At 40.9% G+C, this 134,174-nt stretch overlaps 2 protein-coding genes and 1 long non-coding RNA gene across 3 annotated transcripts; 1 reads left to right on the top strand and 2 right to left on the bottom strand.

Moving 5' to 3' along the window:
- Positions 1-18,034: 18,034 nt before the first annotated feature.
- On the bottom strand, positions 18,035-59,963 carry LOC132209769 (uncharacterized). Its single transcript, XR_009445846.1, has 3 exons — positions 59,784-59,963; positions 55,467-55,577; positions 18,035-18,125 (listed from the first exon to the last, which is right to left on the bottom strand). It is a non-coding gene; the product is annotated as an uncharacterized LOC132209769 (long non-coding RNA).
- LOC125453275 (TBC1 domain family member 8-like) lies at positions 21,278-123,821 on the top strand. The gene is made up of 20 exons (XM_048532619.2): positions 21,278-21,627; positions 69,084-69,194; positions 70,478-70,596; positions 73,013-73,241; positions 77,134-77,374; positions 80,182-80,389; positions 84,841-85,035; positions 94,822-94,992; positions 96,826-96,976; positions 98,489-98,703; positions 99,297-99,414; positions 101,966-102,251; positions 102,367-102,493; positions 111,939-112,037; positions 113,835-113,903; positions 114,754-114,994; positions 115,193-115,258; positions 120,576-120,665; positions 121,917-122,014; positions 123,259-123,821. Exons 1-20 carry the CDS (start codon positions 21,501-21,503, stop codon positions 123,685-123,687), a joined length of 3,390 nt encoding a protein of 1,129 aa, XP_048388576.1. The 5' UTR covers positions 21,278-21,500; the 3' UTR covers positions 123,688-123,821.
- A 54-nt stretch (positions 123,822-123,875) lies between these two features.
- rpl31 (ribosomal protein L31) lies at positions 123,876-133,803 on the bottom strand. Its single transcript, XM_048532628.2, has 5 exons — positions 133,766-133,803; positions 133,201-133,307; positions 127,778-127,903; positions 124,846-124,958; positions 123,876-123,951 (listed from the first exon to the last, which is right to left on the bottom strand). Exons 2-5 carry the CDS (start codon positions 133,305-133,307, stop codon positions 123,920-123,922), a joined length of 378 nt encoding a protein of 125 aa, XP_048388585.1. The 5' UTR covers positions 133,766-133,803; the 3' UTR covers positions 123,876-123,919.
- Between the last annotated feature and the right edge of the window lie 371 nt (positions 133,804-134,174).

The raw sequence follows: 134,174 nt of genomic DNA, 5'->3' as shown, positions 1-134,174 counted from the left end.
GGAAGACTTGGAGATAGACCACGTGAATTTGAGAATAAGGGGAGTCAAAGATAAAGCCAATGAGACTTTCCAATTCGGGATGAATGGGACCAATACAGCTATCATTGTGCCAGAAAAAGTGGTGATGGAGAGGGGCCTGAGTGATAAGGAACATTTCATGTATCCCACAGAAAAGCAGACATAGCCAGGGCCCAAGCGATATACAAAGCAACAGTTTTATATTTGAAGGGAGTGAGTGGAGTTGAACGAGAAGTTGTTCAATATTCAGCCAGATGGAGGAAGGTGGTTGTGGACATGGACTGGTTCGACCTAAACTTCTAGGAAGAAGCATAAACCTCCTAGATGACCCTGATAGGGATTGGACAACATTACGAAAAAGAGTTAGCTACAGCCAAAAAGCTGGAAGCTTGAAGTGATGATTTCAAAAGTATCACTGATGTAGGTGGGAAGAGACTGAGCAAGGAGAGAAGAAATAGAGCTGGGATAGAAAAGATCAGTGGGGGCAGGAACAAATTGAAATAATTGGGAGCCTTACCCTGTTTGAAATTTGTGCTTTACATGACTGGTGAGGATTTAATATAGAAAGTAAGTCTGAAGAGTGGTAGTTCCTCATAACGCTGACCTTAATAACCACAAAAACTGCTCTTTGGCAAAGTAGTGTTGATATTCACCTGTTTTCTAGGTTGTCTTTTGGGTTAATTTGTACTCCCACAAGCCATGCAGCCAACATCTACTAATAGTCGAATTATTAAAGATAAAACCAGACATAGTGATACAGTGTAACATAACAATGTTCCACTCCCAATAAATAATCTCATTCAGCTGGAGTCCAGGTAGGACAAAAGGTGGAAAGGTCAATACTTGATTTGCTACAGTCTGATTTTCTGGTCATCAATTTTAGTGGCTAATACGTTGAGAATGCTGTGATCAGGTACACTGACCTCTTAGTTATCTGATATGTATACTGGGCGAAGAGACTTGAAGTACTTGCTCTTAGAGATATTGAGATTACATTTTCTCTTTTAATGTGTCCAGAGGACACAGAGGACGCAGTTTAAAAATAAGGGGTAGGCCATTTAGAACAGAGTTGAGGAAAAACTTCTTCACCCAGAGAGTGGTGGATATATGGAATGCCCCAGAAGGCAGTGGAGGCCAAGTCTCTGGATACTTTCAAGAAAGAGATGGATAGAGCTCTTAAAGATAGTGGAATCAAGGATTATGGGGATAAGGCAGGAACAGGATACTGATTGTGGACGATCAGCCATGATCATAATAAATGGTGGTGCTGGCTCGAAGGGCTGAATGGCCTACTCCAGCACCTATTGTCTATTGTCTAATATGGTAAAAAGAACTCCCAGAGATGTGGTGTACAAATATGAATTTGCAGGTTGTGTGCAAAACAAAGGTTGATTGAGTAATTACAGTTTAAAAAAATATTTTTGCCAGTGGAGAAAGGGAAGCAAGTCAGTTCCTGACTGACTATAAAATGGAAGTGATTCATCTGAGTAGTAGTTTCTGTGGGATTGAATCCATGCCAAATCCGTATTATACAAAATAAAGCACAGTAGAGTTCTTTTCAATAGCAACCGAGTAGTCCATAAACAGAATAAAACTACTTAAAAAGGGAACCTATTAGATGTGCAACTTTACTAACATATACAGGGATATTTAGCTTTAGTTTACTGTGTTAGTGGACAATCCAAACGAGAGAATAAAGCAATAGACTGACTTTAAAAATTGATGATGATACAAATAAGTTTTTGTATACGACAATGTTGTGTAGACAACTACATCAATCCCATACTTCCAATGGGCAGTTTCACTCATAGCTGAAATACCAGACATGGAAATCAATGTTGAAGCACAGATTCTTTGATAACTGAATCCTGCGAGTACAGCAGGATCAATATCTTAAGGTATCAACTTCACCATTAATTAATTTTGCAAAAGATCTTTGAAAACTGAGGCAGATATACTCTTGAAAATCTAACTATTAGACATCGCCTCCATCAGTAAGGAATTCTGGTGGATCAAATGTTGTGTAAACTGGAAGATACTGCAAGTACTTGCTGGGGTTAGTTACTTTTAAGAGTACTCTTGCTGACATGTTTGTGATTTTGTTCAGTGAGTGCCTGAACAATGCAGACTAGGATGGTTTATCTGTATGGGATTAGCTAATCTCAAATCAGGCAATGATGAGTTGGCACAATGGCCTTTGAAATCAGCTTTCCTGCTCCTCAGCAATATTCAGTGACCCTGGTAGATGTGTATGCAAGTAGATATAAAGTGATACCGAGATAAAGTTGGCTCCAGTGTTTCCTATTGATAAAAAGCCAACTCACCGTGTGTGCTCATGTGCAAATCACAAATGGGTGAAATACCAGATGTTAATCAGTACCTGTGGGAATGCATTGGAGAAATGAGTAATCACCTCCAGGACCAGAGGGAAAGAAAAGAGAAAATTGGCCCAGTTTAAAAAATGGTATAATTCAATACAAAGGCTAATGATCAGCGGGAATCTTGACATTACTCTTATTTGGACATTTTTTCAAAACTATACATAATTAATAAAATATCTAAAAATATAGCACAAAACATTCTGAACTGGTCATTATAAAAATTGCACTTAGATACATCTTTTCTCTATCGTGAATGTTGCATTCTTAAATATTTTAATCCAACTCCAAAAGGCAGCCAGCACTGAGAGTTGGAGCAGGCAGCCTGAGGTAGCAGCAGTAGTGGGAACAGGCTGCATGGTGGCGAATGCAGGCAGCCTGGGATGGCAGGAGTAGTGGGCACAGGCCGCATGGTGGCGAATGCAGGCAGCCTGGGATGGCAGGAGTAGTGGGAACAGGCTGCATGGTGGCAAGTGCAGGCAGCCTGAGATGGCAGGAGTAGTGGGAACAGGCTGCATGGTGGTGAATGCAGGCAGCCTGGGATGGCAGGAGTAGTGGGAACAGGCTGCATGGTGGCGAATGCAGGCAGCCTGAGATAGCAGTGGGGGGCCAAGGTCAAGCCCAGAGCGGGGGAAGTTAAACCATTGTGAGGAATGTGAACCCAGCATGGCCAGGCGCTAATGGCCTGTGGTGTTGAACTGGTAACTGTGTTTCTTTGTTTATCCACGTTTTAATAAGACTGTAATGTTTAACTTTCTGTTTCATACCAAGATTCTGTACCTAGGTACTTTTGTACCTAAGAGGGTGCTGTAAGTGGCGACTTGTAAACTTTTCACTGTACTTGTGTAACTACGTGTGGCAATAAACCTAATTCAATCCAACCTAATTCAGTTGTGACCTTCAGAGATAATGGGAACTGCAGATGCTGGAGAATTCCAAGATAATAAAATGTGAGGCTGGATGAACACAGCAGGCCAAGCAGCATCTCAGGAGCACAAAAGCTGACGTTTCGGGCCTAGAACCTTCATCAGAGAGGCTCTCTGATGAAGGGTCTAGGCCCGAAACGTCAGCTTTTGTGCTCCTGAGATGCTGCTTGGCCTGCTGTGTTCATCCAGCCTCACATTTTATTATCAATTGTGACCTTAACTACTTACATTCAATAACAAGAATGCAGCTGAAGGTTTTTATAAGTTACCAGTCCCTCTGTACATTGGCCTTAGACATTAGCCTTTCTTCATTGCACTTCTGGGGTGGCTGCCCCAAGCTTTACTGCATCCCTCAGCACATAGTCCAAGACCAGTCTAATAACATGCAGTTGACGACAGTTTTGATAATTGAACTAGTAGTACAACTGCTGATAAAATGAAGGAACAAAGCAAACAATGGATGCAGGTGGAGTAATCATTGAGGTCTCGGAGTCATTTTTTAGATGCAATAGGTCTACATCAGGATTGAAAATGGGTTCTAGATGCCTGTTAAACTACTGATGGTAAGTGTGCTTAATGCTCCATTGGTGTGCTTTATATACATCCAAAGCAGGCATTAGAGACTTTGCATTTGCAAATAGTTAGCCTAAAGCCAGCTTTAGATTCCTGCTGCAACATATTCTTCACTGAGAGAACCAGAACTAATGGCAGTGCTGCAGGAAATGCACTCAAAACACCATGTACATAATAAAAGGGTGAGCTGTAAGTATAAACACCAGTCTTGAGATTTCCAACCTCACAACCCTGCTAATCTCATCCTTTCCTAGCCTCCCCAACAGCTTTTTAAATTCCCCATTGATATTTGAGAAGCCTGTAATCTCCCGCCCACACCTCTGCATCAAATCCTAGTCTCAGACTCCAAGATACAATGAGATAATTTCCCAGAAAATTGGAGAATTTCTATCACAGTGAAATCTACGTTATGATAAAGGAGAAATCTAGGAAGCCAAAAGAAAAAGCTACTGGTGCATAAATTCTGCTTCTCTCTTTTTAAATCTAACATTTTCTGTTTTTATTTAAACATTGGCCTGTCTGCATTTATCTTGTTTCAGTATTTTTAACAAACTGGTTCCAGAGCTGACCGTCACAGGAATTTGTTTATGAAAAGTTTCACTGACAATCAACTCACGTTAAAATGTGAATATAATGTGATGTGTAGCTGGGCAGACTCCATTGCATTAGCCACAATCAAAAGCCGATCGTGGGTTGGGACTTAGGCTGAATCCTCTGTAAAGTCCCTTGGGAGTGATATTTCCCTGGAATTTCCATTTATTACTTAAAGTTCAAGCCTACCTTCTAACTAAAGGTACAGGACAAACTCTTGAAACTGGAAGATTAAAAAGCATAGAAGAAGCGGCAGCTCATTATTGCAAATGAGGAAGTGAATACTCTCAACATCTTTTAAAAATTCACAATTAACACATTGGCACCAGGAGCTAACCAACCATTATGGATGGATAAAAAAGTGGAAGCTTTCAGTTGGAAATGGTAATTGGCCACGGGGCGGCATGGTGGCTCAGTGGTCAGCACTGCTGCCTCACAGTACCAGGAGCCTGGGTTTGATTCCACCCTCAGGTGACTGTCTGTGTGGAGCTTTCACATTCTCTGGGTTACCCCGGGAGCTCCAGTTTCCTCCCATAATCTAAAAGATATGCAGGCTAGGTGGGTTAGCCCTGCTAAATTGCCTGTAGTGTTCAGGGATATGTAGATTAGGTGGGTTATAGGGGGATGAGTCTGGATGGGACACTGTGAGAGTTGGTGTGGACTTGTTGGGCCGACGGGCATGTTTCCACACTGCAGGGAGTCTGAGTCTAAGTGTATAATGTTAGCTGTGACTGGCAGATGGAAAGCCCTTCCATCCCTGATCCCACCTCCAGGAAAGAAGTCCAGAGGCAATGTTGTGATTGCAACAAGGTGAACCAGGCAGACTTCATGGAATATGAGTTTCCTGATTGGGGCTGTTAGTCCAGTCCAATTAGAGAGCCCTGACTGACAGATATAAACAGGAGTGTCAGACGTTCTGTTCACTCTGAGAGCTGGCTCTGTGGGAATTGGATCAGTGTCAAGGACTCTCCACATGTAAATAAATGGTGATATGGTAACAGGATACTGGCATCTGTGAAGTTATTTCACCAGTGTCAAGAGAAAAGCACATTTTGAAGAAATTCACTCACGACAGTTGTCTTTGAGTTGGGGTAAGCATTTCTAGCTTCATGTTGTTATTTGGGAAGCTTGAATTGTTCAATCCCACCATCAAAGACTGGGCCCAGTGTGTGGAAAGAATGCATTATTTTTCCAAGCAAATGATATTGGAAGTGGATGCAAAGCAATGAGTAATTCTCCTGACAGCTTGTGGACCCGTAGCATTTTTGGTTATTCGGAGCCTTACTTCACCCTGAGGTACCAGACGCTAAAAACTTTCAAGAGTTGATAGATTTAGTTAGGGAATGTTATGATCCCAAGCCTCCTCTAATTCCGAGGCTTCATGGGTTTTACTTAGCAATACCAGCAGATTTGGGATTTTGACTAGATTAAGACATGGCAGAAGTATGTGACTTTGGTTTAATCCCTAATAGGATACATAGAGACAGTTTGGTACGTGGGATTAATGATGTAACCATGTAAAATTGCTACTAGCTGAAGCCCAAATGGACTTCAAGCAGGCACTACAACTGACTTTAGCATTGGATAATACTGCAAGTGGAGTTTATAAATTGCAGGGTATTCCAATGGAAGTGGACATCCTTGCCAGACCAAATGAGGTTAGGTAACACTCCTTGAACAAAGGCAATTGCATAGCCTCATGCAGGACATATCCTGAACAGAGGGACTCCAGGTCAGCCCACAGCAAAACTCCGAATCAAAGCTAAGCCTCAGCCAAATGGTTAGAATTTTCTTCAGGATTCGGGCCAGCAAGACATTGTAATTGCTGTCAGTATCCAGGTTCATGATAGCAGAAGTGTCCCACTAGACCTAAATTCAATAAGAGAACTAATAGGCTGGTATCCAGGAAAGTGCACCCTGGAAAGTTCACCTACGTCTGGTTTGGAAAAGTTAAATTGCACTGCAACATCCAAATCAGAACCAATTAAAATAAATGTCTGGGTAAATGGTTACCCTATTCTAATAGGGATTGATACTGGCGTGGCGTCTCAATGATTACAGAACCAGTCTTTAACAAAATTCACTCTGGATTCCAAGTCTTAAGTTTGCGTAAGACTTCAGCTAGACTGAGAACCTGTACCGGGGAGTCTTTACAGATTAAGGGTATGATTTTGGTTCTGGTCTCATATGAGAAGCAGCTGGTTTAGTTATCACTGATTGTAGTGAAAGGCGTGGGCCCAAGCCTGAGGGGGTGAAATTCATCGAGAAAGATTCACCTTAATTGGCTCAACAGTTTTCATTTAGAAAATGGTTACCTCAGTGACGTCTTAATTTCCAGAAGTTTTCCAGGAAGGTTTAGGGACAATCAAAGGAGCCAAGTTCACCTTGCATATTGACCAGGAAGCATTTCCATGATAGGCCTGCCCAGTGCCATTTGCCTTATGGGCAAAAGTAGAGGCACAGGAGGTTGAGAGGTGACTTTACATACATTTATAAAATAATGAAGGGTATAAATAAGGTGAATGGCAGGTATCTTTTCCTTAGGATGGGAGATTTATAAACCAGGCAGCATACTTTTAAGATGAGAGGAGAACAACTTAAAAAAGACATGATTGGTAATTTTTTTACAGAGTGGTTTGTGTGTGGAAAGAACTTCTAGAGGAAGTGGTGGATGCAGTTACAGTTACAACGTTTAAAAGACATTTAGATAAGTACATGAATAGAAAAGGTTTGGAGGGATATGTTAGCAGTTGGAACTAGTCCAGTTTGGGATTATCGTCAGCATGAACTGATTGGACTGAAGTGTCTGTCTCCATGGCATATGACTCTATGACGCTAAATCAGAAGGCTGGAAAGTGAAGGAATCATCAAAACAGCCTAGTTTGCAGAATGGGCTGTACCAGTCATGCGAAACGTGAAGTCCAATGGGTTGGTTCACATTTGTGGGGATTTTAAACAAATGGTAAACTGCTTTTCACAGCTGGATAAATACCCAATCCCTTGCATAGAGGATTTATACACAAAGCTGGAAGGGGGGTGCTGTCCATCACGAATTTGGACAAGAGCCATGCGTTTTCGCAATTGAGGTTAGATAGGACTCCCAGAAGTATGCTGCAATTAATACCCGTAAGGGTTTATACCAATGTATGAAACTGCCATATCATCAGCCTGTGCAATTTTTCAGTGGATGATGGAGAACATTTTACAAAGTCTCCACCAGGTCGTCATTTATCTGGATGACATACTAATAATAGGGAAGACCATAAGGAGCACTTAGGGAACTTGTACATAGTCCTTGGATGTTTCTCCCAGATGGGTGTCCACCTTAGAAAGGGCAAATATGTGTTCCAGGCACCCTAAGTGACCTACTTGAGCTACAGAGTCGACAAGTCCAGGTTACATCCATTGGAAGATAAAGTGAGGATGATCAAAGATGCCTTGGCTACCAAATCTGTACCAGAGTGTTGGTCAGAGTGTAGGTTTTACCTGGTGCTAGTGAATTATTACGGAAAGTTCATGTGTATCATGGCACCTTTGCATCAACTCTTAAAAAATGGGTCAGCCTTGGAAATGGTTGTGTAGCCAAGCCATAGCTTTCAGGGAGGTGAAGAAACAGCTATCATACTCTAAGGTGTTGGCACACTATGATCCCAAGTGAGACCTGGTATTGACATGCAATGCCTCCCCAAAGGGCATCAGGGTTGTATTAACTCATAGGTGGCCCAATGAAGAGGAATATCCAAGAGCATTCAGGGTTTTGGCTAATGCAGAGCGTAATTAGCCCCTGACAGAGAAGGAAGGTTTGGCGGTTATAATTCACAACAGGAAATTCCACCTTTACAGATGTAAATTTGTAATAATAATGGACCATAAATCCTTGCTAGGTCTAATTAAAAAGGACAAGGCAGCGCCGCCCATTGCGTCAGGCTGAATTCAGTGGGGGGCTCTAATAGGTGTATTACTACAAGTTGGATCACTGTCTAGGAGGACAAGTAGCAAATGCGGATGCATCGAGTCACCTCCCACCAGCAGATACACCACCGGTGGTACCGCTACTGGGACAGTCCGCAATGGCTTTAAAATTTTCAGGACACATTTCCAGTTGCGGCTGACAATATCAGACTGTGGACACAGAAAGATCTGGTCTCAACAAAACTGAAGCAGCTCGTGGCGATAGGGGAAACAAAAGGGTTGTCACAACTAGAATTGAAACCTTTTTGGACCCAGAGGGACCAGATCGCAGTAGAGGACAATATATTTTTATGGGGAACAAGAGTTATTGTCCCAAGCAAAGCTGCAGTCAGATACTGGTTGAACTCCAGCAGGGTCATCCATTAGTTTCCAAAATGAAGGTTTTGGCAATAAGTTAAATCTGGTGGCTAGGATTGAATTCAGACATAGCCACATTTGTGGAGCAGTACCCAGAGTGCCAACAAGGGACAAAAATTATTCCCAGCAGCTCCCCACATTCGTGGGAAGGGCTGGTAGACCTTGGGCTCGGTTACATGTTGACTGTGTAGGTCCTTTCATGGGATCAATGTTTGTGGTCATTGTGGATGCCCACTCAAAAGTGGCTGGGCGTGTATAGAGTTCATTGGTCAATCTTGGGGATGATGACAGAAAAACTGCAAGCATCTCTTGCAATACATGGATTCCCAGAAGTGTAGGTAACAGATAACGGGCCAACATTTACCAACAGAGAATTTGGGCATTTTCTAAAGGCAAATGGTATTCGACATATAAGAACAGCTCCATACCATTAATCATCCAATGGTCTGGCACAAACAGCAGTCCAAACTTTGAAGGCAGGCTTAAAGAAACAGCCCACAGCTTCACTAGACACCAAGCTGTCCCAGTTCCTATTTGGTTACAGGACCGTCCCTCATGCAACTCAGGCATAGTTCAAGCAGGGTTGCTAATGGGGAGAAGATTCTGCATCAGGTTAAATCTGATTTTCTTGGACCTGTGGGAGGAGTGTGAAAAGGCATCAGGGATGCCAATGCTGGACATAAGACTCTGCTAAGTGAGAGACACAGTTTACTTCAGGAGATGAACTTTGGTATAGGAACCATGGGAATGGCCCTGCATGGTAAGGGGGATGGTCAATGCGAGGTCAGGTCCAGTGGCTGTATAAAGTCAGTGCAAAGGTCTTGAACAAGCACATGGTCCATATGAAAACTGCAAACTCGCAAACGATGCAGGAGCGAAATGTGATCGGCTCCTCAACAGCCTTTCTGACTGTTCCAAAAGTCATGGGTTATCCCTCTCCACAAAGCATTGAAGATACTTTGGAATCTGAGATGATCATGACAGATGTTGCTGCCTTGATGTCTTTGCCACCTAAAGAAGAGAATCAATTTCTTCCAAGATGCTCTGGGCGCAACGGGTGAGCTACTGTGCTAAACATGCTGCCAGTATCAGAGGCAGAGTTGGAGGAACCTGATCCAGTGCTGAAACACCTCAGGAGGAGCTACAAAAAACAAATAACCAGGCTATGCCATCAAACTCAGAGGGGGAAGAATGTAGTGATTGTAACGAGGTCAGTCAATTGAATCTCATAGAATATGAGTTCCCTGATTGGGGCTGTTAATCTGGTCCAGTCAGGAAGCCCTGGCTGACAGATATAAACAGGAGTGTCAGACATCCTCTTCGCTCTGAGAGAGCTGGTTCAGTGTTGAGGACTCTCCATGTGTAAATAAAGAATAACTTGCTAATGGGATATTGGCCTCTGTGGAGTTATTTCAGGCAGAATGGTACCTGAAATGCAGCATGCCAACCAGCTGTGCAAATGAATGCACCAACTGTCCTCTGTTGTTAAATTCTTCCCCCAGTTTCCATAAGACATAGGAGTAGAGGTAGGTCATTCAGTTTGTTGAATCTCTTCCACCATTTAATGAAGTCATGGCTGATCTGATAATCCTCAACTCCATTATCCTGCCTTTTCCCCATTACCCTTGATTCCCTTAATGCTGAGAAATCTCTCCACCTTGGCTGTGAATATGTTTAATGACTCAGAATTCACAGCCTTCTTCAGTAAAGAATTCCATTGATGCCCACCCTCTTGGAGAGAGAGAAAAAAAATCATCATCTCTGTCTTAAATGGGTGACCCCTAACTCTGAGATTATGCCCTCTGGTCTTAGCCTCTCCCACAAGGGGAAACAGTCCCTCTTCACATATACCCGATCAAGCACCCAAAGAATCTTTTATATTTGAATAAGATTGGCTCCCATTCTTCTAAACTCCAGTGAATACAAGCCCAATCTACACAACTTCCCCTCATAAGTAAATCGTATACAAGGATCAACCTAGCGAACCTTCTCTGGTCTGCCTCCAATGCCAATATATCTTTGACTACTTAAGGGGACCAAAACTATTTAAGACATTCCAGGTGTAGTCAGGCTGAAACATTGACTTTCCTGCTCTTCTGATGCTGTCTGACCTGCTGTGGCTTTCCAGCCTCACACCTATAGACTCTTGTAGTATGACCAGTACTTTGCATAGTTCCAGAAAGTATACTCCATTATAATACTCCATGGTATTATACTCCATTCCCTTTCACATAAAGGTCAACAGTCCATGTTCATTCCCTATTACCCATTTAACATGGATGCAACTTTTTTGTGATTCTTGCATGAGGAACCTGAAATCCCTTGGTGTTGTAACTTTCTGTAGTCTTTTCCCATTTAAATAACATTCAACTTTACTCATGCCAAAATAACCTCCCATTTCTCCAAAATTAAATTCTACCTGCCTAGTTTTTAATCCACTTTCTTAACTTGCGTATAATCCTCTGTAAATTCCTTGTGCCATCATCATTACGTTTTTGTTATTCGTTCACAGGATGTGGGCGTTGCTGGCTGACCAGCATTTATTGCTCATCCTTACTGTCTCTTGAGACAGTTGTGATGAGCTGCCTTCTTGAACTGCTGTGGTCCAAGTGCTGTGGATTGACCCACAATGCCCTTAGGGAGTGAATTCTAGGATTTTGACCCAGTAACAATGAAGGAACGGCAATATATTTCCAAGTCAAGATGGTGAGTGGCTTGGAGGGGAGCTTGTAGATGGTGGTGTTCCCATGTATTTGCTGCCATTGTCCTTCTAGATGGAAGCCCATCAGGTCCACTTGCCCAGTCTTCTGGTTTACTGCATTTCTTTGCTACATTTTATGTTATTGCTTTCAGTTTGGTACTTTCCTCAATCAGGATCAGTTTATGCCGTTGCCAGAGTCATTCTTCCTTACTGTGACATGTCTTTGCTATGAATCATGAACTTTCTTCTTAAATATTTGCCACTGTTTCTCAACTGGCTTCTTTTTCCTAACTACTTTCCCTAGTTCACTTTAGTCAACTCAGCCCTCATCCCTATGTAATTACCGTTATTTAAGATAAGCACAGTTGTTTCCGCCCCAATTTCTCTTGGTTAAACTGAATGCTAAATTCTACTACGATATCACTATTTTCTAGGGGATTTCTTACTCTGAGATTGTTTATTAAGCCATCTTCATCACATGTAACCATATGTAAAATGGTCTGATCACTTGTTGAATCGAGAATGTTTTCTGTGAAGTTGTTCCTAATACACTATGAATTCTTCCTTGTCAATTTCCTTCTCAACTTTTGCCAATTTTATTTCCCCAATCTACATGAAGATTGAAGTCACCCATGTTTAAAGTACTGCTTCTTTTACATGCCTTCCCTAACTCAAGATTTATTCTCTGTCCTACAGAACAAACACTGTTCGGGACTTACGGAATATTCCAACCAGTGTCTTCATCTGCTTGTTATTTATTACTTCAACTCATATGGATTCTACATCAGCAGATTCTTGATAGCATACTTCGCCCATCTCACATAAGCAACAGTACACCCTTCTTACCTGCCTATCTGAATATGTAGTTCCCAGCTTTGATTTCCCTTTCTGTAATGACTATAAGATTATGCTAATTAATGTATACGTGTGCCATTAATTCATTTATTTTGTTACAAATACTCTGCATATTCAAGTAAAGAGCCTTTAATTTTGAGTGCTTTATCACTTTCCCCCCTTTGATTCTGTTTGCTGCTTTTTTTAATACATAAACTCTCTGTCCCTTCTGTCCACTTTGGGTATTGTTAACAAAATAGTTGCCCTGTAATGTCTGTTTAGTAAACCTGTGTATCATCCCTTTCTGAAACTTCTCACCATCTCCCACCCACCCCCACCCGAACCTCGTGCAATTACTTTAAAGCCTTCTTCCATCCCTACTTATTCATTTGCTACGAGACTGGTCCCAGTTTCCCATTCTGATACCACCCTGATGAATGTTTCCTGTATTTCTAAACTCCTGGCATTTCTTCTGATGTAAGGTGAACTAATCTGGGTGTAATATCCTAACTCCAAGCCTGTTCGATGATTTAGTAAAATCTCTTTGCTTTGAACCTTCCCCTCCAGACTTTCTGTATTCAGCCTGGTTCTTACTTGTGTTATCATCCTGATGTCTGTTATATGTCACCTTTTTCTTATCATTTTGTTCTCCATCTCTGTTGTCATCCAAAGAGCTCTGACTGTAATTGTGCTAACTTATGTCCCTCTATGCTTCTCTCTCCACTGCACTTAAGCCAATTCATCTTTAAAGGCAGTCTCACCTTTCCATGACAGCTTTATCAGCCAATCATTGATTTCAATTTACTTTTTCTGCTTACATACACACAATTAAATCTGCCCTGTCGGTTTGATAATTTTACCAATTTTCTCTTACTGAATATTGTCATAGCTATTGTATTAAAATTTATGAGTGAATTCAAAATTTGCAGGGGATTCCCACTCTATTTGCAGAGTACTATACCCGCCTCAATGGATGGGCATCATTTCTTTATGATTTGGTATTCCCATATTCAAAAGACTATTCAGGTTTTTGAATGTGACAGTGTCACCATTGCTCTTCTAGCTCTGAAACATCTGCTCGACTATGAGTGGACAGAAATTTGTAAATGTGGTTATCCTGTATGCACTAACATTCAGGATCTCTGACGTCAACAACAACAACAACTTACATTTATAAAATGTATCTAGTGAAGGGAGTGAAATGTCCCAAGGTATTTCACAAGAGCATTAATAAAACAAATTTTACAACATGCCAAATATGAGGCTAGATTACATATGCCCCCACAAGTATTATTTCCACCGTTGGAAGGGAAGACAGGGTAGTGGGAGGCTAGTGCAACACAAAATAGGGTGGTGACCATCCCATCAATTTCCCGTTCACTCCAGAATTGATACTTATGGAAAGTAGGTGAGTGCTGAAATTGATAGCCAGCCTAATACATATATAAATCAAAAAAGGGTAAATTTAGCTTGTTACAAACTCATTTGAACTTAATGTTACCCAGCTACTCATATTATGCTACACATAAAATTGTTGGTCAAGGCAGGAGTGGGCAACCTGTTTTTAACAGTGTTTTATAAAAGTGCAGTAATGAAGAGGATGATATCTTTAGAAGGTGTCCTTTTGTGCATCGGGACATCCTCCAGAAAATATAAATCCCCTTTCTTCCTTTCCAACTTTAAAACACACTTCCCCAGTCCCAATCCCCCATTTCCTAAGGTTGGCAACACCCCTGACAATACCCTTACTTCCCTTTGTCTGGGGATTGGTTGCAGTCTTGGCAGTGACTGCTATTGACCTCCTTTGCTGCTGACTACTGGAGCTGCTTGTCAATTTAATTGATCAACGGCTCCAGGGGGCATAACCTCCTCCCCTGAAAGCACAGAAGCCCCATAATCACACTTTATCTGCCCACAGCATGTCAAGGCTGAGCAAAAGACTTCTTCTGGGCCTGTTGGTGGCTGCCAATCTCCTTCTCGGGACAGCCAAAGCTGTCAGCACCTCTTAGAAAGCCTGTAACCAAAAGAAAAGAAAACACTCAAAGACTTTGCAAAAAGACAGTAAACTTCTAATTCAAGCCAAGACCTTGGTTTGGCTGACTGGCTACTAAATAGAGGATCACTACAGTTGACAACATGATATCATCAGCAAAAATAAAACAGAACTGAGAAAAGTCACCCTTCACACTTTGTTATCTCTCATTCTACCCCGGTTGGCTTAGACTTTGATCCAAACACTTAATGCCTTTTTTGCCTGTATTTTCCACCCATGTTATTCCTAATAAAGAAAAAGTGTCTTATCTCTCTGTATGCTGTTCATGTAAATCAATGTGTGTGTTTTAATCTCAAGGGGGTATAGTTTAATCTGTTTTGCACATTTTAGAAAATACGTTTGTTATAATAAATATATTTTGTGTCTTGTCTATTGTCGAAATTAATGTAAGCTTCTTTTATCTTAAGATAGTGATTACAGACAGGCAGTGATCATTCTAGGGATTAAACTGGTCTTATTTCACTTTGTGACAAATCATGAAATAGGAGATCTTTGACTTCCAGTGCACTATTCCTATCAAGGTTATGACTCTGTGACAGGAAAAAAATCCCTTCCAGGTCACTTACTAAAGTACTTGCACATTTCTAACCCTTTAGCCCTTGGCCCTTCATTTACTGTGATACTTCTACGGGAATTATCAGCTCTTTCAGACCATTGGTCCTGCCGTTCTTCCTAGCAAAATTATTTGTCCCTCACAACCAGCTGAATTCCATGGTTCTTCACTTACTTTGAGTCCCTTAAGTCCAAAAAATATAAACCTGAGCTCATGATGGACAATGGATTTAAGTATTTATTGCTAGAACTTGTTAAACCATGTAAAACACTATAGTGTCTTGTATTTCTGTGCCAAAACTACTCACTATTCTGGCTTCATGTCTAGTTTATTTTGTCCAATACAAATAATCTTTATTAAACCCTTCCTACCTGCTTCCTCTTGCTCATGGACATTTTTGCCACCAGATTAGCTGTTCTTGCTGATTGTTTTACCCCTCCTCACCCACCAAGACGAACTTCCTCTAGGTTCCCCCACCTCCCCCCGCCAACCCTAGCCTTGAGCCTGCAGCTTTCTCTAGCTTTTTCTCCTATCTCCAAAGTGACTTCACCAATCTCATTGTGACCCTCTAACCCTAACCATTGACTATACACTGACCAAAGTGTTGAACTATTCAGCTTTCATTCTTAGCTACACAATTGTCTAATATGCGTAAAGGTTTTCTTTACTCACATACTGTCCTTCCTCTTTAAAGTTGCTCTTACCACCTCCCTCAAGACAAATGACCGCTATTCTTGCAAACTACTGCCCCTCTTCCTTCAACCTCCTTTTCCTCCTAAATAAGATTATACTTCTGTCACCAAACTGAAATGATCTCATCAAAAGTATAGACGACATTCTATGTGTCTGTGACCAAGGTAAACTATCCCTACTCATCTTTACTGACCGGTCTGCATTTGACATGGGTAACCCCATAAACTTCCTCTAATGTCTCTCCCTGGGTGAGACTGTCCTCATCTAACTCCATTCCTTTTACAGTGTGGCCAGAGAATCACTTGCAATGACTTCTCTTCCTAAATTCCCCACTATTAATTCTGGAGTCCTGCAAAGACTTGTCTCTTGTTCTTTCCTTTTCTCTATAGCTTCCTCTTGTGACTGTATTCGAAAATCAGTGCTGGGTTCTGTCTGAAGCTGTATCTCACCACCACTTCCCTGAAACCCAGTACAGTCTCTGATTTGTTCTGCACTTGTTCACTATCCTGGGTGAACAGAAATGCTCTGGCCCCATCAAAAACTGCATTCACTAATGCAGTTCCTGACTCCATCTCTCCCCATGGTAACTATACAGGCTGAACCAGACCAATTGGCATCCTATGAGCTGCTGAACACATGATCAGTCAACCATAAAGACTGTCTACTTTCAGATCCGTACTTCACAAATTTGCATTCTTATCCCAGCTCCTCTGCTGCTGAAACGCTCTTGCATGTCTTTGTTATCTCTCGACTTGGCTATTCCAATGTTATCCTGGTTGACCAGAGTTGACAGAAGCAAGCCAACAGGGGTGACACAACATCAAAATGTGGAACAAAGACACCCTGACCTTACAGTTGACCAACACAATAGAACTTAAATGACAGTGAGGGGTTGTCCTTTGCATACTTTGATTTAGTACAAAAAAACCTGAGTAACCAGTGACAGCTTCTTTATAATGGCCTGTAGGTCTAGATCAACTGTCCAAGTGATTGTCAAAGTACCTTTATTCTTCCAGTTCTGATCTCCAACAGCAGATTTCCAGAATGCTACCAAGCTATCATTCAGTGCAGTTTCACCAGATCAACATAATCACCTTGAGGAGCAGGGAATTCACACGGAGGATATTCATTCAGTTTTCTTCCACAGTTGATTTCCCCAGAGTTCTCATGAAAAATAAGATGACAGTGATATTGCTCTGTGACCTCCTATTGAATTTCCTGGGCAGAAAGACATTCCAATCTTGTAATGTTCAGTATTTTTGTGACCAGCTACAATGTGTTCTTAACTGCAATGCAACATTTTCCTGGAGTTGTCAACTCTTTTGTCACAAGGAATCCCAGTCTTCTGGCTTTGTTGAGAAAAACAATCCTTGGAATAGCTTTTGAGTGACAAAGCGTACCCACTAATTCTGTTACTCATGACTTCACTTTAACAGCCAACCAACAGCTAAATATTACTGTAATAAACCCCCTTAATTTGCTTGAGTGACCATTGAGAAAACACAACCACTCTGGAGGTAGGGTTTAGCTGCGTTAATAGTTCAAGACAAACACATGAGAATGTTACAAAGGAGGATTAATATTGTTGTTCCTTATTTTACAACTCTGCTATTCAGAAAAAATGCAAGGTCGAATTTCACAAGGTTGTACATTATGGTGCCGTTTAGGTTGAGAAGCATGGAAATCAGTCTCACAGGGATTTATGGATTTTTCTATGCTAGCTGTAAAGGTATTTGTATCCTGATTATTATAATTATTACATTTTTGGATTATCTTTTATCCTTTGAAATCTTGCGTTACTCTGCTTTGCTAGCCTTCATTCCACGTCTGTCTTATTATATGAAGCATCCACCTTTATGTCACAAGCAGACTTTGCAAATTTACATGATTTATCACACAACATTGCTGATTCAAGTTGCAATGTCACATTTATGTATACCTTAATATATTCAGACCTGTTCTTATCACCATGTTTCTTGAGGATATCTAAACATGTTTTGTCTCCGCTATCATTTCTTCAATATGCGACCTCAGGGCCGTGACATAAGACATGGATGCTCAATTGACACAAAAGCCATTTGGAATGAAGCTAGCTTTCATGTTGTGACTGCTGAAGCCTGGGAAGAATCTACTTTGGCAACATCTCTTGTATGGCCACCTGAGTAGACTGACTTTGTCTCCTATATAGTTTTCCAGATGCCATTTACAGAACTAGACCAAGTTTGCTACTATACCTAGAAACAGCATCCTCATGTTGTTCAACTTCAGCCTTGGTGTGTCCTGAGTGCAGGTTCAAATTGGTAATTGACGAGCAAAATGCCAGACACAGTGTTTTTCACCAAACCCCGGGCCAACATATATAGGAGACAGTCTATGTGTCTGAAAGTCCGGATGCAGGGCTGTCTCAAGCCTGTCTCCAGGGTGTGATTATACAGATTGTTGCTGCAGAAATGGTTGAATAGAAGTTGCTGGAAATCTGAAATAAAAACATTTTTTATTTTTATTATTCATAATATTTTCCTTCCTCCTCTTCATCATAACCTTCCTCTTCCATTGTTAGCCAGCCCTTCTTCCATGCCCTCACCTTTACTGTTCTGTAGAAGAGGAAATGAGCTTAGAATGGTCACATGTAAATAGAACTCTGCAATGTAATGGTACAGTACTTTTTTTTAAATAATAGGGTAAATATAAGTATTGCTTTGCACTCAGATTTTGCCATGGTTTGCAATGTACTTTCAGGGAATATCAACTTTGAATAAATGATTCTACTCCATATTTCTCCAAAACCAATTGCCATTAACTCATGTTACTGCACATTAAATTACAGCTGACATTTACCTTGAGGTTTGCTAACCCATTTATGCCCTTAAGTTTTTCAATGCTTTCCTTATACATCTGTGTTGTCAACAAATCTACACCAAGTCCATCTTATATACCTTGAGCAACAGTGGCTCTGTAGTTATCCTGGATACTTCACTTCCTCCATCAGAACAAAAGTTAATAGAAGCAAAACATTGCGGATACTGGAGGCCTAAGCTAAAAACAGGAAATGGTGGAAATAATATAAGGAGATCTGGTAATATTTGTGGAGAGAAAATAAATAATATTTCAGGTCCATGATCTTTCTAGGACTTTTGCTTTTATTTAATGATAATTTTTGTTTCTTATCCATCAAATAACTTTTACCCATGTTGCTATATAAGCCTTTATACTTAATTGAATGCTTTCTAAAAATCCACATACGTATCATCCACTGCATCCCCGTTATTCATCCAAAAGACTGCTTCTTTGAAAGATACATAAAGTTCATCAAACATGACTTTCCTTCAATAAATCTATACTATTGTCCTTAGTGAGCCCATGTATTGCCAAATATTTACTTACTTTTCTTTCATATATTTTTGGGTACTTCTGAGGAAATATAACTAGTTAACCAAGTTGTCATCATCATCCTCATCATCATTGGTGGTCACTCGCAGACAAGAATGACTCTGACCCACTCAGGGTGAGTCTGTAGATGGCAGTACAGACCAATGCAGCTACCCCAGGCTCTGTTACACTTGAAGCAGAAGTTGGTTGTGGGAAGGGGTGAGTGGAACGTTGGTGTGGCATAGCAGTCCTTTCCTACTTTTTGCCTTGCTTCCACTTTTCCCCAACAGCAAGTCTCGAGGTGCTTGACTCCTTCCTCGATGCTCCTCCTGCACTTTCACTAGTCTTGGGCTAGTGATTCCCAGGTGTGTATGGGAATGCTGCGCTTCGCCAATGAGGCCTTGAGGGTATCACTGAAGCACTTCCTCTGCCCACCTGGGGCTTGTCTGCTGTTTCAAAGCTGGGAGCAGAGTACCTGCTTGGGGAGGGTCTCTTGTCAGCTATGTGGTCATGTGCCCATACCATCACAGTTGTTCAAGGGTGGGCAGTGCCTCAATGCTGGAGATGTTGGCCTGGTCAAGGACACTTGTGTTGGTGCATCTTTCTTCCAGCAGGCAAAAATCCTACTTTATGGGCATTGGAGCTAGTTGTACTCCACATTAAGACACTGTCGATTCAATCCGTATTTGTGACAGAGCAGGTAGTGTGGGTAAGCACAGTGTTCTTCATCTGCGACTTCTTAAATTGCCTGAAATCCCTTTGCTGGTTGTCTTCCAAAAGAGAAAGTTCCATTGGGATACCATCGATGTAATTAAGGAGTGGAAGCAAGACAACATGCATGATTACCTCAAAAGCTAGCAGGAATAATGAAAACGAGTATTGAGAGATGGCCAAATTAACCTTAACATTATTTTAGATATTTTGCGTTAATTTCCACTGCTTAGCAACCATGACCATTATTTACATCTGATATGTACCAAATTACTCAAGGACATAAAGCTATTCTCTAAGGGAGAATGACCTTTCACAGATAACATTGACACTCTCTGCTCCCTGCAATCCACACTGCTTTATTGTTGTTTACAATTCATGCATCTCAATTGTAGCTTTCAATATTTTGTAGAGATTGCTTCTTCTGTAGAAACTTTAATATCCACTTGAACCAGCAGATGGAGCTTGGTTAAACATTACTTAAGAAGCAGTGATAGTAGGAACTGCCAATGCTGGAGACTGAGATAACAAGGTGTGGAGCTAGATGAGCACAGCACGCCAGGCAGCATCAGAGGAAATCAGATTTTCTGAAGAAGTTTCCAGACCTAAAACATCAGCTTTCCAGCTCCTCTGATGCTGCCTGGCCTGCTGTGTTAATCCAGCTTCACACCTTGTTAGTTCAGAAGCAGTACTATTCATGAATGTGATGGTGGGTTGCAATTCACTTTTGGCATTCACATTGCTGCGGCATCATATCCTTTGCATGCAGACTGTAGTCTGGAGTTATGGATAGTGATGGTAGGGGCTCCACCATTCTCGCCTCAGGAGGAATCTCTCTTATACTGCCTACCCATTGTGCATGTGAAAGATTTGCTGGTTAATACACAATCTTAGGTCTTCTAATTCTGGGATGAGACTCAAACCTAGAGCATCTGGCTGAGAGGCTACCAACATCTCCTTCTGGACCATGTAATGGTGTTTGAATTCACACCTTCTGATACATAGCCCAGTGTGCTACCAGTTGAATCAAACTGACAATCTAAGGAAACCTCAATGCTTAAATTATGACGGCTCTCCGAAAACGATTCTTAGAACTCATTGTCCTCACCATTATAGAACATCAATTGTTTTAATGTTGTTATGTTTCAGCAGTTCAGAAAACATTAACTAGACATTTTGTACATTACAGGTTTGGTTTCAAACATCAGAATTAATGACTAGTTTCTCATGGCTATGGGACAGCGGTTTACGATGTAAACTTAAAAACCACAGGCATATCTCAACACATGACAAGGTTCATAGGAATGTTCTGTGATATAACCAGAAAATAAAATCCACTCTATTTTATTTCGTTTCCTTCTATGGGCAAGAACTCCTGGAATTGTAGCATCAAACGCAACCTTTAGAACTGGGCGCTGTTCTCTGTATTAATTCACATGTTTAAAGCAATGAATTTCATGCTTTTCGTCGGAATAAATAACGAATTCACTGAAGCCACGGTCGCAAATTTGGGGTGGGACTTCCTCCATTAGAACCGGAAGACTCAAAACCGAGTGAAATCCGGAAATTGGAGGTGAAATATGAGCGTAGTGTGCGTGCGAATCCCGGGAAGGTGCACAGTGAGGCTCGGTACAGGTGGAGAGAGAGAGGAGTGTTTGTTGCCAGCAGCGGAACAGAACACCCCGTTGCATCGGTTAGCGTTCAGTTGAGGACGAAGAGGGGAAAAGAAGCTGTAGACATCAATTTCTAATGTTGGCGTGAGGTTTTCATTATGTGGCTCAAGCCTGAAGAAGTGCTGCTGAAAAATGCTCTCAAGCTCTGGGTGACGGAGAAATCTAATGCCTACTTCGTCTTGCAGCGCAGGAGGAGGCAAGGAGACAGCGGTGGAAAACTGTCCGGTGAGGGACCGGGGAACTGGGACAACAAATCTTGCCCTGACGTTTCTTTCCATGCCTGGTTGAAGTGTCTGAGGCAAATGCTATTAGTGTCTGATTTGGCTGGCAGTGAATCTTATTGTGCTTTGTTTGGTGACAATTATGCGTTTGTTGAACTTTACCGGTGGCTTATCTAGGCTAATTATTAATGTTGTTTTGCTGAAGTACATGCAGTTCCTCAGGTCGTTTATTATTTGGTTTAATTTATAGTGTTTATTTTGTACAACCTTGTTCTCTTGTCTGCGGAGCTGTACTTGCTATTCGGGTTGGTGTGTGGGGAGAACTCCCAACGCTGACCTGAATGTAACCCATGTCCACACCTCACCTGGCCGCTCGCAGCTCTTTCTGTGATGTGTAGTACAGGCTTTACATTGTACTCGGTTTGTGGCAGCCAGCCTTTTACCTGTGAAACACGATAGCGATTACCCGCCCTTCCACAGATTTCTGTTGCTAACCTGTGTTGCAGATTCTATACAAAGATGCATTATTCGCTTATTGGTAGACAGCTGCCTTATTTCTATCTGGTTTGATTCCCAGAATGTGTCCAGCCCTGTCTTCCTTGAGGTGCCTGGAGGGCTGGTGAAATTGTATCGTGATTTTTGAACCTAAATCCCAGTGGGAAATGAACTGAAAGGATTGATTCTATTTCGTTCCCTGTTAGAGAGTTACTGGTTTACTGTAAAATGTGAGCTATTGTGATTTGTTTGTATGAAATTCAAGGCATGAACAAATCTAATGGATTTAGAATTTTTGTCTCTTTGTAGAGATGCCTTGCTTTGGAAATTAATTTATATTACCAGTCTTACTGTTTTTTGGACATGATTTACATTGGTTTGATGTGGACAAACATGCATGGATGGAATTGAATTTTGGGATATGAGTAATGGCTATGGTTTGGGTGTATAATAAAGTGATGATATTTGGGATCTTATCAATTGGCTGGTTCAGTTGTGGGTCGAAGGGATAGAGTGAATATGCATCCTGCACCTTTCATAGTTACTTGCACCCCCAAAAGAAGTTGAAGTGTTTGTTTGTTGAGATTGTCATATATCCCTAGTAGTTGGTCTTCACTGGGAAGGAGATTGATATTGCCCTTTTTGAAGTTATGACCCCGTTATCAATCTCTTCTCAATAATGCTCATGAACCTGTGTTACTTCTCCTATTGTTTCTCATAACTCTGCAATGGAATATCTCTTTAATTGGCTATTCACCCCACTGTAAGACGGAATTGACCCTGTTCAATGTCCTTTTGTGCCTGTAAGCATTCAAACTATAACTTCCCATCATTCTGTTTGCAGCCTTTGTGGCAAATACTGTCGTACTCCACTGCATCCCTTCTGATTTCAGCTGTGTTTGACTGCCCTTGCTTACAGTCATTCTTGCCTCTTTTTTGATTGGAGAAGATAATATTCTGTATTGACTTCACTTCTCACCCTTGTACTGTTAGTTTCATAACCTTTTGATCTGGTAATATCCTTCTTACCTCTCAACTGTTTCTGCTATTTAGTGACTTCATCTGAAAATCCAGCAGCTGATTTGATGGAGTACACTGACACTTGGCTGTACTGTGCTGTCTAACTGCTCCCCTGCCTGTTGTCAAACTGCTTGTCCAGTATCTGGTTAAGCTGAAACTTACTCCAGCCAGACATTTTGGGGGGGGGAACCAAGAAAATTCTCTCCGATTCAGTTCTGCCTCCTAGGCTGCTGTATCAGAATACCTCCACCTTTGGCTACTTATTTGCCCTTGACCAAAGTTCCCTACCTGAAATCCCTTCCATAGCAAAGATTGTCTGCCACCTACATTTTTATTGCTCCTCTCAGCTCCTGCTTCAGGCCTTCTGCTGAAACCTTCATCCAGCTTTTGCTGTTTTCAGACAATTATTCAAGAACTTGCCTTTCTCACTCTTACAAATTACACCATCAATGACTTGAACTGTTGTAAAACTTTGCTGCCCTTCTCCTAACTCTCAAGGAGTTCTGTTCACTCATCATTCTTGTACTCGCTGGTCTACACTAGTTCCTAGTCTAGCAATGCCTTGATGACAAAGTTCTCATTTTTTATACAAAATTTCTGCCTTGCTTTATGACACAACCCTGACCTTTCTGTTCCTCCAGCTCTGCCTTTAGTGTATGTTTCTCATTTCCTTCACTACTGATAGCTGTCTTTTCAGCTACTTAGAACACACGCTTTGGCTTTCCTCCCTAGACCTGCCACCTATGTGTCTCTTTCCATCATTAAAATCTGACTCCAACGTCTACTCTAATACTTTATTCTTTTGGTTTGATGTCCAGTTTTACCTGATTATGCCTCTAAAGGACATTTTACAGTAGGAACATAGAACATTACAGTACAGGCCCTTCGGCCCTCGATATTGTGCCAACCTGTCATGCTGATCTGAAGTCCATCTAACCCACACTATTCCATGTACATTCATATGCTTGTCCAATGATGACTTAAATGTACTTAAAGTTGGCGAATCTACTACTGTTGCAGGCAAAGCGTTCCATTCCCTTACTACTCTCTGAGTAAAGAAACTACCTCTGACATCTGTCCTATATCTTTCACCCCTCAATTTAAAGCTATGCCCCCTCGTGCTCGCCATCACCATCCTAGGAAAAAAAGGCTCTCCCTATCCACCCTATCTAACCCTGATTATTTTGTATGTCTCAATTAAGTCACCTCTCAACCTTCTTCTCTCTAACGAAAACAGCCTCAAGTCCCTTAGCCTTTCCTCGTAAGACCTTCCCTCCATACCAGGCAACATCCTAATAAATCTCCTCTCTTACAAAGCTTCCACATCCTTCTTATAATGTGGTGACCAGAACTGTACACAATACTCCAAGTGCAGCCGCACCAGAGTTTTGTACAGCTGCGGCATAACCTCTTGGTTCCGGAACTCGATCCCTCTATTAGTAAAAGCTAAAACACCGTATGCCTTCTTGCCACCCAGGTTGACAGGGCTGTTAACCCAGTGTTGGGTATTATGTCAGTGGAAGTTTTTTTTTATTGACTGTGGCCTGCATCTGCAAAATAAATTAAATATATACCGTTGTATGTCCCATTGGCTATGGCCTCTACCAAACCCCCAAACGATGTTAGGATGGAATAAAAATACTTGGAACCTTTGGAGCTTACTAATGTCCTCCTTTTGTGTTCATATTAGGACTAATTTTGTTTAATATACAACAAAAGTTGTGGCCTTCTGGCATGCAGCACTACTTTTCAAGGTTAACTTGACCATGATTTGTGATAACTACTGAATTCTATTAGAGCACTGCGCACAGGCTAGGTTCAGTCAAACTTACTCGTAGAAATAAAAAGGTAATGTCAACAAATTGTCACATAGCTTAACTTTTTTTTCTACTGTAAAGTAGAACCCATCTCCAGTTTCAAAAATACATTTATTCTGTTTGCAATAATTTGAGATTCTTATAAATTTAATGATTTCCTGTTCTTTCTTTGTTAATCCCTGTGTATTGTTTGCAAGGTGATCGGATCTGTTTTATAGAAAGGTAAATGTTTGTCTTGAAGCATAACTGAGCTTCATATCTTTGTCACAAGGTTGTTTCTTTTGAGTTAGTTCAATGTATCTGCAGCTAAATTAAATCTTGTGATGGATTTCTTAACATTGCTGCCATGAAATGTAAATGTATCAAAAAGATATATCCCAATTGACATCATTTAGCCCAGATATTTGCTTCCCTGTATAATACGTTTACTGTTTGCAACTAAGTGAAAGAGACCTGCAATTTTTTTTTATGGCCATTGTAAATATTTAAAAACAAAACATCCTGCTTATGTTGAGTTGCAACATCTATAGGGAATACATTTACCCACTTGTGTCTGTGGCATCTCCCTAGTGTGACCTGATCTGCATTTTGCCCTGTCTGGCAATATGTTATTGCTGTAGATTCTCCTGGGAGAATTTGAGAGGATTTTCCAAAGACAGAATTGCCCTAAATTTTTCAATGTTTCCACCCCAGAATATTAACATATTAATTAGAATGAATTGTTTGCATTGCTTTCCTGGTAAAGGTTGTGACGGGCAAAGTTGCCATAATACCAAAATGTTGGGTGTTTTGTGAAGGGATTGCTTGAAATGTAAAGGATTCCGCCTGTAATTACATATAAAAAATAAATGTACTTTTAGAAACTCAAAGATTCTTGTGGTGAAAGTTGCTTCTGGCTCCTACATTTGGTGTCTCTTCCTGAGTTTAGGAGCATTCTTTGTCCTATAGTTTTAACCTTCTGTCGTACTCTCCACTATTCTTTTCCAAGAGAGTTTGGTGTCACCGAAGCTTAATGTAGATTGTTGTGAAAATACTAATTTTGTTTTAGTTGTAGGAAATTAACTAAATCAATGAACTTAAATGGTTGGGATTATTTTGCTTTCAGATTTACTCATGTTTGTTTAATAGAATCACAATAAAAGAGATGATATAATCTGATCTCAAAATACCATTTTAAGAACAATGTAGTGTAGTGTTTTAGTGTACATTGGACAAACAGGCAGAAAGCTAGCCACCAGGATACGTGAACATCAACTAGCCACAAAAACGACATGACCCACTATCACTCGTATCCTTACATACAGATGAGGAAGGACACCACTTTGGGACAACACATCCATCCTAGGACAAGCTAAACAGAGACACGCATGAGAATTCCTAGAAGCATGGCATTCCAACCAGAACTCCATCAACAAACACACTGATTTTTTTCACTGATTTTTTGGAGCCAATCTACCATCCCCTGAGAAAAAGAACAGGAAATGACATCAACCAACCCAAGGAAACCTAAACAGATAAATAGAAAGCGGGACATAACACCAGCGCTTCGGAGGCTCACTGATGATGTTACCTAGAATGGTGACACAACGTCTGAAAACTAACCTTCCAGCTCAGCAAGCAAACTCAGATCCAGAACCTCAATCTGAGCTACAAATTTTCTCAAAATCAAGGCGAAGTCCTAGAGCAAAGTATTGGAATCTCTTATAAAGGAGGCAAAACGTTCATGAGGTTAGGTGACTCGCAGTGTTATTAACATCTGCGGAGCTTATTGAGAAGTTTGTATGATCTATCTAAACCACACTTACAACTTGATACAGTCTGTGTGGTCTGTTTGACTGCTGTTTCTTGTTAATTCTGATTTGAATACATACATCCTGTACTTCCAACAATGTTAAATGGTTTCACTTTTCTAACCTTGCACAGTGAATGTTGGTTTTTGCTCAAATGGTGGACTCTTGTCACTTTCTTTGCTCAGCAAGTACCTATTTCCTGAACCTTTTTGTCTATTTTAAACAAAAGATGACATGTTAGCTTGCTGTGTTCTCCTGGGTGAATATGATCTGCAGAGTTTTACCCACATCAGCGTTTAACTGCTAAGTTTAAAAGTGACAATTCTTAGAATTATGCAACGAGTCCACCATGTGCGGAGAAAACCCCCAAAACGTGAAATCTGCAAAGACCCAGTACGGTATTCTTTAAAAGTAACATGCTTTCATTAATTGGATATCAAAGAATAGTGGAAATTTGTCATTTGGCAGCAACAAACCTTAAATTGCTTGGAAAAAGACTCCTTTTTCTCAATGTTTTTCATCTTGTACTTTCAGGATGATGACCAATACCAAAACAAAGGGAAAACCACTTTTGTACTGTGTGAGAGGAGAGTGGTTGGCAAGCAGACTCTGATAGGCAAAAGTGTTGCCATGGAGAATGCACCAGTTAATGATGTCTGATGGTTGACTGCCAAGCGTTGTTTAAATTTTTTTTTAAACCAGACAGTTGACTACTTAATTTTAAAAAGGCCAGCAACTGAATACCGACCCCCACGTGGCCTAAGGCTTTGCAGCTACAACACTTGCTTCCTCGTTTTTGTATTTCAAACCCTCGAGAGTATTAGCAGCAACATTGCCTGAGTCTTTCCGATTTATTTACCGCATCCGTGCAGTAGTTTTACTGGTTTTCTTTCTTAGGACTCCCAATTACTTAACTCCTCCACGACTACTAGTCTTTTGCTGTTAAGAAAATAGTATCATTGGGTCTTTCTATGATCTAAAGTAGATAGCCTTGCATTTGAGATAATAAAATGTGAGTCTGGATGAACACAGCAGGCCCAGCAGCATCTCCTGAGATGCTGCTGGGCCTGCTGTGTTCATCCAGCCTCACATTTTATTATCTTGGATTCTCCAGCATCTGCAGTTCCCATTATCACTGATACAATTTTAACCTCACTGCGTAGCCTTGCATTTGCCCTTGTTGAACTTCACCTTGCGCAGTTTTGACTGCTCACTTAACCTACTCCCTCTTTATGTAATTTCTCCCTCCCATATATAACTTGCTGTGTTTCCTGTCATCTGAAAATGTGGATAATAAACACATTTTTACTTCATTCAAGTTATTAACACATGTAATGAAAAGCTATAACATCAGTACCTAAAGAACAATAACAATAATAAATAACAAATGACTCCCTGAAAAGTTCCTTGTCTCTTATTTCTCAACTAATTACAAAACCGATGTCACAGGGGTATGTCTAATTTTGTGTAGAACTTTTTAATATCACATCAGGACACCTGAAAAGTACTCTAGGAATTCAACTTGATTAGTCAGATGTAATTTGCCACTCAAATTCCACACTTTCTCATCAAAGTGATCTTCATATTGCCCTGTAGAAATTTCTCTGGTACTTTGACTAGTTCTGATTTCAGAATCATTATTGTTATGGACAGATGGAGCTTTTTATTTTATATTTAAAAATCTGTCAATTCTGCCTTCCCCCGAGTAGATTGTGATTATATTTTTACCTTTTAATATCATCTTGTAGGATGTTGTAACTTGTGTGCAGGTTTTATTTTGGAGACTATTGTTTCTCGACCAGATTATAATACAACAGTTTGCGTTCTGACCCAGGACTGTTCTGTGATTGATGTTGACTTCTGAGAAGTTTCTGGAAAGCTCTAGCTAAATTCATCTTTGGGAAGTGTTTAATATGTTTTTAAGAGTCACCTAAATATGTATCAGAGATAGCAGGAACTGCAAATGCTGGAGAGTCTGAGATATCAAGGTGTAGAGTTGGATGAACACGGCAGGCCGAGCAGGAAAGCTGACGTTTTGGGCCTAGACCCTCCTTCCAAAATGGGGGAGGTGAAGGGGGTCCCGAAATAAATAGGGAGAGAGGGGGAGGTGGATGGAGGAGATGACAGGTGGAGAGGAGACAGACAGGTCAAAGAGGCGGGGATGGAGTCAGTAAAGGAGAGTGCAGGTAGGGAGTTGGGGAGGACGGACCGGTCAAGCGGGCAAGATGAGGTTAGTAGGTAGGAGATGTGGGTGGGGCTTGAGGTGGGAGGAGGGGATAGGTGGGAGGGACGCAGGGACAAGCTGGGCTGGTTTTGGGATGCGGTAGGGGGAGGGGAGATGTTGAAGCTTGTGATGTCCACATTGATACCATTGGGCTGCAGGGTTCCCATGTAGAATATGAGTTGCTGTCCCTGCAACCTTCAGATGGCATCGTTGTGGCACTGCAGGAGGCCCAGGATGGACATGTGGTCTGAGGAATGGGAGGGGGAGTTGAAATGGTTTGCGACGAGGAGGTGCAGTTGTCTAGTGTGTGTGAACTGAGCGTAGGTGCTCTGCAAAGTGGTCCCCAAGTCTCTGCTTGGTTTCCCCAATGTAGAGGAGGCCACAACGGGAACAGCAGATGCAGTATACCACACTGGATGTGCAAGTGAACATTTGCTTGATGTGGAAAGTCATCTTGGGGCCTGGGATGGAGGTACAAACCTGACTGCCCTGGTTGACCCATTGCCTCTGCCTGCTCCTGCCCCACTGAACTTGCCTCCACCTATCTCGACTCCATTTTCACCCCTTGGTGCAAAAAACTCCCCACTTACGTCCGTGACACTACCCATGCCCTCCCACCTCCACCTCGTCCAAAACTTCCAATTGCCTGGTCCCCAAAACCTCATTTTTACCATAGACATCCAGTCCCTATACACCTGCATTCCTCATGCAGATGGCCTAAAGGCCCTCCGCTTCTTCCTGTCCTGCAGGCCTGACCAGTCCCCCTCCACTGACACCCTCATCCGCTTAGCCAAACTCATCCTCACCCTTAACAATGTCTCTTTCAATTTTTCCCACTTTCTGCAGACAAAGGGGGTGGCCATGGGACCCACATGGGCCCAAGCTATGCCTGCCTCTTTGTAGGTTACGTGGAACAATCCCGCTTCCGTACCTACACAGGCCCCAAACCCCACCTCTTCCTCCTTTTACATTGACCGTATCGGCGCCGCCTTGTGCTCCCACGAGGAGCTCGAACAGTTCATCCACTTCACTAACACCTTCCACCCTAACCTTATGTTCACCTGGACCATCTCTGACACCTCCTCTCGCCTTCCTGGACCCCTCTGTTTTCATCTCTGGCAACCACCTGGAAACTGATTATCCATTTCAAGCCCACAGACTCTCTCACAGCTACCTAGAATACCCCACCTCCCACCCATCTTCATTCACAAATGCCATCCCCTATTCCCTCTGCCGCATCTGCTCCCATAATGAGGCATTCCACTCCCGTACATCTCCGATGTCCTAGTTTTTCAAGGACTGCAACGTTTCCCACCACCCATCTCGGTGGTCGAGAATGCCCTCAGCAGTGTCATCCGCACTTCCTGCAACTCCTCCCTCACCTCATCCCCGCAATAACAACTAAAACAGAATCCACCCCGTCCTCACGTGCCACCCCACCAATATCCGGATCCAACGCATCATCCTCTGACACTTCTGCCATCTGCAATCTGATCCCACCACAAGACATTTTCCGTCCCCACCCTTATCTGCTTTCCGGAGGGACCACTCTCTCCGGGACTCCCGTGTTCGCTCCACACTCCCCTCCAGCCCCACCACACCCGGCACTTTTCCCTGCAACCACAGGAAGTGCTACACTTGCCCCCACACCTCCCTCAACCCCATCCCAGGCCCCAAGTAGACTTTCCACATCAAGCAGATGTTCACCTGCACATCCACCAATGTGGTATTCTGCATCCGCTGTTCCCTTTGTGGCCTCCTCTACATCGGGGAAACCACGTGGAGGCTTGGGGACTGCTTTGCAGAACACCTCTGCTCAGTTTGCACTAAACAACTGTACCTCCCAGTCATGAACCATTTCAACTCCCCCTCCCATTCCTCAAATGACATGTCCATCCTGGGCCTCCTGCAGTGCCACAACGATGCCATCCGAAGGTTGAAGGTACAGTACCTCATTTTCTGCCTGGGAACCCTGATACCATCGGGCTGCAATGTAGACTTCACGCTTCAAAATCTCCCCTCCCACTACCGCATCCCAAATCCAGCCCGGCTTGTCTCCGCTTCCTTAACCTGTCCTTCTTCCCACCTATCCCCACCTCCCACCAACCTCATCCCGCTCTCTTGACCTGGCCATCGTCTCTGGACTGACCTATCGCTTTCCTAACTTGCTCCCCACATTCACCTTTACTGGCTCCATCCCTGCCTCTTTTTAACCTGTCTGTCTGCTCTTCACCTATTTTGTCATCTACCCATCTTCTATTTGCCTCCCCCTCTACCTATTTATTTCAGAATGCCCTTCCCCCTCCCCCGTTTCTGAAGAAAGGTCTAGGCCCAAAATGTCAGCCTTCCAGCTCCTCTGCTGCTTGGCCTGCTGTGATCATCCAGCTCTACACTACGTTACCTAAATATGTATGATAACAAAGTGTGGAGCTGGATCAACACAGCAGACCAAGCAGCATCTCAGGAGCACAAAAGCTGACGTTTCGGGCCTAGACCCTTCATCAGAGAGGGGGATTGGCAGAGGGAACTGAAATAAATAGGGAGAGGGGGGAGGCGGAGAGCAAACAAGATATGGTTCGCGACTGGGAGGTGCAGTTGTTTGTTGCGAACCGAACGGAGGTGTTCTGCAAAGTGGTCCCCAAGCCTCCGCTTGGTTTCCCCAATGTAGAGGAAGCCACACCAGGTGCAATAGAATGCAAACCATTTCAACTCCCCCTCCCATTCCTCAGACGACAACCCATCATGGGCCTCCTGCAGTGCCACAATGATGCCACCCAAAGGTTGCAGGAACAGCAACTCGTATTCCGCTTGGGAACCCTGCAGCCCAATGGTATCAATGTGGACTTCACAACTTCAAAATCTCCCCTTCCCCCACTGCATCCCAAAACCAGCCCAGTTCGTCCCCTCCCCCCACTGCATCCCAAAACCAGCCCAGCCTGTCTCTGCTTCCCTAACCTGTTCTTCATCTCGCCCATCCCTTCCTCCCACCTCAAGCCGCACCTCCATTTCCTACCTACCACCTCATCCCGCCTCCTTGACCTGTCCATCTTCCTTGGACTGACCAATCCCCTCCCTACCTCCTCACCTATACTCTCCTCTCTACCTATCTTGTTTTCTCTCCATCGTCGGCCTGCCTCCCCCTCTCTCCCTTTTTATTCCACTTCCCTCTCCCCATCCCCTTCTCTGAAGGGTCCAGGCCCGAAACGTCAGCTTTTGTGCTCCTGAGATGCTGCTTGGCCTGCTGTGTTCATCCAGCTCCACACTTTTTGTTATCTTGGATTCTCCAGCATCTGCAGTTCCCATTATCACTGATACCTAAATATGTATATTTGTTTTTACTCTGTTTGTGATGTTGTTTTTCTGTTGTACCATCAGTTTTTTTCAGTTCCACTGTGCTGCCCTTTGACATTCTCTCCCATAGTGACAACTTTTAAAAGATATTTGGATAAGCACATGAATAAGAAATGTTTGGAGGGATATTAGCCAAGTGGAGGCAGGTGAGACCAGTTTGGCTTGGGATTATGGTCAGCATTGTCTGGTTGGGTGCAAGGTCTGTTTCCGTAGTGTGTGACTCTAATATGGTACCTGCCACCTATTTTGCACTGTACAAAAACTTCCTGAAGATGTCATTCCCATTCCGAACTCCATTTTAAAGTGTTCATTTCTTGCCTTCTTAAAATGCAGTCTTTCTCTGAGGGAGATATTGTGGTTCTGTGTTTGTCGTTCTATGTTTGCACAACACAAACTTGCCAGTCTCTCATCAGTACTAGTAAACTAAACATAAGTCCTTTTTGTTTGAAGATATGTGGCAGGATTTTTCAGCAGGTAGTTACCAAAGCTTTGCAGTGAATCTATTGTTATGGTTAAGCATACCTGCAACTCCCTCATTAGATGCTGCAAGTTAACTGAGCAATGGCAGCTGGTCATGTTCTACAACTGCTTACTTGTTCATCAGCATATTCCTTCTGAAAGTGATCATGACAGGAAAGCAAGATAATAAAATGTGAGGCTGGATGAACACAGCAGGCCAAGCAGCATCTCAGGAGCACAAAAGCTGACGTTTCGGGCCTAGACCCTCCTTCAGAGAGGATGAAGGGTCTAGGCCTGAAACGTCAGCTTTTGTGCTCCTGAGATGCTGTTTGGCCTGCTGTGTTCATCCACCCTCACATTTTATTATCTTGGAATTCTCCAGCATCTGCAGTTCCCACTATCTATGACAGGAAAGCTCTGCATTTGCGTTTATGGCATGCAGGAACAGGTACAAATCGCCAACCTATCTGATTCTGTGTGACTCTTGGCAGTTGTCAGTTTATAAGTGACTCAGATTTTAGTGCTGTAGACAACAAAAACTAATTGGGACACTGTTTTGAGTTCATGGGCTTAAGACATGGCAAAACATTGGGTGCATATGAAAATACTTGATTAGAAAAGTTGTTCTAGGAAAGATGGCTGCCACTTTAGTGCTGTGCAAGTTCCCAGAAGCAGCAATGGTAAGCCTTGATAACTTGAAATGACATTGATTTGAGGGACAAATAATCTGGAAACCATGGACAATTCCCTTGCAGTTTGATCATTACAATGATCTGAGAAAGCAGATAGTTAAAACAGTGCACTGTGTGTAATGAAGACTATTTGAATACTGGGCCAAAAAAGTGTTTTAAATCTATTTGAAGCATGAGCACATTATTTTGTCAGATTAACTTTTTCAAAACAATCCTTTATAAGTAGTGTTCCAGCTAAAGCTGAGCTTTAATGATTTTGTTTAATTTGATAGTTACCATTTTGTTCTGCAGTTTGTGCAAATAAGGATGTGAAGTGTTTCCCAAGAAATAATGTTACTGCCACAGTTTTGGTTTCCAGTTTAGGTCGGTGGTCTAGATTGGGGTGTGGGTGAGTGGAGGGGATGAGTTGAAAAAAGAAACAGGTTCTTAGCAAACATTACCCTTAACAGATGATCATTGTAATAGTGCAGTTTTGCATGATTTTGCTTTTATGAAGAAATCTGGTAGCTGGCATGATCTGATTTAACTATTGCTATTGAAACCTAGGGACACGAATTGGCAATCCAGCAACTCGAACTGATTTTTTGCCATTTTAGTAAAATCATGGCTGATCTATTTTCCAGCCTTTAGTTCCAGGTTTCAAAGCTTCAATTTTTTGCAAAATCTTTTCTCTGGTGGCAAGGTTGAACCAGGCGTTTTGCAATCTTGGTGTCATATTTGGCACAGGGAAGCTTTTGTCTATATATCCCCAGCATTACTTAAAGCCCCTGTTTCCTTCTTTGTAATGTAGCCTTCCTGCCTCAGCTTACCTGGTTCAGACATCTCATCCATGCTTTGATTTCTGGTTATACGTTCTATAGTCTTGAGGTCACCCAAGGTTCTGCTGCCCATGTCACGCCTTGAGTCAAGTTCCATTCACCAATAAGTCCTACATTTGCTGATTGGCACCAGTTCCTGTTCAATCCATGCTCAATTCACATCCTTGCTTTTGGATCTGCCAGTAGCCTCACCTTTTGATCTAATCTCCACATTCCAGCCCTAGAGTGATCCTGGAATATGTGTTTCTTTAACTCCGGCTTTTGAAGCATCCCTGATTTATTTATTGATTCTCCTTTTTGGTTGTTGTACCTTCAGCTGCCAAGACCCTACGTGCTGGAATCCCTTGCACCAAAGCATTTTTCAAAAAGTGATATTCCTTAAAATGCACCTTTTTTTGACCAAACTGTCCTTCTGCCCTGCTATCTCCTTGCGTGATTTAATGTTAAATTTTGTCCTGTGGTGCTGCTTAAGTTGTATTATGTGAGAGGAGTTGTATGAATAAATTTTGTTGATGAATACAAAGCCTGCAATCTATGATGTCCTTATGACAAGTCTAAACTTGATCATCTAAGGTCCCATACATTGGTGTGAGTCTTCCAGTAGCAGCACTGAACCTTCTGACATGCGTTGTTTGACTGGAAATTGCAGACTTCTGATGTGCAAAGTTGTGGTCCAGATTAATTTGTGGATGCTTTGCACACTGACTTCTGTACATTTTAGTCTAGATGCCTGGAACTTGCCCAAGTACACTAAACCAGGAAACTCATTGTTTCAATCACCAGCGTAGAACCTGGATTATAAATGATTAACAGCAGAAGGTCTACTAGGGATGAGGTAACAAAGTGTGAAGCTGGATGAACGCAGCAGGCCAAGCAGCATCTCGGGAGCACAAAAGCTGGTGTTTCGGGCCTAGGATGAAGGGTCTAGGCCTGGAACATCAGCTTTTGTACCCCTAAGATGCTGCTTGGCCTGCTGTGTTCATCCAGCTTCACACTTTTTTGGAGGCTTGCAGACCGCTTTGCAGAACACCCTCCGTTCGGTTCGCAATAAACAACTGCACCTCCCAGCCGCAAACCATTTTAACTCTTCCCCCCCCCCCCCCCCCGCCCCTTCCCATTCCTTTAGACAACATGTCTGTCATGGGCCTCTTGTGGTGCCACAATGATGCCACCCGAGGGTTGCAGGAACAGCAACTCATATTCTGCTTGGGAACCCTGCAGCCCAATGGTATCAATGTGGACTTCACAAGCTTCAAAATCTTCCCTCCCCCCCCCCCCCCCCCCCCCACTGCATCCCAAAACCAGCCCAGCTCGTCCCCACCTCCCTAACCTGTTCTCCCTCTCACCTATTTCCCGCCCCCCCCCCCCCCCCCCCCCAAGCTGCACCTCCATTTCCCACCTACCAACCTCATCCCGCCTCCTTGACCTGTCCATCCTCCCCGGATTGACCTAAGCCGTCCCCACCTATACTCTCCACCTATCTTCTCCTCTATCCATCTTCGGTCCGCCTCCCCCTCTCTCCCTATTTATTTCAGATCCCTCTCCCCATCCCCCTCTCTAATGAAGGGTCCAGGCCCGAAACGTCAGCTTTTGTGCTCCTGAGATGCTGCTTGGCCTGCTGTGTTCATCCAGCTCCACACTTTGTTATCATGGCCTGGTTGTATGTTGCTGTTTTTTTTTAAAAAAAGCCCTGCAGAACCATTAACATCCCCTGCCGCTCAAACTTGCCCTTGTTTTATCACCAACATCTGGACCATACTACTTGTCTGAAGCTTATATAGTACTCCAAATGGAGTCTGATTTCGAAATCTGGACAATTGCAATTTCTTTGTATTCTTTTTGATTTGTTTACTCTACCAGCATTTATTAATTTGCTCACAGCTGATTAACAGGAGTCAGTTAGATGGTTTGTTTGTAATGCAATGTGATGCCAACAGTATGGTTTCAATTCCTGTACCAGCTGAAGAATCCTCCTCCTCAACCTCTTTCCCTCCCTGAGGGCTGGTTGACCCTCAGGCTGCTTTCTCATTAGGTACGCAATCATGGTCTGGTAACTATGGCGAATCTACATCAATCTTGCCCTGTTCAGGAAATACTTTCTTTTTTCTCTGAATCAAAATGGATAAATTTTCACTATCTTGTGTTAATCATCTACCTACTATATTTCTCTGATTCCCAAATACAGTGTTTTCAAACTCTGTACCTTCTGCAAATCTTACTTTCCAGTTTGATTTATTAGCTATCCCTTCTGTCTGCCACCTTGCTCGAGTACTGCTTGTTCCATTACAGTATTTTTAATTTTGGCCAGTGAGTCTTAAGATATTGAACTTAGTGAATGCCTTCTGGAGGTCCACATTGATAAGCTATAAGTGTGATAAACCTGGTAGCATTACTTTTATTAAAATAAAAGTGATTTGACCTATGGTGCTTCTTACTTATTTCACAAAGTGACATGCTACTTTTTTTTAGTAAGGGTAACTAATGGTTACCTCTGATACTATGCCAGTTTGCACAGTTAGAAAGATACTTACTTAATTTTCATGTCTGACTGTATGAACCAGAATCATTTCAGTTCGACTGCCTTCAGGGAAGGCCATGATTCCTGCAGCAGATTGTGATCCATGAAAAAGTGAGCCATGACTCTGGAGGCCCATAACTTTACATTTCAATGGTATAGCATTCTCTGCAAGTCTGTATACCCAAGTGTATTAATAAAACAGCGTGCTATATCAATCTTTAACTTGAGCCAAAAAATATTTGAAGTGTTATCACAAGTCATGGAACCATTTCTTTTGCCCCATGCTTTCTGCCTTGTTTTAGGGCATTGTGCCAAATCCCTGCTTATAAAGACCTGTGATAATTTTCCTTCGAGTTCTGGCAGCCCCTGTGGAAAATACTACCTGCTACGTATTAATCATATTTTAAAAATATTCCACAATTAGTTTCATTGGCCACTTTTTTAAGTGGTGTAAGATTCAGTTACTCTGCTTGTTAACCATTTAGAAATGGCTTGACATGCCTGTCTTGGAAGGTTTTGTATCAGCTCCCACTTTAAGATAATTATCTTTATGGTTACTCTGGCTTGAATTTGATGCCACATTGCCTGGCATTATGTCATGCTCCAACTTGTTCTTGCCTTTAGGTCTGGGGCAAAAATATGACTTTATGAAGAGGAATGTTCAAAGACCTACACTGGGAGGTTCATCAAGACCCATAGGTGGCCAGTTGGCGTCTGTCCATTCGAGCACTCCTCACTATTTAGAGACAGCAGCAGTGTGTCGACCACACAAATCGGAAAGGCTCATGAATGCTAAGTCTATCTAATGAGCCAATAGCATTATACCACATTTGTTTAGACTTGGAAACTACACAAGTACAGACTGCTGACACATTTAAAATACAACATTTGCTTGGTCCAGAATTGCTCTGCTATGGTTCCTTTCAGATTGTGACCAGAAGACATTTATATTGCCTGTCCACCTAAAGTTGCCAAACTCCCCACAATGGAGGGAGACTACTGGATTTGCATTTAATAGTCATCTCCGGATGACTATTTAAAGCAATCTGAGACTTTGAACACTATAGCATACCGTTAAATGACTCAAACTCAGTGGACAGAGTTCATCTTATTTTGTAATTGGTGATTTCTGATCACAGGTCACACTGCTGTAAAAGCAGCATGATTATATGGAATGTTTATTGTAGTTACTGTGCTGTCTGTGCCCACAAACACCAATTCCTGCTGCCCTTTGATTGTAAATAATGATGGGGAGCTTTAATATGGGATGGTAGCAGTATAAGGAGCAGAGAGGGGCAAGAATTCTAAAACATTCGGGAGAGTTTTCTTAGTTGTACGTTTTTAGCCCAGTGAGGAAGGAGCATTGCTGGATCTGGTTTGGGGGATGAGGTGAATCGGGTGACAGTCGGAGAACTTTTGGGGAACAATGATCATAAATCAAATGGCTTATCTAGAGATAAGGAGAAATTCAAATGAAAAATACAACTGTAGGAATGCCAATATGCATGGAATGAGAACAAATCTTGGCCAGGTGCACTGAAAATCAAGCTTCAGGTAAAACTCTAATGGAACAGTACAGGTGAGGTACATTTTCACAAAAGAGGAAATCTGAGCCCCCAAGATGGCAAAAGAGAAGGCAAGCTTATTTTTTTAAATGTTGAGTTTGACCAATATCAGGTTGATTAAAACTAATAGAACTGGGCTAAATGTAGAAAGTTTTAAATGGATGTAGTAAAACAAATCAGAAAATTTGAGAAGCACCTAGCAACTGAAATGAGTCTAAAATTCGTTTATAGGAAACAAATGCATGCATGCAGGCAGTTGCCATGGCAAAGGTACTAAATGAACATTTTTTTTTTGCATCTGTCCTTAACTTGGCGCCAACTGCATCTTCTTTTAAAAACCAAAAGAACTGCAGATGCTGTAAATCAGAACTGAGTTCTGAGGAAGAGTCACCGGATCTGAAATGTTAACTCTCTTTTCTCCTTCTCAGATGCTGCAGAATTGCTGAGCTTTTCCAGCAGTTTTTGTTTTTGTTCCCGCTTCTTCATCTTCCTTGGTACACTGAAAGGAAGCAGTTTTGGTATTGGATAAGTTAAAACTGATGAGCTATTAAAAAGCTGACTGTACATCAGTGATAATGGGAACTGCAGATGCTGGAGAATCCAAGATAATAAAATGTGAGGCTGGATGAACACAGCAGGCCCAGCAGCATCTCAGGAACACAAAAGCTGACGTTTCGGGCCTGGACCCTTCATCAGAGAGGGGGATGGGGTGAGGGTTCTGGAATAAATAGGGAGAGGGGGGGAGGCGGACTGAAGATGGAGAGAAAAGAAGATAGATGGAGAGGAGAGTATAGGTAGGGAGGGGATAGGTCAGTCCAGGGAAGACGGACCGGTCAAGGAGGTGGGATGAGGTTAGTAGGTAGGAGATGGAGGTGCGGCTTGGGGTGGGAGGAAGGGATGGGTGAGAGGAAGAACAGGTTAGGGAGGCAGAGACGGGTTGGACTGGTTTTGGGATGCAGTGGGTGGAGGGGAAGAGCTGGGCTGGTTGTGTGGTGCGGTGGGGGGAGGGGATGAACTGGGCTGGTTTAGGGATGCGGTGGGGGAAGGGGAGATTTTGAAGCTGGTGAAGTCCACATTGATACCATTGGGCTGCAGGGTTCCCAAGCGGAATATGAGTTGCTGTTCCTGCAACCTTCGGGTGGCATCATTGTGGCACTGCAGGAGGCCCATGATGGACATGTCATCCAAAGAATGGGAGTGGGAGTGGAAATGGTTTGCGACTGGGAGGTGTAGTTGTTTAATGCGAACCGAGCGGAGGTGTTCCGCAAAGCGGTCCCCAAGCCTCTGCTTGGTTTCCCCAATGTAGAGGAAGCCACACCGGGTACAGTGGATGCAGTATACCACATTGTCAGATGTGCAGGTGAACCTCTGCTTAATATGGAAAGCCATCTTGGGGCCTGGGATAGGGGTGAGGGAGGAGGTGTGGGGGCTAGTGTAGCACTTCGTGCGGTTGCAGGGGAAGGTGCCGGGTGTGGTGGGGTTGGATGGCAGTGTGGAGCGAACAAGGGAGTCACAGAGAGTGGTCTCTCGGAAGGCAGACAAGGGTGGGGATGGAAAAATGTCTTGGGTGGTGGGGTTCAATTGTAGATGGCGGAAGTGTCAGAGGATGATGCGTTGTATCCGGAGGTTGGTGGGGTGGTGTGTGAGAACAAGGGGGATCATCTTTAGGCGGTTGTGGTGGGGGCGGGTTGTGAGGGATGTGTTGCGGGAGACGTGGTCAAGGGCGTTCTTGACCACTGTGGGGGGAAAGTTGCGGTCTTTGAAGTACTTGGACGTCTGGGATGTGCGGGAGTGGAATGCCTCATCGTGGGAGCAGATGACTGTACTTCACATGGCTAAAACTAGCTAGGATGGATCCAAGGATGCTGAAGGAAGGAAGAGTAAAACTGTGCAGGCACTGATGATAGTCCTTCAATAATCATTAGGTGCAAGAGAGATGCCAGAGCATTGGAGAATTGCAAATATTATATCCCTTGTTCAAAAGTAATGCAAGGATAAATCTATTCACTATAAGGCAGTTAACTTAATTTGGCCTTTGTGGTAAGGAAACCTTTACAAACAATGTTTGAAGCAAAATTGTGTCACTTGGGCAAAAGTGATTCAGTAAATGAAAGCCTACATGGATTTGTTTAAGGCAGATCAGTTTAATGAATTTGAGTTCTTTTTGTGCAGTTTAATAAGGCTAATACAGTCATGGAGTATGTCCTTTTGGAAATGCACACTTGATTACATCTTACTCCAAGATCGTCCTTTTAACCATACCAATATAGATAGAATAGAACAATATAGCGCAGAACAGACCCTTTGGCCCTCGATGTTGTGCCGACCTGTGAACTAATCTAAGCCCCTCCACCTACACTATCCTATCATCATCCATATGCTTATCCAAGGACTGTTTAAATGCCCCTAATGTGGCTGAGTTAACTACATTGGCAGGCAGGGCATTCCACGCCCTTACCACTCTGAGTAAAGAACCTGCCTCTGACATCTGTCTTAAATCTATCACCACCCCTCAATTTGTGGCTATGCCCCCTTGTACAAGCTGAAGTCATCATCCTTGGAAAAAGACTCTCACTGTTCACCCTGTCTAATCCTCTGATCATTTTGGATATCTCTATTGAATCCCCTCTTAGCCTCCTTTTCTCCAATGAGAGCAGACCCAAGTCCCTCAGCTTTTCTTCATAGGGTCTGCAACCCAGGCAACATCCTGGTAAATCTCCTCCGCACCTTTTCCAATGCTTCCACATCCTTCCTGTAATGGGGCGACCAGAACTGCACGCAATATTCCAAATGAGGCCGCACTAGCGTTTTGTGCAGTTGCAGCATGACATCTCGGCTCCTGAACTCAATCCCTCTACCAATAAAACCTAACACACCATAAGCCTTCTAACTGCACTATCAACCTCGGTGGCAACTTTCAGGGATCTATGTACATGGACACCAAAATCTCTCTGCACATCCACACTACCAAGAATCTTTCCATTGACCCAGTATTCTGCCTTCCTATTATTCTTCCCAAAGTGAATCACCTCCCATTTATCCGCATTGAACTCCATTTGCCACCTTTCGGCCCAATTCTGCAGTTTGTCCAAGTCTCCCTGCGACCTGCAACATTCTTCCATGCTGTCCACCACTCCACCGACTTTACTATCATCTGCAAACTTACTAACCTACATACTAACCCAATATGCTTGTCAAACATCCTGAGCATGTATGTTAGGAACTCTATCATATATGCCCAATATTCCTGCGTATCGGCAAGTTGTGACTAGGCTCAGAAAAGCTGTAACAGACAAGAAAAGGTCACTTGACTTCATAATTTTGATCTAGTTAACTGTATCTTTTTAATTGATGTGAAAGTTGACTGCATGCTGAAAGAAATTTTTAAAAAAATAAAAAATACTTATTGCAACTGACGAGGGGGTTCAAAAGAGGAGAGCCAATTTCCTCTGCTCATCTGGCTGTAAAAGTGGCAGGAAAAAGTACTAAGTTGTCATGAGACTGGCTCACTGTTACTGAAACATAGAAAATAGGAGCAGGAGAAGGACACTTGGCGCGATGACACTGCTTCACCATTCAACGTGATGATTATAGTTAGCTATCTATCCCAATGTCATATTCCCGCCATATCCCTTGAGATCTTCTTTTAGCTTCTAGAAAGCTATCCATTGCCTGTGCTTCCTAAGGTTTGAATACCCTTTTGATGTTCAGTTCCCAACCTCTGTCACATTGTAGCTATGTCTCTATAATCATAATCCTATCTTACCTGTTAATAACAATTTGCGCAGTTAATTCATCCACACTATTGTGAATGCTCATTAAAGCATGATACCTTTTCAGATGTGTCCTCTTAATATTTCACAAAAAAAGTGCAGTACCAATGACGTTTTCTCCCCATTCAGGTTCCTATCTCTCTGCTACTCCCCTACTATACAAGTAAACACTCCTCTTGAGAATATTGGTCCCAGTCATGCTGGGGTGCAACTGGTCCAGCTCATATACAAGTGCCATCTTCCTGTGGATCGGTCTCAGTGCCTCATGAATCTAAATCCCTCCAGCCGCATGTTCACTTGGTCTATTTTCCTATTCTTGATCTCATTGCAGTATGGCTGTGGGAGCAATCCTGAGATTAAAACTTTAGAGATCTTACATTTTTACTCCCTTTATATTGTGCTTACAGGATCTCACCACTTCTTTTTTAAAAAACTGATGTCATTGGTACTGAAGTGGATCTCTACTTGTTCTGCCCCTCCCTTCAGAATGTCCCGTATCTGATCCATGACATCCTTGATCCAGGGATTAGGGAAGTAACACCATCCTGAAAGATCTGTTCTATTTTATGTAAGGGAGTCAGTTTTCCACATTGTCAGGTGGATGCTTTGTCAATGGCCTTTCCTCTGTCATAAGGTCAGTGGTGACGATATGCAGGAATTGGTGAGCAATGCTCAGCGCCATTTGAGACTCCTCAGATGATGAAGCAGTCCATGCCCAAATGCACCAAGACCTGAAAAATATCTGCTTGACACTTATCAAGCCCAAGCCTAATGTTTTGTGCCCAATTAAATATCGGGCAGTGACTGTTCTCAATAAGTGAGAATCTAAAATTGTCTCTTAATGTTCATTAGTATTAACATTGCTGAATTCCCCCACCGTCAGCATGCTTGGGGTGACCATGGACCAGAAACTGAATTGAACTTTCCAATGTAACTACTGTCACTACAACAGCAGGACAGAGGCCAACAATCCTGTGAGGAGGAACTCCCCTGCATCCCCAGAGCCTGTCTATCATGTACAATACACAAGTCAGGAGTCTAATGGAATACATTTTGTTGCCTTGGATTCTGCAGCATCTGCAGCTCCCATTATCTCTAATGGAATACTCCCCACTTAACCAGGTGAGTGCCTGTCCAAAAACACTTGAAGTTTGATACCATCCAGTGCTTGAATGGCACCACACCCTCAAGCATTCACACCATCTACTGTCAACACTCAGCAGCAGTACATCTGTAAGATGCACTGCAGACATTCACCAAATTTGCTTAGAAAGCACCTTCTAAACACAAGAACACTTGCATCTAGAAGATCAAGAGCAGCAGATATGAGAATATCACAAGCTGAAAGTTTCCATCTAAGCTGCTCAACATCCATCTTTTCTTGGAAATATGTCACTATTTGTTTAGTATTGCTGCTTCAAAGCCCTGGAACTCACTTTAGAACATAGAACATAGAACAGTCTCTAAAGGCATTGCGGGTCTACGTGCAGCACATGGTCTGCAGTGGTTAAAGAAGTCCAGCTGACTAGCAGTACCAAATCGGGGCGGGAATTAAATCCCGGCCAGCCAGTGACATTCTCATCCCATGAATGAATAAAAAGGAACACCCACAATACTTCTTTCCAACTTTATACCCTCCTTGTTTTGAAGTTGCAAGGATAGTTTAGATTGTTTCCTGTGACTTGAGTTGGTAACGCAGGAGAACACTTAATTTGAAAGGCTTTTAGCGAATGAAACAGATAACAACAAGGAAAAGAAATTGTTTCAAATTAGGACTGGATCAGTATCTGAGGAGCCATGAACGATGCTGAACACTTTGCAATCATCAGCAACCATCCCACTGTGGACCCTTTTATGATGAAGGAAAGGATGTTGAAGTAGCTGAAGGAAGGGCATGCTGTTTGCAACAGAAGAAAGTTATGCCGAGAGGCTGTACGTGAATGTGATGTGGAGGTGCTGGCCGGAGTGGGCGGGGTCAGAAATCGCACAACACCCAGTCCAATGGGTTTATTTGAAATCGCAAGCTTTCGGAGTGTAGCCCTCTCATCGGGTGAAGTCTTCAATTTAAAATCTGATACAAAAGCAAGCCTTTAATGTTTTCCTAGGTGTCTGGCTTGACTTAGAAATAGTTCACACTCCTCAAAACAGTCATGAGTTCTAAGGCCCACTTTAAGCCCAGCTAATATTTCCATTGCATGACCTGGACTGTGAAGTGCTCCCTCCCAGAGGAGTTGTTAACCTATCCGTTCTATGAAGTTTTAAAAAAAATCTCATCCATGGGTGAGCAGAGGACTTCCCCCAATGTCCTGATTTAATATTTATCTCTCAATGAACACCACAGAAGTAGATGGACTGGGCATTGCCATGTTGCAGTATATGACCCACCTGTGTACAAACTAGCTCCTGTGTTTCCTACAGTGATGGCTAAGCTTCAAATGTACTTTTTTGCTTTCAAGCACTGTGGCACTGCATGCACCCGGATTCTCACTTGGCACTTCTACTATTACCTCAGCTTTTTACTAATAGAGTCATAGAGATGTATAGCATGGATAACAGACCCTTCAGTTCAACTTATCCATGCCAACCAATTATTCTAAATAAATCTAGTCCTGTTTGCCAGTATTTAGCCCATAACCGCTTCAACCCTTCCTATTCATATACCCATCAGGTGCCTTTTTTAAATGTTGTTGTAATTGTACCAGCCTCCACCACTTCCTCTGGCTGCCCATTCCATACTCTTACCACCCTCTGTATGAAAATGTTGCCCCCTTAGGTCCCTTTTTTAAAAAAATCTTTCCCCTCCAACCTTTTAAACTTTTGCCCTCTAGTTTTGGACTCTTCCTTCCAACACCATTCCCCCCCCCCCCCCCCCCCCCCCCCCCCCACTCCCAGGTAAAAGACCTTGTCGATTTACACCATCCATGCTCCTCATGGATTTTATAAACCTCTGTAAGGTCACCCCTCAGCCTGTAACACTCCAGGGAAAATAGCCCCAGCCTATTCAGCCTCTCCCTAAAGTTCAAACCCTCCAACACTGGCAACATCCTTCAAAATCTTTTCTGCGCCCTTTCAAGTTTCACAACATCTTCCCTATAGCAGGGAGACTAGAATTGCCAGCAGTATTCCAAAAGTGACTGAACTAATGTCCCTTACAGGCACCACGTGTCATCCCAACTCCTGTACTTAATGCACTGGCCAATAAAGGTAAGTATAGCAAATGCCTCCTTCACTATCTTGCCTACCTGGGACTCCACTTTCAAGGAACTATGAACCTGCACTCCAAGACCTCTTTGTTCAGCAACACTCCCCAGTACCTTGCCTGCCCTGATTTTTTTTTCTTTCCAAAATGCAGCACCACATGCTAGGGTTTTGTGGATGAACTTTTCTGAAGAAAAGATGTGCTGGCAGCCACCTGCCACAACCGGATGATTTTCTGTTCAGTCTTCAGGTCTCCTCTATGATTTGTGCTGTGGCAACCAGATGTGAAATTCTAAGCCTTCCCCCTGCTCTGTGGAGAGATGGAAGTTTTAATTCCAAGCTTGACAGAGTGGAACAGATAAGACCCTGCTTGCATTGCTGCTCTGTGTCGAATTATTTACAATATCAAGCACAATATGGAGTGCTGTCATCCACTTTTGGAGATGAGTCAAATAACACTCTGAACTTGATGTGACCTTTCTAAATTAGGTAATTTACAGCGCTTTCTTCAGAACATTCAGCCACTGATTACTTGCATCCCATTCTCAGGCATGCAATCTGAATACATCTCTTGCATGAGATTGAATGATTTGATTTAGAGCACTATTAAATAGCCTCCATCAATTGGGAAGGAAAGGGTTCATTATTTCGGCAGGAGTTCCCATGGGAGAGACACACCCCTTCCCCAGGTGTAGGCTGGGGCTGCAGAATCTACCTATGTGTTTATAATGTGTTTGAATTCAATTGTTTATTTGAACTGGGAACCTTTTGGCCAAGGGTGGTGTGTACCCTGCGCTGAATTAACCTGGTACAGTGCCCTTCTAAACAAAATGTATTTGCATTCAGGTACTAAGTACAGTGCACATTGTAAATCTGTCATTGTTACAAAAATCTTTCTTTTACTAAATTTCTGTGCGTGAAACAATTTGTAGCTACAGTAGTCCTGGTAAACAAATCTGTCTGTTTCTCTGAGCGGTACCAGTTAAGTAAATTGTCTACATGAGCGCTTTGGTTTTAGAGTTCATATTGTTACTGTTTGAGCCATGACATTTAGTCTAACAATCTATAAATGCTTTGTTATTGAACAATTCTTGAGTTTTGAGTGATTCTTTTTACAAGTTGTGTCAGAAAAAGCAATGAAAAGCTAAAAGCTTTCTCAGTTTTAGTGTCTCATGATAGATAATTAAATTTAATTTTTGGTTGTTGCCTGATGTTTTTATAGACGTGCTTTGTATCTGATGCTTTGAACCCTTCTTGATTGTAGGATTTTGCTACATTCCTGCCACCAAACTATATCCCTGCCTGACCGACTACACAACAAACATCTTATTTATTAAGTAATGATTCTGAAAGGGCTAATGTTGCACAGTGCCTTCAGCTCCACTCAATCTGCTAATGTCCTAGAGGTATTAGAGAAAGTGAGAATGTAAGGGTTAAATAGCTATTTTTCTGTGGCAGTGAAGGAATCCACAGATCTTCCTTGTACACTAAAGGCCACTGTCAGTAGAAGTCTGTTGGCAAACCTACAACAGATAGTATTAATGAAACAACATCAGAGGCGTTGGAGTTGGAAGGGATGTAGAGACAGGGAGGTGATGGACATGAATGACGAATGGGGCAAACCAGTACCAGGCATGAATAAGATTAATTGATCCTTGGCTGGATGAAAGAGACATTAATTACACTAAACTATGACTTAAGAAATGGTTGTCCTTCTATGAAATGAAGTTGGAGCTTATATAATGAGATGCGTATGTGGCTAAATAAAAAAAGTGCATCTTTCTGTATTGCTAAGAGTTTTCAGCTAGCCAGCTTAGAATGGACTCTCCTTGTGTTCACTTGAATAAACGATTGAAAACCTGGACACACGACTCCTATGGATGGCCACCAGAAGTAACCACAACACTCTCTCTCTCTCTCTCTGGTGAGCAAACTCAGAATGGCACTGGACTTGTGGAGCGACGACCTGTGTCCTCCAAGCTGCTTGTTGTCCCAAGATTTATGTCTAACTGACTAATATAACCTATGCCTATTTCAATTGTGCAATAAACTACATCTTATTTGAGACCAAGACCCCTCTCCTTTACAAATCATGATGGTTTGCCAGCACCACTGCGCACCAAGCAGGACATTGTCACCAGTCCAAGAAGCAGGAGGGTGGTAGTAAAAGACTCTATCCGTAAGCTGCTAGTGGTTGGCATCATAACACAACCACAAGGAGTAAGGCATCTACAACAAAGTTTATCATCTTTCAACTGAACCTCATCTAAAATCGGACAGAAAATCTCCTGGGGAAAGTGAGTTGGTCCTTGAAGACTTTTATTTTTGTATGTGATCATTAAGAAAGGCTGTACATGTGCATTTTAAGGATGCATATCTTAAATTGCTGTTAGTCACTGCTACTCAGACAGGATATGATAATGTAAAATGATGCCTGACTTGTACAAGTTGCTTCTGTAAATGGAGAACAGGACATGCCTATGCAGCTTCTTACACCAGTTAGCTGAAGAGCAAGAGTGTTAATTTGAAATGCAGTCAAAGGTCAAGGAACAGCCCCCTGAAGGAAGAAGGGACTGTAATCGACTGCCACGGTACATTTGGAATGCTGACCTCTTCAAAGCTGCAGAAGTTACACGAGTCCATGAGCCACCTTTTAACTAATTGCGCAGAATTTTTGCCTGCAATACCCTCCGTGCCAACACTGGTGGTGGCGGATCTCCATGTGACAGCACTCCCATTTTCCACTAGACAGTGGGATGGGATATCAGTGGCATGTGCCAACTGTTGAAGGGGCGGAGGAACTCTGGTGTACCGGTAATCCACCCCCACAGCAAGTGAACCAGCACAAGGGGCTCCCTCCAAGAGGATTCAAAATGTGGGCTCCCAAGGGAGGTTTCAGGCCCAGGACCTAATTGAAATTCTGATGGCAATTCAATTGTTGTGGGACTTGACCCTGAACTTTCTAGTTTGAGTGTATGACTGTGCCATAGTAATCCTAAACCAGTGCTGGTAGATAATTTTAAATCAACCTGTTCATGCATATGCTGACAGACCTCTGAGCATGTGGGACTTGAATCCAGGCCTTTGTGCCCAGAGGTAGGCACACTGCCATTGCACCACAAGACCCCTTCAAGAGGATGTGACTCCTTTTGAGCTGGAAATGATGGGTCAAATTTGGGTGAGCTTAATTACTATATACTCATATTTGCCGTGAAGTTGGTGCAGGAACAGAGTTTGTTTAGCTGAATCCAGAGGGTGCAGTGTGAACAGCATTGCAAGGACCAAACGATCCCTTTATTGCTAATTGCTACCCCTAAAAGAGGGGAGATTAAAGTGCTGCAGGCTGTGTGCATGGAAGAACCATCCATCCAGCTCCAGATGGCTCCTAACATCTAAAGAGGACTATGGAACAGCTTTACTCACTGTTTTTTAACTCACCTCTTTGAAGTCTATCAATTTAATTTCATGCCAAAATTGCCCTTTTTCTATTTCTTTTTGAGGGTGGCACTCCTACTAGGCCCTGGAAAACTAACTGACTTCAACAGTTCAAAGCCAAGATTCAACCTATGTGTTTGAGTCCCACCTGCTTGAGAGATGTGCCGCAACATTTCTTAAACCAATTGATTTAGAAAAGATTTATGACTAGTTGATGAAGCACTTCAGTTTGGGGAGCCAGTAAATCTGAACAGTTCCTGTTCCCAGTGAGGTTGCAGTAATACTGGAAAGCCCCATAGAATCATTTTAGCCAAGATTCATTGGAATGTAACAGATTTCCTGCGAGAGTTCACTCTGCTCCAATTTCATTTGTGTTTGTCTTTGATGTTTCAGCAGTAGTTCCGAACTAAATAAATAAACCATCTAAGATGTAAATTTTCCACATGCAATGAAGCCCTCCACAAACTGAGCACATTTGGGTTGAGGGACAGTGACATTGAAAATCTGGAAAAACATGGTCAACATATTAAAATCAATTGAGTGAAGCTCTACTTTGTCGTCTACTGTCTGTAAGTTTTATGTACTTTAAGCAGAAACTGATCAAGAACATTGATCAATCCATAAAGATGCAGATCCAGGTATGTGATTGTGACTTTTAGAGCACTGAACAATATAGAAGTAGACCATTTCATCCTCAAGATCAGGAAGTTTTGATTCATTCAGTCATGGGATGAAGGCATCACTGGCTATGTCAGCATTTATTGCCCAGAGGGCAGTTAAAAGTCAACCACACTGCTGTGGGCCTGGAATCACACATAGGTCCATCCATTTAAAGATGGCAACTTGCTTCCGTGAAGGACTTTAGTCAACCAGATGGGATTTTTCCACAATCGACAATGGATTCATGGTCATCATTTAGACCCTTTAATTCCGGATTTTTTAATTGAACTCATTCGACTGGGGTCCCCAGGGCATTACCTGGGTCTCTGGGTTAATAGACTAGTGATAATCACAAGGCCATTGCCTCTCCTCCATACCCAATCTGTTTGTGTTTTGAATTCCACGTTCTCATCCACTTCTGTGAACTCTTGATTTCCAGCCTAAGTAACAAGAATCTATCCCCCTCTGCCTTTAAAAATACTCAGTGATCTTGCCTCCACAATCTTCCAAGGCAGAGAATTCCAGAGTGTCCCAAACATCAGTTGGGGGAGAATTCTTTCCTATTCTTTGTCCTGATTGTGTGTTTTAATGTGTTTTAAATTTGTAATTTTAACACTGCCAACTAGTTCAGAATTGAGATAACAAGGTGTAGAGCTGGATGAACACAGCAGGCAGAGGAGCAGGAAGGCTGACATTTCGTGCCTAGGTCCTTCTGAATTGACACAGTTTTCCCACACCCACCTTGTCAGGACCATTTTAGGTTCTTAAATCAAGCCACCTCTCGCTCTTGCAAACACCTGTAGAAATCAGACTACCCTGACACCCTGTTTAGGTATCCTTTTATATGACAGTTTTTTTTCATTCCAGGTATTGATCTAGTAAACCTCCTCTGAACCGTCTCCCATTGCTTTGAAATACTTAGAATCATAGTCATTGAGTCATACAGCATGGAAACAGACCCTTCGGTCCAACCGGTCCAAGCCGAACATAATCCCAAACTAAACCAGTCCTACTTGCCTGCTCCTGATCCGTATCCCTCAAATTTCCTATTCACGTACTGATACAAATGTCTTTTAAACATTGTTACTGTGCCCACATCCACCACTTCTTCCTCAGGAAGTTCATTCCACATGCAAACCACCCTCTTGTGTAAATAATTTGCCCCCATGTCTCTTTGTTTTAAATTTCTCTCCCCTCATCTTAAAAATATGCTCCCATTCATGAAAAAAAGACAGCTACCATTAACTCTGTCTATACCCTTCATGATTTTATAAACCTTTTTATAATGTCACCTGTCACACTCCAGTGGGGAAAAAAGTTTCAGCCTTTCTTTATAACTCAAACCTTCCATAGCCAGCAACATTCTGGTAAATCTCCTCTGGACTCTCTCTAGCTTAATAATATCCTCCCTGTTACTTCTTTAAGGAAAACAAAAGTGCCCACAGGTTTTGAATTGCGGTCACACCAGTGCACTGCATAAATGATGCTTAATATCTTTTACTTTTATGTTTTACTTTTTCGTTTTACTTTTTCTTCCCCAGTAAAGAATAACATCATATTAGTTTTGAATATGTGCTGTACCTGCTTACTAATCTTTTAGGGCAGTGACTAAACACTAAATCCCTCTGCATTTTGAAATTTTGCAGGTTTTCATTTCCATAATACTCTGCTTTTGTTTTCTTCATATTGTTTTCCTACACTCAATCTGCAAGACTACTGCCCACTCAGCTAATCCACCTATATCTATCTGTAACTTCCTTATCATCTTTGCAACATAATTTCCTATCTTTGGTTTCATCTGTGAATTTAGTCACCATGCCCTTGCCCACTTCTCCCACCTGGAAGTCAAGGTAAAAAAAGTTGAGGTCCCAGCGCAGATCTTTGTGCACTTTTACTTATCATATCTTGTCAGTCGGGTCATTTTACGCATAGTGTCTCCTGCCAGCCAGCTAATCCCCTGTCTGTGCTAATATTTTCCGTTCTACCATGAGCTTTTATTTTCGTTTTTTTTTGATGTGGCACCTTATTAAATCCCATCTGTAAATCCAAGTCTACAGGCTCCCTTTAGCCGCAGTGCATGTTACTCCTTCAAAGAACTCCAAGAAATTGTTTAGGTGTGATATTCTTTTGAAACGGTGGTGATATTTCCTGACTCCTTGGGTCTTTCGAAGTGTGCAACAAAAACTTTATCTCCATTAAAAGGCAACCAAATCACCACCCCTTGACATTCCATGGGGGTTGCCATCACTGAATTTCTCCACTATCAGCATCCTGGGAAATACCATTGACCAGAAGCTGAACTGGACTAGCCATATAAGTACAGTAGCTTCAAGAGTAGGACAGATTAGGAATATTTCCATGAGTAATTCACCACTTGATTTCCCCAAAGCCTGTCCATTTGTCATGTTTGTCCTTGAATTTGATGCTTTCCCAAACTACTGGGTTACCCACAGATGGTGGGTCCTCCCTTTGTAAGATTTCTGTCTTGGTAGTAAGAATATACCTATTCTTTGGTTCTTAAATGTCTGCCACTATCTTTGATCTATGCCCTTCTCTATTCTGCCAGTTCACTTTGCTGGCTACAAGGCACACATCAAGAGTGTGATGGAATACTCCCCACTTTCCTGGACGATTGCTGCTCCAATAACACTGTGGACACTTGACACCATCCAGGATAAAGCAGCCTGCTGATTGGCACCACGTCCACTCCCTACACTAAACAGTGCTCAGTAACAGCAGTGTGTACTATTTACAAAATGCAACGCAGAAATTGACCAAAGATCCTTTCAACAGCACCTCACTTCCAAATCCACGAAAACTTCCATCCAGAAGAACAAGGGCAGCAGATACGTGGGAACACCACAACCTTCAAGTTCTGCTCCAAGCCACTCACCATCCTGGCTTGGAAGAAAGCCGCTGTTGCTTCAGTGACATTAGCTCAAAATCCTGGAATTCCTGCCTAATGGTAATGTGGGCCTACAAACAGCAAGGGCTGCAGTGGCTCAAGAAGGTAGTTCACCACCACATTCTCGAGTGCACTTAGGGATAGGCAATAAATGCTGGCTGGGCCAGCAATGACCATGTCACACTCGTGAATAAAATCAAACACCAGGCTCATCAGAGAATTTTATTTCCTATTGTTGTCATGTAAATCGTGTCATTCATTTAAGGCTAAACATTTAGTTTAGAAAATAGGTGGGAGGGCATAGCTTTTTATGAGGTGTATCTTAAACAGCTGTCAAGCACAAGCTGTGAGGCACCAATTCAATCCAAATACATCCTGCCTTAGTCTGGCAGCTGCTATGCCCAGGACAGTGAGAGCGAGCCGGTGAGGGGGAGTGGTGGGTGCAGCAATTGGTGGGTGAGAGCCATCTCCTGGGTATCCTAGCGATTTGGAGCAGCTCCTGCACCATTGTGGAGCTGGGATTTGGGACTCTGAAATCAGGACTTTTTTTTTCCTCTTGCTTATCTTTTTGGCTGCATGAAATCTTTTAATTTTGGGTTTTGTAACTGAGTGAGTACCAGTGAATGGTGACTTTGTGCACTTTTTGCTGCACTTTACGTTTTCTTATACTTAATACGTGGGACAAACAAATAAAGAAAAAACTAAAACAGCAGAGAGTCGTGAATATGGCCCAGTCCATCAAACAAACCAGCCTTCCATTCACTGACTCCATCTCTACTAACTGCTGCCTTGGGAAGGCAGCCAACATACTCAAAAACCCCTCTCACCCCGGTCATCTCTTCCAACCTCTATCAGGCAGAAGATATAAAAGCCTAAACACGTGTACCCACAGATTCAAGACCAGCTTCTTCTCTACTGCTATAGATCTGCAGCATTGACTTTGACTTTGTATTCTTCACTCCTGTTCTATTATGCTCATACATTTTGCATGATATGATCAGCTGGTACTGCTCGCAAAACAAAAAAAAATCACTGTACCTAGGTACATGTGACAATAATAAATCAAATCAAAAACAATTTTGTGTAGTCCCAGAACTTGCAGTCAGTTTGCAGCAGCAGCTTGGAAAAATCAGACCTGTTTCTACAGCCTCCCACTTTACCATTGCAAATAGTCTTATCTTCAAATAAAGATCTTACCTTGCTTTGCAATTCTGAATCACATGATTGACTTGTTTTGTATCAAGAAGAAGAATGTAAACGTGCCAAACATTTCTGTCTAATCAAGATACTACAATATCCATGACCTTGTGTTGAAATGTCAACTTATACTTTTTTTTTAGCTTAAGCTTTGTCTCGACAGCTATTGCATTCTGCCTCTGAAGCACCATGATAGTGTTCTGATGTGCAAAACAAATTGCAGTTATGAACTATATTGATAGAAGCATATATTTTTAGTTTTGATGTAAAGGATAAATCAGAATATTTTGCTAAATAGTGAAAAATTGAATAGTGATAATCCAGAAAGTAATGTACCCATCATTTGAAAATCATGAACATATCGTGGCATATAGAGAAAATACTCAAACCTTATATTTGGGAAGCTAGAATAAAAATAAGTAAAGCTTTTGCTACAATTCCACTAAAGCCCTAGTTAGATTAAACCTGGAAACACCCTGTTCAATTCTGCGTGTTCCACATTTGATTCATGTTTACTTGGGGGTGGGGGGAATACTAAATAGATATACCCAAAGAGATAATAAAGCAGAGCATTTTAGGGAAGCATTTCCAGTGTTTACACTCTAGGCAGCTGAACACAGGGCATTCAAAAACAGTGCAATTAAAATCTTAAAAATGTGCAAGTAGTTAGAATTGGAGGTGTACAAATATCTGAGCGCCACGGAGCTCAAAGTCCTCAAAATAGGGAATACTAAAGTTGTAGATGGAATCCAGGAATTAAGGTTGTAATATGGAGGTGAAGTTGGGAAGAAGTTGTACATGTAAAAATCTTCCGCAGACAACAGTAAATGGATCAGTTGTTAGCTTTTTAAATCTAGTAGGTTGGTTAACCAAAGATAAAGGATTCAGAGCAAGTCCAGATATATTGGGTCACAGATCAGCAATGTGATGGAACAGGCTTGGGTGCTAAGTGCCCTATTTCTGTTCCTACATTCCTGAGATGAATTGATAGCAAGTTGTAATCATCATTGCTTGGATTCAGTACCAGAATTGACTCTAACATTTATGTCACTTGAAAGAAATCGCCACCACAAATAAAATACATGAGCTTGAAAGAAGAACAATGTATATTTGTGTTGTTCCTTTCACAACTGCTGGTCATTCTGAGCAATTTTACAACCAATGAAGGTTGTATTGAGGTACTGTCATGGCTGCCTGGGTGTTTTGGCAACTGTACTTATAAATTGTAACAATATGGTGTAATCTCCAACTAAAACCTGTTTTGGTGATATAGAATGAGGGATAAACTATGAAGGGGGCAAATGGGAATAACTCCCCTGCTTCTTACATGTGTACGTGGCTTGGAAACGGGTCACTCAGCCAAATCAGCTTGGTGTTTAGGTTCTGCTTGAGTGGCCTCCCATCTTTTCTCCTCTAACTCTACCATTGTAACCATCAATTTCCTTCTCTCATAACACTTGATGGCTTCCTCTTTATACATCATAGTTTGTGCAACCTATTACTGCAGGGAGTGGTTAAAAACAATCTTCTCACTGTTTGGGTAAAGAGGTTTCCTCAACAGTACCCACTTTCATGTGTCCCTCGGATGGTAGGCAAGATCTCAGTTTGAAGTTCCACCGAAGAGGTGAGACCTCTGTGCATGATCCCTCAGTACTGCACTGGCGTGTCAGTCTAGGTTTTGAGTTGAAGCTCTACAGTGAGATTCAGTCACAACTCTCAGATTCTGAAATGGGAGAGTTGCTTGATGTATGTTTCTGTATTGAAGGCAATGCAGTTTTTCCTCTGATACCAATTTGTGATTTGAGAAAATAATAGATAGTTCTGCTCTTTCACTGTACAGTGATCTAAAGTTTTAATATCCTATTTTGGATTTCCTGTAATAGATCTGGTGAAGCGTAATATTACATAATTATGATGAGGCCTTACCATGTTGTCTCCTCTTGGGTACATTCAGTTAAGCACAATTGAAAAAGTAAATCGTTAAATGGTCTTGCTTCTGTTATGAGGGTTCATAAATTATTCTTGAGAACTTGAGTCCTAAAGTGGAGGAAAATGGATATTAGTTCTTCAGTTCTGTTAGGCAGGAGAAATGACATGCTTAAGGTCAGGTTATTTCGAGCATTGAGTTTAAAACAGCATTTACAGTATGTCATGTGATTTGAGCTAAAGGACCAGCAAGCTACAAGGAGAGGTAATTAAGATGTTGGCTAATTTGTTTTGCCATGACCACAGAGAATGGGAGTGAATGAGGAGGAGTTAGAAGTCTGTTCATGAAAGGGTAGGAAAGGCTCATAACGGCAGAGGTGCTGTTAGCAGTTTCCAAGCAGCAAGGGCTGGGGAGAAGTCATCCACTTCGCAGAGATCTGTGGGAAGAAACAGGAACAGAGCTGTCTATGTCTGAGAGGAAGGCCTTCTATAAGGCTGTAGAGGTCATAGTTTGAGGTACGTATGTTTAGGAACAAGTTTTTTTGAAGTAGCATTTGCTTCAAGGCCTCTGCGAGAGACAGTCACTAGATATTATTTTTGTTGGTTAATGTGCAGAAATGTTCCTAAGGAAACCTGTTACAGCCATGCTTGCTGAGTAAAAGGTTTAAGAGTTGAGATGGGGTAACACTTCACTGAGGTTCGAGTGTCTATAAGATTATTGCTAGGATAAAATGATGGGTTTTTGATGTTTACCTTCCTGATGTTAGTAATGAGATTTTTCCAATAGTTGTATAACATGATACAGTATTTTTATTTTGTATGATACTTTTAACAGAAGAATAATAATCATGTTGATGACCTCTTGTGAATATTTTCAGTGACCTGATCTCCATGGTAAGCAGAAGAAAATAAAACTTGTGGTTTATTAAAGCCAATTTCAGGCTAGGGTCTGACTTGTCCAGTACCATCAGCTGGGATCATGACTGCTCAAACATAATTTTAAGAGTTATGAAGTGATTGCAACAAGCAAAGTTCTTTCCAGAGAAAATCAACAAATTTTAAAGCTTCAACTTTTTTAAGCTACAAAAATTGAACAAAGTTATAAACTCTATCAGAATGCAGTGGGTTTTTATGCTTAAAAATTAATAAAATGGAACTAGTTTTCACTTTTTTCTCTTTTTTTTTCCAACAGGATTTGCCAGTATTATAGCTGGTGTTGGACAACCCATGGACATTTCCTCACCAAATAATTCTACATTTCTTTTGAGAGTGTTGTTTAAGTTAACCCTTTTTTTTGATTTCATCCAATTTCAACTAAATCATCACATACAACATGAAACACTGCATTATTGTTTAGTTTGTATCTTGAGTGGGTTGGTGAGGGAAACATTTTGTCTTCTGCTTTTTCATTTCACCCGGATTCTCATGTAAAAAATTTGTTTATCAAGCATTAAGAGCAAAGAAATTATTTTAATTAAAAGCAGGTTACTGCAGATGCTGGGAATCTTTCATAAAAACAAAATACTGGAGAAGCTCAGCTGCTATGGCAACATATGCGGAGAGAGAAACAGAGTTAGTGTTTCCACTCTGATATGACTTCTTCAGAACTACTGGGTTCTAAAAGTTGGATTTTTCGTCCCTGCACAATGTTAGAAGTTATTGCTAAAGATGTTATTGTAGGGCATTTGGAAAATTCAAGGTAATCGGGCAGAGTCAATCAACATTGGTTTTATGTAAAGGGAAAACGTGTCTAGCCAAATTATTGAATTCTTTGAAGTAATGTGCTATGGATAGAGGGGAACCAGAGAATGTACTGTACTTGGATTTCCAGAAAGCATCTGATAAGGTGCTATGTCAAATGTCACTATGGAAAGTGAAAATTTGAGGTACGGGCTACATACTGGGCATGGATAGCAGGTAAGTGATAATGGGAACTGCAGATGCTGGAGAATCCAAGATAATCAGTGATCATCTCAACCTATCTGGACTCCATTTTCTCCCTTTTGGTCCAGGAACTCCCCACCTACGTCTGTGACACCACCCACGCCCTCCACCTCCGCCAGGACTTCCAATTCCCTGGCCCCCAACACCTCACTTTCACCATGGATGTCCAGTCCCTATATACCTGTATTCCTCATGCAGATGACCTCAAGGCCCTCATCTGCCTAGCCGAACTCTTCCTCACCCTCAACAACTTCTCTTTCGATTCCTCCCACTTCCTACAGACAAAGGGGGTGGCCATGGGTACCCGCATGGGCCCAAGCTATGCCTGCCTCTTTGTAGGTTACGTGGAACAGTCCCTCTTCCGCACCTACACCGGCTCCAAACCCCACCTGTCCCTCTGTTACATTGATGACTGTATCAGTGCCGCCTCTTGCTCCCCAGAGGAGCTCGAACAGTTCATCCACTTCACCAACACCTTCCACCCCAACCTCAAGTTCACCTGGGCCATCTCCAACACATCCCTCACCTTCCTGGACCTCTGTCTCCATCTCCAGGTAACCAGCTAGAAACTGATGTCCATTTCAAGCCCACCGACTCCCACAGCTACCTAGAATACACCTCCTCCTGCAAAAATTCCATCCCCTATTCCCAATTCCTCCGCCTCCACCGCATCTGCTCCTACGATGAGGCATTCCACTCCCGCACATCCCAGATGTCCACGTCCTTCAAGGACCACAACAATCCCCCCCCCCCCCGCAGTGGTCGAGAACGTCCTTGACCGCGTTTCCCGCAACACATCCCTCACACCCTGCCCCCGCCACAACCGCCCCCAGAGGAACCCCCTCGTTCTTACATACCACCCCACCAACCTCCGGATACAATGTATCATCCTCCGACACTTCCGCTATCTACAGTCCAACCCCACCACCCAAGACATTTTTCCATCCCCACCCTTGTCTGCCTTCCGGAGAGACCACTCTCTCCGCGACTCCCTTGTCCGCACCACACTCCTCCAACCCCACCACACCCGGCACCTTCCGCTGCAACCACAGGAGATGCTACACTTGCCCCCACACCTCCTCCCTCACCCCTATCCCAGGCCCCAAGATGACTTTCCATATTAAGCAGAGGTTCACCTGCACATCTGCCAATGTGGTAGATTGTATCCGTTGCACCCGGTGTGGCTCCCTCTACATTGGGGAAACCAAGCGGAGGCTTGGGGACCGCTTTGCAGAACACCTCTGCTCGGTTCGCAACAAACAACTGCACCTCCCAGTCGCGAACCATTTCAACTCCCCCTCCCATTCTTTAGGTGACATGTCCATCATGGGCCTCCTGCAGTGCCACAATGATGCCACCCGAAGGTTGCAGGAGCAGCAACTCATATTCCGCTTGGGAACCCTGCAGCCCAACGGTATCAATGTAGACTTCACAAGCTTCAAAATCTCCCCTTCCCCACTGCATCCCAAAACCAGCCCAGCTCGTCCCTTCCTCCCCACTGCATCCCAAAACCAGCCCAGCCTGTCTCTGCTTTCCTAACCAGGTCTTTCTCTCACCCGTCCCTTCCTCCCACCTTAAGCCACACCTCCATTTCCTACCTACCCACCTCATCCCGCCTCCTTGACCTGCCCATCTTCCCTGGACTGACCAATCTCCTCCCTACCTCCTCACCTATGCTCTCCACTCTAGTTTTCTCTCCATTTTCGGTCCACCTCCCCCTCTCTCCCTATTTATTCCACTTCCCTCTCCCCATCCCCCTCTCTAATGAAGGGTCTAGGCCCGAAACGTCAGCTTTTGTGCTCCTGAGATGCTGCTTGGCCTGCTGTGTTCATCCAGCTCCACATTTTGCTATCATGGATAGCAGGTAGGCTTGTTTGCAGGAACTTAACTAATTCTGCTGAGTAATTTTATGAAATATATTTGTGAGCGGAATTGAATATAAATGTAGGAAAAGTTATGCTCCAGTTTTTCTGATGAAGGGTCCCGACCTGAAACATCAGCTTTCCTGCTCCTCTGAAGCTGCCTGGTCTGCTGTGTTCCTCCAGCTCCACGCTGTTTTATCTCAGACTCCAGCATCGGCAATTCTTACTATCTCCTTATGGTTCAGTTCTATTGGTAAGACCTGTAATGCCACATTGGATAACATTGAGCTGGAAGTAGAGCTCTGAACTGTCCGGTAGACTTCAGGTTAACAGAAAATGCACCAGGTTTTTATTACAAATAACAAGATTCTAACCATAGGTAAACGTCTACAAGCTGTTGTCGTAGAATTCTGCCAGGTAAAACTCTTAACCCTCTTCTAAAACTACCTTACAGACAGACAGATGTAGATTATTTCTTTAAAATTGGAATTATGCATGGAGGTAAAACTACCTGGAAAGCCATTCAATGGCCTCGGTCCACAGGATTCACTGAGATAATCGTTTTGCTTGCTGGAATTTGTTGTTCTTAAGTCAGTTATCCAGGCCCTTTTCACGTCTTGGTAAGAGACACAGGCCAATTGGTACATGAACTGCCAAGTCTCTTGGTTGCAGCAAGTTGAGGGAAAACCAAACTCTTTTCTTCAAGCTTTCAGGTATTTTACAAGCAATATTGTTCTGCCAATATTGTTCACGTCCCAAATATGGTCAACTTCCCAAGAGCCAATCAGATAATTGTCAGGCTGTTGGCCCTTTTTGTTCACAAGTCCACAAACCAATTAGCAACTTGGCTGCTGCTGAATCTGGCTTTGCACATACTTCCTGGTGCTGGACCATTTACAAACTGTCTCCCCCACTGCTTGAACAAATCTGCAATGAAAACACAACTTATAATGAGTCGCAGTAACTTGCTTCTAATAAGTACAGCAATTCTTTCCACGTTCTTTGATTAAAACCAGTACTTTTATTTTTTCAATGCACAGTCAAAAGTATGGAAAATTAAAGTTTTTACAGATCACATTTGGGATAGTCTGAGTGGTTTTAGACACATTACTTAAGGAAGGATATAAATGTGCTGAATGCAGTTCAGAGGAGTTTTTACTGGGCTAATACCTGGAATGGGCATTTTGTCTTATGAGGAAAGTTTGGACAACATAGGCTTGTAACTGCCGGAAGCTAGAATAAATAGTGATTTCATTTGAAACCCAAGATTCTGAGAGTTTTTGACCTGGATGTGGGACGGTGCCTCCTCCTATGCAAGAATTACTGGGAGTTGCAGTTTAAGGGGTCAGCCGTTGAAAACTGAGGAGGTGAGAGTCATTGGGATGCCACATCTACTTAAAAATATCCCGAAACTCTGCTTTCACCACCTTTTAGAGGAAGATAGATTCTTGATAACCTTTCAACCTGATAATTAAGAGGTAAGTGGGAATGCAAAGTTGAGGTCATAATTGTGACTGATCGGATCTTATAGAACAGTGGCTATCAGCCTCATTAAGTAATTGGCCTCAATTAAACTCTTTAAAGAAGATGGATTGGAACTTGTCAGTTAACAGATTCCGGTTCCCACAGGTCAATGGGATGAATTTAGCTGCCAGCTTGGAAGGCCGCGTTGTCCGAAATGCCCTTCCTGAGGGCATGATCCTCCCACACCTCCATTATCATTGTATCAAAGCCCTCCCACTGTGAGTTGGCTTCTGAATCAAAAGATTTTATACAGGGGACGTGTCTGTTTTGAGGAGCCCTTTTGTCTTAGTGACCATTAATTACAGGCCACTTCTTTGTCTCTTCCTTGAACTGGAAAGTCTGTGGTTCACAGCCGGTCAGTTGTCCCTATTTGGACAGCAAACCTCTCTCCTCCTAACAACAGGTGTGCTGCGGGGATGTGTTCACCATTTGGTTATCAGCTCCAACCTGATTCCAGACCCCAAAGAGAAATTCCTTCCCTTTTTGGGGTTTGGAAATCAAATCAGATGTTAAAATGCAAAAACAAAAAGTCATTAAGAAACCCAATGTATCTCAAATTTGCCCACTTCTAGTTTTCAGTTTCACAATTAAAATGTAAGGCTGCCTGGCACCACTTTTACCAGCGGGCTTTTTTTAATTTCATTTTGCCTTGGCTTCTTGGGCTTTGGGAAACCTCACAGGCGCAAAAAAGTGTAAAATGCTGAATCTTTAGAGCATTTACAAAATTGCTTGTTAGCCACAACGTACAGGAAAGTTTTTTTTTGTTCTCAAGTTTTTAATTGAGCCATCATCCACCATCTGTTTGACCAGCATTGGATCCCACTAACCACTACAGTGGGTGCGTTACAGTTCACTTAGTCAGAGTTGCTGTGTCAACATGCACTTCTATGTGCACGTTTTAGTCTGGAGCTTTGGATAGTGATGGTACAGGCTCCAACGTTCTTTCTGTCTCAAGGCTGACCAGGAAACTGTCCCATGCTTGCTGCTCAAAATTGGAGGGCGTGGGAAGCATTTGCAAGTTAATCTTCAAACTGTTTATCCAGCTTCCTTGGCCATTGAGACAGCAGGTCAGAATCAAGCTTATGGCTCAGAAGTGATTTCAATTCACTCTGCCACAAGTCAGCCTGACTTAACCATACCATAGTTTTTTTTTCAAAAACTGACTTATGTTCAGGAAACATGTCCCCTTGGTATTGTGATCTCGCCACAGTGTCTCTGTTGACACTTGCATGTGGTTACAGAACTTCAGTAGTCAAATTTAAGGTCACTGCAATAATGTTTGTCCTCTGCTTGTCATTTGAACAATAAACATTGCCCCAACTTTCTCTCTTGGAAGTTGCCTGCTTCTCGGCCTGTAACTTAAACCAGGCATGGTCTGCACATTTCAAAACCATCTCTATCTTCAGTGTTTCTTTTCCATTTGGTAGTATGTGGCAATTGTAAGACCAGGAAATCTTGTGCCTTTGAGAGTTGCAACATGTTCAGATCCAACTCGTATTTTCTTTGCCATAAATTATTGCAAGCTAAGGAAGTTTCCAGTGTGTACCATGTAATGATTCTTTGATCTTGAAACAAGTTCCATTTCACCTCCAGAAACTAGCTCCTTCTGGAGAATATGCTGCTTGAACGCAATATTCAGTTGGGGTGTGTGTGTGCCAGGTGATTGCTTTAAAATGTTTGCAAATAAAAATACAACTCCAACCTCTTTTGACTCTCAAATTGAAATGCCAAACATTCTAACATTGTGAAGGCCTTCCCATTCATTTTTGTTGAGTTACTTGTCATCCTAAGAGTGAAGGTCTGAAGCTTTTATTTGTGTTGTAATTTTAATATCTAGTGCAAGTTGAAAAAACTAGGTTTGCAGATATTTATTCATAAGTCAAATGTCTGCTGGTCAAATGTTTTGACCACTTGGCTGAATATAATCTAAATGCTAATTTGAACCTTTTTGTTTACATTAATTTTGTTTTTGATTCTGTTTGGTTCCTCACGCTCGAGTGATTACTATAACAAATTAATATTAGTAACCATGAATAACTTGTTTTGAGAGATTTCACTTTGTTAATGCACATGAATGTCACATGCTGGATTCAATGTTTCCTATCTTTGGCAGTGGCTGCCTCTGTCTCTTAAAGATGCAGCTAGAAATGTTGTTTATGCAGTGTTCTGAGTACTAAATCAATAAGGTCCGTTTATGAAATTGGATTTATTGCTCGTTTTATTGTTTACTGGGGTAATGCAAAGATGTTTTCCAGGGCTGCTTGCAAGAGGATAATTGACCTGCGGTTTGTTTATTGTGCATTAAACAATTTTATTGAAGAAGCTATCCAGTCCATATCTGTCTGCAAAATTGAATGCGTTTGCTCATAAGCAGATTTTTCTAAATGACTGGTTTCCTCTACCACCAGTGTAATCAGTCAGCTGATCATTTCAATCAGATGATGGTATTTGTCTGGCCAATTTTTTTTTTCTCCCCTCTCCACAGTCTTTGGATGGGTATTTGCTTTCATTGAGGATCATCCTCTGGTTTTTAAACTGTGAATGGAGATACAGTTAATACTGATTTCTGGTTGATTCTCAAACATCAGCAGCAGTGGGGATGCGACTGTCTCGCGCGCTCTCTCGCTCTCAAATGGGCATTAATTGGCTTTCTGCCATTGGTCTTCCAGTACAATCTAAATGTTCATGTTGAGTGGCAGAAGCTTTTATACTGCTTTTGAGTTCACCCAAAACACTTCCATTATCCCTGCTGAGAGTGATCTGAGACGATTGTAGCATTTGCAATGCGTAGCTGGAAGGGCTAGCTGAGCCTGCAAGTTCACCTGTGCTCAGTGAATGCACAACAGTGGACACTAATGTGAACATTCAATAAAGGATGAACAAAAATGCACAACATTGTTTCTCCAACATTAAAGGAAATGTCTGTAACCCCCAAATAAACCATCAATGTGAGCCATCACTGGTATGTTTAACTCTGACTATGCTAGTTTTGATGACATTATAACAATGTACATTTGAATAAAGTAAAACCAATGTAATGTGAAATTAGTTACAAAAATTAGTTTTGAAAAACACCCATTGCCACCTATTGTGCACTCAATATGACTTTTAGTAGAAATTGTTCAAGTTTCTCACCAGCTAAGAAATAAAAATCCCTGTAATAGAACAAAAACAGAAGTTGCTAGAAAAGTTCAGTGGGTCTGGCAGCGTCTATGGAGGAAATAAATCAGTGTTAACGTTTCAGGTCCAGTGACCCTTCCTCAACAGTTCTGAGGAAAGGTCACTGGACCTGAAATGTTAACTCTGATCTTTTTCTTTCCCCATAGATGCTGCCAGACCTGCTGAGCTTTTCCAGCAACTTCTGTTTTTGTTCCTGATTTACAGTATCTGCAGTTCTTTCGGTTTTTATCCCTATAATGGAGATGGAGTTGGCCGGAGAGGCCTTTATGGCTGTGATCCAGGGTCCTCCCATTTGTCTGAGAAGCTCTTTTATAGCCTGCCCTAAGCTGCCGCATTATCAGCTGATAATGGTTTCATCACTGAAGAGCTTAATCCACTATGTGATCACATGAGAAACTGGAAGTTGTGTGCACTGTTATTACGTTGTCAAGAATGACATGCTGTGGATAGAATCTCTTCTCCCCCCTGCCACATGCCAAAAAAAACACAAAATTGAACTTTGAAATAATAATCTGTAGATTTGGAAATACATGCAGTGGTAGGAAACTGAGCAAAAACTTTTGCTGTGTTGCTGTTCAGATAGTCTTCCGCAATTCTCTGTAGAGTCATGATCACAACTTCAGGTTTTGCTTCCTCCTAATGACCTTTGGAGCTGTATGTTGTTACTTGCTGGCCCCAACAAGATGGGAAATCAGCATTTCTTTAGTTTGTCTTTTGTTTCACTTACTAATTGCTGTGTTTACTTGTCTTTCTTTACCTGTCTGTGAGCTGTTTGTGTTTCATCTTTGCTCATGTTGCTATCGACCTCAGCACTAAATGACTACACAATGAGAGTTTGCAGCAATTGTCACAGCTTGGACAAAAAAGTCTGCAGGGGTGACTTGCATCATGATTTTTTAAAAAAAATACATCCATAGGATTTGGACAGTGCTGGCTAGACCTGCATTTATTGGCCATCTCTAATTGCACAAGAGAAGGTGGTAGTGAACTGCCTTCTTGAACCTAGTTCTTCCGCCTTGTCTAGTTTATTCTGTTTTTTTTAACTACACTCTTCAGTGGTTCTGCTTGGCTAGGCACACCCCATTCTGCATCTTGGCAAGTTCATGTTTCTCATCAGCTAAGAAATAAAAATCCACAAAATAAAACATAGAGTAGATTTGTGTCTTCTGATAGCCATCTTACCTCAGTATATGCAAGCTCAGAAATTGAATCAGCAAAGCACTTTATTGCCGTGGATTTCGTAAAAAGAACAAGTATTACTGTTGTATGTTCTATAGTGGCAGAAACAACGTGCTGGAGATACTCAGATCTGGCCGTATTAGTGGAGAAAGAAACAGATTTAAAACTTTTTTGAAGAAGAGTCATACTAGACTCAAAAGCTTAATTCAGCCTGTGTGGAGAGACAAACAGTCAGACCTGCTGAGTTTCCCCAGCACTGTCTGTTTCTTTTTATTTTCAGATCTGCAGCATCTGCAGTATTTTACTTCTACATAGTTGAGAAACCTGGGCAGCATCAAGAAGAGAGGAAAAACTGGATTCTAATGAGGTGGATGTGTGGAGTAACAAGAATGATCCATATCAGGAACCAGAAACTTGGGGCCAGTATGGATTGTTGGGGCAGTGAAGAAAGTGGCCAGGAAGAAGATGGCATGTTTGCCTGTTGCTTCTCTCTTGCTGTGCAATGTGATGAGAGGACCAATGGAGATGGGTCTTCTTCCAGGAAGAAGACATGGAAAGGCTAAGATTCGATAGAACATTGCAGTGATGAGAGACTTGAGCACATCAAGATTCGCTCTGAGGAATGGATGACCAACAGGCGGTGGTGGCAAAAGGATTACCTCCCATTATTGGCAACCCTAAAACTGGAAAAGCTGAAAGGGGGAAGTTGCTGATGTTGCTGATGAAAATATTCTGAAAACCTGGTTCAGAATCTTTCACAGCAAGCATGCCTTGCTTCACTTTGTGCTGATTAAACCCATTGTGTGAAAAACAACTTTTATTTTTTGACACACTGAAATCTCTATGGTCATTTCCTGCAAGGCCACTGTTGCAGGCTCCAAAGCAATTAGCTGGCTGTTTTCTGCTCAAGCGTTAAACTTGTATGTCATTTAGAAAAGTCAGATGGTATTTATTTCCAGTTATCTTGAATGCTTTGCAAACCAAAATGTCTTTTGTGTCTTTAACCCATACACACTGAACACAGACATGTAAATGTAATATTTAAAAACGTCTGGAATCAGGTTGTACAGCAAAGTGACTATCTTGCAGCAAAGCTGTTTCTTTACATAAAATCAATCTATCGTTTGCCAGTGCCATTTGACATCTTTATTTTTTTCAGTTCTTTGGCAATCTGCTGTCCAATGATTTCAAAGAAATTGTTGACTTGGCTGTTGCATGAGGCATTTTCTATGGCACTGTGCAGATGAGATTATAATATTTAAATCCATGGTAATTGTGGATCTCATAACCTCTTGTTTTTTTAATAATGACCAGTTTTAGCCTTTGATTCAGCAAAAAATGAAAGCTGCTTCTTGTATATTTCGTGTTTGATAACTAAATGTTGATAATTTGGAGGCTTTTGGAGCTTCACCAGAACTGTCTTCTGCACAAATGACATTCTGTGCTTGAGTTATTTCTCGATTTAATAGATTGAAATAACTGTCTGTGTTTTTCATTTTTGCTGGGTCAATCATTTTGTTTTTGTTGATTGATTGATTGTATTCCTTCAACATCACGCTAAGGATTAAAGCAGTTTTTAATGACTGAGAAGTTAAAACAAGTGGGTTGCATTGTTTTGGAGCTGATCGCCACATTTAACATTTTGCCACAACAATACCAGATATAGATGAGACTTTATAAAGCTCTAGTTAGGCCCCATTTAGAATGCTGTGTCCAATTTTGGGCCCCACACCTCAGGAAGGATGTACTGGCGCTGGAGAGTGTCCAGCTGAGATTCACACAGATGATCCCTGGAATGGTAGGTTTAACGTATGGTGAACGGCTGAGGATCCTGGGATTGTATTCATTAGAGTTTAGAAGGTTGAGGGGCGATCTAATAGAAACTTACAAGATAACGTATAGCTTAAAAAGGGTGGACACTGGGAAGTTGTTTCCGTTGGGGGGGGGTGGCGGGGAGACTAGGACTTGTGGTCACAGCATTAAAATTAGAGGGGGTACATTTAAAACGGAAATGAGGAGACATTTCTTCAGCCAGAGAGTGATAGGCCTGTGGAATTCATTGCCACAGAGTGCAGTGGAGGCCGGGACGTTAAATGTCTTCAAGGCAAAGATAAATTCTTGATCTCGCAAAGAATCAAGGGCTACGGGGAGAGTGCCGGGAAGTGGAGTTGAAATGCCCATCAGCCATGATTTAAATGGTGGCGTGTACTCAATAGGCCGAATGGCCTTACTTCTACTCCTATGTCTTATGGTCTTATAATCTTATAATTTACAATATCTTTCTCCTACCCCTGCCCTCCCCCCACCCTTTGCTTCCTCAGAAATAATGCCTTGTGTAAAAAAAAGAGTTTATTAATTCCTAAATTTACATGATGTGCTCATTCACCGTACAATTTCTGCTGAACCCATTTTGATAATTTGCTGACCAGGTTATTAATCAGGAGAAAATAGCACAGTGCTCACTCTGGGCTTGGTTTGCGTACATCAACTGGACTAATAGTCCAGGTTTGTATCCACTTTTTTTATGTCAACCCTGTATTTATGGCAGTGAAAACCAGTGAATTTAACCATGTCAGTAATGTGACAAATGGGGTGGGGCATGGAGAAAAGGTCTTGAATGATTTTAACAGACCCAATCTCATTGCTATAAAGCCTTCAGTTACAAAGATCTCACTTGTTTTCCCACCATCTTCACTCCCCCACATATAGCTCGCAGCATTGGTTTAGGGGACAAGTTAAGAGTAGGTCTATTCACCCACTTTAGAAGCAGGTGGCCGTGAATGTTATACTTCAAGAAATAGAATGCCGTCAGCTATTTTATAATTCAGGCTGGAGACAATAAAGCAGAAAATCGGATCACATTCTATTTTATTATAATCTTAGCAATTGTTGAGACACTGCCTAATCTCTCTTCAAGTGGAGCAACTGTACATTGTATCTTGTATTGGGACCTTTTCTACAGGCTCACTGTGCAGGGTGGACTCCCAATGGGTGGGGGTAAATCAACTTTAGAGATTGAGTGGGACAAGCCAACTTGCAGATACCCTCTCAAAATCCTTTCACGGAATCTTGATTGAGAATCCATGTTATTATATTGATGTTTGATTCCTGTTGCACACTTTGTTTAACAAAAAATCTTTACAGTGATGCTTCCTTCCTTGTTCTTAGTGTTGTGGTAGCATTTAATCAAAGTATAATTGTTTTATTCTCCCAAACAATTTCAGGAAGTGGACCTTTTGAACCATTTGGTGGACACGAAATCAGTCCAGTGTTAACAACTTCAGTTGTAACTGGCCGAAATACAAACAGCAGGGTATTTTGGTTTGTTACGTAGGTCATGCTCTGAGGCTGTTTGATACATGCAATGCCTTTTTCTTCTGGTTTTGCACTTTCAGTAACATTAGTTACTTTGTCATTTTAGTTTGTTTTACACCTATATTTTCACAATTTAGCCACTGGGGAATAGTGGCATTACAGGTTTAATAAATGTTAGGTTGGCTCAGTGTTCTCAACAAATTTTCTGTAGCATGATTGCCAATTTCTGAAGACAAGTCATCATGGACTCCGCTTCTTTCTTCACCGATTTTCAATGTCAGACTTGATGAATTTCTCCAGCAATTTTTGTGTACTTTGGTTCAGATTTCTGGCATCTGTAGTATTACACTTTTATTGCCATGTTGCTGTTGGTTTGAAACAAGTACCAGAAACTTGAATTCTTCAGTGTGGACAATACATTTTTCTAGTGTTCTTGGAGCAGGGCAGCAAAACAAATAGATCAAGATTATTTGGAGACCATTCGTGCAATGTTCTCTTCGTCTCATTGCCAACAGAGCCACAGTAGGATTCTTTTGAATTGATCTAATTTAAGATTGTTGTTTGTTGAAGGCAACTAATTTAACATGTACTGTTAAATCCTGATTTCCTGCAGGTTTGCTGGTGGGAGCTTTAGATGCAGTGCTCGATTCCAATGCCCGTGTTGCACCATTTCGAATTTTGCATCAGATGCCTGGATCACAGGTGTATTGGGCCATAGCTTGTGGTATGTAAATTCTCCATGAAGCTTACCTTTATTGCATGTTTTTCTAAACAATGTTGTTACATTTTGAAAGTATGGAATTGGGACAATATACCGAATTAGATATTTTCCAAAATGTACAAAGGAGATTAAATGTTTCCTTACTAAGTACCATGCATTTATTTATTGAAAATCAGAAGCCTAAATTCAAAAGAATTATTTTAGCAAGGTACTTTATTAATACAATCCAGCAGTGCTAATAAACACTGAACAAATACTGTGTATAAATAAAAAATAGACTGAAAAAGAGAAAACTATACCAGGATAGATTAAAAGACCATGTACAAAATTTGGTGGAAGCATTCAAAGACAAATTAAAGATGAAAGAAATTAATACTGTTTATTTGAAGCAATTAATTAAACCTAAAGTACTTACTTTTTGTTCAGTGCTTTGAGAATGATAAGAGTTGAAATAAAATTCCATAAGTTTATCTGATGAGTGTTATTTTTGAAATAGGAATAGAAGTGTGTTTATAATCAGTCTTTCATGGGGACTTGTATAAAAATACACAGTTGCTGGTTTGACTTGGCCCAAATCCCCCTTTCATATTGAAATCCATTTTGTGGAATTGGTCCCATCAAAGCCCCTGATACTCCAGTGCCATGTTTTATAGTTATCTATAGAAAATGACTGCAAAATCTCTTTCTCATGTTTAATATTTAAAGAACCCAAGTAAACTGGCACTCTGTCGACGATTCAGTTGGAATGAAGGAGTGAGGCCTTATTTAGTTAGTGCAAAGTTACAATGCCTTAATATAACTTGCCCAACAAAGCCATTTATACACTTAAGGCAAAATATTCAATCACATTTTAGTTAAAAAGGGTGTCCAAATTTCATTGCCAAGGGAGTGATTCAGTGACATTGAGGTGCTGCTCAACTTCAGTGCAGTGGAAATATCTAGAGTCTGGCTAGTGCTGGGTTTTCTTCCTGCGACTCAAGTTGCTGGTTAGCAGCTATGCCTCACTGGATTAATTTTGGTGTCGCTAGTAATTAATGTGAGAGCTTCCATCTGAAGCAAACGTTGCATCAATAAAGTCTTTCTAAAGCTCATATAAATTTAATCCACTCCCTTTAGGCACTTTCTATTTATGCAAATCTATTTCGGAATTTGCAACTTTTAAAATTTTTCAGTAGATTTTGATGTGTAAAGCAATATATAACTACAATAAATTTTGAGCATAAACTTGTCACAGAATCCAAAATGTCAGCTTAATATTTGTGTTTTATTTTGCAAATGATCATCAGGTGCCTCTGTGGAAGAAATTCATCAACACTGGGAGTGGTTAGAACAGAATCTTCTGCACACTCTTTCAGTATTTGACAATAAAGACGATGTTATTAGTTTTGTCCATGGTAAAGTGAAGGTATGTGCAACCCAGAAAAATTGTTTTGAAGAATTGAGCCTGCTTTGTAGGCCACTGGAAAAAAAACTAGAGAATGAGCAGTACTTTTTTCGTATTGTGTGACTTATTTACAAGTAATCCCTATTTTTGTATAGACTTGAAAGAAACAAAAGTGCATAATTGTTTGGATAATCAGCATTTTCACATCATTTCTTAATGCTGTGGAACAATTGTTTGTCTCCCATGTGGTGGAATCTTCAATTCACAAAAGTCTATCTGACTTAACCTGAGTTTAAAAGTGTTACAACTTATTTTGACCATTCTTGGTTTAATGGGAACTGTTGTGCACTATAAGCATTCTGCTTTGTTCACAATCTATATGCTATATGTTGCATTTTCAAACTAACTAAGGCTATCTTAACGCTATGTGTGCTGGAAAGTGAGGGTTCATATCAACAGTATAGTTTCAGGGTCAAAGCTATCACTGCTATGTGTAAGTGGTGAGGTTAATATGAATAAGAACTATAAGGTTCAATACAAAGGACATTAGAACAGGTTGCCGAGTCTGCTGTCCATATAATTCAATAAATAACTGCTTAAACTGCTTTATATCAGGGCTTGTGACTAAAACAGCAAGGTTTGTGGTTTCCATATGAAGTCTGCTCTGTTATCAATATAATCCACATGGCTGTGAATGAAATCGTGCTTAAAAGTTGTGAAACTTTCTAAGTGTGTGAGTTCTGCTGATAATGACATTGCAATATCAACGATCTTTTTAGAGTTGCTTCTTTAAAAAAAAATTCGCTTAACCAAACAATGACCAGCAATTCTGTGCTACTACTACAGAGTGCTCTGTTCAATTACAAAGCAGTTATATTGCTTGATTGGGCTAGTTGGGGTTTCAGCTCAGACTCGTGTGAGGTGAAACTTTCACAAACTATATGTTGACGACATCGAGATTAATATGTCAGGGAATTTGGGCACATTTGCCTAACTACATCTTGAGCAGAAAACCCATCCCTTGATTTATAGAATATAGAACATTACAGCGCAGTACAGGCCCTTCGGCCCTTGATGTTGCGCCAAACTGTGAAACCAATCTGAAGCCCATCTAACCTACACTATTCCATTATTAACGATATGTTTACCCAATGACCATTTAAATGCCCTTAAAGTTGTTGAGTCTACTACTGTTGCAGGCAGAGCATTCCATGCCCTTACTACTGTCTGAGTAAAGAACCTACCTCTGACTTCTGTCCTATATCTATGTCCCCTCGTGCTAGCCATCTCCATCCAAGGAAAAAGGCTCACACTGTCCACCCTATCTAACCCTCTGATCATCTTGTATGTCTCTATTAAGTCGCCTCTTAACCTTCTTTTCTCTAATGAAAACAGCCTCAAGCCCTTCAGCCTTTTCTCATAAGACCTTCCCTCCATACCAGGCAACATCTTGGAAAGGGTGAAGAGGAGATTTACCAATGCTTCCACATCCTTCCTATAATGCAGCGACCAGAACTGTACGCAGTACTCCAAGTGAGGCCACACCAGAGTTTTGTACAGCTGCAACATGACCTCATGGCTCCGAAACACAATCCCTCTACCAATAAAACCTAACGCACCGTACGCCGCATTAACAGCCCTATCAACCTGGGTGGCAGCTTTCAGGGATCTATGCACATGGACACTGAGATCTCTCTGCTCATCCACACTACCAAGAATATTACCATTAGCCCAGGACTCTCTATCCCTGTTACTCCTTCCAAAGTGAATCACCTCACACTTCTCTGCATTAAAAAATTCCTCATTATAGTAGATACTACAGTTGCATCAGATGTCTTAAAAATGTTATTTTACTGAAAAAAAAAAGTCTTAAAAACCTTTTTTGTTTCTTTTTGTGTTCTCTGGCTTTCATTGAATTATGCATTTGTGAAATTCTGGGACCATATTGTAAGCGTTATGATATACAGACTGACCCTGGATTGCGAACAGGTTCCATTCGTGAGTCCATTTGCAAGTCGATTTGTACACCAGTTGGAGCACCACACAGGACAATTGTAAAATAGCTGCTCGTTCACATGAGGAAGTGGGCATATGTTGGATCTTTAATTTAATACTAGTACATACCTGTGTGGGATACCGTTCGTAAGTACAAGTGTTTGTAAGTCGGATGTTTGTAAATTTGAGGATGACCAGAATGCCGCATCAGCATGTACTTTATGTGTTGTCCTAAAGACTTGAACAAGAAATACAATGCCCAAGATTTTTAGCTGTTTAATCACGTCGAGTCTGGGATGGAATTCCAGAGCTTTGACTCAGGAAACTGATCGCCTGGTACAAAACTTGCCAGTGTCAAAGTTGTTCCAATGTGAAAAATGTAACTTTTCCATTTAGCTGTATTGTAGATTTGTTTAAAGATTTTCAATTCTGTTGGAATCAGGGTCTTATTGCTGAAGAAACCAGGAGCAAATTGGCAGAACAGGAAGAAGATCCTGAGAAGTTTCGGGAGGCTTTGGTGAAGTTTGAGACCCGATTTAATTTCCCAGACTTGGAAAAACTGGTGACCTATTATTCATGTTGCTGCTGGAAGGGGCGGGTTCCCCGTCAGGGCTGGATTTACCTGAGCATCAATCATCTCTGTTTTTATTCTTTCTTGTTGGGTAAAGAAGGTAAGAAAAGATGAACGGTGCAAACTAAATTAATCAGTTGTGGAGAGCTGTTTTATCATTTTCGAACTGTGCTTTTATGTTTATTATTTTGAGTCTTGCTACAATGCCTGGTGAAACTACACTGCAGGCAATTTCCACATTTTAATTATCTACTCCATGAGCTAGATGGGGCAGTATCAAGGGGATCAAATATGCACAATTACTCCTTGATATCTTCTCTATCTTAGCTATTTTTAAAATAAAATCCCTACCAGTAGGCAAAGTTGAAATGGTAACTTTTTAGGAAGCCTATTTGAGCAGTTTTCTCAGTTGAACACTTAAGTGGAACAAATGAATTCTGAAAGCTGGGAAGGAAAAGTCAGGGAACTGAAGACCAGTGAGCCTGATATTGGTGGTGGGTAAGTGGTTGGAGGTAGTTCTGAGGGGCAGAATTTATATGTATGTAGAAAAGCAAGGACTGATTAGGGTAGTCAACATGGCTTTGTGCATGGGAAGTCATGTGTCACCTAACTTGATTACTTCTTCAAACAACTCAATGAAGAGGATTGATGAGGGCAGAGTGGTGGACATGGTCTTTATGGACTTCAGTGAGACGTTTGACAATGTTCCACAGGGTAGACTGGTTAACAAGGTTAGATCACATAGAGTACAGGGAAAACTAGCCATTTGGATACAGAACTAGCTGGGAGGCAGGACACAGAGTGATGGTGGTGGAGGGTTGCTTTTTAAACTAGAGGCCTATCACCAGCGGTGTGCCGCAAGGATTAGTGCTGTATCCACTAATTTTTGTCATCTGTATTCCGAGTCAAATCAAATATATAAGAGATATGGTTAGTAAGTTTGCGGATGACACTAAAATTGATTTTTGTAGTGGACAACCAAGAAGATTATCTCGATGTACAAAGGGACCTAGATCGGATGGGCTGATGAGCCAAGGCATGGCAGATGGAGTTTAATTTGGATAAATGTGAGGTGTTGCTTTTTGGAAAGGCAATTCAGGGCAGGATGTATACACCTTTTTAAAGGTAAGGTCCTAGGGAGTGTTACCCTACAAAGACCTTGGGAGTGCAGGTTCATTGTTCCTTGAAAGTGGAGTCACAGACAGGGTGGGGAAGATGATGTTTGGTACACTTGCCTTTATTGGACAGTGGTTTGAGTATAAGAGTAGGAAGGTCATGTTGCAGCTGTACAGGACACTGGTTAGGCCACTTTTGCAACACTACGTACAATTCTGGTCTCCCCGCTATTCAAAAGACATTGCAAAACTTGAAAGGTTGCAGAAAAAAATTATGAGGATGTTGCCAGGGTTGGAAGGTTTGACCTATAGGGAGAGGTGGGATAGGCTGGGGTTTTGGAGCATTGGAGGCTGAGGGGTGACATTATAGAAGTTTTTAAAATGGAGCGGGGCATGGATAGGGTGAATAGCCATGGTCTTTTCTCCAGGGTGGGGAAGCCCAAAACTAGAATGCATTGGTTCAGGGTGAGAGGGAAAATATTTAAAAGGGATCTAAGGGGCAACTTTTTCCACACAGAAGGTGGTGTGTGGATGGGATGAGCTGCCACATGAAGTGGTGGAGGCTGGTACAATTATAACATTTAAAAGGCATCTGGATGAGTATGGGAATAGGAAGGGTTTGGAGGGTTATGAGGCAAAAGGTGGCAAATGGGACTTTATTAATTTGGGATATCTGGTCAGTGTGAACGAGTTAGACTGAAGGGTCTGTTTCCGTAATGTATATCTCTGACTCCATGACTATAACTGCTGATTTTCATTTCACTTGAGATCTGAGAAGTTTGGGAGATGACTGATTCCATTATTTTGGTTAAATTGTTTGATTTCTCAAACAGTCTTATCTGTAGTGACCTTGTATTTTCCAATATAATGAAATGGGATGCTTGAAGAGTATTCATGGTATTCAAATTTGAAGTGTATATGTAAGCTTTTGGTATAATTGCAAATAGTGAAAACAGAAATGTGATGAGCATATTAAATGGCTGCAGCAGAAGTCTGCAGAACAAACTTCCCTTTTTTTTAAGAAGGAGATTTCTGCAATCGTGTCACTCGATGTCGGTCTTGTGTTGGCCACATGATGTTTAATCAAATTGGGAAGATTTTAATAACACATTTTTATTTCTGTTTATCAAGTTAAAGGTGCAGTTGTTTTCAAACTCTTTCACCAAGTAAAAATCCAGGTATAATTTATGGCTAAATGAAATACTATATTTAATGAAACATAATGGAAATTTATCCTTTTTTAAAAAAAGTGAAAAAAGTTTAATTTTTCTGTAAATAGTTGGGAGGAGAGAGGAAAAGAAAACTTGTTTGTCAACTGCTGTTTTGTTTTCTACATATGGGAAGTTACAACTTGGAAAGAAGCTGTGAATAGGCATTCTCTGCAATGGCCCTCTTTTATGTAGGAGTATATTTACATAGATTGTGCCAAATTTATTTACCATCCATTGTTAACGTGACAGGAAATGTCTTAGAATAACGGACCTAAGAGAGACTGACACTAAGAAACTAGTGCGTATGTTACAGGACTCTACCACTGGTCAGGAGCCAGGACAATTTATAATTCAGTTTGTGGGAATGTGGTTAACTTTGCTGTGAATACGTTTGACAACTTGAATTCTATGCTGTCCGTACATAGAGGAAATGTCAACTTTTTCCTTTTTACTTTGTACTTAATTTCCTAGTATTGTAGAAATCCAGACTGTAATATCTTTTTTAAACTGCAAGCCAGGGTAGGGATATGCAAGGTACTAAATGAAAATAGCTTCCAGCATTCATTCCAAATTGGTGTGCAGAGGTTATTTTCTTCTGTTTGTCCCTTTTGTTCCTGCTGCCCTCCCTCTCCACATCCCCCTTCTGAGTTCTCTCAGATACCACAGTAATGGGGCAAAATCTTCCATTGGTGATGGAGGTCTCACCTGAGACCTGCTGGATCTTCTGTGGACAGCCAAGAGGGTTATCTCAGAGTGGCAGATGGCAATTTTACTAACCATATCTCCTATGTTCCGATCCAAATTAAAAAGATAAATGACAAAAATTTGTGGACTCAGCACCAATCTTTGTGACACACCACTGGTCATAGGCCTCCATTTGAGCTACCAGTTAGCCCTTTTGGAATGGGGTCTCCTGTGTGCAAACCACCCCCCCCCCCCTCCTCCAGCCACCACCACACACCCACCTAGGAGCAGGAGGTTTTTAGGAAAGAGGGTGATGGATGGAACTTGGGTGACTGAGGTGTGTCAACATGAGTGGTGAAAGTTGAGTGGATCTTCAAGATGCTGCAGTCGAAGAAATGCAGTATTCGAGGCCAGGATTTCTGGGTGAGATTATAGAGCCAGGATGGGGAGAGAACGTGGAAGGATTTAAGTAACATTGAAAGTTTAAGTTGGAGCTTCCAGCATACTTGATGAAGAACGTGGTGATGTTAGTGGGACTTGGTGAGGGATAGGTTTTGGGTGAGTGGAAGTTTACATTGTGTAATGAATACGCTGGTAAGGAAGGAGCTGTTGTTTTCTTTTAAAATGAATGGAAGCATAGAGGATTCTACTTCTATTTCAATGTGTAGAAGAGCTTTTAAACTCTGCATTAATGTCAGGTAGTTGGGTGGAACAGCATGAGACTTAATGATCTGATGCTCTGAAAGTGTCCTGCAGGTTCTACTGGCTGGTTACAAAGCTCAATGGGATGTATTCCTTTTGATGGAAATAAGTCTTTGCTGTATGGTTAACAGAAGCTGAGGCTTTAAGTAATGAAATATTATTAGGCAAACGCATCTTTTACAAAATACACCAACAATTACTCAAGTAAACACCAGATACTCTTACAACTTTCTTGCTTAAAGCTAGCTTGTAACCTACATTCCTGAATATTATATTTCAGTGAAACTGATTATCCCCTGGGCTGATGTGAAAAGACTAGAAAGAACTTCAAATACCCTTATCACAGGAATAGTTCGAGTAACCACACAAAGTAAAGAACGTGATTTCTCTATGTTTCTCAACATTGATGAAACTTTCAGGCTTATGGAACTGTTGGCAGATGTGACCATCCGAAGGTTGCTGGACAATGAAGCATTTGAATTGGATCCTCCTTTACAAGAACCTACACAACTCACAAAGAAGTAAGGAACATAAAGGAAAATTTGAGTTTAATTTTTGCAAAGTGACTAAGTTCTCAGAATAGCCCTTTTGTCTGTGTTTTGTTTCCATCATTTAATATAGCCTCTTAACATTTGCTGAGCTTCCTTCTGGTTTTGTAACTTGATTTTAGATCAATTTGCATCATGCTTAAATTAATTTGCACATTCTGAATTATTGACCTGAAAATTATTTCCTGTACAATTTCCTGTCTCAGCCAATCGATATTCTTATGCAACATTTTAAATACTAAATTAATCTAGCATTTTCCTTTTGAGGGGAGGTGATGGTGTATTGGTAATGTTGTTGGACTATTAATCTAAAAACTCTAGGCCAATGTGTTGTGGGACATGAATTTAAATCCCACCATGATGGATGGTGAAATTTGAATTAAATAAAATGCCAGCTTGATAGTGACCATTGAACTACTGTCAATTGTTGTAAAAACCCATCTGGTTCAATAATGCTCTTTAGGAAAGGATGTCTGCCATTCCTGCCTGGCCTGGTCTACATGTGATTCCAGCCCCACAGTAATGTGGCTTACTCTTAATTCCTCTGGACAGTTGGGGTGGGCAGAAAATGCTGACCTAGCTGGTGATGTCCACATCCCATGAACAAATCTGTTTTTTAAAAAATTGATTGTATAGATTTCTTGGAGTTAACGTTGTCTGCCTACACAGCTATTTGGAGTTTATTATTTCTGATTGTTGTTGCTCTGAGCAAAGTACACCCATTATTCTTGGTGTCCCTTTTTCAGCCACTAGTCAAAAGTGGTTTGACATGTTGTGATGCTTTGGCTGTCCTGTTTCTATTAATTGTACTAACTGTAAAAGTCATGATGTGAAATGAAACCTGCACAAACAGACATCTGTAATAAATAAACTGTTGGCAGCCTCAACAACTTGCAACAGGTGCAACCCAAGTCTTGCATTTTGCAGGTATTCTCAGTTTCAGTTTGGGATAGCAGTCATTGTCCCCAGTTGCTGACTTAAATCACAGGACATGTGTCAACGTGAGGTGGCATGGGAGGTTAAAATGATTTCTGTGAAATGGGGCTTGCTACTGGCATCTGTAGCAACAGAGAAACCAGTTTCTTTCGCTGGGATTGAGTGTTTGCATGGCTGTACCCCACAGAGAGAATATTTCTGTTTTCCGCTTCTCTAAAGCTGAGCATTCAAAATGGTCATAGAGCCACGGAGTTGTACAATGTGCAAACGGACCCTTTGGTCCAACATATCCACGCTGACCAGACACTGTAAAGTAATCCAGTCCTGTTTACCAGAATTTGGCCCATATCCCTCTAAACGCTTCCTATTCATATAGCCGCCCAGATGCCTTTTGAAATGGTGCAACGTACCAGTTTCCACCACTTCTTCCTCTGGCAGCTCATTCCATACACACACCAGCCTTTGTGTGAAAAAGCTGCCCCTTAGGTCCCTTTTTAAAATCTTTCCTCTCTCTCCTTAAACTTATGTCCTCTAGTTTTATGCCCTATCCTGCGGGGAAAAGACCTTTGATATTCACCCAATCTGTGCCCCCCCCCACCCACAATAACTTTGAGCATCTGCAATGTCACCCCTCAGTCTCCAATGCTCCACGGAAAATTACCCCATTCTATTCAGCCTGTCCCTCCAACCCCATAGCATCCTTCAATCTTTTCTGTACCCACTCAAGTTTAACTACCATACATCTGCCCTTGTCCATCTAGATGGAAGTGGTCGTGAAAGGTGCTGTCTGAGGATCTTTAGGCCATCAGATACTTGAAATCTTTATTATAGCATGCCTAAGCCTGTAAGAATGACCAGTGCTCTCTCGAAGTGTGAAGGTACTGTTCCTAGAAGCCCAGGAGATAACGTTGTCCTGTTTTTGGAGATTGATCAGTTTTATTTTATTTTATTATCAATCTCCCAAAAAAGCTCACGTAACACCAGTGAGCATTACTTGATTATTTGAAATTCCCCGCTGCAGTTCAGCACAGGCCGACAACCTCTGATCCACGATGGAAGCTCACCACTGCGAGGGCAGTGTTGCTGGGAGTGACTGTAGTCTGAAGAATCATGGAGGTGTACGAGTGAAATTGGAGCAAGTGTAGTGCCTTCAGAGGGGGTGGGAGGTGAATCCGATTGGGATGAAAATGCCAAACATCCATCCAAGATAAAGTAATTCATGGGAACAAACTCTTTAGGAGATGCAGCCAATACTGGGATATCTGGCTGATTTAGTCCTATTGGAAGGAAATAAGGGCAAGTTCTTTTAATGTTTCCAATTTCACAGATTTAACGACACTTGGCCTCAATACTGCGTAATTACAAAACTCCCTCTTTCAGTGAGGCTTGGAAACCTCGATGAACTTGCTTGGCTGAGTCATTGTTTCTAAATTGCATTCAGCTGAAAGGCCTAATCATTTGCTTTCCAACTCTTTCATCCACTACTTGGTTGATTTGGGGTGAAGGGTATGGGTGGGATGTGGTACCATCGAGGACACAGCACTTGTGAGGAGGCAAAACATTTTGACTAGGGTCTCCCTTGGTATTTTGTATAGCTGGGAATATGCATGTGCACACCAGTTAGCATCAGTTCGCTATTACCAATTTGTATTCTGCACTTGAGTTGCCTGTCAACATTATTTCAGGGCTCATGATTTTGTGTGTGGTTAAAAACAGTACTAGTATCTGAAAATATTGATCTGTAACTTTTTAAAATGGAAAGCTAGTGTTGGTTTATAAACTTGTCACTGAAAGCTGAGCTTTCTACTCTAATTATATTTTGCTTTCTGTTCATTTTGCTGCAGAGATCTTGAAGCTAGGATGCAAAATGAGTATTTCCGGGCATGTTTTAGACTCTCGCAGGCAGAGAAGCTGACCAAGATAGTGCACTGTTTCCTGTGGACGCCGTATAACCAATGTCACACTGCAGGGAAGTTGTATATTTCAGAAAACTACATATGTTATGCCAGCAAAGAAGAAAATGACTGTTATGTGATCATTCCACTCCAAGAGGTACGGGACTCTAGTACTAGTTTGCAGTCCAAAGTGCATTTCCTATTCGGGCTTGAAACTCCTCCAGGGTTGAGTTTAACGGTGCATGGTCTGAGAAATGTACAAATCTTCCATCTAAGATGCATTTTAAAATCCTGAATACAAATCAGTCTGGAACACTGTCTGTGTCCTCCTCGTTGCCAAGAATTTTTGTTTTTGGAAAAACAATATTGTATTTTCTTGTTCTGTAAAGATATTAAGGCTGTCGTTCTGGAGTGAGAGTGACTGAGATGGCCTACTAAAATGGACCATCTCGGTGTGACACAGTGCTATTAGCAAGACTGCTTGCTGTGCTTTGTAGTCCAGGAAACCTGTTTTGGAGTTGCACGTTGCCTAACATGAACTCGGCTAGTATCATATACAAATCTGCCTTGTTTTTACTTTGTTACTTGCATGCCGATCTAGGCAGGGTGTACAAATGTTGATAAAGAAAAAAGCAACGTGATTTCCTTCTGAACTTTTGTTTTGAAGTAACTCCAGTTGCTTTATGTCACAGTTAGAGTATAGCCCAAAATATTTTGTTGCTTTGCTTTGCTTTGCTTCCTCCCCTTGCACCACTCCCTTTTAAAGTTGCCTTTTGAAGGAGGGTGTGTTTGGTGGAAGTGTATGAAGAATATTTGAGGCAGTTAGAGAATGTTCGAACAAGGTATTGTTTCTTATTGGTTGTTTTCTTTCTTGGCAGCAAATTCATCGCATGCTATCCTTTGGAGAGTGCAATGACTGAGTGCCTGCAATTTCTGATATAGTTTCTTGGATTAAAAAAAAATGCCTGCTGGCTTGAAATGGTCTGAGTGCTTCCCTATAGATTAACAGAATAACCCATATTCTATCAAGATTGGGGTCTTAAAGCTTATTACAAGACTTCTTATTTATACTGTTATAAAATCTCCAACTTTTTTATGGTCTGTGTTCTGTACTTTCTGACTATGTAGAGCAAATATACAGTAGCTGCCATACCAATAATAGCACTGGCTACAGAAGGTGAGATGGATGCCTTCACGGTAAAATGTGTGATGTTTTACTATCCTAAAGGTACACTGCCTAAATCGTCTGGGATCAATCCATTAATAAAACCACCCTCCCAGACTCCTTCGCTTTTTAAATAGCTGGATAAGCTGGGACTTCCTTCACTGGCGCTTAAGAGTTTGAGGGGTGACCTTTTATAGTGGTTTATAAAATCATATGGGGTATTGATAAGGTTAATGGGAGGTGTCTCCCCCTAAGATAGGGGGTTTCAAGACTAGGAAGCATATTTTCAAGGTGAGAGGAGAGAGATTTAAATCAGATACAAGGGGAAGCTTTTTTTTAAACACAATGGTTAGTGTGTGGAATGAATTTCTGGGGGAAGTGGTGGATGTAGGAACAGTTGCAATGTTTAAAAGATATTTGGATAGGTATACAAATAAGTATCGTTTGGATGGGTGTGAGCCAGCCGTAGGCAGGTGGGACTAGTTTAGTTTGAGACTGTAGCTGGCATGGACTATTTGGACCAAAGGGTCTGCTTCCGTGCTGTAAAACCCTATGACTCTATAAACAGGTTTCCTTTTCCAAAACGTGTATAAGGATGAATGTAGATAATATATTATGTCTACACATTAAAATGATGCTTTGGACATATAATAAGGCCAGATCTAGACCTTATTCTATTATCACAACTTGGTTTTTCAAACCCTGTTACGTACTATTTGCTGTCACAGATGGAGGCATGTCATTTAGTATAGATGCGTGGTTGTCATTTGGCACCATTTCCCTTGGCGTGTGATGGGTGATTGATATGCAGTTTGGATGTGTCGCCTATTTCTTTGCAGTGCTTGACCATTGACCAATGCAGCAGCATATGTCAGAGACTGGACACAAGAACAGGAATATTCCTGGAAGCCATGTATTCATATGAATATCTCAAACCCATGCTTCCCGTTTCTACTTCAAGTTGGGACAACTTATTGACCATGTTCTTGTACCATTTTCTATCTTCTTTCCAACAATCATTGTGCATGTGTGGTTGCGTGGTGGGAGTGGTAGAGGAAAGACAATGCATCTATCTTCTAAGCAGGAAGTTACTCCTTTTACCCTTCTGTGATGGGACACGGATTTAATGGAGCCATTGATTTACTCTAGACTGTTGTAAAATTTATAGTATAAACACATTTTGTGAGACTATTAGACTGAGGGTGGTGAGAGGTCATATGTTAGATAACCTATTTGCAGATGTTTTGAAAATGTGCACTAATGGGCTGCAGACTAGAGGGAGAGACAACGTATTGAAGACCTGCAAACGTGCTGAAAATGGCAGTCAACTGTTGCATTAGTAAGGAAATTTGGTGAGGTACGTTGTCACCAGAATGTAATCATGCCCTGGAACACAGAAGCTATGAGTTTTGATTTTTGAACTGTGGATCAGAAGTAAACCCATGGATAGAGAGGTTCTTTAGATTTATTGAGGCTGATGGAATTTATGTAATGAGTTGGCCAGTGTCCTTTTTGTTCACTTGTGGAACTTTAGGCATTGCTAGCTGTGCCAGCATTTATTGCTCATGCTGAGTTAGCTTTGAGAAGGTTGGGGTGAGCCACCACCTTGAACCACTACAGCGTGCTATAGACACAGCAACAGTGCCATTAGGGAGGGAATTCCTGGATTTTGACCCAGTGACCAGTGAACAAGTGGCAATATATTTCAAAGTCAGGATGGTGAATGGCTTGCAGGGGAACCTGCAGGCTGTAGTGTTCCCATGTATCTATTGCCCTTATCCTTCGAGATGGAAGTAGTTATGGGTTTGGAAAGTGCTGTCTAACGATCTTTGGTGAATTCTACAGCACATCATGTAGATGGTACACACAGCTACAGAGTGTTGGTGGTTGAGGGAATAGATGTTTGTGAATGTGGTTCCAATTGAGTGGGCAGCTTTGTGTTGGATGGTGTCAAGCTTCTTGAGTGTTGAAGCTGCGTTCATCCAGTTAAATATTCTGTCACACTCTTGATCATAGATGGTGGGCATGCTTTGGGGAGTCAGGAGGTGAATTACTCACTGAAGTATTCCTAGTCTCTGACTGCTTTGTAGCGACTTTTTTTTATATAAGGCTAATCCAATTCACTTTCTAATCAATGAAGACCGTTAGGATGTTGTTAGAGGGGTATTCTGTGATGGTAATGCTGCAAAATTTTGAGGGCAATGGTTAGATCGTCTCTGCCTCTTATTAGGAATGGTCATTGCCTGTCATTTGTGTGATAGGAATGTTACTTGTCACTTTTCAGCCTAATTCTGAATATTGTCCAGGTCTTGCTGCATTTGGGCATGGGCCGCTTCAGTACCTGAAGAATTGTAATAGTGCTGCGCATTGTGCATTTATCAGTGAACATCCCTACTTCTGACCTTTATCATGATGGGGAGGTCATTAAAGCAGCTGAAGATGGGGTTGGGCCCAGGACACTACACGAGATGTCCTAGAGTTCAGATGACTGACCTCCGATAACCATAACAATCTTACTGTATGCTAGGTATGGCTCTAGTCAGTGGCATTTTCTCCCTAGTTCCCAGGGGGGAATCTAGTTTTCCTAGGGCTCCTTGATCCCATGCTGTCAAATCTGACTTTGTTGTTGAGAAGTCACTGTCCCGTCACCTCAGGAATTCAGCTCTTCTGTCAGTGTCTGAGCCAAGCCGGTAATGAGGTCTGGTCCTGGTGGAACCAAACTGAGCAGGTTATTACTATGCCAGCACAGTTGACGGCACCTTCCGCCACTTTCCAGATGATCTGAGAATAGCCCAAAATGGAGGAGCACTGATTCATCAGCTGAGGGAGGATGATGTGTGGTAATCAACAGGAGGTTCCATTACCCATCTTTAACCTGGGTGCCATGAGAGAAATCGTGGAATTGACCAATAACTGGGCATTGTGTTTGACAACACTTGCTCCTCGGATCGCTTTGCAAAATTACAGCTGTCTTGTGCCTCATGGAAAACTGCTGTGTTTTTTTTTAAAAGAAGTAAACAGAATCAATCCAAGAAGAAAAGTGAGAATGTAATCTCAACTGTTCATCCTCCGTTGGGTTTGCTCGGCTTCATTTTTGGTTGTTAGATGTAACTGTAAGCTCTGAACCTGAGTGACAATTAAGAGAAATAATCTCTCAATTGCCACTGTAGCTGTCACCCTTTTCAACTGTTTTAATAGTGACCCATGGACTTACTGCCTAATTATAGCCCCATGTTGGTTCCATTAATCGAACTCCACTGCCAGTATATTATGGTCTGAGTGCATCACTATATGTTGGTTCATGTTACATATACTGGGTTCTTGTTGAAACACATGTAGAGATATCAGCCAACTATCTTTAAGGTGTGCTCTCTGTATTGTAAGAATCCGTAGTACAACTGTTTCTACAATAAACAGTTCTGGCATTTCTTTTGCATTGACAGGTGGTGACGGTGGAAAAGATGGAGGACACTAGTCTCCTGCCCAAACCAATTATTGTCAGCATTAAAAGTAAGAGGGTATTTCAATTTACAGAAATTGAAAATAGGGAACACCTTGTGGAGCAACTAAACAAACGTCTTCAATTTCTAAAAGGAGGAAAGCCTGCTTGCATTCATAAGCCTAGAGTTGAAGAAAAGGTATTATTGAATTTCTGTGTTTAATATTAATGGTAACATGTAGCGCAGAAGTCCAAACTATCCTAAAATGCAAGTAACGTTTTAGCAAAAAGATAATTTCTTGTTTCTCTTCAAAGAAATAATCTGCACGTAAAGACAAATAATGTGGATGTTCGAAATACTCAATATATGTAGAGGAAGAAATGAATGAGTGAATATTTAAGGTCACGAATATTTCAACATTTTATTTTCTCTGTAAATTTATACTTAAAAATTAACCAGAATTCAATCACAATTCTATGACTGTCAATAATATGGTATCACATGCAATCTACTAATCTCCATTGCTTGCTGTTTGCTAAGCTGCAGCTGGAAGAGCAACAAAAACACTATACCCAGGGCAAGGCAGGAGTTTAAATAAAAATGTGACTGTATTTTGGAAAATTTTCAGTCTTATGTGTGAATGTACAGGGAATCGGATTTGTCTGTAGCTTCCTGTTCTTGCTGCCTCTTTAACATCTACGCTTTTGGTCACTTTTGTGCATTTTCAAGTATTTTTCTCTTGTTCTTGCACCCTCCTTCACCCATTAGAGAATGTGCTTTGGTGAAAATAAACTGTTTGTTAGACCTTGGAGGTTGTATGTCATTGGATGGATTTCCAGGTCAGTGCATACTGTTGGAGTCTCTCACATGACTGCTATCCCTTTCTTAAAAAAAATCTGAAATTCAAGTTCATTTCAAAATCAAAAAATGCAATCGTAAAATACCATGTTTTGAAAGATAAATGTTCACTGTACGAGAGCCAAACAAAGAGAACATAAATATGAACTTAGATGACCTGCTTTATTCTTAAAATGCATTCACCAGAAGTTGAACATGAATTAACAGGTAAATTTGTGATTCGTTATAAACTATGAATCATGTAATCTGAACTGGCTTCACTGTCCAACCTCCTGTAGGTTATTAAATTCAGTCACTGGCACAATGGTAGTGTCCCTGCCTCTGAGTCAGAATACCCAGGTTTCAAACTTCCACCTACTTCAGAGGTGTGTTATAACACTTCTGAATAGGTTGTTTAAGAAATAACTATTCCTTCAAAGCGCTGTCTTCCTTTTTCATGAAGAATTTCAGCTCCTCCTCAGATGTAGCCTGTCCTCGGCAACACACGAGCAACCCATGTTCCACAGATCTTCACCAAAATGGCACGCAACTGCTGAACCTCCTGCATTCAGTCTGGATGTGGGTAAATCCCACTGATCTCAACTTTAAATAACAAAGAACTGCAGCAACTTATTTTCAGCTTCTGGATTTGGGCATGATGTCTTCAGCGTGCCTATTATGTGCCTTGAACTCCTCAACTCCTAAGAATGGATGGCTGTATATCACCGAGTAACATAGACTTGCCAGTTTTGGTTTGCCCAGAAGTTTTTTTTCTGTTTTGACTCCCTCCTCAATTAGAGAGTCATAGAGCTGTACAACACGGGAACAGATTCTTCGGTTCAACTCGTCCATGCTGACCAGAAATCTCATTAGTCCTATTTCCCAGCATTTTGGCTGTACCCCTCCAAACCTTTCCTATTCACGTACCCATACAGATGCCTTTTAAATGTTGTACCAGCCTCCGCCACTTCCACTAGTAGCTCATTCCATACACGCACGACCCTCTGTGTGGAAAACGTTACTCCTTATGTCTCTTTTAGATATTTCCCCTCTCACCTTAAACCTATTCCCTCTAGTTTTGGACTCCCCCACCCTGGGGAAAAAAGACCTTGGCTATTCACCCTATCCATGCCCCTTTATAATTTCAAAAGCCTGCATAAGATCTCACCGCTCGGTCTCCCCTCCAGGGAGAATAGCCCCACCCTATTCAGTCTCTCCCTATAGCTCAAACCCTCCAACCCCAGCAAAATCCCTATAAATCTTTTCTGCACCCCCTCTAGTTTAATAACATCTTTCCTGTAGCAGGGAGACCAGAATTGGCAGTAATCCAAAAGTGGCCTAACCAATGTTCTGTACAGAGCAGCTTGACCTCCCAACTCCTATACTCAATGCTGTGACCAATAAAGACAAGCATACCAAATGCTGCCTTCACTATCTTATCTACTTGCAACTCTACTTCCAAGGAACTATGAACCTGCACTCCCAAGTCTCTTTGTTCAGCCACACTCCCCAGGACCTTACCATTAAGTTTATGTCCTGCCCTGATTTGCCTTTCCAAAATGCAGCATCTCACATTTATTTAAATTAAACTCCACCTGTCACTCCTCAGCCAAGCTGATCAAAGTCCTGTTGTATTCGGAGATAACCTCCTTCACTGTTCTTCACTTCATCACCGATTTTGGTGTCATCTGCAAACCTACTAACCATTCCTTCTATATTTACATCCAAATCGTTTATATAAATGACAAAAAGCAGTGGGTCCAGCATCAATCCTTGTAGCACGATGCTGGCTGCAGGCCTCCAGTCCAAAAACAACCCTCCACTGCCACCCTCTGTCTCCTAACTTCAAGTGAATTTTGTATCCAGTTGTCTAGCTCTCCCTGGATACCATGTGATCTAACCTTGCTAACCAGTCTACCTCAAAGAACCTTGTTGTATGCTTTATCAAAGACATAGACAGCATCCACCACTCTGCCTTCATCAGTCTTCCATGTAAAGGTCTGCTTCAGGGAAAAAAAACAGGCGTGGCAACCTCCGATTCCATGAAAATAACTTCAAGAAGAATTGCCATTAAAGGAGAAAAGCAAATCGCTTCTAAACTTGTCTGCCTTTTAAAAGCGTCTTTTTTATTATTGCGTGGTGGCTCCAGAGTAATTTGATCCGCTACGCTGAAATTGTTCTGTAAAAGCACTTAACCATTGATTGTAAGTCACTTCTAAATAAAGTCTGTTGCTTAACCAGCAGAGATGTGAGTTTGTATATGTACTTCACCCAGGCAGCAAACAGTATAAAATGTTGACTATAAAATCCAGCCTGCTGACGCTGATGAATTGTTTGGTTAAATGGAGGTTATTTTAACTGAAAGGTACACTTCTTGCCTCCACCTTAATGTGAAATGCCTGTGATTTTTGTAGTGAAATCATTTTTCACATGCAGTGGCCTGGGAAACATATTTGATATCTCAAAGGCTGGAGAAATGCGCAGCTATGTGGCCAGAGAAAACTAAAGCTTATATTCGTATACGTAAGGTAGCCAATATCTGCTCTGATCCAACACATCCTGGTAAGTGAGGGTTATTTAATGCACTCGAAACAATAGTTAAAAATTCTTGAGTCATTTGCATTTAATTAGTAAGATAATCTAAATCCTGCATATAGTTATCATGTCTGTATTAATTTTTCTGTATTTTAAACATATGTCTTGTAAAATAATTTTACTTGGATAATAAATTTGATTAAATGAAAATAATGTTTAGTCAAAAACGTTATTCTATTTCTCTACAGATAATTTGCTCCTAGACATTTTGGAGTTGGTGGATTTAAAAGAAAAATCAGACAAGAATTTAACACCCACATGACGCCAAACAAAAAAATAGCCTACTTGTTGGGCAGAATCTTCTACTGGCCTATGAACAAAATCGAGTGAAAGAGTTGTCCCCTGTCCTTCCAAATTTGGGCCAAGAAAGCAGTTACAGTACAGTATCAAGCATGACAAGATTGCCTGTATGCCTTTGGCAGGACAGGCTGACTTTGTGGTTAATCAGTTACTCTGCCACTTAATGACACAGGATATTTGGCATGAGAACGTTCTGAAGTTCTCTATCTAGCTGTGATGCAAATACTAATGTAATCAAGTATCTTGTGTGTCGGTTACGTATGATTTAATCTGTTTTTGGAAATTGTATAAATAGTACTAATGTTTTTATATAGTTATCAATATTAATGCAGAATTGTTCAAAATAATATTGTGCAATGACCAGTATATGCTTTGCAGTAAAATATCTTGTGAAATTTATTTCCACGAGTTTGATTGCTTTGTTTGAGTGCTCCTCATTCAGACATCAAAGGAGTATACCACATGGATTCACTCTTATTTTGCCAGAGGAATAGAGGAGGCTTACAATGGAAATGTGGCATTTAGACTGGTGGTACTTCAACAATACTGGTTTCATATATTTCCATATGAGCTATAATGCCGTCTAATAAGATGCAAAGTGCTAATTTTGACAATATTTCCTGTTGTCTGTATATTAATCTTTGAAAACAAAAATAATTGCACAATATGACTTGTTAGCAAAATGTTTAAAGATTTGGCTGCTTAGTTGGTGATAATGAAGTTTTGGGGAGTTGGGGTAGGGCTATGGAGAATGAACAGATCACTAATGAAACTGCTTTGCACTGCATAGCCAAGTCAGATCCACAACAATTGCAGTACAGTGTATGAAAAGCCAAATATTTTCTGTGTAATTTCCTCATGAATTTCAAGTTACCTTTTTCGCTATTTTAAGAAATTGTTCTTGGTTGAGCAACACAAGTGTTTTCCATTCTCGTGTGTCTTAACATTTAACAGATCGATGTGCAAAATTATTAGCGTAACTGATTCATCTTTTCATCACTTGGATTCATTATCAAATTAGTGCTAACATTTCTATAAGCACAAGCCTATTTTATGTATTGGAATACATTCTTTAACGTTCTTTAAGTTTAAACACTATTCTTGACAAAGTTACTTTCAGAAGCACTATTTATAACTTACTGAAATATTAAGCCATGCTAAAAGCATAACTTGATTTACGTTCAAGTGTCATCTTGACCCTGGTGGGTCAGCCTCCATTCTCTGTCAGAAGATGTTGTTTCAAATGCTGCTCTAAAAGTTGTGTGAATAATCTGGATGAACATTCTACAGTATGTTTAGTGTTGGGTTATTGTCATTTCCATTAGTGAGATATGAAACTGCTTGTTCTAATTGTGCTGTGTGTTAACACATCTCATCTGAGTGGTTTATGTTGTGTATAAAGTGGCTGCTACATTAGCTCACATATATTCCTGTATTTGTTAAAGTAAGACAGCTCTAATATGTTGCAATATATTTTTAATACCTTTATTTTGTCCATTAACTGCGCACAGATGAGGGGAAGAGGTTTTGTTTAGTAACTATTCCAATTGACGGAAAAACCCTTACAGCCACTAGGCTTGTCCATGTTGGTGTTTTAGTTCTTGGGAACAAAATTTCTATAATTATTTGCCCAATCATGTAATAGTCCACGTTTTTTTTAAAAAAAATCTTTCATGAGAAGCTGCAAGCTTCTCTATCTTGTTACCACTGCATCCATGTATTTTTCTTTTTCTGTTTGTTCATCTTAACGTACCACTCCTGACTTGGCGAAGGCGCCTCTTAGAGATTTTGACCTTTTGGCCAGATTTCCAGTCTCCTTTTTTTAACCACTCCCCTGGCAAAGTGCCTTTGATCTTAAAATGACTTAAATTAGTTCCATTGCAATATTTCTAGAACAGTTGCTGTTAAACCAGGTCATCAGATTGAAGTACATATGCTGGAATGAGAAGTAGTGTAGTGGTGAAGGAATGATTCATTTGTGGTGCTGTCTTTATGATGAAATGTCAGTCTGCCTGGACAAAAAGAAAACATGTTCTGAACATCTATCCCTTGTCAGACATGACTGAAATAGATTAACCAGTTTCCTTACTCATTTTGTAATGAATAATTTGACTCTTAAACATAAGAAATATAGGCAGGAGTAGGCCAGTCAGCCCCTCAAACCTATCCCATCATTCAACAAGATCATGACTGATCTGCCCCAGCGTCGACTGCTGTTTTGTGCCCCTGCATTCCAGGCTTGAACTCCCCAATTTGTATTAAAAAAATCAATGTTATTTAAATACTTTTAATGATCTAACGTCCACAGCTCTCCTTAGGGTACAGAATTTCAGGCATTCACTACAGCCTGGGAGAAGAAATTCCGACATTACCTCAATTTTAGATGAGTGATCCCTGATTCTGTAACTGTCCCCTAGTTCTAGTTCAAGCCATTCTCCCCTCCCCCACCCTGCCCCCCCCTTAGTGGAGACATCTTCTCAACACCTACCTTGTCAATCCCCCTCAGAATCTTGTATGTTTCAAGAAAATGACCCGTCATTCTTCTAAACTCTAATTAATAAATAAATTCCTAACCTTTAAGCTTTGGCAAAGATCTATAGCTCAGGTTGTGGGTGAGGTTGATGACTTGCTCGCCAAGCTAGTTTATTCTTGTTAGGATGTTTCATCACCATGCTAGGTGACATCATCAGTGGAGCTTCCAATGAAACAGTGTCATTCTACCTGTTTGGAATTTATACTGTCTGGTCTGTTATGGTGAGTACTGTCATTTCCGGTTTTGATCTATATGGGTTTGTACATGGGATCCAATTCTATCTGTTTGTCGATTTGAGGTATGGGTGGAGAATCTTGCCTCCGAGAATTCCCATGCGAGTCTATGTTTGTCTTCTACTTGATTCCACTTGAACTGATGGCCTTCATTGTCCCAGTATCTAGATATGAAGGAGAGTTCATTGTGCCGTTTTGCTGCTATTGACGGTCATGTATTCTGATGGCTAGTTTCCTTTCTGTCTGTACGATGTAACATGTCCAATGCATTAGGGCACTATTTAAATGGGCCACCACTCACTGCAACACTCCAGAACTATGTAGGAAAGAGGAAGAGCACCTATACAAAATCCTCACTATAAATGGATATCCCCTCAACTTCATCCACAGATGCCTACATAACAGACAACAATGGGAGGACGCAGTACACTCTAACACACTGGCCACACTTCCCTATATCAAGATCATATCAGAACTGACAACAAGACTCCTAAGACCACTAGGACTCATGGTGGACCACAATCTCCCAGCCACTCTACAACAAACACTCTAATTAAAGACTCCATTCTGATGATATACAGAACCAACATAGTTTACAAAATACTCTCAATGACTGCCACAAACATTACATCAGGCGGACTGAAGGAAACTAGCCATCAGAATACATCAACATCAGCTAGAAAGCAAAATGACACGACAAACTTTCCTCCATATCAACGAGGGCCATCAGTTAACTGGGGCAATGTAACTATATTAGCCCAAACCTAACATAGACAGGGACGAGAATTCCTAGATGCATAGCTCTCCACCCATACCTCAATCCACAAACACATAGAATTGAACTCCATGTACAAACCCATGCAGACCAAAACCGGAAATGACAGTATTCACCATAACGGACCGGACAGTATAAATTCCAAGCAGAGTAGAGTAACATCACTTCATCGGAGGCCTCACTGACGATGTCACCTAGCACGGTGACGAAACGTCTAAACGAGAACATGCCAGCTTGGCAAGCAAGTCATCAATTAAATGCCTAACTTGTTTAGCTGTACTTGATAAGGCAACCCCTACATCTCAGGAGTTGACTTGTGGAACAGCCTGCAATGCAAGTAAATGTTTTTCTTTTAAAAGATATGAGGACCAAAATGCTACACAGTAATCTGAGTACAACCTCACTGGCACTGTATACTTTAAAACAAAATGCCCCTGTTTTTAAATTTCATCTCCCTAGCAGTAAAGGCAAAATTCCATTTGTCGCCTTAATTATTTGCTGCACCTTCATTGCTAATCCTTTGTGTTTTGTGCAGAATACCCAGATCCCCCTCTGGTGCATTTTTATTGGAACCTCTCAATTTAAATAACAGTCTGACTTTTGATTCTTCCAACATGTGCATGTCTCCTCCCATTCATACATTAAATTGCACCTGCCCACTCATTGAACCTATATATGACACATTACAAACTGCCCTTTTCCTGTCTTTGTAGTGTAACTAAATTTGCTGGTGTAACCGTCTGGCCTTCCTACATGTCATTTGTGTAGATTGTAAGTAATTAAGGCCCTAGGACTGATCCTTTTGTGGCATTTCACTAGTTTAAAACTTTACAAGCTGCAAAAAAGAACCAATGATCCTGACTCTGGCTTTAACCAATCCTACCTGCCATAACCTTTTAATGTGGCAACTTTGTTGAGTGTTTTCTGGAAATACACTACATCTATTCAGAGATTATCACTAGGTCATTGAACCAGTGCAGGCAGAAGGCCAAAATGGCCACCACCTGCACCATAATGATTCTGAGATTCCAATCCCACTTCTGTTTGTGTCCTCCAAGTACACTGTCAAATTTGTCAATTATGATTTTCCCTCTTTCAAAGCCACATTGGTACTGATTGTTACAGAGATAGTAGGAACTGCCGATGCTGGAGAATCTGAGATAACATGGTGTGAAGCTGGATGAACACAGCATCAGAGGAACAGGAAAGCTGACATTTTGTGTTGGGACCCTTTTTGAACCTGAAACGTCGGCTTTTCTGCTCCTGATGCCGCCTGGCCTGCTGTGTACCTCCGGCTCCACACTGTTATTTCTGCCTCCAGCATCTGCAGTTCTTGCTATCTCTCTGGTTCAGTAGTGTCCTTTTAGGAAAGGAATCTACCATCCTTACCTGGTCTGGCCTACACGTCAGTCCTGACCCATAGCAGTGTGGTTGACTCTAATTGCCCTAGGGGTGGGCAAATACATGTTGGCCTGGCCAGTTACTGACTCCATCCTATGATTTTAAAAGAAATGCTATTCACTGCAACCGCTTGCTGTTCAGTCTGTTCCACGTTCTTATTGAAACCTCTGAGATGCGGAGAAGCTTGACGGGTTAGATGAGCGTATTTCCCCTCATGACTAACCCGGAACTAGGGACATTCTTTCGAAGTAAGAGATTTCCCACTTCAATACTGCATTGAGGAATTTTATTCTCCACATTTTTAGTGGCTGTATCTTTGAGTGTATTCTGTTTGAAACAGGCAGGTAGGTCTATTTAAGACAACAGTTAGATCACCTTTGATTATCTTGTTGTGAAGTAAAGTAGACTTGAAGGCATTCTCCTGATCCCAGTTATTACATTCACATCCTCATCTGTCTGTCTGGGTTTTAAAAAAAAAAATTCCCTGAGTACTCAGCATCAAAGTTTTATTATTTGTGCCAAATGTGGCAATAATTAGACTTAATATGCAATTTACAAAATAACCTTACGCCAGACTTCTCAATTTTTCTGGAAAGTTTGGATTTCTAAGAAGCAAGAACATCCAAATGTGTTGAATCATTTAACGTGATACTGGTCAGTTCTGCAATTTCTTGACATCCGTTTACTGTTTGTGCAGCTGCAGGAATTTGCTTTCCATTTTGTGTTGCGTTAATACCAGTGAGTAACTGTAAGAAATAAGAACAAGTGTAGGTTGTTCCCCCACCCCCCCACCACCAAATTTGCCCTGCCGTTCGGTAGGATTGTGGCTGATCCAAAAATTCCTCGTGCCCACTTTACTGCCCCTTCACCATAACCCTTGATTTCCCTCCTGATCATGAATCTATCTATCTTAGCCTTACATAAACAAAGCTTTCTATGGCAGTGAGTTGCAAAGATACTTCTCATCTCAGTCTTAAATTGGTACTCCTTTATTCTGAGACTGCCATATTGTCCTGGGTTCTCCCGTGAGGGAAAACCATCCTCTCAGCATTTACTCTGTCAAGCCCATTTAGAATCCTGTATGTTTCAATGAGATCACTTCTCATTCTTCTAAACTCCAGTGAGTGAAGTTCCAACCTGTTAAGTGCTGACAGTCTCAATATTATTTTTGCGACAAAATTCATGCTAAAATTTATCTACAGAAGAGCACACTGGCAGCTTACTGACTCTTTATGTTGTGTGCTTGGTTATGTGAAATTCATGAATAGGTGTTTAACAACATGATATTAGTTACATCCAATGTCTTCTAGGTCTCCTCAGAATCTACATGTTGTCCTGAAAAAGTCTGTACCACTAACACTGCACTAGATTCACTTGTGAACACTCCAAGTATCAAAAAAGAGCCTAGACATTCGTTAAACTCAGAGGCTTTAATGGCACACTTCCACCTGATTGAAACTGAAGGTGGAAAATCTAAAATGGTATGTATACAGGATTTTGTTCTTTTATTTCTTTTAAATTTTAACCTTTTGTCTATCTCTTACTCCTACCCTACAGCATTTATCAACTTGCTTCTGTGAGTGGATTGTTCAGACACTGGCCTAGGAGTTGTTCTTTGCATAATCTTCTTTGAAGATAATTAGATTTTTTTCTGTAACTCATTTATTCAGCTTTATTATAGTTACACTTTCTGTAAGATGGATCGAGGCAGAAAATGGTAATTTTCTCTTCTGAAGAAAGATGGTAAAATTTATACCGTCCTCAATTTCCACAGACTTGTAGTAATGGCGATGAGGGAAAACGTCACTTGTTGTAATTCTGTTATTGTATATGAGTAAGAAGGGATATGGTAGTAGGGCAGGTAAATGGAACTAATTCACAGATCAGTTGTGACTAAATGGCGTGCAGAACATGGTCATGTTTCTGAATGGCTTCTTGTTCTTATTGCATATAATTAAGTAGGATAAATATACATAAAGGAAATTGCTGGACTTTGGAATGGGAATTGCCATCCTAGAAAAATTTTAGATTCTGACAACCTTTTAAACATTTGTGCGTATGAAAGTGAAGTGGAGCATTGCCAATGTAACTCCTAATTTCTGAGCATTTTCGTTATAGGGATGAAAGAAACCAAAGGGAGTTGAGGACAGCCCCTTTGGCTAATACCACTGTACTGGTTTGACTGAGCAGATGCAGAGTTTTCAGTCAGGGCCAGGATGAGCCCAGCCTCTGCAGGAAGGTATCGATACAGTCAACGAGTTCAGGATGATGGATAGCAAGGGCTATGTTAGTGCATAAGTGGATGACATGGAGGGAAATTTGGAGAGGGCAGTGATTGTTTTCAGTCCCCGTCAGAGCTTGAAGGTGATCGTTCTGTCCCTTTTGATGTAGATGTCAAATCACTGAGCTAAGTATGTTGATACTGTGTAAGAAGAGCATTTTGTCTTGGTTTCTTTCAGGAGAGATTGAACTAGAGGTGCTGAGAAGTCCTTGGTAACAGAAACAGCTTGTGAGGCTTTGGTTTTTGTTTAAAACGCTGGAACAATAGACGAGCCTGGCTGTGTGTGACCAGCTGTCTCAGGCCAGGATTTCTAGGTTTTTACTTTTTTAGCATTTTAGATTTGTCAGTTACTGTTGGGGTCTTGAAGTGACCCTCTTGGTTACAGCCAAAAGCTTGGGGGTTCTCTACCTGCTATGGAAGCTACAAATGAGACAGTTCTGTTTTCTGAACTTGCCTTTTTGCCAAGAATGTGCTTATGGGATGTTACTATATTCAAACAGTAACTATCACTAATTTATGTACTTTTTATTCTATTAAGTTTTCCAATTATTAAATTAGTCCATGTTCCTCTTTCTATTGTATTTTAACTATAGTATTTGAATAAATTGTGTTTTGCTTAATGTCCAGCAGTTTGACCAATTGAGTTGCATCTGGAGCACAACACGTTTACCTTTTAAAATGAGAATAAGCCTAGGCTCCCTTCTTAATATATTTTGAGGGTATCTGATCTGTTCCATAATCACGAGGGAAACATCAAGACAGTTGTGTGCTATTTGTAGCGGTTGTATTGTGAAAACATTGTTCCTGTCAGAAGTGGGTAAAGCAGTATTTTTAAACTAACTGTTCTAAGGCGGTAACTCTCTTTCAGATCTTTGATATATAATGATGGTAACATTGTACAATGACAACGGAATGAGTTTAATCATTTTTGCTTCCATTTGATTATGAGTTTGCAAACTTTTGTATGAACGGAAAGCTTTTCAAAGGCTGCTATTCAAATAGCTTCCAGTTAATGGCAGATTTGCATCTTTAGGAAATGGAGAAAGCAAAGAATCAATTATGGTACGACCATTTTGTGGAATATGGACACACAGTCAGTATGTTTCGGACAGAGAAAATAAGAAAGCTGGTTGCAATGGGAGTTCCACAGTGTCTTCGAGGACAGCTATGGCTTCAATTTTCAGGTGAATATTGTCACAGACAAAAAGGGAAATTTCCCATTTTAAACAGTGATAACTACTTTTCATTTTCATTCCCAACCTTTACCGAGGTAGGATAAAATGTGTCCCCACAAATACTGTTTTTTGGATTTCAGTTCTTAAAGGATTTTGCTGTGGGTTTATTTTAAAAAGAAATAAATTTTTTTCTTGAACAAAACATTTATACTGTGGGGGATTCCAAGATAATAAAATGTGAGGCTGGATGAACACAGCAGGCCAAGCAGCGTCTCAGGAGCACAAAAGCTTTTGTGCTCCTGAGATGCTGCTTGGCCGGCTGTGTTCATCCAGCCTCACATTTTATTATCTTGGAATTCTCCAGCATCTGCAGTTCCCATCATCTCTGATACTGTGGGGGAGTTGCTTCACTGCTCCCGTCTCCGTGCACACGCATTGAGAGAATCAAGGAAGACGTGACAGGAGAGGAGATAAGATTATAAATGACGCATTTTGGTAGATCTAGAGGTATTAAAATCAGTTCACATGAGTTACATCAAAGTCAAACAGCAGCTGACTTAGAATCCAAGAAGTGGATACTTAAGTGATTCAGCAAGCTCAGGTTTCAGTCTTGTCACTAGTACAAGTATGTCGTGCTGAGGGCCCATCTGGGCGTGCTAATTGGGAAGTCATTGTTAGTTTAATGTAGATTTACCGCCTTGATCAAAGTTGCCATTGCAAAACAAAGAGCTGACTGTGAAAGCTTTAATGCCCAGTGCCTACTTCAACATAATAAATTTTGAGATTTTTTTAGTCCAGAGCTGTCTGGAGGCAATTCATGGCAATACTGGTGACAGTGTTTTGGAAGCTGATTGCTCTCCTCAGGTGCAGGTTGCAGAAAATCCACACAAAATATGGAGTCATAGAGTCACATAGCACGGAAACAGACCCTTCAGACTAACTCATTCATGCTGACTAGGTTTCCCAAACTAAACTAGTCCCACTTGTCTGCATTTTGGCCCATATCCCTCAATCTTTCCTATTCATGTACCTGTCCAAATGTCTTGTAACTGTTGTAACTGCATCTAGAGCTATCCCTTCCTCTGGCAGTTCACTTCATATACAAACCACCTTCTGTGTGGAAAAAGTTGCCCCACAGGTCCCATTTCATTCTTTCCCTCTCACCTTAAACCTAATCACTCTAATTTTGAATTCCTCTGACCTGGGGAAAAGACCTTGGCTATTCACCTTTATTCAGCTGCAAGTTGGACTCTGAACCAGTAACATTTGTAGGGCCAGGCACTGATTTTAAAAGCATTTCTACTGTTGCAAATTTTCTGGTACTGATCTGAAGTGTTTTGGGGTATGCTGTGATGAGTTTTTGAATGTAACAAGAAGTGTTATTGTGTCTTCACAGGGAGATTAGGTGACACGTCAGTTCATATAATTAAACACAGTTACACCATGCATGAACAAATGTCGGTAAACTGAAAGTAAATCTTTTTCTTGTGTATAAACACAACGCCACATCTCTGTCCACAGATGCTGTGACTGATTTAGCTTCACATCCTGATTACTATGCGAATCTGGTAGATGAATCTATGGGCAAATGTTGCATGGCAACAGAAGAAATTGAACGTGATCTGCATCGTTCTCTCCCTGAGCATCCAGCTTTTCAGAGTGACACAGGCATTGCAGCACTACGGAGAGTACTGACAGCATATGCATACAGAAATCCCAAGATAGGCTATTGCCAGGTGAAAATGATTCACAATTATTTGCTTTAATTAAATGTGAATCGATTTACTAGTTTTTGCAACTGATTGGAATACGAAGAAATGAGAAACATCCTTTACAAAAAATAGGGTTCCGCCAACAGCAAATTTTTAAAACTTGGAATCGTACAGTTTGAAAAGCCATTTACATGAATTTTATTAACATGATTTCACGCTTGCAATGTGAGAGGGCTGTGGTACGTAAGTTGTGGGTAGTATTTCCTTTCAGTCATAATTTGTTTCAGGTGTATGCAACCAGTTTTAATGTTTGTAATTTGCATTACTTTGATAAGCCATCAGATCACCCAGTCCATTTTATTGCTTGCTTATGCCTAGGAAGTGTGCATAAAATTTCCATATTTCAGAGCAATGTAATGATGCAGAGCAGATTTGTTATGTAGACAAAGATTGAGCATTTGGCAGAACTTTTTCCTCAGCTTGGTGATGGAGTTTAATTCCACTAAATATCCATTATCTTCAATAATACAACTTCATTAAAATACCACTTAGTTCTTGCAGGATTAGGTCACTGCTATGCCACTAAATGATGTATTTTCTTTCCTGTATTCCAACAGTCTATGAATATTCTGACTTCTGTATTATTACTATATGCAAAAGAGGAAGAAGCTTTTTGGTTACTTGTTGCTGTCTGTGAGAAAATGCTCCCAGATTACTTCAACCGTCGAGTTATTGGTAAGTATTTCTTTCACACCAATTAACTTCAATATAGTTTAACACTAACATTCTGGTATGTTCCGACTATTTGCTTTGAACATCTCTGCTTGTGTTCCATTATTGCATTTGACCCCCTATTTTAGTTTACCTGAAATCAGTTCTTAGGTAAAGTACAGGATAATGTTTAGACACTGTTTTATTTGAAGTACTTTACAGCAGCAAATTTGTATGTGTTCCAGAAAGGAATTCCTAACATGGCTGTTTAGATTTAGTCTTGCAGACCCCATTATGCACAGTCTTGCTAGAATGCTACATTCATGTTTATATTTGAATTGGTTTGATTAATGAACTTGTAAAAATATTAGTGACGCCTAAAAAAAAGTAAAGTGCTAATATTATCACATCGAAGAAAACAAACCAAATTTTACAATATCTGGGAAAACAAAATGACTAGTTTTGTATAGCTGTCCTGCAAAAGATCTTGTTAGTCCACAGATGTTGAATTACATTGAACTGTATTGACATGTGTATAACCATTATGACACAGGGCTATCAAGCTAAATCAAATCAGCCTCATGGTCACTGGATTCACAACACAACTTAAAGCATTCAGTCACACTCAAAATTGCTCTGATGTTTCAACTCAGACCTAACAAATAATAAATCTTGGTTACCAATATTATAGTTTAACCAAAAGTTAACTATTTATTATTAAGAATGTAACTTTAACAGAACACAGAAACCACAAGGCAACCTAATTAGTATTTATGATTGAATATAAACCCCCGCTCTCACAACAATAGATAGACATGCAGACAGACACAGTTAAGGGATAAATATTTGAATAAAAGTATCATAATTTGCCAGTTCAACAAACTTTTCAATGATGGATACCTGGCCTTTGTGAAATCCTTGCATGATGGGTTATATTGTAGACACTCAGGAATATATGTTTTGCTTGAATTCCAAAGTTATCTGTCAATGCAACTGCTTCCTCAAACCTCTGGAGACTTCTACTTATTTCTTACAAGCGAGGGTTCTTTTCTCAGAACTTTTAACAAATCAGTAACTGGAAAATAATCCACAGAGCAAAAGCCAAAAACACAGCCTCCAAACCAGCACCATTCAAAGCAACACTGCCTCTTTCCTAAGACCCACTCAGGTAGTTTGTTCTGTTTTTTCCTTCCTTTTATAACATTTTCTGTGATTGACTGGCCAGGACTGGTTCTCCCTTAATTAACCAACCCAACTTCCAACCAGCTGCCAGTTCCTAAGCATAACAACATCTCAGTGCTATAGTCCAGTGATTATCCAGCATTATCTTTCCAGGCCGCTTCCCAACAGAAAATGTCAGTCTTTTGTTCTCTGTTTATTGAAAGAAGCTGCTTTTCGAAGTGTTTTTTTGAAATTTTCAACTTCGTATGCAATTCTTGATTGCAAAGCATCGCTCCAAAGCAAAATAGTGAGGTCTCATTATATCCTACAACAATACATCATTGTATCTGCTGAGAAATCCTGTCAACACTTCCCAAGAAATTGCCAATTTAAATTTGTTGCACCTCAATTGCACTAGCCTGATAGTGAAGCCTCCATTCTGTACCTACCAATTTTTCAGACTTGTTTGCAGAGAAACATTTTGAGTTCCAAACCATTCTACTGCATTCCACATGGCTGCAGATTTTACTAATGGACTGTATTTATCAAAACATGATCTAGCAAAAACTAGGAACAAAATATGTGACCTTAAACTGTACAGTAAGGTAGGATTATCTTAGGCCCTCTAAGTCCCCTTCACCATCAAAAATGCTAATCAATTTCTAGTTGTGATCGTATTGTTGACATAACATTCATTTTGTTTATATCCTAAGATTTGTCACTCAATTACAGCAAACATTTATGTATGTTTTAATTAAATATAGAAAATTGCCATTGAGTATTGAACAAAATGCAATGAACAGCACTATCTTTGAGGAATTATGTTGGAAAAATGGTGATTTTATTAAAGTTTCTATGGTTGTGGCCTATCGATGTCAGTTGTTTCTGTAAACTACCTTCTGTTGCAATCCAGAGATTCCATTTTTATGGTAATTTACCTGCAATAAATAGAAACACAAACCTCTGAGCCAAAAAAAATGTCTGAGTATTTAAACTTACGAAAGATGGATAGCTGAAGTTGTTCAATGATTGACCATTGGATTAAGGGGCACAGTGTGAGGAAATCGATGAGTTTGACTCACTTTATTTCTCTTGCCACCTTGTCACAGAGCAGCGTTGCTTTTCCTTTGCCATCTGGCACAAAAGAGATGTAGTTCTGAAATCTTTAATGTTAACATGCATTGTAATGCGTCCCACGTTTGGTCAAAGGACATGACTAACACACTGGACTTTTAGAAGGCTGTTAACTTCAAAACAAAATCAAAACCAAAATGAAGGGAACACTGCTTTAAGTGCCCATCATTCTTTTTGTCACAATAAGATTTCTGGTCTAGGCAGTTTATATTTATTTCTTTTTAATCCAGTCGTGCTTTCCTCTTGTGTCATTCACCTTGTCATATCCCATGTTTTCCAGGTGCTCAGGTAGATCAAGCTGTATTTGAAGAACTTATAAAAGAACATTTACCAGAGCTGGCTGAACATGTGACAGACTTGTCTTGTTTAGCGTCCATTTCCCTCTCCTGGTTCCTGACCCTTTTCCTTAGTATTATACCCCTTGAGAGTGCACTAAATGTTGTTGACTGTTTCTTTTATGATGGAATAAAGGTGATTTTCCAAGTGGGCTTGGCTATACTAGATGCCAATACACAAGAGTTGTGTAGCTGCACAGACGATGGACAAGTCTTGATAATCCTTAGCAGGTGTAGTGGATTTGTTCTTAATAAAACTGCAACATTTTTGATTTAATTTTGAAAATGAAAACCGTTCTGTGCTGGAGTGCACAATTAACGAAGTGAAACTAATCTCTTCTTACAGGTTTCTTGATCATATCACAAACAAAGAGAGTCCATTGCCCCAAATTTCTCAGCAACATGTCCTTAGCGATGATAAAGATCCTGTACAGCAAGTGGAAATATCTGATCTAATAAGAGACTCCTATGAGGTGAACTGTCTGTGTTTTGTAATTGTCATAAGCTTAGGAGATCCACAGTATTTAATAAAGTACAGTAAATTGATGTTTAAATAGATAATGTCAGAGCTGTTTGAGGTCAGTTAGCCAAGTAAATTCTTTCAAGTTGCAGTGTTCCCACCCTTTGACATTGAATCAATAATGCAGAGAATGACATTATGATATTATAAGGGAAGAAGTGACCTAGGTTATGCATTCTTGTCTGTGAAGAAATTATGATGATACAAATAACTATTCAGCCTTTTGAGCAAGCTGCACAATTCAATAGGATCATGGCTAATTGAATTGTTGTCTTAGTCATTTTCTTACATGCCCCCAACCCTTGACTTCCCTGTTGGTCAAGAATCTATCTCACTTAGCCTTGAATATATTCAATGACCTGGCCTCGTTTGCTATCTAGGGCAGAGAATTCCAAAGCTATGATAATACTGTGAGAAAATACCTGATGAGTAAAGAAATTCGTCCTTGTCTGTGTTTGAACTTGGAGACCTTCTGTCCTCCAGTTCTAGATTCCCCCACAACAGGAAAATATTCTGTTAGCATCTGTCCTATTGCTGATTGCCACTCATTCTTCCAAATTCCAGGTATGGCCCTAAAGTGCTCAGCCTTTCACCAAAACACAACCCCTTCATCCCAAAAATCCGCCTTATGAGCCTTGCCTATATTGCTTCTAAAGCAAGTATATCCCACCTTAAGTAAGAACACAAAACTGTACCTAGTTAAGTGCCTTCTCACCAATGCCTTGTAAAGTTGTAGGATGATTCCCCTACTTTAATTTTCCATTACGCTTGCAATAAAGACTGGCATTCCTTTTGCTTTCCTAGTTTTTTTTTCTTGAAGTGCCTGCCTGCTATCTCTAGGTAGCTCATTTCTGAGGATATTAATATTCTTCTGTGATGCAGGATTTCATTAGTGTCTCTGTCGTTAAATAATGAGTGTCTGCTGACACTCCCCAAAAATGCTGCCTCTACATTGTGCAAAATGTGCATGCACTGAACCTTTGCTGGTATGGCTAATGATATAATTCTGTCCTGTTGGCTCGTAAATTACTGTGCTTACTTCTGCTTTGCCATTTTAATTTTTTTTGACAGGGCATTTCACAAATTGTGCAAGTGCAGTACTTTCCAAATGTAGAATGTGAACGTTTGTTTTGGGGGGAGGCGGTGCGTGTTAGGAGACTGACACACTCTCTTAAATGGGAACTTCTTTCCCCCTGCTAGAGTGCATAACCTTATTTTTCTACATTTATGCTTTGATGGCCAAATTTTGGGCTCAATGAACCAATCCATACATCTTTACAGACTCTCCATAATTTCCTCTCAACTTGCTTTTCTACCTATGTTATTATCATCAGTAAATTTGTCCAAAAGTCTTTTTATCTTTATCCAAATAGTCAACTTGAATAACATAGTTGAGACACCCGAAAATCCCTGTGGTGCACTACTCATTAGTCTGCCAATCTGAAAATAGCCCCATTTATCTTGATTCTGTTTTCTGTTAGTTAGCCGGTATTATGTACTTGATAATACATAACCCGCAACACCATGGGCTCTTATCTTGTGCCATAAGTTTATATGGTACATCTACTACTAATCGAAGATCCACCCTGCTTAGATTCTGAAAGGCTTCTAACAAATTTGTCTTTCACAAAACAGCGCTGATTCTACCCAATTGTATTTTGACTTTTTTGAATGTCTTGCTACTCTTTCCTTAATAATGAATTCTGTTTCCCTGTGTCAAATGTTAGGCGAACATCCAATAGTTTTCTTCCTCCTGTTTCTTTTTTTCTCTTGAAATATTACACTTGTGGTTTTCTAATCGGCTGGAATTTTCCAGAATTTAGACAGTTTTGGAAGATTGTAGTTGATGCGTCCGTTACCTCAGTAGCCACCTCTTTTAGGATCTTACAATGCAGGCCCTCAATTCTAGGGCTCTTACCAGCCTTTAATCCTATTTGTCTTCCCAGAACCTTTTCTGTCGTGATCATCATCACTTTCTTTTATGCTTTAGATTATCAATTGTTGATGTTTTTATATCTTCTGTAAAGACAGATATAGACATATTTCATCAAAGGCTGCCATTTCCTTGTTTCATGATTAATACCCAGTTTCACCCTTTTAAGGAACCAATATGTACTTTTAGTTCTCTTTTTCTCATAATGTACCTATATAAGTTTTTGTTGTCTGTTTTATCTTCCTTGCTATTTTCCACTCATCATTTTAATTTTTTTTTCCCCTGTTGCTGCCTTCTAAAAATTTTCCCTAAAATTGATTCCTACCACTAAACTTTCTTTTAATTTGATACCATCCTTAGGTTCTTAGTTAGCTTCAGATTTTGCATCCTTCTCATTCTTGCTTTCTCAGTGGAATGTATCCTTGTTGAGTGTTTCCTTAACTGCTGTCCTGTTACTGCTTTTCCGCCATCCTCCCTTCTAACCTACCTTCCCAATCCACTTCAGCCAAATCCGTCTTTTCTTATCCTTGTAATTGCCTTGATTAAGATTGATTCTGGCTTCGGACCTGCAGTTGTCACTGTCTGACAGAATGTGGAATTCTACTGTCATACACGTGAGCAGTCAAATTAGCTGCAGAAGTAGTCCATTTGGCCCTGAAAGCCAATGTCCCACCACTACTGTGTAGAACTGATGCAGATTATTCTCACTCTTTATTTTTGATTTTTCTCATAAGAGGATTGCTTTCCATTAGCACTCGCTGTATCAAAATTGGTCTGCAGCCAGAGATGGGATGGTTTTATTGACAGAGGCGATTAGTGGAACTAGAAAGTATTATCAGAGAAGCCTCAGCACTTGCAGTTGTCCACAGGTTTGAAGCTCCTACAGTGGAGAAGAACAGGGAATTTGGGGACAATGTGCAAACTGACCATAACACAGGTACAGTGGCTTCAAGTGGTGAGTAGTACAAAGCAATGTAGTTGTAGTATGGAACAGTCTAGTTGGGGCATCAGTACTGATCAGTGCAGCTGAGCTGAAAGGCTATGTTGCCAGGGTCCAAGAAATCTCAAGACTGGGAAGAAACTTTTGGAGTGACATCTGGAGTAGAAGGGGGACAACATGCTACCAAGAACAACTTAGGGCAAAATAAGAGATTTTGCTGAGGGAAAAGTAGCTAGGAGCTAAGTGTAAAAGCATATCAATAGAAGTAATAACTTCTGGGTTATTTTAGCCACATGTAAACTTGAAAGGATTAAATAAGATCAAAGTATTGAATATGAGACAATGTTTTGATTCATGGTGCATTGACACCAGTACTGGGGGGCGGGGTGGGGAAGAGGAAACTGTGTTGTTGGGATAGTGGTTGCTGTGGTTACACAGGGATACACCAGTAACCCACATACTATAGCTGCAACACATCACCCACCATGTCTTCTTTTGTTTTAATTAACTAATAAGGTTTCAAGCTCAATGTTTTTCTTATTCACTTACAGGATGTGAAGTGTTGTTGGAAGAGCCAGTTTTTCTAGCCTATTCCTAGTTGCCCTTGAGAAAGTGGCAGAGAGCTGCCTCCTTCAACTATTGCAGACCTACAGTGCCATTAGGGAGACAATTTGAGGATCTTGACCCAGCAGGAGTAAAGGACTGGCAATATATTTCCATGTCAGGATGTTGAGTGGCTTGGCGGGAACCTGTAGGTGGTAGTGGTTTCCTATATGCATTGCCCTTGCTTGATTATCTGTAGTCACATTATGGAATTTAATTATTTTGCTATAAATTGAATGAAATATTCACATTGCCATGCTCCCGATTTTTAAACCATCATCCCTGTTTAAAGAAAAAGAGAACTTAAAACTCAGCAGTCAGTCACCTACCTGCTCACCGAAGCCATCAGCATTGTTGGAAGGAGAACCACCTTCCATCAGGTTGCTTTCAACATGACTGTCTTTAACTGAGGACTTTCAGTCCCCCATCTGTCCCCAGCCCAAATGTGATTGACAGGGCCTTCAGCTGTATCAGGGCCATCTCCCGCATTTCTACCCCTCACTTCATCCGGAATAACAAACAGGTTCCGCTTGTCCTCACTCCGCACCGCACTAATCTCTACATGCATTTCCACCACCTCCAGGATGCCACCACCAAGCACATTCTCCCATCCTCTTCACTGACAGCATTCTGCACAGACTGTTCCCTCTGTGATACCACGGTCCACTTCTCCATCATTCCTAGTGCTCCCTCGCTTCCCCATAGCAGTTTCCCATACAATGACAAAAGGTGTAGCACTTGCCCATTCACTTCCTCCCTCCTCACTGACCAAGCCCAAACACACTTTCCAGGTGACGTAGTATTTCAAATGTACCACTTTTTAATCTATCCACTACATTTACTGCTCACAATATGGTGCCCTTTATGTTGGCGAGACTAAAGGCAGACTGGGTGACTGTTTTATTGTCAGTAGGAATGACCCCGACCTGCCAGTTGCTTGTCTTCTTAATAATCTCCCTACTTTCATGCTAACAGTTCTGTCCTCAGCCTGCTGCAATGTTTCAAAGAAGCACAATGCAAGCTCAAGGAACAACACTTCATTTTCTAATTCGCCACTTTACAAACTCAAGATTTCAGTAAAGAATTCTCAACCTCAAACCCTGACCACTCTTTTGTGTTCTCCAGTTTTCTTACATCCTCTTCTCGCCACACACCACCTCCACTGCTTCCCCCACAGCCGTGTCTGCTTTACTTTGCACTCAGTAGCAAGGACCAATTCTCTCTCCGCTTCATATTTTAATTTGTACAGTTTTTTACATCCATCTTGATCTTTCTCCAATGTAAACGTCAACTTTTACACTGGTCCCCTACATCATCTTGCTTATTCCTTCTGCGCTACCATCAAAAATATATGATTAAACCTATTTTCTGACACCTTTCAGTTTTGAAGAAGTCACACCAACCTCTTTGTTAACTCTGTTTCTCTCTCCATCCCTGCTACCGGATCTCCAGTTTCTGCAGTGTTCTGGTTGTTTCAGATTTCCAGTATCTGCAGTGATTTGTCTTTTAACGCCAAAGTAATAGGTTTATTAATGGGTTTGAGCTTAAAATGTTGAGGGATATTAACGTTGTAGAATGGGGCCCTTCTTATTTCAGGCACGCAACATGCAAGATTCACATTGGTCAGAGATCAATGCATTCAATTGTTGTCTATTGTTCCCTGTGCACTGCCCCAGCACAGTACCAACCACCACAAAATCAAACAAATGTATTGATGTTGCACATTCTTTTGTTTCCTGCATCAATCGTTTTGTGTTCTGTGACTGAGACTGCCAATGAGTGGAAACTAAAATCTCTGGATTCAGATTTCCTAAATTGGTTTTTATGGTGGACTAATACAACAGCACTCCACTTCCACCCAGACTCAAATATAGAGGTTTGATCAGTAAGTTCACACATGGTGTGAAAATTGGTGGTGTGGTAAGGAGCAAGAGTAAGGCCTTAAAATTTTTCTTCATTCATTCATCAAATGCTGACATTGCTGGGTGGGCCAGCATTTATTGCCCATTTCTTGTTGCCCTGAAGGTGGTGGTGAGTTGCCATCTTGAATCGCTGCAGCCCACCTGCTGTGGGGTGACCCACAATGCCATTACAGAAGAAGTTCCAGGATTTTGACTCTGACGCTTGAGGAACTGACTTATTCCCAAGTCAGAATATTGAGTGCCTGGAAGGGGAAGCTGTAGGGGGTGTTCCCATGCATAAGGGTGATATATATGGGCTGGCCAAATGGACAGTGAGGTGGTAAATGGAACTTAATTCTGGAAAAAAAAGGTGAGATGATGCATTTTGGGAATACTATGATGGTGAGAAAGGACACAATGAATGGCTAAACTCTAGGAAGTACAGAGGGTCAACATGTCCACAGGTCCTTGAGGGCATTGTTGTTGCCAGAACAAATTAGCCTCACTAATATTGGATATTGCACTGCAGTGAATTTAAAATGACCACAAACTTGTCCAGTTGTTCCTAACCCGACTTAATGCATAACAGATATCAGACGCCCAGGATTATAGTTACAGAAATTAACAATTATTAATGCTACAACTTTAGCAGAACAAAGTTAAGCAATATCTAATTAATGTCTATGATTTCAACCCAATCTTCTTTGACCATAGCCCCTACACACACTCAAAGACAGACAGGCAGAGTTAATGGATAAATTGGAAGGAAAATATGAATGGCAACTGGCCAGTTCACCTTAAGCAGTTTTGAATGATGATCGCTAAACCTTCATACAATCCTTGGATAATGAGTAGTTCACAGTCGTGCTTGAATTCTGAACTCACTGGTCAATGCAAACAGCTTCTGCAGGCTGCTGGAGACACTTTTTTGTGTCTTACACACCTGGGGTTCTTTTCTCAATGTTTTAATAATTCAATAACTGAAGATAATTAGACAGCAACCGAAAAACTCAGCCCGGCAGCCTTCCCAGCCATACTGCCTCCTGCCCAAAATACAGTTCACATTCAATTCAATCCGTGGATTCTGTTATTTTACTTTCCCCAACAATCTCATTGACTGACTGGTACTGGTTCCCCCTGTTTGCCCCTTTAAACATCGAAGCATTTGCCAATCCTTGAGCACAATAAATCTCAGATACTGAAAATGTCTGCAGTCATTTTAGAACAATGATTAACCTACAATTAACTTTCCAGGCCAGTACCCATCAACAAATATTCGTTTCTGTTCTTACCTGAAAAATGAGCTGCTGTTCAAAGTCCAAAGTTCACCTCTAATCTCCAGCTCACAATTCCAAACCAAAAACGAGAAAAACAGAAGATACTGATGGTCCTTACAAGGTAGAGAAGACAAGGCATTGAATACAAGATCAGGGAGGTTATGATGAAGCTGTGAATAATGTTAGTTGGATGGCCGTGTACAGTTCTGGTCATCACACTTCCTGAAGGATGCATTTGCGCTGGAAGGAGTACGGAAGGGATTCACCAGGATGTTACCTGGGCTGGAGCAATTCATTGCAGACAACAACTAGATAGGCTGTGGTTGTTTTCTCTAGAGCAAAGGAGGCCAAGGGGATCCTGACCGAGTTGTACAAAATTATAGGGGTGTAGATATAGCAGATAGGAAGAACCGCCCCCCCCCCATTCTCCTCAGGAGATGGAGTAGTCAGGCACATAGATTTATGGTAAAGACAGGAGGTTTAGAGGAGATTTAATGAAGATTTATTTCATTCAGAGAGTGGTGGGTATTTAGAAACCACTGCTTGCAAGTGTGGTAGAAGTGGGTGCTGTCAGAATATTTAAGTTTTTGGAAAATCACTTCAAGTACTATATCATAGAATGATATAGCCCAGGTTCTGGAAAATGGGATTAAAGTAAATAGATGCTGGATGATCAGCTTGGGCAAGAGCTGAAAGACCTCTTTCTGTGCTGCACATGTTCTGAAACTTCTTTCAGTCTCTAAATAATTTGGATCATGTCCTAACTCACTGTAGAATTTATTTCTGGATAGAAAAGCAAAGTACTGCAAATGCTGGAAGTCTTAAAAGCATTGGAAAATTCAGCAGGTCTGGCAGCATCCATGGAGGAAAAAAATGGTCAACATTTTAGGTTAAATTGACCTGACCTGAAACATTAACACAATTTCATCGGGTTACCAGACCTGTTGAATTTAGCATTTTCTGCTTAGGTTCTAATTTCAGGATTCTGCTTTTGTTCTGTGTTTCAATATCACTCTATCTAGAACATGAAAATATTGAATTTTACCAGAGGGCTAATTTAAGGCTAATAATATTTAATGGTGACAGCCAGACTCTAGCCAAAATGTGCTCTGATATAACTAAAACAAACCGACATTTTAGATTTATAAATTGAACCTACTACAGCAGATTGTTAGCAAAACGTTCAATTTATGATCCTATTACGGTTTTCAATCACAAATTGGTTTTGTAGTGGATCACCTTATTGAATGCATTAAATGGCTGTCAGTTTACTTCATTTATTTTTACAGCTAATTACAAATGTGGAAGTGGGGATCGATTTTAATTGTAGAAAGCATTTTGATTGTCTGGGTTCTCAGCAGTAGCTAGTGGCATCTAGGATAATATGAAAGATGATGCTGATGAATGATGGTTCTATTCTATTTCTTTCTCTCTCCACTGTTGGAGTTATGTTATGTGACTATCAGGGAACCACTTCTGGTGAAATGCTATGTAGCATTCCTAGTGCTCCATTGACATGCATGAAATAATTTCATGTTAATTGGCATGTCTACTTGCCTTTATAATGTTGGGGAGGAGTAGTTTGTTATGACGGCTCTTGGTGAATTTTTAAAATATATTTTAACATTTTACTTTGTATTGTATTATAATTATTTAAATCTATTAAAGAATCCACAACAAAAATGCTGCTATCTAACTTTCAGCTGAACACTGAAACAGCATGACAGTGTATTTAAATTTAACTTTATTTCCTTGATCATGTTGAGTGGGTTAGCTCAGTTGGTGCCTCGTGTCACAACCACGCCAGACACTTCTTCAAAGTGGTCTGTGAATTGTAAATTTTGTACATGTTCATTATCTAACACCCTTTTTTAGTTCTTGGGTGTTTCAATTTATAAATAACCAACAACACATTTCAATGCTTTAAAAGTGATCAAAGTTATTTCATTACAACAACTGTTGATAATTATTCAGCTTTAACAAATTTTATTTATCAGAAGTACAAATTTAAAATGAGGATGAAAGTTACACATAGGAATGAAACTGAAATCAATTTCCACAATTTTACTTTGTACTGTATTTTAATTATTTAAATCTATTAATGAATCCACAACAAAAATGCAGCTATCTAAATTTCAGCTGAACACTGAAACAGCATGATGGTACATTTAAATTTGACTTTGGCTTAAATATTCTCTTTCCAAAGTGAAACTGTTGAAAACTTTAACTCAGAGTCAGCAGCTGTGACGGATTCCATGGGCAGTTAGTTTCTCCAAGAGGTGCACTGAGCAAAACAGATCTTGAGTTAGTGGGTGGTGTGTGCTTCATTTTAATAGCACTACAGGTAGCCTCATTCAGTACACCAGTCCTAGGTACTGATCTTTTGTCTCCTTTTGAGAAACAGTGACTGCTTCAATTTATTTCTGTCATGGTCTCTGTACAAAATGGTTGCTCACAGTCAGGCCCTTCTATGCATCATAACTAAAATGATCGCTGTCCCAAAAGCACTTCAGTCATGCTTCCGCATAATGCTTTGGGTTATCCCAGGTCAAAGGCATGTTCACAGCACTGATAACCTGCCTGGGAGTATTTGGTTTCAGCACACTGCATTTAGAAAGCTGAAAACTGACCTCTACAGCCTCTCTTCCTGTTCTGTCTCTCTCTCCGCCCATTATTCTTGAATGTGGAAACTATTGTAAATTGTACACTAATTTCTTTTGAATCTGTTCTTATTGCATATTCAGAAATTTGGAGAGCTTCACATAGGACAAATCGAGCAAATGCGCTGCAGACACCGAATACGAGTGCTACAGAACTTAGAAGATACCACTAAACAAAATGTGGTAAGTTTACGCAATCAATTAGTGTGATTAAAAGAAAACTAGAGTTGTTTTATTTTGTGATAATCATTACTTAACATTTAATCATACAAGTTATAATAAGAAGCAGAACAAACTGAATCTGGCCAGTTACTGTTCCATCAGTCTACGCTTGATCATAAACAAAGTGATGGAGTGTATTATTGACAGAGCTATCAAGTGGAACTTGGATAACAATAACCTACTCACTGGTCAGTTTGAGTCCTGCCTGGACCACTCTGTCCTTGACTTTAACCTTGATTCAAACATGTGCAAAAGAGCTCCATTCGGAATGTGAGGTGGGAGTGATTGCCCTTTCCATCAAGGAGCCCCAACAAAATTGATGGTGGGAGGGGGTAAGCCTCTCCTCTGTCTGGAATCTATCCTAATTACAGGGAGGTGATTGTGGTTAAATACCAATGATGGCAGTTCAAGGACACTGTTAAAGTGGTTCCTCCAGCTGGTGTACTGCCTTCAACCATCTTCAGCTGCTTCATCAATGATCTACCCGCTCATTTTAAAGTCAGAACTGCGGAGTTTGCTGATCCCACGGCATTCAGTATCATTTGAAAAGTCTCAGATATGAATGTGGTCTGTGTCCATACATAGTAACAACCAGACAGCATCCAGGCTTGGGCTACTAAATGTGGTAAATAGCATTCAATAACAAAACTATCGGCACATATATTCTGTAACTCTCTTCTCTTAATGTTCCTGTCACTGAATCCTCCACTGTCGACATTCTGTGGGTTACCATTGAGCAACAACTAAACTAGTCAAATAAATACTGTGGCCACAAGAGCAAGCCAGAGGTTAGGAATCTTGTAGTGAGTGACTCACCAGAGCCTGACGACGATGTTCAAAGCACAAGTCAGGAATGGGATTGAATACACCCACTTGGTAGAGTGTGGTTTTGACAACACACTTGATTAGCACCCTGCACCTTCTCTAAAGTGTTTATTCCTTACAAACCTGATGCATAGTGGCAGTAGCCTGTGCCTATTCAAGGTGCACTGTAGTAACGTGACAAGGCTGCTTCAACAGTACTTTTAAAAACCTACGACCCCCACCATCTAGTAGGACATAGGCCACAGGCGTGTGGGAAGACCGTAGCCTGCTCTGCCATTTCGTGAGATGTGCATCTCATCTGATTGTAACCTCAAATTCATGTTCTCACTTACTCCTCTTCCACCTCTTCCTTACCGAGAATCTATCCACCTCTGCTTTAGAATCACTGCGACATTGCTTGATCTGCTGTTTCAGAAAGAGTTCCAAAGATACACAGCCCACGTGATTATCTCTGTGCTTTTCTGACCAGATTATTTCCTCCTTTAAGCTCCACTCTGCTGTTTGGTTACCATCAGGGTGGTTATTTGCCTTTATCGTTCTCATTTCTGCTCAAACTGCTTCTACATGCTGTTTATTTGTTTGGAAATCACACCATCCTTCCGTTACAAACATTAACTAACAGAGTCACCACTCCACCTTTCCCCGCTTCCTGTTCTTCCCAAAGTACTCGTCAATATAAGGCACCAATTCATGTCATTCCTGCAGCTTGCTAGATCATGCATGTCAGAATGCACTAAGAACTGGTTACACAGATTGGTGAAAAATTGGAGCTAAACAAAATAAAGCAAAAGGAGAAAACAAAACATTTGAAAGGGGCAGTGCATTTGAGCTTTGTAAGCATTCAGAAATGTATTAATAATTTGAGAATTGCTTACATTCTCAGTTAATGTAAGGCCATGGGGCTAATTTAATGTTTTAAATATAATTTTGCAGCTTAGAGTTGTGGCAGCAGAAGTTTCATTTAGTACTGAAGGGCTGGGAGACCTCTACGACCTTTTCAAGGTGAGTTCTACAAAAGCTGGTAATTGCCAGTGACTCAACCGCAGATGTTCAATTCTGAACAGTAATGAGTCCTTCCCCAGTTTTCTGTTGTCATAATCCTTTATAGACACCTTTTATGAAATAAAAACTGGTGGCATTTTCTTCATATACATACTAATCCTAAAGTATTCCTCCTACTAGGCCCTCTGCTAATTGCAATTATTTGCTCATAAGAAGGTATTCAAGACTGAGAGACTTGCTGTGCTTTCTCATGTGCACATATATGTAGTGTTGAGATTCCTATCATGATGGTATATCTAGATGGGTAATGTTAATGTAACGATGTGACTCAAAGCTGTCACCATAAATTTGATAAGAGTGTACCAGTAGATATTGTGTGCCATCAGATACTGTAAGGGGTTACTTACCTTTTGATTGCATAACTGGCACAGTGATGCCAACAGTGTGGGTCACACCTCACTGGCTGAGGTTACCAGGAGAAAAGAAACTCTTCCTCTGCCTCTTCCCTCACCTGAGCCAAAGTGACCTTCAGCTTAAACCACCACCAGTCATGTCCCTCTAATGAGGGAGCAGCCCTTTCTATTGTTGAAATTAACAAACTGTCAATACTTGGTTGATTTCTGTTGGATTTACCTGATGTCATGTGACTGCATTGAGCATTCAGCACTTAGAAAGAGTGTCACTAGGAAAATGGTGAGTTTGGCAATAAATCTGGAACTTCTGCAATGGGAACTGGCAAAAGATAGAAATTACATTCCAACTTTTAGTTAGAATGGAATAGTTTGTAAAATTATATTCTAAGCTGTATCCCTTACTCTGCCTTTAAAATTTATACTTATTTTTCAACCAGAGAGAATATCTTTTAGCCTGTTACTGGGGTGGAAATGAGTCAGCAGCGTTGCATCATGATCCCAGCCTCCCATATCTGGAACAATACAAAATAAATAGTTTCCAGTTCAGCAACCTCTTCTGTCTTCTAAGCCCCTGGTCGTGGGGTACCCATACAGATCTTTTAGCCCAGAGGACGTTCCGCATACTTGATGAAAATGAAGATTCTCTAATTGATTTTAAAGAATTGGTCAGTTGTTTAGGTAACTACTTTTTAATCTCTTTCATGCAGAGTTAATTAATGTCGATATGTATGAACTGTCTGCTTAAAATCTTGGTATCAAGATTGGTACCTAGTTACAAACTATTCAAGCTGCAAAAAATTTGCTTTTGTATTGGCAGTATGGAGAGTGTGGAAAAGAGGGTCTTGATTGAATGAGTGTTTTATTTTTATATCACAGAAATAATGTACAATGGAGACATCAGTGAAAAACTCAGATTGTTATATAGGCTGCACATTCCACCAGGTAAAGTAATCCTTAAAGAAAAGTTAGTAAAAAGAAGCATACTGCTGAAGTTGTTAAATGCACTTCAGCGCAGTTCGTGAATTCCCAGTTTGATTTCAAAGTTTACACCAGATTTTTGTACAGTATTCATGATGTTAATAGACCTCTGCTTTCATCTTGTTTGTACTTTTTAGTTTATGAATGTAGGTGTGAACTTGAGATCTAAAACTTTGCTTACCTTTATCTTGTACTGTTCCACTTACCAATCACCCTTGGCATTGATTCATTAATTTGTGGGAAGTTGACATTGTTGGATAACTTAGAATTTGTTGTCCAATCCTAATTAACCTGGAGAAGCTGGTGAATTTATTTTTCTCATCCGTCTGTCTTTTGGGTGAGATGTTAATTTTGTCTATCCTGAAGTGGGTGTGAAACATCCAATAGTACTATTTTGAAGAATATACGGGTGATTACTGGCTTCCTAGTCAACATTTATCTCTCAATCCTCCTCCAAAATACCGTATTGGTTCATATCAGATAGCTGTTAATCATGAAAGGCAATACATAGAAGCAAAATTTTACTTTTTTCTCCATTCTTGAATTACTGCAGTCTGTGTAGTAAAGATGCTCTTTACATGCTTTTAAGTTTGGAATTTCAGGATTTTGACCCAGTGACATTAGAGCAACTACAGTCTAATCTGAAGTCCAAATGGTGTGTAATTTAGAAGAAACTTGTAGCTGGAAATATAGCTAAGCGTTTGCCATCAAAGGAACTTTGGCAATTTGCAGATGGTATGCACTGCACCCTGCTGGTGGAGAGTGAATATGCAGGTGTGAAAGGTAATGGATGTGATGCTAATGAAGGGGGGCTACTCAGGTTAGACCACACTTTGAATATTGTGTTCTGTTCTGGTCACCTCATTATAGGAAAGATGTGGAAGCTTTAGAGAGGGTGCAGAGAAGATTTACCAGGATGTTGCCTGGACTGGAGGGTAGGTCTTATGAGGAAAGGTCGAGGGAGCTAGGGCTTTTTTCATTGGAGCAAAGGATGAGGGGTGACTCGATAGAGGTGTAGAGATGAGGAGAGACCTAGATACAGTGGAGAGTCAGTGACCTTTTCCCAGGGTGGAAATGGCTATTATGAGGGTGCATAATTTTGAGGTGATTAGAGGAAAGTATAGGGAAAATGTCGGAGGTAGGTTCTTCACACAGAGTGTGGTCGGCGTGTGGAATACGCTGCCAGCAGTGGTAGTGGAGTCAGCAAATTTAGAGACTTTTACGCGACTGTTGGATAGGATAGTAAAATGTACGGTATTCAAGGTAGATTGATCTTAGTAGGATAACAGGTTGGCACAACATCATGGGCTGAAGGGCCTGTACTACGTTCGATGTACTCTGGCTTAAAAAGTATTCTGACATGCTTCTGACTTGTCTTGTAGATAATGGAAAGCTTTGGCTAATCATGAGGTGACTCAATTACCACAAAATGCCCACTTCTTACAGCCATTGTGTTTTCATAACTGGCCTCTAACAAGAATTACTATCTTCTTTAAAGTAGCTGTGCAGTTAGGTAGAGAGTATCAACTCTTCCCTCAATTCCGCTGACCTGAGGTTTACTGGACAGCCTTAATACTGTTTGAAATGCTGCCATTATGTTCAGAGTAGTTTAATTTAGATAAATGTGAGGTGTTGCATTTTGGCAAGGCAGATCAGGGCAGGACTTGTACATTTAATGGTAAGTTCCTGGGGAGTGTTGCTGAACAAAGACTTTGGAGTACAGGTTCATAGTTCCTTGAAAGTGGAGTTGCAGGAAGACAGGATAGTGAAGAATGCATTTGGTATGCTTGCTTTTATTGGGCAATGCACTGAAAATAGGATTTGGGATGTCATGTTGTGGCTGTACGGGACATTGGTTAGACCACTTTTGAAGACTGTGTGCAGTTCTGGCCTCCCTATTATAGGAAGGATGTTGTGAAACTTGAAAGGGTTCAGAAAGGATTTACAAGGATGTTGCCAGGGTTGGAGGGTTTGAGCTACAGGGAGAGGCTGACTAGGCTGGGGCTATTTTCCCTGGAGCAGCGGAAACTGAGGGGTGATCTTCCAGTCGTTTATAAAAATCATAAGCGGCACAGACAGAGTGAATAGACAGGGTCTTTTTTTTCCCCCAGGGTGGAGTAATCCAAAATTACAGGTCATACGTTTAAGGTGAGAAGGCAAGATATCGAAGGGACCTAAGGAGCAGCTTTTTCATGCAGAACGTAGTGTGTGTATGGAACGAGCTGCCAAAGGAAGTGGTAGAAGCTGGTACAATTACAACATTTAAAAGACATTTGGATAGGCATATGAATAGGAAAAGTTTATGGGGATATAGGACTAGATTTATTTGGAAAATCTGGTCAGTATGAACAAGTTGGACCAAAGGGTCTGTTTCTGTGCTGTACAGCTCTATGACTCTAAGACACCTCGAATTTTTTGGACCAGAACTGTAATTGGATCTGGATCAAGTAGTCCCAGCTGAGTGTACTGGTGAGCGGATTATCGAAGGGAAACAGAAATAGCAAGAACTGAAGATGCTGTAGTCAGATAATAGTGTGGAGCTGGAGGAACGCAGCAGGCCAGGCAGCATCATAGGAGCAGGAAAGTTTACGTTTTGAGTGGGAACCTTTCTTCAGAAAATCTGAATTTCTGAAGAAGGGTCCTGACCTGAAACATCAGCTTTCCTGCTCCTCTGATGCTGCCTGGCCTGCTGTGTTCCTCCAGCTCTGCATTTTGTAGTCCAGAAACACAGAAGGTAGGAGCATCATCATCATTTTGCTGTTGAATGAGTGTGGAGCAATGGTTGACCAGATTTCGATTCTGCCCTTATTTTTGTGGGGAGGATAAACCTAGGTAACTTTTTCCTTTGTTTAGATTTTTAATTGCCTCAAGCATAAAATTCCTTCATTGTCTCACAAGACCTTATGTTTTCATCCAGCCATACAATAGACACCCTTTCCCCACAAACTGTATTCCTAAATCTGGTCTTCTGTGAACCTCTGGCCCAGCCATTGGTCTTTGGGTTTTCTGCCATCTAATCTACCCCCCACTTCTTCCTTCAGTCATCTATGTTTGGTTGCCAGTCCTAATACCTACACCTTTAGCTTATAGAGTCTTACAGCATGGAAACAGACCCTTCTGTCCAACTAATCCATGTTCACTATGCTCCCAAACCAAACTAGTCCCACTTGCCTGTATTCTTCCAAACCTTTCCTCTTCATGTACTTATCCAAATGTCTTTTAAATGTAACTGCACCTGCATCCACCACTTCCTCTGGTGGTTCATTCAACATCTAACTCTGTGTAAAATAGTTGCCCTCTCATGTCCTCTTTAAATCTTCCTCTTCTCACCTTTTTAAAACAAAAACGCCTCTTAGTTTGAACTCCCCAACCTTAGGGAAAAGACCTTTACTAATCAACTTATCTATACCCCTTATGATTTTATATACCTCTATAAAGTCACTCCTGAATCTCCTGTGCTGAAGTGAAAAAGAACCAGCCTATCCATATAACGTAAGCCCTCCATTCCTAGCAACATCCTGGTGAATCTGTTCTGACCCCTCTCCAGTTTAATAATATACTTCCTTTAACTGGGCAACCAGAACCCTACACAGTAGTCCACAAGTGGTCTTACCAATGTGCTGTACAAACTCAACATTATGTCCCAACTCCTATACTCAGAAGGTCAGAGCAATAAAGGCAGGCATGGTAAACACCTTCTTAAACACCCTGCTTTCCTGTGACTTCAAAGAATTGTGTACCTGAACTCCTACTTCTCTGTTCTACAACAACTACCCAGGTCCCTAACATTAATTGTATAAAGTCCTGCTTGTTTGTTTTATCAAAACGCAATACTTCACGTTTATCCAAATTAAACTCCATCTGCCACTCAGCCCATTGACCCAATTGATCAAAATCTCTTTGTGGTCTCTGAAAAAGGTTAAGACAACAATGCCATGAACTTTGGTGTCATCTGCAAACTTACTAACTATGCCTCATATATTCTCATTCAAATAATTTGTATAAATAACAAAGAAAAGCCAACCCAATGTCAATCCCTATGGAACACTGCTGGTCACAGGCCGCCAGTCTGAAAAACGACTCCTCACCACCACCACCCTGTCTCCTCCTCAAGCCAATTTTGTATCCAGTTGGCTAGCTCTCCCTAGATCCGATGTGATCCAACTTTACTCATTAGTCTAGTTTAACATGAAGTATTTTTTTGGATGGGCCTTGCTTCATTGTAAACGTGCGATGTAAAACAAGTCCTTTTAGTTGGTAAGCTAACAGTAGGAAATCTGCTGAGAAGTTAGTTTTTTTTTTAAAAACTTGTAGCTTTGCTTAGCATTAATTGCTAAATCACTTTTCCCCTCACCCTACTGATTGTTGTGGTGTTCTACGCTGAGCTAGTCTTGAAAGGAAATTACTTAATTCCTTGGCTGCCTGGGATGTTCACTCAATGATGAAAAACCACTGGAACATGTTTAGGTTGCTGAGAGGCATTTTAGGAAGAAGCACCAATTTTTTCTGTTTGTCTTTTATTTTGGATCTGGAGTCACAAGTAGACCAGATTACCTTCCCCCAAAGGATATGAGTGAAGGGTTTTTAGTGATTGACTATGGTTATGTGGCTGCCATTAGGCTAGCATTTTGGTGCACTCAAATTTCACCATTTGCCATGTAGGATTAGACCCAGAACATTAGTCTGGGTTCATAAGACCATAACAGAAGAAATAAGCCACTCGACCCATCGAGTCTGCTCCACCATTCAATCATGGCTTTCTCCTCATAACTCTTGATCCTCTTGACAATCAAGAACCTATCTATCTCAGTCTTAAATGTACTCAATGACCCGGCCTCCACAGCCTTCTGTGGCAGTGAATTCCATAGATTCACCACACTCTGGCTGAACAAGTTTCTCCTTATCTCCGTTCTAAAAGGTCTTCCCTTTACTCGAAGGATGTGCCCTCAGGTTCTAGAATTTCCTACCAATGGAAGCATCTTCCCAACATCCACTCTGTCCAGGCCATTCAGAATTCTGTAAGTTTAAATTAGATCCCCCCCCACATCCTTCTAAACTCCAATGAGTATAATCCCAGAGTCCTCATATGTTAAGCTTCCCATTCCTGGGTTCACTGACATTACCATTATTCCCCCACCTCTCCTGGGAGTCTGTTGGTAATGTCTGATTATTGCACCAAAATATGAATTTTATAAAGCCTCAGATATGTCATTTTCATTTACATGCAGCATTGAATTTTGAATGTTTGATTCATTAAATTTATTCTTGCTTTTGCTCCTAGCCTACAATGATGATGACATAGATAACCTATCTCCTTTGAGGACAACCTTTGTTTCTGATGTACAACCTGATTACCTCAACAAATCAAACTGCAAGTGCATATTTATTGCCTAGCTTTGTTTTTTTTTTGGTTTTTCTAAACTGTCATTCAAAGTTATGAAACCAAAATATTACTTCCTAAATCAAAATTACTGATGGGGAGTAGTCCATACTTTCCAAATCATAATTCTTTAAAGTGACTTTTATTTTGCTTCAAATTATCAACCAAGAGATGCCATTCCAAAGTGGAGCTAATTGCATAACCAGCTAGACAAGCACAAAATGAATTTAAGTAAAGACTCACCCTATTAAACAAGAATACAGGTCTCATCAAATAACCACTAGCATAGAAAAATGCAAAACAGGGATTTTTTGTAATTGACACCACAAAATGAGGGAGGTATTTGTGATACAGCAAAGGCTGGGATTCTTTTATTCACTGGAATAACAAATTGGTTTGGCATCTGGGTATGGCCTGTTAAAAGCATTTTACTGAAGTCTTGTCAATGACAAAAGTCATACACCTTTAACTGCCTGGAGGTCCTTGTTATGAATCAACATTTAGATCTAGAGATGGCTGTTAGTATTCAAATAGATAGTGTTGTTGGGCTTGTATATTTCCAGTGTTATGATTGATTATACTGGACAAATAAGATTCTAGCGCGAAACCTGTCTTAATAGTTTTACTTTTGCATATTTGTTCTGACAACCAGATAACTTTCTCAAGCTCTCAAAACCTGGAGACTAAACTCTGCCTCAAGATTTTGACAAATGAGAAGTCATGCCAGCAGGACTGTTTTCTTCTGAACCCAACCTACCAATGGCCTCTTATCATTTATTTATGTGTAGGTCATTAAAACCTCTGCAGTTCCCAGTGAAGCTCTCAGTAGCTGATAATTAATTGAATTCAAGTCACATGCTGTCTTGGAAATGTTTGAACTTGCTGGCCCATTTTTAATAAGAAAAAGTACCTTCACAGAACTGAAACCTAAAATCCATTATTTACAAACCTTTATAACACTCTACCTCAAAGCTTTTGCTTGTGGCAAACCTTATCTCCATCACTTTTATTGTTTGGTGGACAAGGTATAAAAGGTTAAAGTTTACAATGAGCACCTATGAATTTGTGAAACCTGTTAAGTTAATCATAATAGCGGTAATGTTCGCCCCCATGGGTTCAAGTCCCACATGCTCCAAACAGGTTGATTAGGGACGAAAGGCAAAGAACGCAGCTGCTACATTGGTTGGTTTACATTTGATGTGTACAGATATGCAAACTAATTAAACAAACTATTATTAAAAGGTGGATCAACCAATTACCAACACCAATTGAAAAAAATGCTTGAAGATTTGGTTAAAAGAAAAAAGGAAGCCACAAAAGATCTTTCATTGATGAATCAGGTATGTTTATCATTTAATTTTTAAAAACCTAAAAATTCTGTTAAAACAAAACTACATTTTTCTAATTAGGCAGTGTCAGAATACCTCTAACCACGGGAAAGTGGGTGAGGAGCCACAAATTCAAAAATCCTGGTAGTATCTCAGAAGGAATACAGGTAATTCATGTTCATGCAGCTAGCCCCCCTTTTAATCCCATTATTGATTTCAACCTTTGCTGAGCCCAATGCAAAAGATAAACTGTCCCTGGAGCATGGTGCCAAAAACCAAACTCTGCTAGTTTTTAATCTTGTCTGAGCTTTTATGCTACAGTAAAATTTCACCATTTTGCATTTCCATTTTGACTTATTATCCAATTGCTGCTTCAGTTCTCTACCAAAATGTAGGTCTGAGATCACTTCATCCTCCTCCCAAGTACAGCAAAAACAATAGCTCCAAAAACTACCCCAGCTGGAATAGGGACAGAACTGAGCAGTTGGCAACAATCTCAGCTGTATAGGCTGTAGTAACATACTTTTATGTGCTGTACTGCCAACCTATAAAGTCATGGTAAAGAGAGAGATAATGGAAACTGCAGATGCTGGAGAATCAGAGATAACAACATGTGGAGCTGGATGAACACAGCAAGCCAAGCAGCGTCTTGCTGCTTGGCCTGCTGTGTTCATCCAACTCCACACTTTAAGTCATGGTAGAGGCTCCTATTTTGTTTCCACCATGTGGCTGACCAGGAAAATCAACTACCTACCACTGATATATGCTGTAAGGATTAAAGATTGAAACTAAACACATTTGACTATCCTATGAACGGCCAATCCACAAATAGATGGACACTGAACTATAGGTCCACTCGCTGTAGTTTCAACAATGTTACATTGCAATGGAATGTTCCTGTCCCCACACTACAGTGCTTGCTTTCACCCTATTTCTGCCTGGATGAGATCTGAAAACAGATGTAAACCATAACAGCTGCTTCATAGATAAGCAAATTGTTATTTTGAAATTAATTTATAATGAAATTAGAATCTACTAGTTTCAGTAACTGCAGCTGTCTTAGCATTTGCTGCTGAGAACATAACTATTTGTCAAAAGGCTGTCAATGAAAACACACCAAAATAAATATTCAAGTTTTGTCTCCTATTATTTCCCAAACAAATCACCTGATTTGCACTTGGGTTATGCACTTGGCCTGCTGAGCTGTGGATTTAGTGACTGACTTTACAATTTTTAAAAAATTTAATCCCACACAGAGAGAGTTCATCCAGTTTTGCAAGACATTATACAGTATGTTTCGAGAAGATCCAGAAGAAAACAGTCTTTACCAAGCTATTGCTACAGTCACTACTCTTCTACTGCAGATTGGGGAGGCGGGACAAAAAATACGTAGTTCAGGAAGTATTTCCAAACTGCCTGCAAGTTCTAAAGAAACAGAAGTACTGACACCTACAGATGGAGCAGATGCTGTGTTTGAAGGAGTGGATATGGGCCTGAAAAATAATCCTCCACCTTCACAGTCTGGAGAGGATGACTGGAGTGTGTCCTTTGAGCAAATTTTGGCTTCACTGTTGACTGAACAATGTTTGGTGAACTTTTTTGAAAGGTCAGTAGCTGTAAAAAGTAAACTCCTTCATGCAAAAGCAAATCAGTATCAACAGAGAATTAATCAGACAATCCACTAGCCTTTTGAATATTTGTTTCAACGCTGGCAGTTGAAACCTTGAAGTTCCACTGTAAATAAGTATGTGCTGTCCTAAATGTCTGGGTACATGTCCAAGTTTACAGATTGTATGTGCAATTTTGAATAAATGCATTTGAGTACATGTTCTGCATAGCTTCATGTTTGATCCACAAAAGTTTCCCAAAAAGGTACGTAGTCACTTTTAATTTTATTTTTAACAAAGCATTTACAATTTAATTTTCATCAACATTGACTGTTTGCAGACCTGTAAAACAAAAAAATTTAAATGTTAATCTGGTTGTCTATCTAAATTATATGTTTTGATGCCCCAGACCAGTTCCAGCCTGTTGATGGCATTTTGATAACCTGAAGGTCACCATTTTAATCAACAATACTGGCATTAGCCACTTCAACTACAACAGACTTACTTTTAGGACTGCTAATAGCATTGAGAAAAATATCATCCAACCTACTTTCAGACAGCATCTATTCTACCACAATAAACAAAATAGAACTTCAGAGGCTGGAAAATCTCAGCAGGTCTGGTAGCAGAACGGGACTGAAGAGCCACTGGACCTGAAACACTGCTTTCTCTCCATAGATGCTGCTATGCCTGCTGAATTTTATTTCTGCCAAAATCATGTCTTTATTCCAATCTTGCAGTTGTTTAGATTAATTGGGTAATAAACAAAGCTTCCTTTTAATTCAAACTGTTGGCAGGATTGTTGAGTTTTTAAACTTCAGCTATTGGAACAGGCCTTTTCCTTGGAAGCAAGCAGGATTAATTTCAGGGACCAGTAGTTTTTGAATTAATTCAAATATGATTGATAGGTTACTTGTTCCCTGTGAAACCAATAAGTAAAACTGGTTATGCATGGAGCCATCACACAGCAGATTTTAAACAGAATTATGGGGAGTATTACAAAATAAATCAACAGGGAGAGTTTTTCTTTTTAAAAGCCACAACATTAAGTTCAACAGACTTTTACGTATGAGATTAGTTCCAGTAGATCACTAGACAGTGATGATCTCCTGCCTTCAAAGCAAAGACTTTAGGATGGTAGGGTAATTATTATAGCCGACCTGGAACTGTGATAAACAGGACCAGCACACATTAATGTGGACCATTAGCAAGCTCTTTAAATTTGCTCTAACTTACCTTTGTAGGATGTGACAGGAACATAGGTTACCAATGTGTAAAGTTTGTTAGGAGAATCCTCATCCTCATTGCGCTTTCTGGACAAACGAACACGAATGCGATATGGAACATTCCTGGAAGAAGTGTAAATTTTTGAAATTCTACAGCTTCATATTTTAAACATTAAGAACTGGATTTATCACAATTACCCATCACCAAAACAAACGATGTATCCGGATTGTACAATATGACTGACATTTAATATACAAGCCATCATGTTTGTTATCCAAAATATCCTCTTAAACATCGAGTTATTATATCTCATCATAAACAAGTTAACTTCAAGAAGGTAGAAATCAGCAACACGTGATCTATATTAGGATAATAATTATACACTTTATAGTAATGACCTAGACTTTGGAATTAAGGCACCAAATAGGGATGGGGTGGTAAAGCAACAAGCATGTTACATTTTGGCAAAACAAAGTTATAGTGCTAAGTAAATTTAAAGTAGAGGAAATGAGGATAAATACAAATCAAAGCATGATAGGAAATGAAGACAGAACCTGCGAGAGCAGCAGCAGCATTTCTGCTTTGTAAACAGTCCCTCCTGTACTGGACAGTGCCCAATGCTTGAAGTAAATTTTGAGTGGCTGAGCGTTCCTGATGTTTGAAGGCCAAAAAGCACCCCCAACACCAACACCACCACCACCCTTTAAATTCATTCCAGCCAGTAAAATCATAATGCCTTAATTGGCTATATATTTTGTTTGTAACTTTCAAAAGATCTGGCCAAATCTAACATAATTTGGAGGTGGGGGGGTGTCAGTGTATGTTTGTGGCATTATACTACTATCAATATATAATTTGTATGACTAGAATATCCACAATGCTAGAACTTTACAACTTGGAATCTAGACCAAAGGTAATGATTTTTATGGTGAATACTCATGGGTCCAAATATTGCACCTGGATTAAAGTATGATAATTGAAAATTTAAAAATCACCAGGAGGATTTGCAATCTTTTCTAAGCAATCTCTGTTGGGTCATGCTCGTAGGTCATCTGGTGAAAAGCACAGGCAATTACCTTTACTAAAATAAACACATTCACTGCCAATGTAGATTTGAGAGGAATCAATCTTCCCAGTATAAATTCTATTAAACATTCTGTTCAGCACAATTCTTCAAAGCTGACCCATTATTTTTAGCTTTCAATAACTCACCTTAGGTAAAAGGTAAGAATTCACAGCTAAGTTCTACAATAGAATACCTAGTAGTATCAAATCCTTCTCAAAAAGCGCTTTCAAATGAGCAAACATGATGCATCAACAGCTAACTGTAAGGAGGTCTTAAATCTCTATTTTGATTCTAATGGAAGGCTGTGGCTCAAACGATTAGCAGAGGTACTAATATGTATTTGAATAATCCAATATTCAGTCAAACCCAACATTAAACAAACGTTTCTTCTGAATACATTGAGAAACCAGTGTAGGGAGAGACTATCTTAATAAGAGAGGTTGAATAGGTCAGGCCTGTATTCATTGTTTACAAGAATTAGAAGCGAACCTACAGAAATATTCGAGATTCTTAGGAAAATTGACAGGGTAGATACAGAGATGTTGCCCCTTCAGGCAACTGAACTAGAGGGTATAATCTCAGTGTTAAGGGTTGCACATTTAAGACAGATGACAAGCAACTACTTCTGAGGACAGTGCACCTGTAGAATTCTTTGCCAGAGAGAGATGTAGAGACCTGGTCATTAATTATTTAGAAGGCTCAGATATAGATTTTAAGAGAGCTATAGGGAAAAGGCAAGAAAAGTGGAGTTGAGGATTACCAAAACAGCCTTGATCTCAGTGAACGGCGGAGTAGACTCGATGGGCTGACTTCTGTGCCTAAGTTTTATGGTTGATGTAAAAGTAAATTGGAGAATAAATAATATTATGCAGGAAATGGAAATAAATTAACAGGTATTTGATATTTTATCACAAAACAGGATGCAAGTACTGATGGAGGATTGGCAAAATGTAAGTGATATGCCAGAGGGTTTGATGTCAAGACCTCAACTGTTCACAATGTCTTTAAATGAAATGGATATAGGCATGGAAGGTATTGTTGGCAAACTGGCTGACACAGAGATAGGTAGGATGTGAAGAGGACAAAAAGATGTTTAAAAAAAAACGTAAGTAGTTTATGAGAGTAGGTTAATATATGGAAACTGCAGTACAAGGGGGGAAAATGTGAAGCTGTCTCTTTGACAGGAATGGTAATAAAGCATATTTGAAATGGTGAGACATTGCAAAGCTCTGATGTTTCAATGAAGTCATTGAAACTTATAAGATCTTGAGGGGTCTCAACAGGATAGATGTGGACAGGATGCTTTATTTTATGGGAGAATCTAGAATAAGGGATGTGTTTAAAAATCTGTTTACCTATTTAAAACCGAGATGAGGCCAACTTTCCTTTCCTCTCAAATAACTGAGTTTTTGGAGCTCCCTGAAAAGGCAGTCTAAGCAGAGTATAATTTTTTTGAAAGGCTAAAGTGACTGATTCTTGTTAAATATGGGGGTGAAAGATCATCAGGGGTAGGCAGAAATGCAGATTTGAATTTACAATCATTTTATTCAATGATGGAGCATACTCAAGGGGACAAATAGCCTACTCCCAATCTGTATGTTTTATGACTAAAGATATTGTCTGATTTGCACCAGACAGAAGCAAAAAACAAGCAGCAAAGTCAGCAACATGGGAAACAAATCTTGAACACCCATGATGCTTTCTTTAAACAATAAAACCAATCTCTCCCAACTATCAGGAATAAGTAACATATTTTAATATAATGCCTTTGAAAGATTTAGGAAGTACAGTTAACTGGTCTTGCACAAGCTATCCATTCGAAGATGTTTGTGAAATACAAGTAACTTTAGAAATTATCTCCTGTCCATTACGTACCTTACACCTTTAGCCCAAACAGCCTTGTTCAATCGAGTATCAATGCGGACATCAGGAGTACCCATTTCCTTCACTGCAAATTTACGGATCTCCTTAATGGCACGAGGAGCACGTCTCTTAAAACCCCTTAAAAAGAAAATCCAAGATTTTATTTTGTCAGTCATAATGCTCACAATGCTGATTCTTCTTGACTATTAACTGCAACCCAATCAAGGCAGGATTTCAGTAAATGCTACCATTTCAAGTAATTTCTGCATTCTAAAACAATCTATTCAGAGAAACTCTTGTTGCTAACAGATGATAGAACTAATGACTAGTCAAATTGGCTAACACACTTCACAATATCTGGTCTGGTTTTTTAAATTCATTAATGGGAATGAGGGCATCGCTGCTAGGCAGCATTTATTGTCCATCCCTGATTACCCAGAGGGCAGTTAAGAATCAACTACATTGCTGTGCGTCTGGAATCACATGTAGGCCAGACCAGTTAGACTTGGATTAGTGAACCAAATGGGTTTTTACAACAATTAACAATGGGCTCATGGTCTTGTTCCATGCTTAATTCCAAATATTTTGTTGAATTTAAATTCCATCACCTGCCATGTAGGATTCAAACCCAGGTCCCCAAAATATTTTCTGGGTCTCTGGATTAACAGTCCAGCAATAATACCACAAGACCACCAGCAGCAGACCCAAACTGCTTTTAAATAAGTTGACGGTTTCTGCCTCAACGACTAAATTGGATAGCATATTCAAGGCACCCACCACCCTTCTGGTGAAAAAAGATTTTCCTCATGTCATCTCTAATCCTTCTACCAAATGTTTTAATTTTCCACCTCCGGTAATTGGAGAAGTCAATGGAGAAACAGATATTTCCTATACACTTTATCTAAGCCTCTTTTATTTTGTACAACATAATTAAGTCACTCCCTAGCCTACTGTGTTCTAAGGAAAATATCTTAGTTCATCCAATCTTTCTTATTTACAACTAGTGTCTTCAATACCTTGCTAAATGAAGTAAAGCATCCCATCTGTCTGCTTTACTATCTTACCTACCTGACCTGTCACCTTCAGTGCACTCTAAGGTGTCACTTCTTGCACCCCTCTCAATTTCCTGGTCATTTCATGCGTATTCCTTCGCTTTATTTGCCAACCCACTCCCCCAAAAATCTAAGAACTCGCACTTATGCAGACTGAATTCCAACTGCCACTTTTCCAACCGCTCAACTAAACAGTGATATCTTCCTGCAGTCACCAGTCAACCTAATCACTATCTATCCAGATTATTTTTGTGCTGAATTTCCCAACCATTTCTCCCAACACAGCCTAAGTCATCAGTACATTCTGCAAACAGCAAGGAATCCTAAGACAGGAACACCAATGGAAATAATGACAAAACTTTCACTGACAAAAAACACTAGTGCATTTCACCTACAAGATTACCAGATGCACAAACTAAAGCATAAAATTAACATCAAGCCTACATCAAACTGTTTTCTAGGCAGATTCCAGTGATGCAGTTTCAGGCTTATTCATAAGAACATGAGTAGGCTGTTCAGCCTCTCCAGCTTGCTCTGCCACTCAACAGGATCATGATTGAGAGAGACAGTAGGAACTGCAGATGCTGGAGAATCTGAGATAACAAGGTGTAGAGCTGGATGAACACAGCAGGCCAAGCAGCATCAGAGGAACAGGAAGGCTGACGTCTCAGGCCTAGACCCTTCTTTGGAAAATTCTCCACAGCCAACAGCTCCAGAGGAGACTACAGCACCCAGCCCTGCTGAATCTTCACCACCCCCCCAGATTTCCCCCTTCCTGAGGATAAACGGTCGGTCCTCAGTAAAGGGTTCACCTTTGTCTCCCTCCATCCACACATAACGAATACCAGTCACACTTGGACGTTGAACAGTTTTTCCGCCACCTCCACACTCACTTCTTCAACCGTGAGCCTAACCCTCCCTCTACAGATCCCTTCTCACGCCTACAACACATTCCCTCCTCCTGGACACCACCCCAAGCCCTCCTACCCTCCCTCAAACCCCATTTCTGAAGAGGGATCTAGGCCCGGAATGTCAGCCTTCCGGCTCCTCTGATGCTGCTTGGCCTGTTGTGTTCATCCAGCTCTACACCTTGTTATCTAAGATCATGATTGAACCCACTTTCCTGCATGCTCCCCATAGCCCTTGTTTCCCCTATTGATCAAAAATCACTCTCAATCTTGAACAGAGACAGCCTTAATGGCCTGAACGAACAGAACTTCTGATCCCACATCCTCCCTGTAATCAAAGTATCTACTTCTATACGAATAGTAACACTTGGCACTTCCCGAGTCTCAACCCAATCTGGTGAAATTCAGATCCAGATATAGCACAGTATGGAGCTTGAGGAACACCGCAGCCAGGCAGCAACAGAGGAACAGGAAAACTGACATTTTGGGTTGGGATCCTTCTTCAGGAAACATCAGAAAATCCAAAACGTCAGCTTTCCTGCTCCTCTGATGCTGCCTGGCCTGCAGTGCTCCTCCAGATCCACACTTATCTGACTCCAGCATCGGAAGTTCTTACTATCTCCAAACTCAGAACTATCCTTCTGTAACAACCACCTGAATTATTCTATTTCTCTCCTTGGGAATTACTTTACATATACTCAATTTTCCTTAAAAGTCTACTTCCCACATTCTAACCTGCACTAAATCCCATTCATTCATTTCCCTACTGACCTACACTGGCTCCTGGCCCATCAGCACAACTTAAATTGACCCCCAAGGTCTCACCCTCGCTTTCTCCTACCTTGATAACTTTGCACCCATCTAACCCGAGGCTAATGTGTACCCCAACAGTCCCTTTGTCCCATTCGGAGCAACTGTGTTTTTTAACCAACGCAGCCCTAGGCTCTAGGATTAATTCCTCAAACTTCTCTGCTTTTTTAACCTACCTTTTTGAATCGGCTTTTAATTAATTGTTCCAACTTTTCCTACTTTAACTCTATATAATTGGCTTTGGTTTCTACTGGTATTTTTCTATGTGCACATGTATAGCGCCTTTACTGTAACAGATCATTCACAGGAACATTTCGCACATTTTCAAAATAAAACATATAAAGTACATTAGATGTTTGCAATAAAGCCAATGCAAAGATGATGTCTATATAGACTTCGGCAAGGTGCTGAAAAAGGTTCTGCATGGTAGACTGGTTGGCAAGGTTAGATCATGAGGTCCAGGGTGAGCTAGCCAAGTGGGTACAAAATTGGCTCAAAGGAGACGAAATATGATACTGGAGGTTGCTTTTCAGGCAGGAGGCCTGTGAACAGCGGTGTGCTGCAAGGATCAGTGCTGGTTCTACTGCTGTCATTTATATAAGTGATATGGATGTGACTATGAGGTATCGCTAGTGAGTTTGCAGATAACACTTAAATCGGTGATGTAGTGAAGACAGCTATCTCATATTACAACAGGACTTGGATCAGATGGGCTTGTTCAAGATGGACATGATCAGGCCCACGGGATTTATCCATCTTATGTGCTTTAAGGTCATGTGTATGGGGTTCAAAAAAATTCCCACTTGTTTCCTTAGCATCCACGATTCTCTCCTCAGTGTTTACTGAGTAGAAATATTCATTAAAATCTTCCCCATCTCCCGTGGCTCCACACTTAAACGGCCATCCTGATCATTAAGGGGACCTATTCTCTCCATAGCGACCCTTTTACTCTTAATATAGCTACAGAACCTCTTGGGATTGTCTTCAACCTTGTCTACCAGATCAATCTCATACCCTCTTTCTGCTCTTCTGATTTCCCTTTTGTGTGTGGCCCTACACTTTTTATAGTCATCTAGGGATTTACTTGAGTCTGATAGCTTAAATCTAACGTATGCCTTCATTTTGCTTCCTGACCAGAGCCTCAATATCCCTGGTCAGCCAGGGATCCCGAACCCTGCTGGCTTTCCCATTCACTCTGACAGGGACATACTGTTCTTGAACTCTTGATATCACATTTGCTAATCATTACTTTTCCTTCAAACAGACTCACCCAATTGACCTCTGCTGGATCCTGCCAATTGATCCTAAAATTAGCCTGGCTCCAGTTTAGCACCTGAACCTGTAGCCAAACAGCCACCTCCTTGTTACATAGAAGGAAAATGTGGCAACTGCTGGAAATTTGAAACAGACCAAAAAAAATTCTTGAAACACATACATCATGTATGGCATCATCTATGGAAGCAAACAAATTCTGAAACTGAGATGGTGCCATATCTGCTGATATGATACCTGTTTACTCTCCTTTGTGTGAGATGGAATAGCCCAACTCATCTGGATGAATGCAGCTCAACCGTAAGTTTAACACTGTTCAGAATAAAGCAGGCCACTCGACAGTCACTCCATTCACCATTCATCAAGCTCTCAAACATCAATACATGGTAAAGTTTAAGTTACCACAGTCCCAGAGGGCAGCTCTTTCAAAGACAGACAACTGGCATTGGTTTAACCTAGGTGTACCATGCTCAGGCAAGGTTGAGAAAGTGGAACCTTCAATGTAAACTCAGTTGATGTGAGAATTAAACCCAGTGTGTTAGCACCACTGTGCACTGCAAACCAGCCATCCTGCCAACTGACCCCAGAAAATATACAGTTTGCAGTAATAGTGAATACACCCTGCAAAATGCACTGCAATAACTCACCAGGAGATAGCAAGAACTGCAGATGCTGGAGTCATGGACAACTCAGTATGGAGCTTTTTCTGAAGCATGGTCCCAACCCAAAACATTCATTTTCCTGCTCCTTTGATGCTGCCTAGCCTGCTGTTACTCCAACTCCATATTTTCTCAACCCATTACCACCCTGAGGGACAATGGCAGTAGACGGGCGAGAATACCAGGACCTCCAAATTCCTCATCACACCATCCTGAGTTGGAAATATAACACTATTCCTTTACTATGTTTTACCCTAGCACTTACAAATTGCACAAAGAACGGACATGTACCACTGGACGGCAGCAATTCACCAACTTCTCAAGGTCAACTAGGAATGAACAATAAATGTTGGCACAAGCAGCAACATCCATCTCTCATGATTGAATGGGAAACTCTATATAAATGACACCATCACTACAAAACTACCTTAGATGACGAGACAATCTGGAAAACCTCAACTTGTTGAAAATAGGACAACCATTCCTTCAGGAGGTTCACGGAATCCCTACAATGTGGAAACAGTCCTTTCAGCCCATTGAGTCCACACCCAGAGCCACCTCTCTACCCTGTCACCGTAACCCTGCATTTCCGAGGAGTCCCTGACCTAGCCTGCACATCTACAGACAATTTAGCATGGTCGATTCAGCCAGTCTGCACATCTTCAAACCTGAAGGCATAAGAGACATATTTCCAGCCAATTAATCCAGATGATCATAAATTCTTTTTTACGTACACGCCATGGATACGCTTGTGGACATTTATTGTATACTCCCTCGTAACCACCTCGTTGATGGCTGAGCGGCCCTTCTTTTTCTCTCCACCTTTCTTAGCGGGAGCCATCTGTGAACATCGAGAAGAATCGGGTACGAGTTATAACAGGTTTCATGAAGTACTGCAATCCTTTAGCATCGAATGAAGCCATGATCTACAGCCACTCACTCGCCGAGGTCCAGCGCTCTGCTCGGTGCTGAGGATCTGGAGCCAAGACTCCGCAGAAACAGCGGGCAATGTCTGTGAACGAGCCGAGCCGGGGGCTGCCCAGCCAAACAGACCGTCCCAGGGCAGCGGTAGTCAGACGGGCGCCAAGGCACCCATTAGGCCCCAGGATCGGAGACCCGACTCGAACATTTAATCTGAATTAAACACACCGACGGCAGATCGAGGAAAGGAAATAACCCCAGGAGAAAGTTTCCCCCTCTGCCCGAATCTGATTCCCCCATACTATCCTGCTGTGCGGGCTGCACAACAGAAGGATGGAGACGGATTTGAATCGGCGCTACCAGTACCGAGCCGCTCACCTCGTCCGGAAAATGTCGGAAAGGAAGGAGGGGAGCATTCTGGGTGATTATTCACGGGGAAACACTTCCGGAGCATAGTCAGGAGATCTTGAAGTTCTCTCGGCCTGGTTACACAGAATCCTGCTGCACTCCTACAGACAGTAGGGGCTGAATTCTAATCTCTGATTTCACAGTGTATTTTGTAATAATATATTGTTGGCAGTGGCAATAGGCCAGTGATACTTTTGCTGTAGTAGTAATCCAGAGACTCAAGTAATGTTATGAGGTTCACATCCTGCAATTTGAATTCACTAAAAATCTGGAATTAGAAGGCTAAATGATGACCATGAAACCACTGTTCATTGTTGTTACAAAACTTATCTTGTTTACGACTGTCCTTCACCAAACAAAAACTTCTGCCCTTGCTTAG

The sequence above is a fragment of the Stegostoma tigrinum genome, chromosome 6, assembly GCF_030684315.1.
Source record: "Stegostoma tigrinum isolate sSteTig4 chromosome 6, sSteTig4.hap1, whole genome shotgun sequence".
In the NCBI taxonomy this organism is placed as follows: Eukaryota; Metazoa; Chordata; class Chondrichthyes; order Orectolobiformes; family Stegostomatidae; genus Stegostoma; species Stegostoma tigrinum.
This window is presented reverse-complemented; position numbering and strand designations above follow the sequence as displayed.

Coding starts and splice junctions, on each gene's coding strand:
- rpl31 (XM_048532628.2), bottom strand. CDS start 133,307: ATGGCTCCCGCTAAGAAAGGTGGAGAGAAAAAGAAGGGCCGCTCAGCC. Junction 127,904..133,200: donor CACAAGCGTATCCATGGCGT/GTACGTAAAAAA, acceptor TTTCTTTTTAAG/GGGTTTTAAGAGACGTGCTC. Junction 123,952..124,845: donor TCCTGTCACATCCTACAAAG/GTAAGTTAGAGC, acceptor TTTGTTTTACAG/GTCTGCAAACAGTCAATGTT.
- LOC125453275 (XM_048532619.2), top strand. CDS start 21,501: ATGTGGCTCAAGCCTGAAGAAGTGCTGCTGAAAAATGCTCTCAAGCTC. Junction 115,259..120,575: donor TAGGCTGCACATTCCACCAG/GTAAAGTAATCC, acceptor TTTTGCTCCTAG/CCTACAATGATGATGACATA. Junction 120,666..121,916: donor TTACCTCAACAAATCAAACT/GCAAGTGCATAT, acceptor TATTATTAAAAG/GTGGATCAACCAATTACCAA.